Raw genomic sequence first — 144,179 nt, forward strand, 5'->3', positions numbered from 1 at the left:
AAGACTCTTTCAAGATTGAACTACATCAAGATTTCAAATACATCAAGACTTCAAGGCTCATACTTCAAGGTCACTTGTTCCTAATGTTTCAATGTCCATACTTCATGATTGAGGTTTGACTGACCATAGGTTGACCTTAGAAGTAGGTCATTTTGGATACATAAGTCGAATGTTTATTTTACATGAGTTTGGTCTGTTCTTCGACTAGTCCTAGGCCTTCTTCGACTAGTCCTAGAGTTGCTTCGACGATCTCTAAGAAATTCCTTGATCATCGTGAGTTTGTTACAAATTTCGGATGAAATTACAATGTAGTCTTCGACTAGTCCGAAGTCCATGCTTCGACTGTATCGTAGGAATAGTGTCGAAGCATCTTCGACGATCGAAAATCTTCGACTTCGAAGTCCGAAGACTGTGTTATAGGTTCTTTGACGCCGAAGGAAACCTACGACAAATCGTAGGTGACCTACTTTGAACGTAGACGCGGAGCTTATCGCCGGATCTTTCAAATATCATATTGCTTCGACTAGTCGAAGAGCTCCTAGACATCGAAGACACGATCTGCTCACCTATAAATAGTGTCACGAATCTCGGAAGAAATCATCGAATTAATTAATCTATTCAAGCCAATCTTCGCGAACTTCTGAGAAATATTGTGCTCCATCTAAGCTAAGTGTGCTTATTTAATATTCTCTTTCCTTAGCTTTATTTTAATTGATTGTTTCTGCTATTCCAATCAGATTTGATAAGAGGAATTATTATTCCCTTTCTTTGGAATCAAAATCAATTAAGGCAAGCCCTATTTGGTTTAATTTAAAATCTATTAGAATTAGAACCATTGTAATTGAGTACTAGACATTGAACTTGGACATTCAATCATCTACTCTGATTTGGTTCTACCGAGCTGCTACAATGAAGGAGATAATCAGGTATTTTACATTTAATTGTAAATTCCCTTTTATTTTGGTTTCTTTCAAGATTTGCCAGAAAAATCTTGTTGTATTAGTTATCTGAGGAGAGCCAGGAAAACTCAGAAGTGGGGTTTTTTTTAATTGTGTAAGCCCACGGACAAAGACACAATTGTAAAGGTTTTGGGTGAACCTGGGAAAACCTATTTTTAGTAAACGCTAATATCCCCTGTGTGAGGATATTAGGAGTGGAGTAGCATTTTGTGTGGCTGTTGTTTAACAGTTGGTGAACACATAGGAGAACCACTATAATCCCTTGTGTTGTGGCTGAATGATTTATTCTTTTGATCTTTAATTATTCTTTTGTGGGATGTATGTATGATGGTGAATGTTGTAATTATTTAATTCAAGCTTTGTGAGAATGTTGTAATAGTTTAGAATTTATTTTCAGCTATTCCTTTATCAGCTTGATATTCTATTTCTTTTGAAAGTTGTTCCAGCAAGGTTGCCCTGCCATTTTTATGGTGTATGGCTTTCCCTAGAACAATACATTTGTGATTAAATTTATTTTAATTCAGTTTGTATTTATTTCTGCATTCCTCTTCGGTTTGAGATTTGATACAAAGATCTTTCTAGAAATAAGGTTGTCTTACCATAAACTCTGGTTTTCAGTGTAAGGTTGTCCTTAGAATAACATTTGTATCAACCTCTCAAGATCTGAATTTTGAGGCTGTTTTTCTTTCCTGCATTGTGATTTACTTTGGCTATCATATTCTATTTAATTCCGCTGTTATAAGTTTTATTTGGCATTGTCTTATTCACCCCCCCTCTAGGACATATAGCTTGGCCTTTTCAATTTCAAACTGAGACTTCATCAAATCTGCAAACTCAATAGTCATGTCAGTACAGGTAGATCCATAAATGATATCATCAATATAGATTTGTACTAATAAGATGTGATCCTTATGTTTTTTTAATAAACAAAGTTTTATCAACACATCCCATTTGAAAATTATGGCTCAATAGAAACTTTGTTAGTTTCTCATACCATGCCCGAGGAGCTTGTTTTAAACAGTAAAGTGCCTTTTTAAGACGATACACATGATCAACATTTTTGGCGTCTTCAAAACCCATTGGTTGTTCAACATAAACTTCCTCATGCAGATCGCCATTTAAAAATGCACTTTTCACATCCATTTGGTAAATCTTAAACTTCCTAAAACACGCAATGGATATAAAGAGTCTGATTGATTCAAGACATGCTACTGGTACAAAGGTTTCATCATAATCAATACCTTCAGTTTGAGTGTAACCTTGTACTACTAGTCTAGCCTTGTTTCTAATTATATTGCCAAGTTCGTCAGACTTATTTTTGAAAATCCATTTGGTTCCAATGATGTGTTTATCTTTAGGTTTAGGTACGAGATGCCAAACATCATTTCTCACAAATTGGTTGAGTTGTTCTTGTATCGCAACAATCCAGTTTTCATCAGCAAGAGCTTCTTTTACATTAGATGGTTCTATCTGGGATGTAAAACATATGTAATTGTATATATCCTCAAGTTGTCTACGGGTATAAACACAAGTGAGAGGGTTTCCAAGAATCTATGTGGTTGGATGATCTTTAACAGTCCCCAGTTAAGAATCAGTCTGATTAGATGAAATATCAGATTTATCAATTACTAGTACTTTATCATTATCTGAATTTGAGACTGGTGTGTTTAAGTGATCATCAATGACCACATTGATGGATTCTTGAATCACACCAGTCCTTTTGTTCAGAACCCTATAAGCTCGACTGTTTAAAGAGTATCCTAAAAAGATCCCTTCATCACTCTTCGCATCAAACTTTTTCAGATGTTCACGATCTCATAAAATATAACACTTGCTGCCAAAAACTCGAAAGTATTTGATAGTAGGCTTTTTATCGAACCACATTTCCTAAGCCGTTTTATTATTACCTTTACTAGTGTAAACCCGGTTAATAATATAGTAAGCTGTATTGACTGCTTCAGCCTAAAGATTCTTAGAGAGCTTCATACTATTCAACATGACATTAGCTATTTCTTGAAGCACTCTATTTTTCCTTTTAACTATACCATTTTGTTGTGGAGTTTTGGGCGTTGAGAATTCATGTAATATTCCCTGGTCGCTACAGAACTTCTCAAAACCACTATTCTCAAATTCAAATCCATGATCACTACGAATCTTACTGACTTGAGAACTTTTTTCAGTTTGAATCCTTTTGAGAACATTTTTTACTTCTTCAAGGGTTTCTGATTTGTCCCTTAAGAAGACAACCCATGTATATCTGGTAAAGTTATCTACTATTACCAAAATATATCTTTTGCTACCTCGACTTTCTGTCCTGGTAGGTCTTACTAGATCCATATGAAGAAGCTCGAGTGGTCTTGATCTGGTATTGGAATTCACCTTTTTGTGTGAGTTCCTAGTTTATTTGCCAATCTGGCATTTACCACATATTTTATCTAATTTTTCTAGTTTGGGTAGACCTCTTATAAGTTCCCATTTGCTCAATCTATGTAAATTTTGGTAGTGTACATGTCCAAGACATTTGTGCCACAAATCAGTCTCGTCTGTTTGGACCATGTAACATGATTGATTAGATGAGCTGGATTCACTAACAATATAGCAGTTTTCAGACGTTCTACATCCAGTTAGTATTACTGAACCCTTGTTGTTTAGAATCTCACAACTTTGATTAGAAAACTGTACACTATGGTTATTATCACAAATCTAAGATATGCTTAGAAGATTATGTTTCAGTCCTTCAACATACAACACATTTTTAATCAAGGAAAGTTATAGAGTTGAACCGTACCTTGGCCCATAATCTTGCAGTTGTTGCCATCTTCAAATGTGACTGAACCGTCAGTCATGTCTTTGAGATCGGTAAATAAAGCCTTGTCACCTGTCAAATGCCTGGAGCATCCACTATCTAGGTACCACTTAGAATGGCTTGTTGCTTTGAAAGTGGTGTGGGCAACCAAGCAAGTGACCTTTGCAACCGATTTCATAACCATTTTGGGTTTAGGAGGATAGCAGGTCTTCTTTCGATTGTAAGAGTTATAAGTATGACCTATTGAGTTAGACTTTAGAAGCTCCTTAAGTAGATCAACTATCTTTTCTGCCAAAGGACTTTAGCTTTGCTTTTTATAGTTAATATGTCTTTTAGGTTTTTGAAAAGATTTATAGTTTTTAGAAAACATTTGATCTTTCCCTTTTGAGTTTAAGATCTCTTCCTTTACAAACGTGGGAGAAGTATTCTTCGGTTTAGGAGGAACACTCTTGTCATAGCCTAGACCGGATCGATCGCCACATTTTCTTGATCCAGATAAGAGTTTTTCTAATTTAGGATCACCTTGGGCATATTTCCGGGTTTCCTTTAAACTCAAGAGAGAAGTGACTTCATGTTTTAGTTGTTCGTTTTCAGATTAAAGATTTTCAAACTGCGAGGTTTTTAAATCTAAATCGCATTTTGTCTTTTCAAAATAGTCTGAAATATGGGACTTTTCTAAAACAAGAGATTCATAAATTTCTTTCAGTTTAGAAAATTTCTCTTTTTGCAGTTTCAATTTTACAGCAATTTTAAAACTTTCCTTGTATAGGTCATTGTAAGCATCTTGAAGATCATCTTCATTTTCATATTCACTATTCAGATTTTCTTCATTAGTCGAGTCATCATTATCTGAAAAAGTGAATTTGGCTAGAGTCATAAGGGCCTTAACATCACACCCTGACTCAGTTTCAGAATCTTCTGATTCAGAAGAGACTTCAAAATCAGAGGACTCATCCCAAGTAGCCATCATACTTTTCTTTTTTGACTTGCCCTTATTAGGACATTTGTTAGCCAAATGCCCATACTCATGGCAGTTGTAACATTGACTGTCTTTTAATGATTTTCTAGTTTTAGGTTTAAGTTTCTTTTTATCAAATGCTTTTTGAAAATCAACCCTCTTTTTACTTTTAAAATTTTTATAAAATCTCTTTGCCAAAAGAGCCATATCATCCTCAGAGTTTTCTAAATCAGAGTTTAAATCATTTTCATGAAAACTGTTTTTCAAAGTTTTTAAAGCAATAGATTTACCTTTTGGAGCTTTAAAGGTTAACTCATAAGTCTGTAATGAGCCAACTAATTCCTTAACCTTCATATTGTCCATATCATGAAGTTCCTGGATTGCAGTTACTTTAGAATTGAACCGTTCAGGAAGTGAGCGTAGTATTTTATCACATATCATGCTTTCATGAATTTTATCGCCTAGACCCCACATAGAGTTTACAATGTCATTTAATCTGGTATAGAAGTCCATGAACATTTCATTTTCTTCTATACGTATTTCCTCAAATTTAGTTGTGAGGATTTGTATCTTAGATTTCTTGACAATTGAAGTACCCTCGTGTGTCATTTCCAATATATCCCAAGCATGTTTTGCAAAATCACGAGATATAATTCTTTTGAATTCATCCAGTGATAGTGCACATGTAATTGCATTTAGTGTTTAGCATTTGCACTACTCTCAGTTTTCTGAAGTGTGGTCCAAGAGAAATACGGTGTAATTTTTATAGATTTTGAACCATTAATCCCGGTTACTTTAGTGGTAGGAGGGGTCCATTCATTCACTGTGGATAGCCACACACTTTCATCCATGGATTTGAGGAAGATCCTCATCCTGGCTTTCCAATAGGCATAGTTGGAGCCATCAAAGGGTGGAGGCCTAGTGACTGTTAGGCTATCAAAATTTGACATCTTTTATATAGCTTAGATCGTTAGCTCAGGAATTAAATCCAGAAATGAAAGGCAATAAGAGTGAGCTATTAGGCTTTGATACGACTTGAAATGGCCAAGCTATATGTCCTAGAGGGGGGGGGGGGTGAATAGGACTATGCTAAATTAAATTTAAATACTGAGGAATATGAAACAAAGAATAGATAGCACTATACACCAATCACAGTATAGGAATGGAAAGCAACCTAAAATAGAGAAATAGAAATAAAAATTGTTCTAAGGACAATCTTACACCAAAAACCAAAGTTTATGGTAGGACAACCTTATTTCTAGAACAAATAAAGAAACTGAAGCACAACGTAATAAAGAGATAGCAAAAATATAATGCTGAAATGTAAATCTAATTATTACAACATTCCTCACTGTGCTAGAAATGTAAAATTTACAACATTCACATCCACACATACATTCCATAATTCTGAATGATAAAAGATAGGAAATATAAGTCACACACCCACAACACAAAGAATTATAGTGGTTCGCCTGTGTGTTCACCAACTGTTAAACAACAGCCACACAGAATGCTACTCCACTCCTAATATCCTCACATAGGGGATATTAATGTTCACTATCAAATAGGTTTTCACAGGTTCACCCAAAACCTTCACAATTATGTCTTTTTCAAAGGGCTTACACAATTAAAAGACCCTCACTTCTGAGTTTTCTGGCTCACCTCAGATAACCAACAACTTTGAGATTTTTTTGGCTTAACCTCAAATAAAACCAAACAATGTAAATTACACAAATTGTAAAATACCTGATTTTCTCCTTCGTTGTAGCAGCCCAGAAGAACCAAGTCGGAGTAGAGATTTGAATGTAAAAGTTCAATGTCCAATACTCACTTTATAATGGTTATAGGTTCTAATAGATTTTTAATTAAAATAAAAGAGCTTAATTGATTTTGATTCTAGAAAAAGGAAAACAACAATTCCTCTTTTCAGATTAGATTGGAATGCAAGAAACACAATCAATTAACAAAGCTAAAGAAAGCGAATATTAAATATGCACACTTAGCTTATATGGAGCACCAGCTTATCTCTCAGAAGACCGAATTAAATCAACTTGAATTGCTTAGTTTATTCTGAGATTCGTGCTCTATTTATAGGTGAACAAAACACACCTTCGACTAGTCTAAGGGCCTCTACAACTGGTCGTAGAACCAATAGATATTTAAAAATTCAAGCGTGATAAGATTTGGTAGTTTCACGTCTGGTCGTAGGTTTCCTTCGACTGGTTGTAGGTCTCCTTCGACTGGTCGTAGGATCCCTTCGACTGGTCGTAAGTGGCCAAATTTCAATGTTGTTCTTTGAGTCGTAGGTCTACAGCTGGTCGAAGATGCAGTCGACACTGTTCCTACGACTAGTCGAATAGTCCCCAGGACTAGTTGAAGCTTAATAGAAAATTTTTAATTTTTGTAACAAACTTACGACTATTCCAGGAAATGCTTAGATAGGTCAAAGCAGTGCTAGGACTAGTCGAACAAAGTCCAGGACTAGTCTTAAAACAGACCAAACTCACTTATATAAAACATATGAATTATGTATCCAAAATGGCCTACTCTAAAGGTCAACCTAAGGTTAGTCATACCTCAATAGTGAAGTAAGGACATTGAAACTTTAGAGACGAGTGACCTCTGAAAGTAATGGAGCTTGAAGTCCTGATGTCTTTTAAACTTGAGAGCTTTTTGAGATCTTGAGATTGAACTTGAAAGCTTCTTGGGATTCTTGACTTGTGAACAGTGCTTGTTAAACTAAGTTGATCTTGAGTAGAGAATTGTTCTTCACAGATGTAAGCTTCATAACAGTGTCTTTGGCACCACAAATTTGACAACAAATAGGGCTATAAACTATAACACTTACAGCCTGCCCATGATGTATGTTTTAGCCACGCCGTCTAGTTTGCTAGACGTGAGGCCTACTGGATGTATGTGTTGAACATCCATGTTGTTCATCTGGTGGTCCCATGTGGAAGGTGCGGGTCCACCTGCTGTGAGGCCCACTGATGAGGCACAATGTGATGCATATATGACCCATATGATGAGGCCCATTGTGATGTATGAGAGGCCCATTTGATGAGGCCTAGGTGATGTATTTGTGACCTCTTTGGCAAGGCCCAATATGATACATTTGAGGCCCATGGGACATAGCCCATTATGACATATTTGAGGCCTATTTGATGAGGCCCGATGTGATGTATATGTAGCTCATGCGATGCGGCCCATTGATGTATATTGAGCCCATATGATGTGGCCCAAGGCGATGTATATGAGGCCCTTGTATGAGGCCCATTGTGAGGTATATTATGCCCATGTGATCGATCCATTGAGATTGTATATGAGGCCCATGCGATGTGGCCCACTTGATGTATATGAGGCCCATGTGATTGTATGAGGCCCATTCAGATTGTATGTGGCCCATTTATTGTATGAGGCCCATTCGGGTTGTATGTGGCCCATGTGTTGTATGAGGCCCATTCAGATTGTATGTGGCACATTGTGATTGTATGAGGCCCGTTGTGATTGTATGAGGCTCATTGAGATTGCATGTGGCCCATTATGATTGTAAGAGGCCCATTGTGATGTATATTGGGCCCAAGTGATGAGGTCCATTGTGATGCATTTGAGGGTCAGGTGGTGTGGCCCATCATGACATATTTGAGGCCCATTGATGTGGCCCATCATGATGTATTTGAGGCCTATGGATGTGGCCCATTGTGATACATTTAAGGCGCATGGATATGGCCAATTGTAATGTATATGAGGCCCTTATGTTGAGGCTGAATGTGATGTATATATGGACCATACGATGAGGTCCATTATAATGTATGAGGCCCCTTATGTTGTATGTGAGGCCTTGCGTGAGGCCATGGGCCTCACTATATGTTAGGCTCTATGTGGGCCACTCGGGAGCAAAGTTGGTTAAATGTCCACATTGATGGGCAATGATGGCTGAATGTCTATATTGTGACCTTTCCTTAGGCCATGTTAGGCTCATTCTTATTGAGGCCGATTATCGATGCTGATTATCGTTGATGATTATCAAGGCTGATGCTGACCATCGATGCCGATTATCGAGTCCGATTATCAATGTTGATTATCAGTGTCACTTATCGATACCAATTATGAGTATGTAACAGAATAGCATCATGATACATGCCCATATATATCATCTGCATGTTTGTTATGAGATGTGGTTAACCATTGCATATGCCATAAGGTAGGTTATTCATGGGACTCCCTGATAAGCGGAGTCATCCCACATGAGCGCATGATATGAGCAGGATTGATGCATGATTGGACTGTGTGACTCATGCATCTTGCATTTTGTGATATGACTACTATACGCCCTAGTGATATCAGGGTCATAGCCTCCACAGGCATATTGTGGATGGCCAGATGGGATACCAGAAATGTTTGGTTCGAGTATCTGGGCACGTTGGATGTCCTTGGGTGAAAGTCCTTAAACCTCTTGGCTAGGATATGCTCCAACGTATAGACTGAGTAGATATACATGAGCGCTCGAGTGCCGAATACCAGTAGGCCGTATCTCCCACTTTGTCGTGGTAGGTTGGAACGGGGTGTGGCCTTATCCACCCGAGTGATGGGGCTGTAATCTAGGCTAAGTTTGACCAGCTCACAAATGGGTCCACTATCAGCCATCCAGGTAGGCATTGGTATACTCTTGGTAGGCGGGTAGTGAGGTCTTTTTCACTTGCTGGGCTGCACCGTCGGCAAGCGCGCAACTAGCTTGGAGTGTACTAGACCCCGGTGATGATCCTAGAGATGTACAGTACTGATATGTGGACTTATTGAGCAGGAGTTGCGTACTCAACATTTTAGTGATTCATTCATTATCCACTCAGGCTGGTGGTGCACAACTAATTGTTATGTGTACATTCGTAATGGTCAAGATTTTGGTTGGGGTGCGCGACGAACCTGAGATATGGATTTTACCATATTGAGTCTAACTATCCAAATTTAGGTATGTGACTACTTTGGATAGAAGTCCCATGTGATGGACCTCATAGCTTATGATACTACGTACTATCATCCTGACTTCATACTCTAGTTTGGTAATTTCATTCGCACCACATATTGCATTCCATCCTCAGTATATTATATTTGGCTTACTATGTCTCCGCATTTCATAGCTGATCTACATTGCTTCCTCAGTATATGATATTGGCTTATTATGGTTTTGCATTACATGGCCTGGATAAGGCTGATGGTATTTATGGACTTACTAGCATGTTTCCACATTGCTTTGATATTGCATACTTGACAGTTACCTTGCACACACACTTACACCACCCTCTAAGCTTTTTATAAGCTTATGCACGATAGATGCGTGTAGGTGGTGTTAAGTTGCAGTGGCGTTGAGCTTGGACCGTGCAGCTGTCTGCTCGAGCTTTGATTTTCGATATATGTTTTCCCTTTCAGCACTGCATTCAAATGTTTATATTAGTAGTTATGTGATGATGATGTTGCCTTTGTGATTTGAGTAAACTTGTGGTTATGCTTATTACGAGTTAAATGTACATTAAAAAATCCTCCTTGTAGGATCCCAAGATCAAAATATGGCATATGGGCGCTGGGAGCCGAGAATGGGGTACTAAGGGGGCTGTCAACACTGGATTCGGCAATCGGAAATTTTGTGAGCCCGATTTCTACGTTTAGGGCATGACAACAATAGCCTACCAATCACTAGTAGCTTGCCTAGGCCTGCTAGGCCTCGCCCACATTAGTGTCCACCCACGTGTGCCCGCCCACATGTGAGCATGGTGACAGGGAGTCACAATATGTCACATGTAGAGTATGCAATGCAGAAGAAATGACAAAGCTGGATTGTGTAGTCGGGATGATAATACGTGGTATTGCAAGCTGTGAGGTTCATCACAAGGGACTTCTATCCAAACTAGTCTCATACCTAAATTTGGATTGCTAGACTCAATGTGGCAAACTCCTGATCTCAGGTTGGTCGTGCCCCCAACTGAAATCCCGGCCATTGTGAATGTCAAGCCCATGTCCTAATGTCCATTCCGTTCCAAAGGATCCCGTGGTCCTCCAGGTCAAATTATGGCGACCCGCCACCTGTATATTGGATTTACGCGCGACCCTGAGTCACATCCTATAAATTCAAGCTGACTCAACCCGAGAGTTGTGACATTGCTACTGCGTCGTGGCCGTGGTTTCGGTGTAGCGTCTCGTGCGCCAATCCGATGCTTAGATCATAAGTTGTGGACCGCGCATGATAATGGAGGTGGACCGTGCGTTGCGGGACCCACTTATCTAATATGTAAGTGGGTGCATGTTTAGGATTACATCCTTCCATCCTTTCATTGATTTTTAGTTTTCATTGCATGGGATCATGTAGGACCCATCAATCAATGGTGGAGATCCTACTTAACACTTTGGATGTGTCGATGGCCCATCCATGATGCATGCATGATCCATGATGGGGCTATTCTCCATGAACCCCATAATGATGTTTTTATTGAATCCATGCTATTGATGGGTCATCCAGACCCTTGATCCATGGTGGGGATGACATCCCCACCTCAGAAATTTTTTCTATATAGGGCCATGCAATGCATGAGACCTATCTTGATTAATGTATGGTGTATGATGCATGTATTGAGGGGCCCATAGTGGCGGGGACCCTCCATCTCACGTCTTTCTCTTTCTCTCTCTTTTGATCCTTGCATGATGACTCACTTGATGATGTATGTTGCTATCCAACTTGGGGCATCCACACATCCAGATTTTTGGGACACCTTGCTACCCATTTTTAGGCCAATCCAGATGGAGATAAACACATAGGATAGCCTAACTTTCTAGATGTATGGCCCACCCACATGGACCCCATTATAATGTATGTATCTTATCCATGCCAGCCCCCCATGGGGCCCACCTTGCTGGACCATCCAGATCACGGGATGCACCGTTAAGTATATGTTTTATCCATGTTGTCTGTCCATGGGATGCATGATGCATGTGTTTTCCCATGTTGTCCAGCAGGGCATGGGGCCTATCGTGACGTGTGCGTTTTATCCCCACCGTCCATCCATCTGATGGGGTGTGGACCCCACATGTGTGGTCCCACCTGATGAAATCCACACCTCCAGACCTTGGACGTGGGACTCACTAGCTATATAGCTGCTATTTAGCGTCAGCAAGTTCTGGGGGCCTGACCATGAGGTATGTGTATATCCATACCATCCTCCATTTGGCAGCCACGTGGGACCCACTCCACACATGCTGCACGTGTGGGGTGGGGCCCACGTTGATATAAATATTCTGTATCCACACCATCCATCCATGGACAGTGCTGTGTGGGGCCAACCGTGATGTTTGGGTCTTGGCCACACCGCCCGTTTGCTAGACGAGTGTGGCCCACCCATGTATATCTGTTTCATCCAACCATCCATCTGTTTTGGACATGAGGCCCACCCTATACATGCGTGGGACCCACCTAGATGTATGTATTGTGTATTTACACCATCCGTCCCTAGATGGTGTTGTGAGACACACCATGATGTATGTGCATTATCTACACCGTCCGTGAGACCCATGCTGTACGTGCAGTCCACACCGTCCATCCTTGGGACCCACTATGATATACGTGTTTTATCAGTGTCGTCCAGCCCGTGGACTCCACATAGTGATGTATATGAGCCCTTTGAATGAGGCCCAATGTGATATATTTAGGGCCCATTGATGAGGCCCAATGTGATATATTTGCGGCCCATTTGATGAGGCCCAATGTGATGTATTTATGGCCCATTATGATGAATTTTTGGCCCATGTGGTGAGGCCCATTGTGATGTATTTGTGGCCGAATTGGTGAGGCCCATTGTCAGGCCCATGTCCTAATGACCATTCCATTCCGTAGGATCCCACAGTCCTCTCGGTCGAATTTCGGTGACCTACAACCAGTAGATGCATTTGCGTGCATCTTTAAGTCACGTCCTATAAACCCGAGTCGACTCAGTTCGAGACCCGTACCACTGCAACCACGTCATCACCGCAGTTCCGACACCACGCATCGTGCACCAATCCGACGCTTAGATCATAAGGCCCTCACATTATTTCGGCCATTGATTGCGTGATTGTGGGACCCACATTTCCCTAGCAACTATCATCATGAGGATGATGTCATCCTAGGGGTGACATTATCCTAGCTATAGCCCTTACCCCATAGTCCTAGGCTTGTTCTTACAACTCATGATTGCTAGCCACCCATGCCTCTTACACAAATCATTTTGGTCTTATATGTAATCATTGCATTTCTCTCTTTTCTCCTTCTCTCCCTCCCATTCTCTCTCACTCCCTCCATTGCTAGAGCTTAGGACGTCCAAGCAACCCCCAAATTTCTAGCCCCTTCCACCCATTCTCCCCATCAATCCAACCATCAAGACCCCATCTCAACCATTAAACGATCATCTTAGGAGCAATGGAGCATAGTGGTGGAAGAAGGAGGTCATGATCTAAGGTAGGTGCTTGTCTAGGATTAGATCCTCCCTTTCTTTCTTCGATCTTTAATTTTCATTGCATGGGACCCATCTTGATGTATGTTGTAGATCCTAGAGGGGCCCATAGTGGTAAGGTCCCTCCGTCATGCCGTTCTCTCTCTCTCTCTCTCTCTCTCTCTCTCTCTCTCTCTCTCCCTCCCTCCCTCCCTCCCTCTCTCTCTCTCTCTCCCTCCTCATTTCATTTTTTATTGTGATGATGTATGATGGCCCACCTGATGATGTATGCATTAGATCCATGTTGTCCATGTGTTGGACCTACCTTGTTGAACTGTCCAGTAGCAGGCTTGCTGGCTTGTCCATCTAGATAGGCCCAGATGAAGAGAAAACATAAATATCAGCTTATTTAAAGCTGAGGTGGGCCACATGTGTGGACCCACCTTGATGCATGTGCTGGATCCACACCGTCCAGACCTTGGATGGTGGGTCTCACGCAGCAGCAGCTGCTGCTGTTTGACATAAGCAAGTTCTGGGGGCCTGATCATGAGGCATGTGTCATATCCCAACCATCCGTCCATGTGGAACGTGTGGACCCCACCATGTTATGGGGTGCATCCTCACCGTCTAGCTATTGGACGGTGGAACACACCATGATGTATTTGTTTTGTCCATGCTGCCTATCCTTTTTACAGGATGTGGGACCCACCCACAGGTGTTGCACGTGTGTGGTGGGGCCTACCGTGTGGTATGTGTTGTATTGTATATCCTCTCCACCTGTCCATTTGCTAGATGATGGGGCCCACCCTACATGTGTGGCACGTGCGGTGTGGGGCCTACTTTGGATGCATGTATTCCACATCCAGCTGTCCGTTTGTCCATCTTGCTGGATCTAATGTGATGTATGGGTCTCATCCATGCCATCCGTTTGCTGGACGGGTGGGGCCCACCTTAATATATGTATTCTTTATCCACACCATCTAGATCTGGACGGTGCTGCATGGGGAGCACCATGATGTATGTGCTTTACAGCCACGCTATCCATCTGATTTCTGGACGGGTGGGGCCCACCTTGTGATGTGTTGTATATTCACACCATCCATCCTCATGGCCCCCGCATGATGTACGTGTTTTATCAGCGTTGTACAGCCCGTGGACCCAACATATGATGTATTTATGGCCCATTGATGAGGCCCAATATGATGTATTTATGACCCATTGATGAGGCCCGATGTGATGTATTTATGGCCCATTGATGAGGCCCAATGTGATGTATTTAAGGCCCATCTTGCAAGCCCCCCTTGAGGTATATGTTGTACATGTGGCCCATCTATTTTGTTGGATTATGGGCCGCCCCATAAGGCCCATGTGATGTATTTGTGGCCCATAAGTAAGGCCCATGGTGATGTATTTGTGTCCCACGAGTAAGACCGATTGTGATGTTTTGTGGCCCATTTGGTGAGGCCCATTGTGATGTTTTTGTGGCCCATTTGGTGAGGCCCATTATGATGTGTTTGTAGCCTTGGATGAGGCCCGATGTGATGAATGAGAGGCCTTTGAATGAGGCCCAATGTGATGTATTTGTGGCTCATCTGGTGAGGCCCAATGTGATGTATATGTGGCCCACGAGTGAGCCCCATTGTGATGTATGAGAGGCCCATTTGGTGAGGCCTATTGTGAAGTACATTAGACCCTTGAGTGAGGCCCATTGTGTTGTGTATGAGGCCCTTGTGTGAGGCCATGGGCCCACTATATCTTAGGGTATATGTGGGAGTAGTGTGAAATGGCCTAGCTATATGTCCTAGAGGGGGGGGGGGGGAGGTGAATAGGATGATGCCAAAATAAAACTTTAACAGCGGAATAAAAGAATATGATTGCCAAATAAAATAAATCAATTTACATAAAAGCAACCTCAATAAACAAGAATTAAGAGGTTGATACGAATTCAGTTCCAAGGACAACCTTACACCATAAAAACCAAGGGTTCATGGTAGGCAACCTTATTTCTAGAACGTCCTTTGTATCAAAAACTCAAACCGGAGAGGAATAAATAAATAGCAAAGAATTGAAATAAATAACAGGAATTTAAATTTAAATTATTACAACATTCCCACTATGCTTTGAAATGTAAATTTTACTACATTCACATCCACACATACATTCCACAAATCTGAATGATAAAAGATATAAAACTTAAGCAAGCATTCAAACTACAAGACAAAGAATTATAGTGGTTCGCTTGTGTGGATACCAACTGTTCAACAACAGCCACACAGAATACTACTCCACTCCTAATATCCTCACACAGGGGATATTAGCGTTCACTAACAAAATAGGTTTCACAGGTTCACCTAAAACCTTCACAATTGTGTCTTTTTAACTTAGGCTTACAAAATCTAAAAACCCACACTTTCTGAGTTTTCTAGCTCTCCTCAGATAACCACACAATGAGATTTTTCTAGCGAATCTCAAACAAAAATCAAAAGAATAGAAATTTTACATAAACGTAAAATACCTGAATTTCTCCTTTCGTAGCAACCCGGAAGAACCAATCGGAGTAGAAGTTCGAATGAACGTTCAATGTCCAATACTCACTTAAAATGGTTTTAAGTTCTAATTAATTTTAAATTAAATCAAATGGGCATAGCTATATTTGATTTTGATTCCAAGAAGAAGGAATACAGCAATTCCTCTTTTCAAATAAGATTGGAATATAGGAATAAAATCAAATAAACAAGCTAACAAAAAGAGAATATAAATTATGCACAATGCAGCTTAAAATGAACACTAACTTATCTCAAAATGGAGCTTTGATTTCTTGAAGTGATTTTTAAAATCCGAGATTCGTATTCAATTTATAGTTGCAGAAATTACGTCTACGACTGATCTTGAGAAAGCTTCGACTGGTCGTAGCAACAACGACATTTTGAAATTTTACGCACGATCTTTAAAAACCGTTCTACAACTAGTCGTAGGGATTCTATGACTAGTCGTGGACCACCTACGACCGGTCGTGGCTGACCCAAGACTGGTAGTAGGAAACATGATTTGAACGCTGTAGTTCGAGTCGTAGATACACAACCAGTCGAAGGTCGTGTCGTGACCCTCCTACGACCGGTCGACCAGTTCTCAGGATTGGTCAAAGCTTAACCAAAAAATTCTGAAAATCTTCAACAACTTAGGACTGGACGTGGAATTTCTTGGATTGGTCAAACCAATGTTAGGACTAGTCGAGCAAGGTATAGGACTAGTCTTAGAATAGACCAAAATCATCTTTAAAGATTCATCTTGAATTATGTAACCAAAATGGCCTACCCTAAGGTCAATCTAAGGTCTATCATACCTGGAACATTAAGTATGAACATTGAACTTCATTCTTTTTAGATAATGGTTGACCTTTGAACCTTATGAAGCTTGAGATCTCTACTTGATGTAGCTTGATCTTGAGATCTTCTAAAGCTTGAAATTAAACTTCTTCTAGAGTTGCACTTGAGTCTTGAAGTATTTATCGATGTAGCTCTGAACATTGATGTTTACAGAAGTTGACAAGTACATGGCTTGACTTGGTTTGAAGTAGTTCATTGTTCTTGACAGAAGCAATGTCTTTATAGAGTCGATGCGATGTCTTGAACAATGTCTTGAACATATGTATATCATCATACAAACACAAGACACAGATAGAGTTTTGGCACAACAAAATTTTGCAACCAAAGGAGCATGAGACCAAAGCACTTACAATCTCCCCCTTTGTCAAATTTGTGACAAAACATACTCTAAAAAAAAAAGATAAGTACAACATGTTCAACAAAGAATCATGCACCAGTTTTAGCAGACAAACTAGCACACACATACAGTTATACTTACTCCCCCTATGTAGCAGCACTCACAGATATCATAAAGAAAATGCTACTCAAAAGGCTACTCATAGCAATAGTAATCCATTAGCAATCCATAAGCAATAGCACAAGCCTTCTCCCCCTTTTTGTTACAAAATGATAAAGGAAGAACAAATGAATAAGAATAATAAACAGGAGAGTAAAGTATCAAAGATATGAAATAAGGTGCATAAATCCATAGATCATGGGCTAGTCAAGTTCAAAGATAAATAAAAATAGTCTTACAAACTTAGCAAGTGCAAAATAGTATTCACATTATTATAGACCAGCAGATAGAAACTTTTAGTTAGATCTAGAAGATAGAGCAGGATTAGATGGATCTATTTTGTGTAAACCCTTAGCAAGGCGCCGTATATACTTGCGCATAAAGCAAATTGAGTTGCTTGGGTTACACGAATTTGAGCCACCTCTTCCTGTAGAGAATGCAACCTTTCATCAAAACCAGAAGGCTGATAATTTGGATCATTACCAGATTCAGATTCTAGTTCATTAAAAATATCATTCATATCAACATCATCAGGAAGATTGCCAGCATCTTCTGCTTCATTCCCAGCTTCAATACCACTACCACCAACATCCACTTGGCCAGGAGCCATTCCCAATTTCATTTTGTTAATATTTGTATTGTTAAAAATAAGATGATGAATAGGGGCCTCTCCAACAGGCATAGCCACGAGCATGTGAGTAGCTAAAACAATCATAAGATAGGCAAATGGAAGATCACTATGACCAGGATGGATTCAAAACTAAATGATGGAATGTCAAATTAAAGAAGGTAGACAGATCTTTACACCAGTAATGACACAATGCAAAATACAAACCATAAAGGTAGTTAGTTCTGTTTTGTTGCTAGACCAAAGATACAGATTTGAGATAAAGATTTTATGAAGAACCCTATATCTGGGTAACAAATACCTTAAGGAAAGTGTATTTCCTTTATGGGTCCATTGCACTTTCATATTGCATAAATCTCTAGTGAACATCTGTTTTTCTGATTCAAAGGGATTTTCAGATAATGTATGAATGGGAATACCCTCATCATTAACAAGGATTTCCATGAGACCAGCTATTAAATGTCGATCTACTTCAAATAGACCTTCTCTAATATCAATTTTAAACGTTAAATTCTCATACGAAAAATCAGAGATGCATGCTAACATGGATTGAGCAATAGACTGGTATGCAGGCCCACCCCAATGTAAGATGTTATCCCAACCTACAGATTGGAGTAGAGGTATGATACCAAATTTAGCAATGTGGTTAAGATCAACTAAGTTCAATGATGACATCGCGCATACGCAAATCCCGTACATCAGATGGATCATTTTTGGGAGACTGAAGATGGCGTTGTGTGATAGGAGTTTATCTAGAAGAAGATGGACCACAAGAAGATTTATTTTTTTCCTTTGGGATCCATTTGTAACACAAAATACAAGAAAACAACTAGATTCAAAAAATATGGAATGAGTTTTGATAGATCAGATTTTTGAAAAGAAGAACTCCAATCTTGCACTGAAAGACCAAATAAAGTGCACAAAAGTGAAAAATGAGATACAATAAGCAAGATTCTGCAAGAAAAATGCAAAAGAACCACTAACCTTGAAGGAAAATGATGGTGGGTTCGACCGGTCGGGCTTAGGCTCCTTGGAGAGTGAAATGGAAATGAAGAAGAAGAAGCTTTTCCCCAATTTAAAGTGATTTCACGAGTTCCACGACTGGTCGAGGATATACACGACCAGTCATACCAAGACTGGTTGTGTATGCTCATGATTGGTCGAGTACCGGCCAAAAATTACATTTTATAACTAATTTTAAAATTCAACCAAAAAGATAAATAAACACACACACACATATATATATAATATGATACAATAATGCAAAAATATTCAATTTAAATTACACATACCAAGATCAAACTTTAATTTATTAAACCTACTTTTGTCAAGCGGTTTAGTGAAAATATCCGCAAGTTGAGTCTCGGTAGGAATATATTCCAAAGACATTATTTTTTCTTCCACTAATTCACGAATGTAATGATACCTAATGTCATTATGCTTGGTACGTGAATGCTGGATTGGGTTTTTAGAAATATTTATTGCACTGAAATTATCGCAATATAAAACCATTGAGTCTTGTGTAATTCCATAATCGCTTAACATACATTTCATTCAAGCAAGCTGAGTACATGCATTTCCAACTACAATGTATTTAGCCTCAGCAGTTGAGAGTGATATAAAACTTTGCTTCTTGCTAAACCAAGAAACCAAGCAATTTCCAATATAAAAACAACCACCACTGGTTGATTTTCTATCATCAATATTATCAGCCGAATCAACATCTGAATACCCAGCCAACTGGACACTAGTATCATATGGATACCAAAGACCCAAATGCACAGAACTTGCAACATATCTAATAATCCTCTTAATAGCAGTTAAATGAGATTCTTTAGGATTAGACTGATATCTAGCACAAATACCAACACCGAAAGCTATATCAGGTCTACTAGCAGTTAAATAAAGCAAATTGCCAATCATGCTACGATACAATTTAGGATCTACATCTTTACCTGTAAAGTCTTTTGAGAGTCTTAAAGATGTACTCATGGGAGTATCAAAATTCTTACCATTCTTAAATTCGAGCCTTTTAATCAAGTTCAAAGCATAATTGGTTTGAGAAATAAAAATTTCATTAGGTTGTTGTTTTACTTGCAGCCCTAGGAAATAATGTAATTCCCTAACCATGCTCATCTCGAACTTAGATTTCATTAAATTTGTAAACTCAATAGTCATGTTAGTATAAGTTGATCCATAAATAATATCATCGACATAGATTTGAACCATTAAAACATTATTATTATTTTTCTTAACAAAAAGCGTCTTATCAACACTGCCCATTTGAAAATTATGACGAAGTAAAAACTTAGTCAATTTCTCATACCATGCGCTGGGAGCTTGTTTTAGACCATAGAGAGCCTTTTTAAGACAGTATACATGATTAGTAAACTTAGGGTCTTCAAACCCTGTAGGTTGTTCAACATATATCTCTTCATGTAAATAACCATTCAAAAAAGCACTCTTTACATCCATTTGATAAATCTTAAATTTTTTATATCATGAAATGGATATAATAATTATGATTGATTTAAGGTGAGCAACTGGAGCAAAGGTTTCATTGTAATCGATGCCTTCAATTTGAGTGTACCCTTATACAACCAGTCTTGCCTTGTTTCGAATTATATTTCCAAGTTCATCAGACTTATTTTTGAAAATCCACTTTGTTCCAATAATGTGTTTATCTTTAGGTCTAAGAACAATATACCAGACATCATTACGAACAAATTAATTAAGTTCTTCCTGCATGGCAACTATCCAGTTTTTATCAGAAAGAGCTTCTTTTATGTTAGCTGGTTCAATTTGGGATGTAAAATACACGTAGTTACATATGTCTTCTAATTGTCTACGAACGCGTACACCAGTGAGAGGGTTTCTAAGAATCTGAGTAGTTGGATGATCTTTAACAGTCCTTAATTCATAATTAACTTGATTTGATGAAGTATCAGGTTTGTTAATTAAAAGAACTTCATCATAATCTGGACTAGGGGCCGGTGTATTCAATTGATCATCAATGACCACATTAATGGACTCTTAAATCACATCAGTCCTGTTGTTCAATACACAATATGCACGGCTGTTTAAAGAGTATCCTAAAAAGATGCCTTCATCACTCTTAGTGTCAAACTTTCTCAAATTTTCACGGTCACGTAAAATATAGCACTTGCTGCCAAAAACTCGAAAGTATTTGACAGTAGGCTTCTTATCAAACCAAAGTTCGTAAGCCATTTTATTATTAGATTTACAAGTATAAACCTGGTTAATAATATAGCAGGCGGTATTCACTGATTTAATCCAAAGATTTCTAGGGAGCTTCATACTATTTAACATTACATTTCCCATTTCTTGAAGCACTCTATTTTTCCTCTCCATAATTTCATTTTGTTGTGGTGTTTTGGGCACAGAGAATTCATGCGATATTCACTGATTACTACAAAACTTTTCAAAACTGCTATTTTCGAACTCAGATCCATGATCAATACGGATTTTACTGACATGAGAACCTTTTTCAATTTAGATTCGTTTGATGATCTTTTTCACTTCATCAAGGGTTTCTGATTTATCCCTTAAAAACGTAGCCAAAGTGAATCTGGTATAATCATCTATGATAACCAAGATGTATTTTTTGCCACCTCGACTCTCCATTCTGGTTGGTCCTACAAGATCCATGTGGAGCAGCTCGAGTGGTCTTGATGTGGCACTGGAGTTCACCTTTTTGTGAGAGCTCCTAGTTTGTTTACCATACTGGCATTCTCTACATATTTTGTCTACTCTTTGTAACTTTGGTAGACCTCTAATTAGTTCTCCTTTGCTCAATCTGTATAAATTCCGGTACTATACATGTCCAAGGCGTTTATACCATAATTCTGTCTCATCGGTATGGACCATGTAGCACAATTGATTAAATGACCTACCATCGCTTACAATATATCAGTTTTCAGAAGTTCTTCAACTAATTAATATTATAAAACCCTTTTTGTATATAATTTCATAACCTTGATGGGAAAATTTCACACTATAGTTGTTATCGCATATTTGGGATATGCTTAACAGGTTGTGTTTTAGCCCCTCAACATATAAAATGTTCTTAAATAAGGGAAGAAACATTCTTAAATAAGGGAAGAATATAGAATTGAACCGTACCTTAGCCAATTATCTTGCAATTGCTTCCATCACCAAAAGTAACTGACCCATTAGTCATATCTTTAAGATTGGTGAATAAAGCCTTGTCGCCTGTCATATGCCTGGAGCATCCACTATCTAGGTACCACTTTGAATGACTTGTAGCTTTAAAATCAGTGTGGGCAACCAAGCAGGCAACCTTAGGAACCCATTTCAGAACTGTTTTGGGTTTGGAAATATAGTTGATCTTCTTCTGTCTGTTGTTATAAGAATGACCTATTGAGTTAGATTTTAAGAGCTCCTTGAGTAAATTAACTATCTTTTCAGCTAGTGGGTTTCTATTATGATTTTTGAAGTTGACATAGCTGCTTTTAGGTTTTTGAAAAGCTTATATATTTTTAAAAAAACCTTAACTAGTATTTTTTCCTTTTGAGTTAAAGGACTCTCCTTTCACAAACTTAGGAGGAGTATACTTTTGTTTAGGAGGAACATTTTTATCATAGCCCAACCTGAATCTGTTGCCACATTTTCTAGATTTGGATAAAAGTTTTTCTAACTCTGGATCTCCTTGGGCATACCTCCATGTATCCTTTAAACTCAGAAGAGAAGATACTTCATTTTTAAGTTTCTCATTTTTAGATTTCAGATTTTCAATCAGGGAGGTTTTGAATTCTAAATTGCATTTAGATTTTTCAAAATAATCTGAAATTTGGGATTTTTCTAAAATAAGAGATTCAAAACATTGTTTGAGTTTAAAAAACTTTTCTTTTTGAAGTTTAAGTTTGACAGCAATTTTACAACTTTCCTTATATAAGGCATTATAAGCGTCTTGAAGATCATCTTCATTTTCATAATCACTATTCAAATTTTCTTCGCTAGTTGAACCATCATGATCTGAAAAAGTGAATTTAGCTAGAGTCATAAGGGCTTTAACTTCACCGCCCAACTTGGTTTCATAATCTTCTGATTCAGAAGAAGCTTTAGAATCAGACAGTTCATCCTAAGTAGCCAACATACCCTTCTTTTTGGGTTTGTCCTTTTTAGGACATTTGTTTGCTAAATGCCCATATTCTTGGCAGTTGTAACATTGACTATCTTTCAAAGACTTCCAAGTTTTAGATTTAGGTTTTGATCTTGTCTTATCATTTGATTTTTGAAAATCAACACTCTTTTTACTCTTGAAAATCTTGTAAAACTTTTTCGCTAAAAGCGCCATATCATCTTTAGAATAAGAGTTTTCTTGAGAAATACATTTAGAAGATTTAAAAGCGATAGATTTACTTATAGGAGCTTTAAAGTTTAACTCATAGGTTTGTAAAGAACCAACTAGTTCTTCTACCCTCATATTGTTCGTATCACGAAGTTCCTAGATCGCGGTTACCTTAGAGTTGAACCGTTCAGGAAGTGAGCGTAGTATCTTTACACACACTTTACTTTCTGGGATGTTATCACCAAGACCCCACATTAAGTTTACAATGTCATTTAATCTTGTGTAAAAGTCTATAAACATTTCATTTTCCTCCATATGAATTTCCTCAAATTTGGTTGTAAGGAGTTGGACCTTAGATTTCTTGACAATTGATGTACCCTCATGTGTCATTTCTAAAATATCTCAAGCTTGCTTTGCAATATCACAGGATATAATTCTTTTGAACTCATCCGGTGATAATGCGCAAGTGATTACATTTAGTGCTTTTGCTTTGGCACTACTCTCATTTTTCTGAAGAGTGGTCCATGAGAAATACAGTGTTACTCTCATTGATTTTAAACCATCGATACCAGTCACTTCAGTGGTAGGTGGGTTCCATTCAGTCAGTGTGGCTTGCCACACACTCTCATCCATTGATTTGAGGAAGATCCTCATCCTGGCTTTCCAATAGGCATTGGAGCCATCAAAGGGTGAAAGCCTAGTGACTGATAGGCTATCAAAATTTGACATCTTTTAAATAGCTTAGATCGTTAGCTCAGGAAATAAATCCAAATAAAAAGCAATAAGAGCGAGCTATTAGGCTTTGATACCACTCGAAATGGCCTAGCTATACGTCATAGAGGGGGGGAGGGGGGTGAATAGGACAACGATGCCAAAATAAAACTTTAATAGTGGAATAAAAGAATATGATAGCCAAATAAAATAAATCAATTCACAATGCTAAAATAAAAACAACCTCAATAAATAAGAATTGAGAGGTTGATACGAATTCAGTTCTAAGGACAACCTTGCACCATAAAAACTAAGGGTTTATGGCAGGACAACCAAATTTCTAGAACGTCCTTTGTATTAAAAACTCAAACTGGACAGGAATAAATAAATAGCAAGGAATTGAAATAAATTACAGGAATTTAAATCTAAATTATTATACATTCCCACTGTGCTTTGAAATGTAAATTTTACAACATTCACATCCACACATACATTTCACAAATCTGAATGATAAAAGATATAAGACTTAAGCAAGCATTCAAACCACAAGATAAAGAATTATAGTGGTTCGCCTGTGTGTACACCAACTATTCAACAACAGCCACATAGAATGCTACTTCACTCCAAATATCCTCACATATGGGATATTAGCGTTCATTAACAAAATAGGTTTCACAGGTTCACCTAAAACCTTCACAATTGTGTCTTTTTAACTTGGGCTTACACAATCCAAAAACCCACACTTTCTGAGTTTTCTGGCTCTCCTCAGATAACCACACAATGAGATTTTTCTAGCGAATCTTTAAAAAAAACTAAAAGAATAGAAACTTTTCATAAATGTAAAATACCTAGATTTCTCCTTTCATAGCAACTCTGAAGAAGCAATCAGAGTAGAAGTTCGAATCAACGTTCAATGTCCAATGCTCACTCAAAATGGTTCTAAATTCTAATTGATTTTAAATTAAATCAAATGGGCGTAACTATATTTGATTTTGATTCCAAGAAGAAGGAATACAGCAATTCCTCTTTTCAAATAAGATTGGAATACAAGAATAAAATTAAATAAACAAGCTAACAAAAAGAGAATATAAATTATGCATAATGTAGCTTAAAATGAACACTAACTTATCTCAGAATGGAGCTTTGATTTTCTTGAAGTGATTTTTAAAACTCTGAGATTCGTGTTCAATTTATAGTTGCAGAAATCACGTTTACGACTGGTCTTGAGAAAACTTCGACTGGTCATAGTAACAACGGAATTTTGAAATTTTTCGCGTGATCTTAAAAATTCGTTTTACGACTAGTCGTAGGGATTCTACGACTGGTCATGGACCACCTACGACCAGTCGTAGCTGACCTAGGACTGGTCATCGGAAACGTAATTTGCACGCTGTAGTTTGAGTCTTAGATACATGACCGGTCGAAGGTCGAGTCGTGACCCTCTTACGACTGGTCGACCAGTTCTCAGGACTAGTCGAAGCTTAACCAAAAAATTCTGAAAATCTTCAATAACTTAGGACTGGACGTGGAATTTCTTGGATTGGTTGAACAAATGCTAGGACTAGTCGAGCAAGGTACAGGACTAGTCTTAGAACAGACCAAAATCATCTATAAAGATTCATCTTGAATTATGTAACCAAAATGGCCTACCCTAAGGTCAATCTAAGGTCTATCATACCTGGAACATTAAGTATGAACATTGAACTTCATTCTTTTTAGATAATGGTTGACCTTTGAACCTTATGAAGCTTGAGATCTCTACTTGATGTAGCTTGATCTTGAGATCTTCTAAAGCTTGAAATTAAACTTCATCTAGAGTTGCACTTGAGTCTTGAAGTATTTATCGATGTAGCTCTGAACATTGATATTTACAGAAGTTGACAAAGTACATGGCTTGACTTGGCTTGAAGTAGTTCGTCGTTCTTGGCAGAAGTAATGTCTATACAGAGTCGATGCGATGTCTTGAACAATGTCTTAAACATATGTATATCATCATACAAACACAAGACATAGATAGAGTTTTGGCACAACAAAATTTGACAACCAAAGGAGCATGAGACCATAACACTTACATAGTGGGCCACTCCTTGGAGTAATGTTAGTTAAATGTCTACATTAATAGGCAATGATAATTAAATGTCCACATTATGACCTTCTCATAGGCCTTTGTTAGGCCCATTCTCATCATTTTCTAAGTGGGTTGACCTAAATCATTGCGCCTCATTGATATGTGCATGACCCATTTATTAATATTGGGCTAACCTAAAATGTTGGGCTCTCATTGGTTGCATGTAGGGTTATTTCTTTTTAATCTTGGACTCTACCTAGGACCTATTTAAGCCCCCTGGGGCATCTAATGGGCCATATAATAATATGGTGAAGGAAGCCCATTTCGGATCCTTAGGATTATAGGTAGGTCACCTAGGCCCAACCTTGATTTGAGAAGAGTTCATCCTCACCGTGGATGGAGGGATCCGTGTTATCAGATTTGGTATATCCATAGTTAAGGGCCGATCTTTATGTTATGGTTTAGATCGACTATCCATTTATGTAAGACCCGTATCACCCGTATCCTAGTCTGTACTGTTCCGTTGACTCTAGCGATCCTTCCCGTCGAATTTCGGCAACCTGTGATGTATAATCAATGTTTATGCGCGACCGTAAATCGAATCCCATAGATTTGAGTCGGCTTAATCTGAGACTTATACCATTGCGACCGAACTGTTGCCGCGGTTCTAACGCCGCATCCTGCATACTGATCCGATGCCCTGGCAAAGAGATGTCAGTTGACGTTTATTTCGAAGTAAAACGCCAAGTGTTTGCAATCCCAAGAGAATCTCTACACCATGTCCCATGAATCAATCAATCCCATTAATGGTCAAGTACACATCACCTCAAACCCATCCCTAAGCAATCCCATAAGTCAAAAGTTCTTACACACCCCATAGCCTTCTTACACAATCTACCCTAAAAGTCAACAAAAATCTTACACAAGCCATCCCTCTCTCACATCCATCACCCATCTCTCACATCTCCCTACAACCCTCTCTCTCTCCCTCATTTCCCAAGCAAGAGAGGTGCACACGTCCAAGCTCTTCCATGTAAGAGAAAAGTGATTTTTGGTGGCCCACTTTCCCATCCCTTTAATCTTCATCATAGCTATTCAAACCTCATCTCCCTCCATCAAAGTGAAGCACAAGGAGATCGACTTTCCAACGGACCGAGAAGATCGAATGGTAAGTGCTTATTAGGCTAGATCTTCCCATGTTTTGATGATGGGCCAAGTGAGGCCTACCGATTGATGGTATGGTTCGCACTTGGGACCCTAAGATGTGGCCGATGGTCCACCTTGATTATCGATATCATTCCATGATGGGGCCATTCTCCATGGACCCCATCATGATTTTACTTTTTAGCTTGAATAGAGGGCATTTAGACCTACTATTTTAGTGGAGAAGGAATCTCCACCGTTGAGTTTTGATTTAATGGGCCCACATATATTGGGACCCACTTGATGTATGATTGGATGCTTGAAACGGAGGGCCCATAGTGCCGGGGTCCCTCCATCACGCATGTCCCTCTATTCTCTCTCTCTATCTCCCTCTCTTTTTTTTTGTGTGATGAAATGGCCATGTGGCCCACCAGGATGGACCCCACCATGAAGTAAGTATTGGATCCAATCCATTTGTAGGTGGGGCCCACTTTATATGTGTGTATGTTCCACACCATCCAGCCATGTGGTGGCCCGCATAAGCAGGGCCCACCTTAACAATATTTGTATGCCCAAACACAAGAAAAAAAAGGAGAGTCCAGTGTCTTTGGACGTTAACTCGGAAACACAAATATTAGCATAGGTTTAAAATTCAATCCACATCGTCCATTCCCTTTCACGGCTACGGCTCATTTTAGGCGTTGAGCCAAAAAATAAAGTTAATCCAATTTTCTGGCAGGCCATACCTTTGAAAAGAGTGACTTTAATCATTTAAATTCACTTGATTTTTTTCTACACACCGAAACACGTCGGATATGGGCTCGTTTGATCTGTCTTGAGCCGTAGAGAGCAATGGATGGGTTGGATTCAGCTGATGCGAACCCCACATATGAAAAACCTTGAGATTTTAGTTTTTCTTCAAAAAAATAAAATATACAACAACATCATTGCTGCTACTGCTGTCAAAGGCGCAGGCAGCGCCTGCTCTGACGGGCGGACAAGCAGAGACCCACGGTCCCAGCCGTGGGCCCCACTATGATGTATGTTTGTCATCTAAACCGTTCAAAGGGTGGGCCACTTCCTAAAGTGGCCCCCCTCCAAAAATTAACCACATCCAACGCTCAGGTGGCCCACATCAGAGGAAACAGTGGGATTGAACGTCTGCCCTTGAAACCCTTTTATGGGCCACAAAAGTTTTAGATCAAGATGAAATTTGTCTTTCCTTTTCATCCAGGTCCGTGTGACCTTACCAACGGTTCGGATTGCAAATAAGCATTATGGTGGGGCCCCACGTGGGACCCATAGTGATGTATGTGTTTCATTCACACCGTCCACTGACTGTGGATGGTGGACCCCCCCTGATTTATGTGTTCAATCCACACCGTCCACACTAGACGATGGGACCCACCCCCCACGTGTGGGACTGTGTGTGTGTGTGTGTTTGTGCTGTGTGTGTGTGTGCAGTGTGTGTGTGTGTGTGTATATATATATATATTATATTTTATGTAGATTATATATTATGTTATATATAATATATGCTTGATGATGGGCCTTCATGTGGAACCCCCACCATGATGCATGTGTTGCATCCAATCTGTCCAACCATTTTGAAAGCTAATTTTTTTTTGGCATGGGACTAGGAATGAGTCAGATCCATAGTCCAAGTGGACCCCACCATCTAAGGTAGTGGACAAGGATGTCCACCGTTCAAAATTTCTAAGGGCCAAGTTTCCTATTAAGCCGTTATTTGTTTCCACTTCATATTTCACCATGTTAATTTATGAATAGGTTAGATGGGAAACATATGTTATGGTGGCCTTTAGGAACTTTAAATGGTGAAAATCATTATCACCACTCTTATTTGGGTTATGGCCCATTTAATGTACATATGGAACCCAATTGGTGTGACCCACCTGATATACATAAGGCCCATGTGAATAAGCCCATTCGATGTATTTGTGGCCCGTTGTTGAGGCCCACTATGATATATATATGAGGCCCATGTTACGAGACCCATTGTGATGTATTTCAAGGCACAGGGATTATGGCTCATTGCAATGTACATAAGGCCCATTGATGTGGCGCACTTGATTTATATAAGGCCCATATGATGCGGCCTATTTAATGTATCCAAGGCCCATGGGTCGAGGCCCAACGGGATGTCCTTAGGGTCCATTGCAATGTGTAATTCCCATATGGTTTATGTAACGATATTTATGGCGGGCCGTGCCTAGGGAACAATGTTGATCTGACCTCCACATTATAAGTATAAAGTTAGTTAAATGTCTGCATTGTAACTCTCCTTAGGGCCCATTGATAGGCCCATACTTGTTGATAATTCATCACTTTATAACATGCTTAGTATAGCTCCATGATTCATGCCCATATGTATCATATGTATGCTTGATATGAGGAATGTTTGATTATAGCATAAGCTGTTAGGCTAAGACATTTACGGGACTCCTTGTGAGATGGAGTGTCCCCACATGAGTGTGTGGTACACGTAGGATTGTTGCATGATTTGACGATGTGACTCATGCATTCCACATATGTGTGACTTAATCACTACACGCCCTAGTGACATCAGGGTCGTGGCCTCCACAGGCACATCGTGGATGGTCGTATCGGATACCGAAAATATCAGCTCTAGCATTATGGGCACTTAGGATGTCCTTTGGTGAAAATCTCAGAATCTTTTTGGTACCAGCAGATGTTCCAACGCCTAGACCAAGTGGATACACAAGCGCCCAAGTGCCAAATACCAGTAGGTCGTGTCTCCCACCGTGTTGTAGTCGGTTGGAAGGGGGTGTGGCCTTATCCGCCCAAGTGAGGGGGCTATAAGCTAGGCTGAGTTTGACCAGCTCACAAATGAGTCCGCTATTGACGAGCCGGGTAAGTATTGGCAGACTACTGGTTAGGCGGATAGTGTGGTCTCTTTCACTTGCTTGACTGTGCAGCTAGGGAGGAGGCAGTCAGTGTGAGGTGTACTAGACCGTAGTGATATCCAGAGATGAACTGTACTAATATATGTACTTGATGAGGACTGGCATGCTTACTTTGCATCTCGCATATGACATTTGGTTACATAGGCCTCGCATCGCATGGCCTTGGTATGACTAATAGCATTCATGTCTGGCATCACATCGTTTTGGTATAGCTGATTGCATTCATGGACTTACCGCATCTTTTCGCATTACTCTGATATTATATACTTGGCACTTATCTTGCGCACACACTTACACCACCCTCTAAGCTTTTGTAAGCTTATGCACGACAGTTGCATGCATGTAGCGTTGGATAGCAGCAGCGCTGAGGCAAGAGTGCGCATCTATTTATTTTGGAGCCTTTTGATCATCTTATATTTCCCTTTCTGCTCTGTACTTTTTGATATAGTGGATATGTGGTGATGTTGTTTTGTGACTTTGTTATGCTTGTGGTTATACTCCATTACAAAAAAAAATCATATTGAAAATCCTCCTTGTAGGATCCCAGGATCGAAATCTGGCATGTGAGTGCCAGAATTCGATAATGGGGCACTACGGAGGCTATCGATGCCGGATTCGGCGATTGAGAATTTTGTGAGCCCATTTTCTGAGTTTGGGGTGTGACAGCAGTTGGTATCAGAGCATAACTTGGGAATACCTGAGGATCACATCACATATCTGCTATGAACTTAGAATGAATAGGTTCCGAGCCCAAATAACTTAGTGACATAGACCCTTAATGTTTATGCCTTCGAGAATTCTCAAGGCTGATAGGCCCTTGTTCCTTCTTGTAGGAAATTATTCCTAGAAGAGTGAATCCCGCTCCACCACCTGCGACTCCGGCTCTACCACCTGCTACTCCCATTCCACCACCGGATATTCCTGCTTTCTAACCTGAGAATGCTACTCCTTTACCTGAGACCAGTGCAGATCCGACCGTACCTGTGAGTGCTACTCAGCTGCACCAGATGCTACAGGCGATGACTGCTATTCTTCAGGGGTAGAGCTGGCGTCCCACTGTTAAACCAGCCGAGGCCGAGCAGGACCGTGCGAGCGCCCTTCTCAAGGACTTCCGTCAGCACGATCCTCCGCATTTCAGGGGTAAGCCTGACCCTACTGCAGCGGAGATATGGTGCTCCGAGGTGGAGAAGATATTTGACACTGTAAGATGTATGACCCAGCAGCGAGTTCTATTAGCTGTATTCCTTCTCCAGGGTGAGGCTCAGGATTGGTGGGCATCTGTCGCCAGATCGGTAGCGGCTAATTTTGTGTGGACTTGGGAGGACTTTGTAGACCGATTTAACCGAAAGTTCTTTCCCGAGCACGTGCACCAGCAGCGCGCATTAGAGTTTGGGACTCTGGTCCAGGGAGACATGATAATGTCCCAGTATGAGGCACGTTTCGTCGCGCAGTCGAGATTCGCGACATTCCTTGTTGATGATGAGGGGTGGAAGGCTCACCATTTTGAGAACGGTTTGTGACCTACCCTTAGGAGCCGTGTGATCGGACACATGCTTCTGACTTTTGAGCAGATTGTGGAGAGGGCCCGGATATACGAGTCAGATTGGGCCAGTTTGCATATAGCCTGTGACCAGAGGAGAGATCAGAAGAGGAAGGCGCCCTCTGGTAGTTCCCACCAGCAGCATCGTTCATAGCAACGACGCACGACTCGCTTGGCATTTCGAACACCAATAGTACCCCCAGCACCACCTCTTGGACCGTTCACAGGTACTTGCTTTGGGTGCGGTAGGACATGACATCGCATGTACGAGTGTCCCCATCCACCACAACAGTCGAGGACACCGCATTAGCCTCTGCGACAGCCACTACAGCACCAGCCTCCAGGGCCTCCCCCACAGCAGCAGAGGCAGAAGATCAGGCCGCCACAGTAGCAGTAGCATCAGCAGAGACCTCGGAGGGGACCTACACCTCCCTAACAGGCGCAGGGTAGATTTTATGCCACCTAACAAGACCCTCAGTCATCAGGAGGGGTCATTGAGGGTACTCTCCCTATTTCTGCATGCATTGCACGTGTATTGTTCGACTTTGGTGCATCGCATTCCTTTGTGGCCGCTGATTTCTATCGATCAACTGATTTGCTGAAGGAGTCTGCCCGTGAGGGTTTGTCAGTATCGACGCCCTTAGGGAAGTCTGCAGTATTAGACCGATTTTGCTCGTCTTGCCCTATTCTAATTGGGGATATCTTTTTTCCTGTGGACCTATTCGTATTGCCGATGTCTGATTTTGATGTTATCCTGGGCATGGATTGGCTCACCGAGTACCACGCTATATTGGACTGCTCCGCGAGGATAGTCACGTTCTGTATACCTGGCGTGCCAGAGTTCCAATTTGTTGCCGAGCATAGAGGAGAGCAGCTTTCTTACCTGTTATCGTATGCCATTAAGGAGTCAGCTGCTTTGAGTATCGACCAGCTGCTAGTCGTTTGTGGTTTTCCTGATGTATTCCAAGAGATTCCGAGGTTACCACCTCGTTGGCACACTAAGTTCCAGATTGATCTCGTGCCCGGTAATGCACCTATTTCGAAGGCCCCATATCGTATGACACCATTAGAGTTACAGGAATTACAGAAGCAGTTGGATAAGTTGCGCGAGTTAGGCTTTATCCGTCCAAGCAGTTCACCGTGGGGAGTGCCGATACTCTTTGTGACGAAGAAGGATGGCTCATTGAGGCTTTGCATAGATTATAGCGAGCATAACAAGGTCACGATCAAGAACAAGTACCCACTCCTGAGAATCGATGATTTGTTTGATCAGCTGCAGGAGGCGCAGTTCTTTTTGAAGATAAACTTGCGATCCGGTTATCATCAGGTTCGGGTTCGAGATGAGGATATCCCGAAGACAGCTTTCAGGACGCGCTATGGTCATTTTGAGTTCCAGGTCATGTCCTTCGGGTTGACCAATCGCCCGCAGTGTTCATGCAGTTAATGAACGAGGTCTTCCGTCCATATCTCAACCAATTTGTTGTGGTGTTAATCGACGACATTTTGATATATTCGAGGACCCGTGAGGAGCATGAACGGCATCTAGAGATTACATTGCAGACCCTCCATGCACACCAGCTTTACGCAAAGCTGGAGAAGTGTGAGTTCTGATAGGAGGAGGTGAAGTTCCTTGGTCATGTGGTGACAATGCAGGGTGTCGCCGTGAACCCCTCGAAGATTGATGCTGTGTGTCAGTAGGGCCTGCCCACAAATGCATTTGAGATCTGCAGTTTCCTTGGTTTGGCAGGCTACTACTGACATTTTATTGAGGGATTCTCTCGCATTACAGCTCTGTTAACCAGGTTGACCTGGAAGGGTGCCAAGTTCGTGTGGAGCGACACTTGTGAGCAGGCATTTATGGAGTTGAAGGACCGCCTCATGTCCGCTCCTGTCCTCACTCTTCCCTCTGGGAGTGATGGATTTGTCGTATTTACCAATGCCTCACGAGTTGGCTTGGGTGCTGTCCTGATGCAGCACGGGAAGCCGGTGGCTTATGCGTCTCGCCAGCTTAATGTTCATGAGCTGAACTACCCTGCGCATGATTTGGAGCTAGCAGAAGGGGTCTTTGCACTGAAGGTGTGGAGGCACTATCTTTATGGGGTGAGGTTCGAGCTCTTCTCCGACCACAAGAGCTTGAAGTATCTGTTCTCTCAGTCCGAGCTGAATATGAGCAGAGGAATTGGATGGAGCTCCTGAAGGACTATGATTTTGATCTCCAGTACCACCCAAGCAAAGCGAACGTGGTGGCGGATGCCCTCAGCTGTCAGCCACTAGGCCTGGTGGCGCACATTGTGATTCAGGAGTGGAGGATGCTTGAGGATATAACAGAGTACGACTTCAAATTTGGTCTGCAGTCATCTATCGTTTAGCTATCGAGCCTATCAATTTAACCCTCTCTTGTCACAAGGGTGATCGAGGCTCAGCAGATAGACGAGTCATTACAGGATTACCGAGCAGAGACAACATCTAAGAGTCAAACAGATTGGCAGATTGGTTCTGATGGTGGACTTCGCTTTAGAGGCTGATTATGTGTCCCGGATATTCCTGAGTTGTGTCAAGATCTTATGACCGAGGCACACCGATCACGGTTCTCTATCCACCCTGGCTCAATGAAGATGTATTGCAATATGAGGCATCAGTATTTTTGGTTGGGGATGAACCGTCAGATAGCCAGTTTTGTGGCCGAATGAAACACGTGTCAGCGTGTCATGACCGATCATCAGATACCCCCTGGTCTATTGCAACCGTTGAGCATCCCAATGTGGAGGTGAGAGCACATATCTACCGATTTTGTCATGGGTTTACCGAGGACTCAGCGTAGTCATGACACTATCTGGGTTGTCATGGACCGTCTGACGAAGTCGGCACACTTTCTTGCGATTTGTGAGACTTGGTATATGGATCGGCTCGCTAAGATGTATGTTGATGAGATCGTGAGACTACACAGTGTTCCTGTCTCGATCGTTTCAGACTGAGACCCGAGGTTCACGTCTTAGTTTCGGAGGAGCTTCCAGAGAGCGATGGGCACTGATTTGCAACTCAACACCGCGTATCATCCGCAGATCGATGGGCAGACCGAAAGGGTCAACCAGATCCTTGAGGATATGCTTTAGGCTTGCGCGATTGATTTCTCGGGTAGTTGGGATGAGCACCTGCTATTGGTTGAGTTTACATACAACAACAGCTATCAAGTGACTATTGACATGGCTCCTTTTGAGGCATTATATGGCAGACTGTGTAGATCTCTGAGTTGTTAGATCGAGGTTGCAGAGCAGCGTCTCTTGAGTCCCAAGCTTATGCAGTAGACGTCAGAGGTTATCAACATCATCAGGCAGAGGATGCGCACAGCTCAGAGCCGGTAGAAGAATTTTGTTGACTTTCGGCGTCGTCCCTTGGAGTTTGTCGTTGGGGACCATGTGTATCTCAAGGTCTCACCCATGAAGGGTGTGGTTTGTTTTGAAGCGAAGGGCAAGCTTGCCCCGAGATTTATAGGACCTTTCGAGATCACCGGGAGCATTGAAGCGGTGGCCTATCGGCTTACCTTGCCATCTCAATTGTCTGGCGTCCACAACATTTTCCATGTCTCTATGTTGAGGAAGTGTGGGTCAGACATCGTGCCTGTTATTGATTGGCAGCCATTGGAGGTTCGTGAGGACGCTTCTTACGTTGAGCAGCCAATTAGTATCCTCGATCGAAAGGAGCAGGTCCTGCGGACCAAGTTCATTCCCTTGGTAAAGGTGCAGTGGGGCCATCATAGTATGGATGAGGCGCCTTAGGAGCGTGAGGCTGAGATTCGAGAGCATTATCCCCATCTTTTCGATATTTGACTGTATGATGTATGGTGTTTTAATTATGTATAATGTTATGTTTCCTATTCCCTTATGAGTTATGTTAGTGCAAATTTCAAGGATGAAATTTTTATTAGGTGAGGAGAGTTGTTAGACCCTTATCTTAGTCTGTACTGTTCCATTGACTCCCGCGATCCTTCCCGTTGAATTCCGGTAACCTGCGATGTATAATTGACGTTTGCCCTTGTCCGTAAGTCGAATCTTGTAGATTTGAGTTAGCTTAATCTGAGACTTGTACATTTACGACCGCACCGTCGCCGCGGTTCTAACACCGCGTCTTGCATACTGATCCGATGCCCTGGCTAAGAGATGTCAGCCGGCATTTATTTCGAAGAAAAATGCGGCGTGTTTGCAATCCTAAGAGAATCTCTACAACATGTCCCATCAATCAATCAATCTCATCAATGGTCAAGTACATGTCAAGTACACATCACCTCAAACCCATCCCCAAGCAATCCCATAAGTCAAAACTTCTTACACACCCCATACCTTTCTTACACAATCTACCTCAAAAGTCAACAAAAATCTTATACAAGCCATCCCTCTCTCACATCCACCACCCATCTCTCACATCTCCTTCCAACCCTCTCTCTCTCTCCCCCATTTCCCAAGCAAGAGAGGTGCACACGTCCAAGCTCTTCCATGTGAGAGAAAAGTGATTTTTGGTGGCCCACTTTCCCATCCCTTTAACCTTCATCCTAGCCATTCAAACCTCATATCCCTCTGTCAAAGTGAAACACAAGGAGATCGGCTTTTCAACGGACCAGGAAGATCGAACGGTGGATGCTTATTAGGCTAGATCTTTCCATGTTTTGATGATGGGCCAAGTGAGGCCTACCAATTGATGGTATGGATCTCACTTGGGACCCTAAGATGTGGCCGATGGTTCACCTTGATTATCGATATCATTCAATGATGGGGCCATTCTCCATGGACCCCATCATGATGTTTACTTTCTAGCTTGAATAGAGGTCATCTAGACCATCCATTTTAGTGGAGAAGGAATCTCCACCGTTGAATTTTGATTTAATGTGCCCACATGTATTGGGACCCACTTGATGTATGATTGGATGCTTGAAACAGAGGGCCCATAGTGTTGGGGTCCCTCCATCATGCGTGTCCCTCTATCTTTCTCTCTCTCTCTCCCTCTTTTTATTTATTTATTTTTTTTGTGTGATGAAATGGCCATGTGTGAAAAGGCCAAGCTATATATCCTAGAGGGGGGGTGAATAGGACAGTGCCAAATTAAATCTTATAACAGCGGAATAAAAACGAATATGATAGCCAAAGTAAATCACAATGCAGCAAATTAAAATAACCTCAAAATTCAGATCTTGAGAGGTTGATACAAACGTTGTTCTAAGGACAACCTTACACCAAAAACAGAGTTTATGGTAGGACAACCTTATTCCTAGAAAGATCTTTGTATCAAGTCTCAAACCGAAGAGGAATACAATAATAAATATAAATTGAATTGAAATAACTTGTAATTAAAAATGTATTGTTCTAGGGACAGCCATACACCATAAAAATGGCAGGGCAACCTTGATGGAACAACTTTCAAATGAAATTGAAAATCAAGCGATAAAGGAATAGCAGAAAATAAATTCTAAACTATTACAACATTCCCACAATGCTTGAATTAAATGATTACAACATTCACCACCAAACATACACCCCACAAAAGAATAATTTAAAGATTAGAAAAATAAATCAATCAACCACAACACAAGGGTTTATAGTGGTTTGCCTGTGTGTTCACCAACTGTTATATAACAGCCACACAAAATGCTACTCCACTCCTAATATCCTCACACAGGGGATATTAGCGTTCATTAAAAATAGGTTTTCCCAGGTTCACCCAAAACCTTCACAATTGTGTCTTTGTCTGTGGGCTTACACAATTAAAAAACCCCACTTCTGAGTTTTCCTGGCTCTCCTCAGAAAACCAATACAACAAGATTTTTCTAGCAAATCTCGAAAGAAACCAAAATAATAGAAAGGAATTTACAATATGTAAAATACCTGAATATCTCCTTCGTTGTAGCAGCCCGGTAGAACCAAATCAAAGTAGATGATTGAATGTCCAAGTTCAATGTCCAGTACTCGATTACAATGGTTCTAATTCTAATAGATTTTAAATTAAACCAAATAGGGCTTGCCTTAATTGATTTTGATTCCAAAGAAAGGGAATAACAATTCCTCTTATCAAATCAGATTGGAATAGCAGAAACAAAATCAATTAAATAAAGCTAAGGAAAGAGAATATTAAATAAGCACACTTAGCTAAGATGGAGCACGAAATTATCTCTCAAAAGTTCAACGAAGATTGGCTTGAATACTTTTATTAATTCGATCATTTTTTCTGAGATTCGTGCTCTATTTATAGGTGAGAAGATCGGGTCTTCGACTGGTCTAGAGAGCTCTTTGACTAGTCGAAGCAACAACAGATATTTGAAAAATCTGGCGGGATATGATCTGACTGTTCTACGACTGGTCGAAGCTCTCTTACGACTGGTCGTAGGACCTGAAAAAACTTCTCTGGAATTCGAGTCGAAGATGTTCGACTGGTCGAAGATGCAGTCAACACTGTTCCCACGACTGGTCGAACAAATTCCTAGACTGGTCGAAGCCTAACAGATTTCATCCAGAATTTGTAACAAACTCACGACTGATCGAGGAATTTCTTAGACTGGTCGAAGCAAGTCTAGGACCAGTCGAAGAAGACCTAGGACTAGTCGAAGAATAGACCAATCACAAGTAAAATAAACATTCAGTTTATGCATCCGAAATGACCTACTTCTAAGGTCAACCTATGGTCAATCAAACCTCAACCCTGAAGTATGGACATTGAAACATTAGGAACAAGAGACCTTGAAGTATGAGCCTTGAAGTCTTGATGTAGATCAAACCTTGATGTAGCTCAATCTTGAAAGTGTACAAACTGCCTTGAACTCTTCGTGAAGTCTTGCAACTTGAGTCTTGTCTTGTGTAAGACCCGTGTCCTAATCCGTACCATTCCGTTAGCTTCCAAGGTCCTTCCGGTCAAATTCCGGCAACCTTCGCACCGTATTCGGTGTTTGCGCACGATCCTAAGCCAGGTCCCGCACACCGACGTCGGCTTGATCTGAAAGTTGTATCATAGCGACCGCGTCGTCGCCGCGGTTCCAACGTCATGACTTGCGCACCGAACCGATACCTAGGTAAGAAGATGCCGATCTGCGTTTATTTCGAAGAAACACCGTGCGTTGCGGATTTCGAGGGAATCTCTACACAATAAGTCCCATCAATCAATATTTAATGCATCCCATACATCAAGTACTACACCCATTCCCTCTTTTTCCTAAAGTCCACCATTCTTTCCACCTCACCACTCCTCTTTTCCAAATTTCAACAACAACCATACACCTTTTACAATTTTTCAACCACAACCATCTCTCTTCTCCACCAATTTCAAACTAAACCATACCTCTCATCACTCCTTTCTTACAACCATCACTCCACCCATCCCTCCATCCATTATTTCTATCTCTCCCTCTCATTCTCTAGCAATTTTTCCAAATCCCATGAGAAATTTCACACATCCAACACACTCTCTCAACTTCAAGTGTGGCCCACCCTCTCATCTCCAATCTCAACCATTCATCTTTCATCAACCTCCATTAAAAGTGAAGGTAAGGAGCTAAGGAGTCCAAGGGAGCAAGGAGAAGGAAGATAAGGTGGGTGATTTTCCATTAATTTAAATTTTAGGGCCCACTTGTTGGTGAGACCCATTTGGATGTATGTGATTTAATCAAGAGGGCCCATAGTGGCGGGGTTCCTCTATCTCACCGTGTATCTCTCTCTATCTCTCTCTCCTTCTTTCTTTGTAATGGTGTGGATCCCACCAATATGTGTTACATCTCCCCCGTCTATCTACATCAGACGGTGTGGCCCACTCTATTATAGGTGATGATCCGCACCATCCACTATTTGGATGGGCCCAATGCATCTTTATATATATATATATATATATACATATATGTTATATTTGATATAATATATGTATATAATATATAATATGATATGTATTTATATACATATATAATATAAGGTATATATTATATATATATATATACATATATATTTATTTATTTATATTGGTGGGCCACGTCCACGTGGGGCCCACCACAATGAAGTGATTATGTAATTCGTCCAGCGTCCAGGGACGCTGGACGTTGGCTGGCACTGCTTTAAAAAAAAAAGGGAGAGAGAGAAAGAAATAGGGGCCACTCATGCAGGCCCCACCTTAATGTATGCATATAATCTAAGCTGTCTATCCCATTGCCCAGATCATTTTAACCGTTGAGACAAAATTTGGGACCAATCTGAAAATTAAACGGGCCATACTATAGGAAACAGCAATCCTACCTTAGAATTACTCCCTGATGCTCCTGCATATCTGAAATAACTCAATATTGGACTCTATGGGTTTGTATCGAACCACATGGACCAATGGCTGGAGTGGATCTTGTTGATGAGGGCCCCATCTACTAAAAACCGTGGGAAATCATAAAAACAAAAAAAGGAAGGAGCAGCGCTGACGCTGCTGCAGGGCGACCGCAGGCAGCGCCTGCGGCTGACGCACGGACGGACGAGGCTGCCTCACGGCTCCAGCCGTGGGCCCCATTGTGGTACGTTTCGAACATCCACTCCATGTATTGGATGGGTTCCCACAGAATAGACGTCCACCCCAAATATCAGCCTTATATGGATCTCAGGTAGGCCACACCATTTAAAGTTATGTGATGACATGCCAAAACATATAAAATCACTTGGTGGGGCCTACCCGGGTTTTGGATGTGGGTGAAACTTGGTCTGGACGGTCAGACAAGTGGGACTCACATAATGGGTGGGCTGGATTTCACTGATGAGGGTCCCACCTAGGAAATTCCACAGAAAAGTAAATGTTCAAAAAAAAATAAAAAATAAAAAATAAAAAAAAGGGGCAGCAGCAGCAGCGTCCGCCGCTGCCGCGTGGACGGATGAGCTGGGGCTAGCTGTGGGCCCCACCTTGATGCGTTTTGAAGATCAACACCGTGCATTAGATGGGTCCCCACATACTGGACGTTCAACTCAAAAATCAGCTTTATAAGGAACTTAGGTGGGCCACACCATCTAAAATCATGTGAAGACATATCTAAACAATAAAAGCACTTGGTGGGGCCTACCTGAAATTTAGATACGGTTGAAACTCGGTCTGAACCCTCGGTTAAGTGGGACACACATAGTGAGTGGGCTGGATTGGAAAACCATGTTGCAGTGGGCCCCTGACCAGACCCTATCAACAGGTTGTATGGCCAATAAACGGTCCAGTGGGCCCTACCCAAGGTCCCTGTGACTTGTAAACAGTTGGATGGTAATTAAATAGCACGGTGGGCCCAATCCCACCCAGGTCCAAGTGACCTTATGCACAGGTTGGATGAAAATAAACATTCCAGTGGGCCCAGTCCAGTGGGCCCTACCTTGGTTCAGGTAGCTTTATGAACAGTTGGGTGGAAAATAAACATTATATTGGGCCTTAAGCTGGGTGGAAGATGAGCATTTTGGTGGGCTCCATCATAATGTATGTGTTTCATCCAACTGTCCAACTATTTTGGAGATAATTTAAGGCCCATTATGGAGGCCCATCTTCATGCATTAGTGGTCCTTGTTGAGGCCCACCTTGATTTGTATTAGACCCATATTATGAGGCCCATTGAGGCCCACCTTGATATAGATATGGGGCTCATGTTATGTAGGCCATTTGATGTATTTGGGTCCTTGGGTCAAGGCCCAATTAGATGTACAAAAGGCCCATTACAATATGTGATTCATGGAAGGCCATTCCTTGGGAGCAATGTTGGTTTGATGTCCACATTGAATGGATAATGTTGGTTAAATGTCCGCATTATAACTCTCCCTAAGGCCCACTGATAGGCCCAAAATTATGGTAAGAAGGCCGCCTAGGGCCATCTCCATTATATCTAGAGCCCATCTCTTTATACATGTTTAGTATAGATCCATGATTCATGATCATTCGCACCATATGTATGCCTGATGTGAGGGTGACCGATCATAGCATATGTATTTGGATAGACTGTTTATGGGCTCCCTGATAGGCGGAGTTGCCTCATATAAGTGCATGGTATATACAGGACTGTTGCATGACTGATAGTGTGACTCATGCACTTGCATTTGTGTGATTGTAGTTACTGTATGCCCTAGCGCCATCAGGGCCATAGCCTCCATAGACACATCGTGGATGGCTGGGTTGGATACCGAAAATATTTGGTTCTAGCATACGGGCACCATAGACGTCCCTGGGTGAAAATCCCTAAACCCGATGGTACCAGAGGATGACTCCAACGTCGAGACCGAGTGGATATATGAGCGCACGAGGGCCGAATACCAGGAGGCCGCGTCTCTCACTGTGTCGTGGTCGGTTGGAAAGGGGTGTGGCCTTACTCGCCCGAGGGTAGGGGGCAATACTAGGCTGAGTTTGACCAGCTCGCGAATGGGTCCGCTATCGACGTGCCGGATAGGTATTGGCAGACTATTGGTCAGGCGGATAGTGAGGTTTCTTACGCTCACTTGGACTGTGCGGCTAGGAGAGCGACAGTGCCATTTGGAGTGTATTGAACCTCGGTGATTATCCAGAATGAGAACTGTACTGATACATGATGAGGATTGGCATGCTTGAGTTGCATCTCGCATCGCATGGCTGTGTTATGGCCGATAGCATTCATATCTTGTACCGCATAGCCTTGGTACGGCTGATTGCATTCATGTGCTCATCACCATGATTCCGCATCACTCTGACCTTGCATTTTGAGCACGTTTATATTGTGCACACACTTACACCACCCTCTAAGCTTTCCATAAGCTTATGCACGATTGATGCGTGCAGGTGACGCCAGGACGCAGTCGCAGCCATAGTCTCGCTGTAGTTGGAGTGTGCAGCCGAGCTTCTGGAGTTTTGTTTCTTTTATTACATTGTATTTTCTTCTCTCAGTCGCATTGTACTAAAAAGTTTTTGATCATAGTGGATTTTGTGGTGGTGTTCTTGTGGTTATTGTTTGTGGGTTATGCTTTTTGTTATGCTCATTATGATTCAGACTGATGATTTGAAACCCTCCTTGTAGTCTCCCAGGATCGGAACCTGGTGAATGGGTGTCGGGGTCCGAGAATGGGGTTTTACGGAGGCTGTCGGCGCCGGATTCGGTGATCGAGAATTTTGTGAGCCCGGTTTCCGAGTTTGGGGCGTGACAGAAGTTGGTATCAGAGCATAACTCGGGAATAACCAAGAACAACATTACATGTCTGCTATGAATGATTAAGTCCTAAGTTCGGATAGCCTAGCGATCTTTTATTACCGACCCTTAACGAGCGTACCTTCGAGAGTTTTCAAAGTTGACAGGCGCCTTTGCTCCTTTCTGTAGGACATGGCGCGCAGGAGAGTGACCCGATCGACTCCCGTACCACCACCGGATACTTCAGCTCCACCACCTACGGCTCCCGCATTACCACCTACGACCCCTGCTCCACCACCAGAGATTCCTACTGCCCAGCCTGAGGATGTCGCTCATCTACCAGAGATTCATACCACCCATCCTGAGGATGCTACACCTCCACCAGATACCAGTGCGGATCCGACCGTATCCATGAGTGCTTCTCAGTTGCAGCAGATGCTGCAGGCTGTGACGGCCGCACTCCAGGGGTAGAGCAGACACCCGGTGGTTTCACCGGCCCAGGCAGAGCAGGAGCGCGCGAGTGCCCTACTTCGAGAGTTCCGACAGTTTGATCCTCCACGATTCCAGGGTGAGCCAGATCCGACAGCAGCTGAGAGGTGGCGCTCCGATGTGGAGAAGATTTTTGATACCATGTCATGTACTACCGAGCAGCGAGTTCGGTTGGCGGTGTTTCTTTTTCAGGGCGAGGCCGAGCACTGGTGGACCTCGGTTACCCGCATCGCAGGACCTGACTATATCTGGACATGGGATGATTTTGTAGATCGATTCGAGGAGCAGTACTTCCCTGACCATATTCGACGTCAGAGAGCACTAGAGTTCGAGACTCTGGTGCAGGGAGACATGACCGTGGCTCAGTACGCGGCTCGTTTCGTGGCGCTATCGAGGTTTGCGCCATATATGGTTGATGATGAGGGGTGGAAGGCCCGCCGTTTCGAGAGCGGCTTACGTTACAGTCTTCGAGGCCATGTGATTGGGCATGAGCTTCCGACCTTTTAGGCTGTAGTGCGGAGGGCTCAGATCTATGAGACTGAGTGGGCTGGCGCGCAGGCCGACAGAGATCAGAGGAGGGGACAGAAGAGGAAGACCCCCTCCAGTAGCTTCCAGCAGCAGCGTCGACCGCAGAGGTATAGGAGCCACCCACCTGCTAGAGCACCAGCAGCCCCAGCAGCACCTCCAGCGCCACCCCAGCAGCCATTTGCAGGGACTTGTTTTGGATGTGGTGGGACAGGGCATCGCTTGTCTGAGTGCCCTCGCCCTCATCTGCAGCAGTCGAGAGGATCACAGCAGCCTCACCTACATCCGCCGAGAGCACCACAGCAGCCTCCAGCACAGCAGCGACCTCAGCAGCAGCCTCCAGCACAGCAGCGACCACAGCCACCTCAGCCACCGAGGCCCCAGCAGCAGCAGAGGCAGCAGTATAGGCCGCCGCAGAGGCAGCAGCAGCACCAGGGACCTCAGAGGGGACAGGCACCTCCCCAGCCAGCTCAGGCTAGGTTCTACGCGGCTCAGCAGGACCCGCAGTCATCCGGAGGAGTTGTCGAGGGTATACTTTCCGTCTCTTCATGCATCGCTCGAGTATTATTTGATTCTGGCGCTTCTCACTCATTCATGTCCGAGGGTTTCTGCCGATCGACTGGATTGCAGACAGAGTCTACTAGTGAGGGATTGATCGTATCGACGCCCTTGGGGAGGACCACAGTATTGGGCCGTTTCTGTCCATCTTGCCCGGTTCTTGTCGGTGATATCTTTTTGCCTGCTGACTTGTTTGTGCTGCCGATGACAGATTTCGACGTTATCTTGGGCATGGATTGGCTTGCCGAGTACTACGCTATCTTGGACTGTTCTGCGAGGACAGTCACGTTCTGCATACCAGGCTTGCCGCAGTTCCAGTTCATCGCTGAGCCCAGAGGAGAGCCGTTGTCTTGCTTGATGTCCTGTGCAGTCGAGGAGCCTATTGCCATTTGTATTGATCGGTTGCCGGTTGTTTGCGACTTCCCCGACGTGTTCCAGGAGATTCCAGGATTGTCTCCTCACCGTCATATCGAGTTCCAGATCGATCTTGTGCCCGGTACTGCGCCTATCTCGAAGGCCCCGTACCGTATGGCACCGATGAAGTTGGGTGAGCTGTAGTGTCAGTTGGACGAGTTGCGTGAGTTGGGATTTATTTGTCCAAGCAGTTCGCCTTGGGGAGCGCCGGTACTCTTCGTCAGGAAGAAGGATGGCTCGTTGAGGCTCTGCGTAGATTACCGCGAGTTCAACCGGGTCACGATTAAGAACAAATACCCGCTCCCGAGGATAGATGATTTATTTGATCAGCTGCAGGGTGCACAGTTCTTTTCGAAGATTGACCTGCGTTCTGGTTATCATTAGATTCGTGTCCGAGAGGAGGACATCCCGAAGACAGCTTTCAGGACGCGTTATGGTCATTTTGAGTTTCAGGTCATGTCCTTTGGACTGACCAATGCACCCGCGGTCTTCATGCAGTTGATGAACGAGGTCTTTCGTCCATATCTCGATCAGTTTGTTGTGGTCTTCATTGACGACATTCTGATATATTCGAGGACCCGTGAGGACCATATGCAGCATCTGGAGATCGCCTTGCAGACCCTCCGTGCCCACCAGCTATATGCGAAGCTGGAGAAGTGTGAGTTCGGGCAGAGGAGGTGAGATTCCTCGGTCCACGTGGTGACGAGGGAGGGTGTCGCAGTGGACCCCTCGAAGGTTGAGGCGGGTGCGTCGGTGGGGTCAGCCCACGACTGGTCCGAGATCCGCGGTTTCCTTGGTTTAGCGGGATATTATCGGCGTTTCATTGAGGGCTTCTCCCGTATTGCAGCCCGTTGACCCGGTTGACTCGGAAGGGCGCAGAGTTTATTTGGAGTGACGCCCGTGAGCGAGCATTTATGGAGTCGAAGGACTGCCTCACGTCCGCTCTCGTCCTCACTCTTCCCCTGAGAGTGATGGATTCGTGGTATTTACCGATGCTTCGCGTATTGGATTGGGTGCCGTCCTGATGCAACGGCAGACCTGTAACATTTGCATCTCGTCAGACTCAAGGTTCATGAGCCGAACTACCCCACGCACGATTTGGAGTTGGCAGCGTCTTCGCACTGAAGGTGTGGAGACACTATCTCTATGGGGTTAGGTTCGAGCTCTTCTCTGACCACAAGAGCTTGAAGTATCTATTTTCTCAGTCTGAGCTGAACATGAGACAAAGACGCTGGATGGAGCTTCTGAAGGATTATGATTTTGACCTCCAGTACCACCCAGGCAAGGCGAATGTGGTGGCAGATGCCCTTAGCCGTCAGCCACGAGGCCTGGTGGCACATATGATGATTCAAGAGTGGAAGATGCTCGAGGATATAGCAGAGTACGACTTTGATTTTGGTCTGCAGTCTTCTATCGTTCAGTTATCGAGCCTGTCGATTCAACCCTCTCTTGTCGCAAGGGTGATCGAGGCTCAGCAGACAGATGAGTAGTTACAGGATTACCGAGCAGATGAGGCATCTGAGAGTCAGACAGATTGGCAGATTGGTGCTGATGGTGGACTTCGCTTTAGAGGCCGATTGTGTGTCCCGGATATTCCTGAGTTGCGTAGAGATCTTATGACCGAGGCGCATCGATCGCGGCTTTTTATCCATCCTGGCTCGACGAAAATGTACCGTGATATGAGGCGACAGTATTATTGGGCAGGAATGAAGCGCCAGATTGCCAGTTTTGTGGCCGAGTGTGACACATGCCAGCGTGTCAAGGCCGATCATCAGAGACCCCCTGGTCTATTGCAGCCGTTGAGCGTCCCGACGTGGAAGTGGGAGCACGTATCTACAGATTTTATTATGGGTTTGCCGAGGACTCAGCGCGGTCATGACGCCATTTGGGTTGTCGTGGACCGTCTGACGAAGTCGGCACATTTTCTTGCGATTCGTGCGACTTGGCCTTTGGACCGGCTTGCGAGGTTGTTCATTGAGGAGATTGTGAGACTACAAGGCGTTCCAGTCTCGATCATTTCTGACCGAGACCCGAGGTTCACGTCTCAGTTTTGGAGGAGCTTTCAGAGAGCTATGGGCACTGATTTGCAGCTCAGTACCGCGTATCATCCGCAGACCGATGGCCAGACCGAAAGGGTCAACCAGATCCTTGAGGATATGCTTCGGGCCTGCGTGATTGACTTCGGTGGTAGCTAGGATGAGCATCTGCGATTGGCTGAGTTCACATACAACAACAGCTATCAGGCGACCATTGGCATGGCTCCTTTTGAGGCATTATATGGCAAACCGTGCAGATCTCCGAGTTGTTGGACCGAGGTTGGAGAGCGGCGTCTCCTAGGTCCCGAGCTTGTGCAGGAGACATCAGAGGTTATTGATATCATTAGGCAGAGGATGCTCAGAGCCGGCAGAAGAGTGTTGCTGATCGCCGGCGTCGTCCCTTGGAGCTTGATGTAGGGGACCATGTGTATCTCAAGGTCTCACCCATGAAGGGCGTAGTTAGATTTGGAGCGAAGGGCAAGCTTGCCCCGAGATTCATAGGACCATTCGAGATCACTGAGCGCATTGGCGCTGTGGCCTATCGGCTTGCCTTACCATCTCAGTTGTCTGGCGTCCACAACGTTTTCCACGTCTCTATGTTGAGGAAATGTGGGTCAGACGTAGTTCCTGTTATTGACTGGCAGCCGTTGGAGGTTCGTGAGGACGCTTCTTACATTGAGCAGCCAGTTCGTATCCTTGATCGGAAGGAGCAGGTCCTCCGAACCAAGGTCATCCCCTTGGTGAAGGTTCAGTGGGGTCACCATTCTGTGGATGAGGCATCTTGGGAGCGCGAGGCTGAGATTCGAGAGCGCTATCCTCATCTTTTTGATGATTGATTGTATATTGTATGTTGTATGTTGTCTCTAATATTTATTCGACGATGCCTTGTTCCCTCTTTATTATGAGTTATGATTCCTTGCTTTGATTGTGTAAATTTCGAGGATGAAATTTTTATTTGGTGGGGAGAGCTGTAAGACCCGTGTCCTAATCCGTACCATTCCGTTAGCTTCCGTGGTCCTTCCGGTCAAATTCCGACAACCTTCGCACCGTATTCGGTGTTTGCCCACGATCCTAAGCCAGGTCCCGCGCACCGACGTCGGCTTGATCCGAAAGTTGTATCATAGCGACCGCGTCGTTGCCGCGGTTCCAACGCCATGACTTGCGCACCGAACCGATACCCAGGTAAGAAGATGCAGATCTGCGTTTATTTCGAAGAAACACCACGCGTTGCAGATTTCGAGGGAATCTCTACACAATGAGTCCCATCAATCAACATTTAATGCATCCCATACATCAAGTACTACACCCATTCCCTCTTTTTCCTAAAGTCCACCATTCTTTCCACCTCACCACTCCTCTTTTCCAAATTTCAACAACAACCATACACCTTTTACAATTTTTCAACCACAACCATCTCTCTTCTCCACCAATTTCAAACTAAACCATACCTCTCATCACTCCTTTCTTACAACCATCACTCCACCCATCCCTCCATCCATTATTTCTATCTCTCCCTCTCATTCTCTAGCAATTTTTTCCAAATCCCATGAGAAATTTCACACATCCAACACACTCTCTCAACTTCAAGTGTGGCCCACCCTCTCATCTTCAATCTCAACCATTCATCTTTCATCAACCTCCATTAAAAGTGAAGGTAAGGAGCTAAGGAGTCCAAGGGAGCAAGGAGAAGGAAGATAAGGTGGGTGATTTTCCATTAATTTAAATTTTAGGGCCCACTTGTTGGTGAGACCCATTTGGATGTATGTGATTTAATCAAGAGGGCCCATAGTGGCGGGGTTCCTCTATCTCACCGTGTATCTCTCTCTCTATCTCTCTCTCCTTCTTTCCTTGTAATGGTGTGGATCCCACCAATATGTGTTACATCTCCCCCGTCCATCTACATCAGACGGTGTGGCCCACTCTATTATAGGTGATGATCCGCACCATCCACTATTTGGATGGGCCCAATGCATCTTTATATATATATATATATACATATATGTTATATTTGATATAATATATGTATATAATATATAATATGATATGTATGTATATACATATATAATATAAGGTATATATTATATATATATATACATATATATTTATTTATTTATATTGGTGGGCCACGTCCACGTGGGGCCCACCACAATGAAGTGATTATGTAATTCGTCTAGCGTCCAGGGATGCTGGACGTTGACTGGCACTGCTTTAAAAAAAAAGGGAGAGAGAGAAAGAAATGGGGGCCACTCATGCAGGCCTCACCTTAATGTATGCATATAATCTAAGCTGTCTATCCCGTTGCTCAGATCATTTTAACCGTTGAGACAAAATTTGGGACCAATCTGAAAATTAAACGGGCCATACCATAGGAAACAGCAATCCTACCTTCGAATTACTCCCTGATGCTCCTGCATATCTGAAATAACTCAATATTGGACTCTATGGGTTTGTATCGAACCACATGGACCAATGGCTGGAGTGGATCTTGTTGATGCGGACCCCATCTACTAAAAACCGTGGGAAATCATAAAAAAAAAGAAGGAAGGAGCAGCGCTGATGTTGCTGCAGGGCGACCGCAGGCAGCGCCTGCGGCTGATGCACGGACGGACGAGGCTGCCTCACGGCTCCAGCCGTGGGCCCCACTGTGGTACGTTTTGAACATCCACTCCATGCATTGGATGGGTTCCCACAGAATAGACGTCCACCCCAAATATCAGCCTTATATGGATCTCAGGTAGGCCACACCATTTAAAGTTATGTGATGACATGCCAAAACATATAAAATCACTTGGTGGGGCCTACCCGGGTTTTGGATGTGGGTGAAACTTGGTCTGGACGGTCAGACAAGTGGGACTCACATAATGGGTGGGCTGGATTTCACTGATGAGGGTCCCACCTAGGAAATTCCACAGAAAAGTAAATGTTCAAAAAATAATAATAATAAAAAAAAAGGGGCAGCAGCAGCAGCGTCCGCCGCTGCCGCGTGGACGGACGAGCTGGGGCTTACGGCCCCAGCTGTGGGCCCCACCTTGATGCGTTTTGAAGATCAACACCGTGCATTAGATGGGTCCCCACATACTGGACGTTCAACTCAAAATCAGCTTTATAAGGAACTTAGGTCGGCCACACCATCTAAAATCATGTGAAGACATATCTAAACAATAAAAGCACTTAGTGGGGCCTACCTGAAATTTAGATACGGTTGAAACTCGGTCTGAACCCTCGGTTAAGTGGGACACACATAGTGAGTGGGCTGGATTTGAAAACCATGTTGCAGTGGGCCCCTGACCAGACCCTATCAACAGGTTGTATGGCCAATAAACGGTCCAGTGCACCCTACCCAAGGTCCCTGTGACTTGTAAACAGTTGGACGGTAATTAAATAGCACGGTGGGCCCAATCCCACCCAGGTCCAAGTGACCTTATGCACAGGTTGGATGAAAATAAACATTCCAGTGGGCCCAGTCCAGTGGGCCCTACCTTGGTTCAGGTAGCTTTATGAACAGTTGGGTGGAAAATAAACATTATATTGGGCCTTAAGTTGGGTGGAAAATAAACATTATATTGGGCCTTAAGCTGGGTGGAAGATGAGCATTTTGGTGGGCTCCATCATAATGTATGTGTTTCATCCAACTGTCCAACTATTTTGGAGATAATTTAAGGCCCATTATGGAGGCCCATCTTCATGCATTAGTGGTCCTTGTTGAGGCTCACCTTGATTTGTATTAGACCCATATTATGAGGCCAATTGAGGCCCACCTTGATATAGATATGGGGCTTATGTTATGTAGGCCATTTGATGTATTTGGGTCCTTGGGTCAAGGCCCAATTAGATGTACAAAAGGCCCATTACAATATGTGATTCATGGAAGGCCATTCCTTGGGAGCAATGTTGGTTTGATGTCCACATTGAATGGATAATGTTGGTTAAATGTCCGCATTATAACTCTCCCTAAGGCCCACTGATAGGCCCAAAATTATGGTAAGAAGGCCGCCTAGGGCCATCTCCATTATATCTAGAGCCCATCTCTTTATACATGTTTAGTATAGATCCATGATTCATGATCATTCGCACCATATGTATGCCTGATGTGAGGGTGACCGATCATAGCATATACCTTTGGATAGACTGTTTATGGGCTCCCTGATAGGCGGAGTTGCCTCATATAAGTGCATGGTATATACAGGACTGTTGCATGACTGATAGTGTGACTCATGCACTTGCATTTGTGTGATTGTAGTTACTGTATGCCCTAGCGCCATCAGGGCCATAGCCTCCATAGACACATCGTGGATGGCTGGGTTGGATACCGGAAATATTTGGTTCTAGCATACGGGCACCATAGACGTCCCTTGGTGAAAATCCCTAAACCCGATGGTACCAGAGGATGACTCCAACGTCGAGACCGAGTGGATATATGAGCGCACGAGGGCCGAATACCAGGAGGCCGCGTCTCCCACTGTGTCGTGGTCGGTTGGAAAGGGGTGTGGCCTTACTCGCCCGAGGGTAGGGGGCAATACTAGGCTGAGTTTGACCAGCTCGCGAATGGGTCCGCTATCGACGTGCCGGATAGGATTGGCAAACTATTGGTCAGGCGGATAGTGAGGTTTCTTACTCTCACTTGGACTGTGCGGCTAGGAGAGCGACAGTGCCATTTGGAGTGTATTGAACCCCGGTGATTATCCAGAATGAGAACTGTACTGATACATGATGAGGATTGGCATGCTTGAGTTGCATCTCGCATCGCATGGCTGTGTTATGGCCGATAGCATTCATATCTTGCACCGCATAGCCTTGGTACGGCTGATTGCATTCATGTGCTCATCACCATAATTCCGCATCACTCTGACCTTGCATTTTGAGCACGTTTATATTGCGCACACACTTACACCACCCTCTAAGCTTTCCATAAGCTTATGCACGATTAATGCGTGCAGGTGACGCCAGGACGCAGTCGCAGCCATAGTCTCGCTGTAGTTGGAGCGTGCAGCCGAGCTTCTGGAGTTTTGTTTCTTTTATTACATTGTATTTTCCCCTCTCAATCGCATTGTACTAAAAAGTTTTTGATCATAGTGGATTTTGTGGTGGTGTTCTTGTGGTTATTGTTTGTGGGTTATGCTTTTTGTTATGCTCATTATGATTCAGACTGATGATTTGAAACCCTCCTTGTAGTCTCCCAGGATCGGAACCTGGTGAATGGGTGCCGGGGTCCGAGAATGGGGTTCTACGGAGGCTGTCGGCGCCGGATTCGGCGATCGGGAATTTTGTGAGCCCGGTTTCCGAGTTTGGGGCGTGACATCTTGTGAGCAGTTCTTTCATTCAAGATTGATCCTTTGTACTTGAGAGCTTTGCTTGTTGTGAGCTTAGCTTGTTCATGAATGTTGATCCTTGAAAGAGCTTCACTTGAGCAAGTTATATATAACATAACAGTGATTTTGTCATCACAAATTTGACAACAAACAGGGATATAAACTATAGCACTTACAATGTGGCCCGCTCGGATGGACCCCACCATGAAGCATGTATTAAATCCAATCTATATATAGGTGGGGCCCACTTTATATGTGTGTATGTTCCACACCATCTAGCCATGTGGTGGCCCACCTAAGTAGGGCCTACCTTAACATTATTTGTTTGCCTAAACAAAAGAAAGAAAAAAGAGAGTCCAGCGTATCTGGATGTGAACCTGGAAACACAAATATTAGCATGGGTTTAAAATTTTGGGGTGGGTCACTTGTATAGGCCCCACATGGATGTATAAATTCAATCCACACCGTCTATTCCCTTCCACGACTCATTTTAGGCATTAAGCCAAAAAATGAAGCTGATCCAATTTTCTGGCTGGCCATACCTTTGAAAATAGTGACTTTAACCGTTTAAATTCACTTGATTTTTTTCTACACGCCGAAACACGTCGGATATGGGGATCGTTTGATCAGTCTTGAGCCGTAGAGAGCAATGGATGGGCTGAATTCAGCTGATGCGGACCCCATGTATGAAAACCCCGAGATTTCAGTTTTTCTTCAAAAAAAAAGTTTACAACAACAACCTTGCTGCTGCTGCTGTCAGAGGCGCAGGCAGCGCCTGCTGCTGACGAACGTACGAGCAGAGACCCACGGTCCCAGCCGTGGGCCCCACCATGATACATGTTTGTCATCTAAACCGTTCAAAGGGTGGGCCACTTCTTGAAGTGGGCCCCCTCCAAAAATTAGCCACATCCAACGCTCAGGTGGCCCACATCAGAGGAAACAGTGGGATTGAACGTCTGCCCTTGAAACCCTTTTATGGGCCACAAAAGTTTTGAATCAAGATGAAATTTTTCTTTCCTTTTCATCCAGGTCCATGTGACCTTACCAACGGGTCAGATTGCAAATAAGCGTTATTGTGGGGCCCCACGTGGGACCCACAGTGATGTATGTGTTTCATTCACACCGTCCACTGACCGTGGACAGTGGAACCCCTTGATTTATGTGTTCTATCCACACCATCCACACTGGACGGTGGGACCCACCCCCCACGTGTGGGATGGCTTGTGTGTGTGTGTGTGTGTGTGTATTATATTAGATATAATATTGTATTATATTATATATAATATTGTATATATTATATATATTATATGTAGATTATATATTTTGCTATATATAATACATACTTGATGATAGGCCTTCATTTGGAACCCCCACCATGATGCATGTGTTACATCCAATCTATCCAACCATTTTGAAAGATAGTTTTTTTGGCATGAGACTAAGAATGAGTCAGATCCATAGTCTAAGTGGACCCCACCATCTAAGGTAGTGGACAATGATGTCCACCGTTCAAAATTTCTAAGGGCCAAGTTTCCTGTTAAGCTGTTATTTGTTTCCACTTCATATATCACTGTGTTAATTTATGAATAGGTTGGATGGGAAACATATGTTATGGTGGGCTTTATGAACTTTAAATGGTGGAAATCATTATCACCACTCTTATTTGGGTTATGGCCCATTTGATGTACATATGGGGTCCAATTGGTGTGACCCACCTGATATACATAAGGCCTATGTGAATAGGCCCATTCGATGTATTTGTGGCCCGTTGTTGAGGCCCACTATGATATATATATATGAGGCCCATGTTACAAGGCCCATTGTGATGTATTTCAAGGCCCAGGGCTTATAGCCCATTGCAATGTACATAAGGCCCATTGATGTGGCCCACTTGATTTATATAAGGCCCATATGATGTGGTCCATTTGATGTATGCAAGGCCCATGGGTCGAGGCCCAATGAGCTGTCCCTAGGGTCCATTGCAATGTGTGATTCCCACATGGTTTATGTAACGATATTTATGGCAGGCCGTGCCTAGGGAACAATGTTGGTTTGACGTCCACATTGTAAGTATAATGTTGGTTAAATGTCCGCATTGTAACTCTCCTTAGGGCCCATTGATAGGCCCATACTTGTTGATAATTCATCACTTTATAACATGCTTAGTATAACTCCATGATTCATGCCCATACGCATCATATGTATGCTTGATATGAGGAATGTTTGATCATAGCATAAGCCGTTGGGTTGAGACATTTACGGGACTCCTTATGAGACGGAGTGCTCCCACATGAGTGCGTGGTACGCTTATGATTGCTGCATGATTTGACGATGTGGCTTATGCATTCCGCATATGTGTGACTTGATCACTGCACGCCCTAGTGACATCAGGGTCGTGGCCTCCACAGGCACATCTTGGATGGTCGTATCAGATACCGAAAATATCGGCTCTAGCATTATGGGCACTTAGGATGTCCTTGAGTGAAAATTACAGAACCTTTTTGGTACCAGGAAATGCTTCAACGCCTAGACTGAGTGGATACACGAGCGTCCGAGTGCCAAATACCAGTAGGCCGCATCTCCCACTGTGCGTGGTCGGTTGGAAGGGGGTGTGGCCTTATCTGCCGGAGTGAGGGGGCTATAAGTTAGGCTGAGTTTGACCAGCTCATAAATGAGTCCACTATCGATGAGCCGGGTAGGTATTGGCAGACTACTGGTCAGGCGGATAGTATGGTCTCTTCCACTTGCTTGACTGTGCAGCTAGGGAGGAGGCAGTCAGTGTGAGGTGTATTAGACCCCAGTGATATCCAGAGAGGAACTATACTGATATATGTACTTGATGAGGACTGACATGTTTATTTTGCATGTCGCATATGACATTTGGCTACATAGGCCTTGCATCGCATGGCCTTAGTATGACTGATAACATTCATGCCTGGCATCATCGTTTTGGTATAGCTGATTGCATTCATGGACTTACTGCATCTTTTCACATTACTCTGATATTATATACTTGACACTTGTCTTGCGCTCACACTTACACCACCCTCTAAGCTTTTGTAAGCTTATGCACGACAGTTGCGTGCAGGTAGCATTGGACAACAGCAGCGCTGAGGCAGGAGTGCACATCCATTTATTTTGGAGCCTTTTGATCATCTTGTATTTCCCTTTCCGCTCTGTACTTAAAGTTTTTGATATAGTGGATATGTAGTGATGTTGTTTTGTGACTTGGTTATACTTGTGGCTATGCTCGATTACAAACAAAATCATACTGAAAATCCTCCTTGTAGGATCCCAGGATCGGTATTTAGCATGTGAGTGTCGAAATCCGAGAATAGGGCACTACGGAGGCTGTCGGTGTCGGATTCGGTGATTGGGAATTTTGTGAGCCCATTTTTCGAGTTTGGGGCATGACAATCTATGGACCCTGCCTTGTATATAGGTCGGTTATCGATACCGATTATGAGTATGTGATAGCATAGCATCATGATACATGCTCATACGCATCATCTACATGCTCGTTATGAGATGTGGTCGACCATTGTATATGTTATTGGGCAGATTGTTTATGGGACTCCCTGATAGGCGGAGTTATTCCACATGAGTGCATGGTATGTGAAGGATTAATGCATGATTGGATCGTGTGACTCATGCATCTTGCATTATGTGATTATGATTACTGTATGCCCTACCGACATCAGGGTTATATCCTTCACAGATATATCGTGGATGGCAGGATTGGATACTGAAAATGGTTGTTAAGCATGGGGGCGTGAAGGATGTCCCATGGTAAAAGTCCCCAAAACCTTATGGTACTATGGAAGATGCTTCAATGCCCAGACTAAGTGGATATATGAGCGCATGAGGGCTGAATACTAAGAGGTCGCATCTCCTGCTGTATCGTGGTCGGTTGGAAGGGGATGTGGCCTTACCCGCTTGAGGGTAGGAGCAATTTCTAGGTTGAGTATGACCAGCTAGTAAATGGGTCCGTTATCGACGTGCTGGATAGATATTGGCTTACTATTGGCTAAGCGAATAGTGAGGTCTCTTCTGCTTGCACGGTTGTGCGTCTAGTGTAGGGCGGAAATGTGGTGTATAGTGTATTAGACCCTGGTGATTATTTAGAGAGAACTATATTGATATATGATGCTCCAGAGATGAGTTGGATTAATATGTGGATCGGTATGCTTGAGCTACATCTTGCACATGACATTGTCATGTAGGCCTTGCATCATTTGGCCTTAGTGTGGCCGTTAGCATTCATGCCTTGCATCGCATGGCCTTGGTGTGGCCGATAGTATTCATGTCTTGCATTACATAGCCTTGATACGATTGTTAGCATTCATGAACTTACTAGCATGTTTCCACATTACTATGATATTGTATACTTGGATTGCTACCTTGCGCACACATTTTCACCACCCTCTAAGCTTTCTATAAGCTTATGCACCATAGATGCATGTAGGTGATGCTAGGACGCAATCGTAGTTGAGCAGGAGCAGGAGCGTGTAGCTGAGCTTTTGGAATTTCAATATTGTTATTGTATTTCCCTTTATACGCATTGTTCTTAAAGTTTTTTATTATAGTGGATTTTGTGATGATGTTCTCGTTATTGTTCATGGGTTATTCCCTTGGTTATGCTTATTGTGAAATAAAATTCATGTTTAAAATCCTCCTTGTAGGATTCTCGGATTAGAACCTGGTATATGGCTTCAGGAGCCAAGAATGGGGTAGTATGGAGGCTGTCGGTGTCAGATTCGGCGATCAGGAATTTTGTGAGCCCGATTTTCGAGTTTAGGGAATGGCAGGAGTTGGTATCAGAGCATTACTTGGGAATAACTTAGGACAACATCACATATCTACTATGAGCTTAGGGCTATCAGGTCCTGAGTGCATATCTTTCTGATTTGGTTCTCGAATGTCTGAGCCTTCAAGGGTTCTCAAGGATGATAGGTGCCTTTGTTCTTTGTTGTAGACTATGCCGCCTAGACCAGGCACACGAGGCACGAGCCCCTACTCCACTGCTTGAGGATCCCATTCCTTTGCTTGAGGTTCTTATTTCGTTTCATGCAATTCCCGTTCCCCTGCCAGAGGCTCCCGCAGACCCACACCTCCATCCGAGACCAGCGCAACCCCTACCATGCCAGTTGGTGCTAAGCAGTTGCAGCAGATGTTGTAGGTTGTGACCGCCGCCCTTAAGGGGTAGAGTAGGTGATCTCCCGAGACCCCGAAGTAGACAAAGTAGGAGTGATGAGCGCCTTGCTATGAGACTTCCTTTGGCTTGATCCTCCGTGATTAAAGTGAGAGTCCGTTCCAACTACAATAGAGAGATGACGCTTTCGAGTGGAGAAGATGTTTGAGATCATGAGATGCACGACTCAGCAGTGGGTCCCCTTGGCCGTGTATTTATTCGAGGGTGAGGCCGAGCACTGGTGGACCTCTATTGCCCATGTTGCACTAGCTGACTTCGTCTGGACATGGGAGGATTTCATTAACCACTTCGACCGACAGTACTTCTCCGACCACATTTGATGGCAGCGAGCATTAGAGTTCAAGACCCTGGTATAGGGAGACATGTCTGTGGCTAAGCATATAGCTCGTTTTGTAGTGCTATCGAGGTTCACGCCATATTTGGTTGATGATGAGGGGCGGAAGGCCCACCGTTTTGAGAACGGCTTGCCTTACAGTCTTTGAGGCCGTGTTATTGGGCACGAGCTCCTGACCTTCAAGAAGGTAGTACGGATGGCTTAGATTTATGTGGCTGATTGGGCCAGCACGTAGCGATATCACGATCAGAGGAGAGACCGGAAGAGGCAGGCCCCCTCCTATGGCCCCCAGCAACAGCATCATCAACAGCAGCAGGGACATGCGACCCACTGAGCACCAGAGGCACCTTCACCACCACCCAAGGGACCGTTCACAGGGACTTTTTTTAGGTGCGATGGAGTTGGACACCATATGTAAGAGTGCCCCTGCCCTCAACAGCAGTGGCAGCAGCTGAGAGCTCCTCAACAGCCTCTATAGCAGCAGCAACGACCATAACCACATCCACTACATAGGCCCCAGTCGCAGCCGAGACATAATTATAGGCCGCCGCAGTGGTAGTAGTAGCAGGGACCTCAGAGGGGATAGACACCTCCCCAGCCAGCTCAGGATAGGTTCTATGCAGCTCAGCAAGACCCGTAGTCTTTCAGAGGAGTCATTGAGGGTATACTTCTAGTCTTTGCATGCATTGCCCGAGTGTTGTTTGATTCTGGTGCTTCGCACTCGTTCGTATTGGAGGATTTCTGCCATTTGACTGAATTGCCGACAGAGTCTACCCATGAGGGGTTGACTGTATCGACGCCCTTGGGGAAGACCGTAGTGCTAGGCTGATGTTGTTATCTTACCCTGTCTTAGTCAAGGAGACCTTCTTACCTTCTGATCTGTTCGGGTTGTCGATGTCAGAGTTCTACGTCATCCAGGGCATGGATTATATTACCGAGTACCATGCTGTCTTGGACTGCTCTACAAGGACAGTCATATTCTATATACCAGGCTTGCCACAGTTCCACTTTGTCGTCTAGCCTAGAGGAGAGCCGTTTTCTTGTTTAATGTCATGTGCAGTAGAGGAGCCCGTCGCAGTGAGCATTGATCAGTTGTCAGTGGTCTTTAATTTCCTTGATGTATTCCAGGAGATTCCAGGATTGCTATCGCATCGGCATATTGAGTTTCAGATTGATCTTATGCCTAGTACCACACCTATCTCGAAGGCCCCATATCATATGACATCGATGGAGTTGCGAGAGCTGCAACAGCAGTTGGACGAGTTACCAGAGTTGGGTTTCATTCATCCGGGCAGTTCGCCATGGGGAGCGTCGGTACTATTTGTTAGGAAGAAGGATGGGTCGTTGAGGCTCTGCATGGATTACCGCGAGCTCAACCGGGTCACGATCAAGAATAAGTATCCGCTTCCAAGGATTGATAATTTGTTTGATTAGCTGCAGGATACACAGATCTTTTTGAAGATTGACTTACTGTCTAGTTATCATCAGATTCGAGTCCGAGAGGAGGATAACCTGAAGACGACTTTCAGGACGCAATATAGTCGCTTTGAGTTTCAAGTCATGTCATGTGGATTGACCAATGCACCCGCGGTCTTTATATAGTCGATGAATGAGGTCTTCCGTCCTTATCTCGATCAGTTTATGGTGGTTTTCGTCGATAATATTCTGATTTATTCGAGGACTCGTGAGTACCATGAGCAACATTTAGAGATCGCCTTGCATACCCTCCGTGCCCATCAGCTATATGTGAAGCTAGAGAAGTGCGATTTTTGCTAGGAGGAGGTGAAGTTCCTTGGTCACAAGTGACTAGGGAAGGTATCGCAGTGAACCCCTTGAAGATTGATGCAGTGAGTGTAAGTGCTATAGTTTATATCCCTGTAAGTTGTCAAATTTGTGGTGACAAAATCTCTGTTATGTTTTATATAACCTGCTTAAGTGAAGCTCTCTCAAGGATCAACATTCAAGACTTCATGAACAAGCTAAGCTCACATCAAGCAAAACTCTCAAGTACAAGACTCAAGATCTTGACTGAAAGAACTGATCACAAGACAAGACTCTTGAATGCAAGAACTGCTCACAAAACAAGACTCAAGCCGAAAAGAAAGTACAAGGCAAGACTCAAGCTGAAATCAAGACTTCAAGACTGAGACTTCAAGGCTCATTCTTCATGGTCTCTTGTTTCAATGTCCATACTTCATGATTGAGGTTTGTTTGACCATAGGATGACTTTAGAAGTAGGTCATTTCGGATACATAAGCCGAATGTTATTTTACATGTGATTGGTCTGTTCTTCGACCAGTCTTAGGTCTGCTTCGACTAGTCCTAGACTTGCTTCGACCAGTCTAAGAAAATCCTCGACCAGTCGTAAGTTTGTTACAAATTTCGGATAAAATCTGTTAGCCTTCGACTAGTCCTGGAATCATTCGACCGATCGTAGGAACAGTGTCGACGCATCTTCGACCAATCGTAGAATCTACGACTCGAAGTCGAGCGAACCTTTCAGGACCTACGACCGGTCGAAGGAAACCTACGACCGATCGTAGGTGACCTACGACCGATCGTAGGAGGGCTACGACGATCGTAGAACGTCAAAGCAAATCCGCGGATTTTTCAAATATCTGTTAGAGCTTCGACTAGTCGTAGAGCACTCTAGACGAGTTCAAAGACCCGATCTTCTCACTTATAAATAGTGCACCAATCTCAAGAAATCATCGATTTAATTATAGTATTCAAGCCAATCTTCGTCGAACTTCGAGAGATAATTCGTGCTCCATCTAAGCTAAGTGTGCTTATTTAATATCTTCTTTCCTTAGCTTTATTTTAATTGATTTTGTTTGTTTTATTCCATCTGATTTGAAAAGAGGAATTGTTATTCCCTTTCTTTGGAATCAAAATCAATTAAGGCAAGCCCTATTTGGTTTAATTTAAAATCTATTAGAATTAGAACCATTGTAATCGAGTACTGGACATTGAACTTGGACATTCAATCATCTACTCTGACTTGGTTCTACCGGGCTGCTACAACGAAGAAGATATTCAGGTATTTTACATATTGTAAATTCCTTTCTATTATTTTGGTTTCTTTCAAGATTTGCCAGAAAAATCTTGTTATATTGGTTATCTGAGGAGAGCCAGGAAAACTCAGAAGTGGGGGTTTTTTTAATTGTGTAAGCCCACATACAAAGACACAATTGTAAGGGTTTTGGGTGAACTTGGGAAAACCTATCTTTAGTGAACGCTAATATCCCTTGTGTGAGGATATTAGGAGTGGAGTAGCTTTTTGTGTGGCCGTTGGATAACAGTTGGTGAACACACAGGCGAACCACTATAAACCCTTGTGTTGTGGTTGATTGTTTTACTCTTCTAATTTTTATTCTTTTTGTGGGATGTATGTATGGTGGTGAATGTTGTAATTATTTCAAGCTTTGTGAGAATGTTGTAATAGCTTAGAATTTACTTTCTGCTATTCCTTTATAAGCTTGATTTTCAATTTCATTTGAAAGTTGTTCCAGCAAGGTTGCCCTGCCATTTTTATGGTGTATGGCTGTCCCTAGAACAATACATTTTTAATTACAAGTTATTTCATTTCAGTTTGTATTTAATTCTGTATTCCTCTTCGATTTGAGACTTGATACAAAGACCTTTCTAGAAATAAGGTTGTCCTACCATAAACTCTGTTTTTGGTGTAAGGTTGTCCTTAGAATAACATTTGTATCAACCTCTCAAGATCTGAATTTTGAGGTTGTTTTACTTTCCTACATTGTTATTTAATTTGGCTATCATTTTCTTTATTATTCCGCTGTTATAAGTTTTTATTTGGCATTGTCCTATTCACCCCCCCCCCCCCCCTCTAGGACATATAGCTTGGCCTTTTCAAGTGGTATCAGAGCCTAATAGCTCGTTTTTTTTTTGATTTAATTCCTGAGCTAACGATTTAAGCTATTTAAGATGTCAAATTTTGATAGCCTTTCAGTCACTAGGCCTCCACCCTTTGATGGCTCCAACTATGCTTATTGGAAAGCTAGAATGAGGATCTTCCTCAAATCAATGGATGAAAATGTGTGGCAAGCCACAGTGACTGAATGGAATCCTCCTATTATGGAAGTTATTGGGGTTGATGGTTCAAAGTCTATGAAAACCACACCATATTACCAATGGACCACCCTTCAGAAAAGTGAGAGTAGTGCAAATGCTAAAGCACTAAATGCAATTACTTGCGCACTATCACCGGATGAGTTCAAAAGAATCATCTCTTGTGATACTGCAAAGCAAGCTTGGGATATATTAGAAATGACACACGAGGGTACTACAATTGTCAAAAAATCTAAAGTCCAACTCCTCACAACCAGATTTGAAGAAATTCATATGGAGGAAAATGAGATGTTTATGGACTTTTACACTAGATTGAATGACATTGTAAACTCAATGTGGGGTCTTGGCGATAAAATCCCAGAAAGTAAAGTATGTGCAAAAATACTACGCTCACTTCCTGAACGGTTCAATTCTAAAGTAACCGCAATCCAAGAACTTCGTGATACGAATAATATGAGGGTTGAAGAACTAGTTGGTTCTCTACAAACCTACGAGTTAAACTTTAAAGCTCCTAAAGGTAAATCTATCGCTCTAAAATCATCTAAATGTAATTCAGAAGAAAATTCTGATTATATGGCTCTTTTAGCTAAAAAATTTTACAAAATTTTCAAAAGTAAGAAAAGAGTTGATTTTCAAAAATCAAATGATAAAAAGAAGTTTAGACCCAAATCTAGAAAATCTTTGAAAGATAGTCAATGTTACAATTACAAGAATATGGGCACTTAGCAAATAGATGTCCTAAAAGGGACAAACCCAAGAAGAAGGGTATGTTGGCTACATGGGATGAATCATCTGATTCTGAAGGTTCTTCTGAATCAGAAGATTCTGAAACTAAGTCGAGCAATGAGGTCAAAGCTCTTATGACTCTAGCCAAATTCACATTTTCAGATAATGACTCTACAAGTGAAGAAAATCTGAATAGTGAATGTGAAAATGAAGATGATCTTCAAGACGCTTACAATGCCCTATATAAGGAAAGTTGTAAAATTGCTGTCAAACTTAAACTTCAAAAAGAAAAGTTTTCCAAACTCAAAAATTGTTTTGATTCACTTGTCTTAGAAAAATCACAAATTTCAGATAATTTTGAAAAATCAAAATGCGATTTGGATTTCAAAAACTCACTAATTGTTGATTTAAAATCTGAAATTGAGAATCTTAAAACTGAAGTATCTTCTCTTCTAAGTTTAAAGGACACATGGAAATATGCCCAAGGTGATCCAAAGTTAGAAAAACTGTTATCCGGATCAAGAAAATATGACGATCGATCCAGGTTGGGCTATGATAAAAATTTATCTCCTAAAGAAATGTATACTCCTCCTATGTTTGTTAAAGGAGAGTCCTCAAACTCAAAAGGAAAAAATACTTATCAAGATTTTTCAAAAAATTCAAAAACTTTTCAAAAACCTAGAAACAGCCAAGTCAACTTTAATCAGAATCGAAATCCACTAGCTGAAAAGATAGTTGATTTACTCAAGGAGCTATTAAAATCTAACTCTATAGGTCATTCCTACAAGTATACACAAAAGAAGACCAACTATGTTCCTAAACCCAAAACAGTTATGAAATGGGTTCCTAAAGTCACCTGCTTGGTTGCTCATACTGCTTTCAAAGTAACAAGTCATTCAAAGTGGTACCTAGACAGTGGATGCTCCATACATATGACAGGTGACAAAGCTTTATTCACCGATCTGAAAGAGATGACTGATGGTTCAGTCACATTTGGTGATGGTAGCAACTGCAAGATAATAGGCCAAGGTACGGTTCAACTTTTTAATCTTCCTGTGTTTAAAAATGTTTTATATGTTGAAGGCCTAAAGCACAACTTGCTTAGTATATCACAAATATGTGATAATAACCATAATGTTCGGTTTTCTAATCAAAGTTGTGAAATACTAAATAATAAGGGTTCTGTAATATTAACTGGACGTAGAACGTCTGAAAATTGATATATTATTAGCGAATCCAGCTCATCTAATCAAACATGTTACATGGTCCATACAAACGAGACTGATTTATGGCACAAACGTCTTGGACATGTACATTATCAAAATCTATATCGATTGAGCAAACGAGAACTTGTAAGAGGTTTACCCAAACTTCAGAAATTAGATAAAATATGTGGTGAGTGCCAGATAGGCAAACAAACAAAGAACTCACACAAAAAGGTGAATTCAAATACCACATCAAGACCACTCGAACTTCTCCACATGGACCTGATAGGACCTACCAGAACGGAAAGTCGTGGTGGTAAAAAGTACATCTTGGTAATAGTCGATGACTTTACCAGATTCACTTGGGTAGTCTTCTTAAGGGATAAATCTGAAACCCTTGAAGAAGTAAGAAAAGTTCTCAAAAGGATTCAAACTGAAAAATCTTCTCAAATCAGTAAAATTCGTAGTGATCATGGATCTGAATTTGAGAATAGCAATTTTGAGAAGTTCTGTACCGACCAAGGAATATTACATGAATTCTCTGCTCCCAAAACTCCACAACAAAATGGAATTGTAGAAAGGAAGAATAGGGTGCTTCAAGAAATGGCTAATGTCATGTTGAATAGCATGAAGCTCTCTAAAAATCTTTGGGCTGAAGCAGTCAACACAGCTTGCTATATTATTAACCGAGTCTACACAAAAAAAGATAATAATAAGACGGCTTACGAATTGTGGTTCAATAAAAAGCCTACTGTTAAATACTTTCGAGTTTTTGGCAGCAAGTGCTATATTTTACGTGATCGTGAAAATTTGGGAAAGTTCGATACGAAGAGTGATGAAGGTATTTTTCTAGGATACTCTTTAAACAATCGAGCTTATAGGGTCCTGAACAAAAGGATGGTGTGATTCAAGAATCCATTAATGTTGTCATTGATGATCATTTAAACAAACCAACTTCTATTTCAGATAATGATGAAGTACTAATCATTGATAAACCCGATACTTCATCGAATCGGACTGATTCTGAGGACTATTAAAGATCATCCAACAACACAAATTCTTGGAAACCCTCTCACCGGTGTTCGCACCCGTAGACAACTTGAGGATATATGTAATTATGTATGTTTTACATCCCAAATTGAACCATCTAACGTAAAAGAAGCTCGGGATGAAAACTGGATTGTTGCGATGTAAGATGAACTCAACCAATTCGTAAGAAATGATGTTTGGTATCTCGTACCAAGACCTAAAGATAAACACATCATTGGAACAAAATGGATTTTCAAAAATAAGTCTGATGAATGTGGAAATATAATTAGAAACAAGGCTAGACTGGTGGTACAAGGTTATACTCAAATTGAAGGGATTGATTTCGATGAAACCTTTGCACCAGTAGCACGTCTTGAATCTATCAGACTATTTATATCCATTGCATGTTTTAAAAAGATAAAGATCTATCAGATGGATGTAAAAAGTGCTTTTCTAAATGGCAATTTACATGAAGAAGTCTATGTTGAACAGCCAATGGGATTTGAAGATTCCAAAAATACTGATCATGTATATCGGCTTAAAAAGACACTTTATGGATTAAAACAAGCACCTAGGGCATGGTATGAGAAACTAACAAAATTTCTTTTAACTCATAATTTTCAAATGGGATCTGTTGATAAAACTATGTTTGTTAAGAAACATAATGATCATATCTTAATGGTACAGATTTATGTTGATGATATCATTTATGGATCAACTTGTACTGACTTGACTACTGAGTTTGCAGATTTAATGAAATCACAGTTTGAAATGAGCATGGTTGGGGAATTGACTTATTTCCTTGGATTGTAAGTAAAGCAACAACTGAAGGAATATTCATTTCTCAATCTAAGTATGCCTTGAATCTAATCAAAAGATTTGGATTTGAGAATGGCAAGAATTTTGATACTCCTATGAGTACTACCCGAAACTATCAAAAGACTCTAATGGTAAAAATGTTGACTCAAAACTTTATCGGAGTATGATTGGTAGTTTGTTATATTTACTGCTAGTAGACCCGATATTTCTCTAAGTGTTGGTATTTGCGCAAGATATCAATCGATCCAAAAGAATCTTACTTGATTGTTTGTCAAGCGAATTATTAGATATGTCGCAAATATTGTAAATCTTGGTCTCTGGTATCCTCATGAAACCAATGTCCAATTAGTTGGGTACTCGACTGGGTTGGCAATCTAGATGATAGAAAATCAACCGGTGGTGGTTGTTTTTATTGGAAATTGTCTAGTTTCTGGTTTAGTAAGAAACAAAATTCTATATCACTTTCAACAATTGAAGCTGAATATATGCCTGGTAATGCATGTACACAACTTGTCTGGATGCAACGAATGCTAAGTGATTATGGAATTAAACAGGATTCTATGTTATTACATTGTGATAATTCCAGTGCGATAAATATTTCAAAAAATCCTATTCAGCATTCTCGTACTAAGCACATTGACATTAGATTTCATTATATAAGGGAATTAGTAGAAGAAAATGTTATATCTCTAGAATATATTCCTACTGAAGATCAACGTGCTGATATTTTCACAAAACCTCTTGATAAAAGCAGGTTCAAAAAGATGAAATTTGATCTTGGCATGTGCATTTTAAATTGATAATTTATGCCTTCTTGTATAATATTGTATATATTTGCTAGATTGTATTTCAATTTTTGTTTAAATTGCAAGTAAATTGAATTTTTTGGGGTTTATACGACCAGTCGTGAGTATACACGACCAGTCGTACTACGACTGTTCGTAGTACCCACGACCAGTCTTGGAGCACGGGTTTCACTTCAATTTGAGTATAAATCTGACCTGACTTCATTTATGGTTCGTGTTATCCATGCTATCTCAAATGGTACTCAGATTTGTTTGCCATCCTTAATCTGTCATTTCATTCTTCAGTTTTGACTCCATCCTGGTCATAGTGACATTCCATTTGCATACTTTATGACTGTATTGGCTACTCATATGTTAGTCGATATGCCTGTTGATGAAGCACCTATCCATCATCTGATCTTCAACAATACAAATATTAATAAGATGAAGTTGGATCTGCTTCCTGAACAAGGTGGTGGTGTTGATGGTGGTCCTGAAGAAGCTGGTGTTGATATTAATATGGATGATATTTTTGAGGAACTGGATTCTGACTCAGCTAATGATCCAGATTTTGTACCATCTGATGTTGATGCACGTCTGAGTGCATTAGAGGGTAAAGTTGAGAATATTAATGTTAAGTTGGAAAACATGTCTGTTGCTCATGATTTGCAATTCAAGTACATGCGCAAATATCTTAGGCGCTTGAACAAAGGCATGCACCAACTTGATCCTTCTATTCCTGCTCCATCTTCAAGTTCTAATTCTGACTAGTTTCTATGAGACTTTTGGTATGTAATAACTTTATTACTTAGCACTTGTTTGCTTGGGTATGAGTTGGATTCTATTTATGTATTATGCTGAATATTTGTTCTTGATGTAATGCTGGATATATGTGATGCTATCTTGAGTATCTCTATGTAGCTCTGAATATTTCTTTTGCTATACTCTCTTACTTCCTCATGTTTCCTCTCATGACTTCCTTTCTTTAGTTCTCCTTTGTCATATTGTGACAAAAAGGGGGAGAATGGTTTGTTCTTTTTATGATTATGTGAGGGGAATAGCAGTGGTTATGTTACCCAGGGGGAGATAGCAGTGGTTATGTTACCCAGGGGGAGTTAGGGGGAGTATATGTGATCTTGTTGAATGTTAAATGTTGAATATTGATTTGATTGATTTGCAGGTATTAACCAGTTGTTTTACTTTATGTTTATCTTGGTTATGTGTTTTGTCACTAATTTGACAAAGGGGGAGATTGTAAGTGCTATAGTTTATATCCCTGTAAGTTGTCAAATTTGTGGTGACAAAATCTCTGTTATGTTTTATATAACCTGCTTAAGTGAAGCTCTCTCAAGGATCAACATTCAAGACTTCATGAACAAGCTAAGCTCACATCAAGCAAAACTCTCAAGTACAAGACTCAAGATCTTGACTGAAAGAACTGATCACAAGACAAGACTCTTGAATGCAAGAACTACTCACAAAACAAGACTCAAGCCGAAAAGAAAGTACAAGGCAAGACTCAAGCTGAAATCAAGACTTCAAGACTGAGACTTCAAGGCTCATTCTTCATGGTCTCTTGTTTCAATGTCCATACTTCATGATTGAGGTTTGTTTGACCATAGGATGACTTTAGAAGTAGGTCATTTCGGATACATAAGCCGAATGTTATTTTACATGTGATTGGTCTGTTCTTCGACCAGTCTTAGGTCTGCTTCGACTAGTCCTAGACTTGCTTCGACCAGTCTAAGAAAATCCTCGACTAGTCGTAAGTTTGTTACAAATTCCGGATAAAATCTGTTAGCCTTCGACTAGTCCTGGAATCTGTTCGACCAGTCGTAGGAACAGTGTTTCTGCATCTTCGACCAGTCGTAGAATCTACGACTCGAAGTCCAGCGAAGGTTTTCAGGTCCTACGACCAGTCGAAGGAAACCTACGACCAGTCGTAGGAGGGCTACGACCAGTCGTAGAACGGTCAAAGCAAATCCCGCCGGATTTTTCAAATATCTGTTAGAGCTTCGACTAGTCGTAGAGCACTCTAGACCAGTCGAAGACCTGATCTTCTCACTTATAAATAGTGCACGAATCTCAGAAGAAATCATCGATTTAATTATAGTATTCAAGCCAATCTTCGTCGAACTTCTGAGAGATAATTCTGTGCTCCATCTAAGCTAAGTGTGCTTATTTAATATCTTCTTTCCTTAGCTTTATTTTAATTGATTTTGTTTCTGTTATTCCAATCTGATTTGAAAAGAGGAATTGTTATTCCCTTTCTTTGGAATCAAAATCAATTAAGGCAAGCCCTATTTGGTTTAATTTAAAATCTATTAGAATTAGAACCATTGTAATCGAGTACTGGACATTGAACTTGGACATTCAATCATCTACTCTGACTTGGTTCTACCGGGCTGCTACAACGAAGAAGATATTCAGGTATTTTACATATTGTAAATTCCTTTCTATTATTTTGGTTTCTTTCAAGATTTGCCAGAAAAATCTTGTTATTTTGGTTATCTGAGGAAAGCCAGGAAAACTCAGAAGTGGGGGTTTTTTTAATTGTGTAAGCCCACATACAAAGACACAATTGTAAGGGTTTTGGGTGAACTTGGGAAAACCTATCTTTAGTGAACGCTAATATCCCTTGTGTGAGGATATTAGGAGTGGAGTAGCTTTTTGTGTGGCCGTTGGATAACAGTTGGTGAACACACAGGCGAACCACTATAAACCCTTGTGTTGTGGTTGATTGTTTTACTCTTCTAATTTTTATTCTTTTTGTGGGATGTATGTATGGTGGTGAATGTTGTAATTATTTCAAGCTTTGTGAGAATGTTGTAATAGCTTAGAATTTACTTTCTGCTATTCCTTTATAAGCTTGATTTTCAATTTCATTTGAAAGTTGTTCCAGCAAGGTTGCCCTGCCATTTTTATGGTGTATGGCTGTCCCTAGAACAATACATTTTTAATTACAAGTTATTTCATTTCAGTTTGTATTTAATTCTGTATTCCTCTTCGATTTGAGACTTGATACAAAGACCTTTCTAGAAATAAGGTTGTCCTACCATAAACTCTGTTTTTGGTGTAAGGTTGTCCTTAGAATAACATTTGTATCAACCTCTCAAGATCTGAATTTTGAGGTTGTTTTACTTTCCTACATTGTTATTTAATTTGGCTATCATTTTCTTTATTATTCCGCTGTTATAAGTTTTTATTTGGCATTGTCCTATTCACCCCCCCTCTAGGACATATAGCTTGGCCTTTTCAGTGAGTCAATGGGGTCAGCCCATGAACACGTCTAGGATCCATAGTTTTTTGGCTTGGCGGGATGTTACCAACAATTTATCGAGGGATTCCCTCCTATTGTAGCACCACTAACCAGGTTAACCTGGAAGGACGCAGAGTTTGTGTGGAGTGACGCCAGTGAGTGAGCATTTTTTGAGCTGAAGGACCGCCCCACATCCCCTCATATCCTCACTCTTCCCTCTAGGAGTGAAGGCTTTGTTGTATTTTCTGATGCTTTGGGTATTGGTTTGGGTGCTGTCCTGAAGCAGCATGAGAAGCCGGTAGCTTATGCATCTCGCCAGCCTAAGGTCCATGAGCTGAACTACCCCAAGCATGATTTGGAGCTGGCAGTAGTTGTCTTCGCATTGAAGTTGTGAAGTCACTATTTTTATGGGGTTAGGTTCAAGCTCTTCTCTAACCACAAAAGCTCGATGTACCTCTTTTCACAGTCTGAGTTGAACATAAGGTAGAGACGGATAGAGCTCCTAAAAGACTATGATTTTAATCTTCAGTACCACCCAGGCAAGGCGAACGTGGAGGCAATGCCCTTAGTTGTTAGCCACAAGGCCTGGTGGCGCATATGATGATTCAAGAGTGAAAGATGCTTAAGGATGTATCAGTGTTCGACTTCAAGATCAGAATGTAGTCTTCTATTGTGCAGTTATCGAGCCTGTCGATTCAACCCTCTCTTATCGCAAGGGTGATCGAGACTCAATAGGCAAATGAGTCGTTGCAGAATTATCAGGCTGATGCAGCATCTGAGAGTCAGTTAAATTGGCAGATTGGTTCTGATGGTAGATTTCACTTTAGAGGCTGATTATGTGTCTCAGATATTTAAGGGTTGCACAGAGATCTTATGACCAGGGCACATTAATCCCAGTTTTCTATCCACCCTGGCTCGACGAAGTTGTATCGTGATATGAGGAGGCAGTATATTTTAGCAGAGATAAAGTGCCAAATCGCCAGATTTGTGGCTAAGTGTGACACTTGCTAGCGTGTCAAGGTCAATCACCGAGACCCCCATGTCCATTGTAGCCATTGAGCGTCTCGATGTGGAAGTGGGAGCACGTATCCACAGATTTCATTATGGGTTTGCTGAGGACTCAGCGGAGTCATGACGCCATCTGGGTTGTCTTGTATTGTCTAACGAAGTCGACACATTTTCTTGTGATTTATATGACTTGGCCTTTGGATTGGCTTGCTAATCTGTTTGTTGATGACACTACCAGAAAAATGGGCAAATGCTACAGATAAAATCCGTAGCCATAGACATATGGCTACGATTTTAGTCCGTAGCTAGTCTGTGGCACGACCATAGTCGTAGGTGCCATAAAAATAGGTGTGGAACCTATAGATACGGATTTAATCTGTAGCTATAGGTTATAATAGCTACGGATATAATCCATAGCAATTATATCTATAGCGATAAGCATATATAGTTACAGATATTATTTGTAGCTAAAGGTCCGTAGGAATATGCCAAATTTAATAATGGCTACAGCTATCAAATTATTGGCTACGGTCAATATCCGTAGCTATTTTGTACATTAAAAAAATATATAATCATTTGTTCATTCAATTACCACCTGAATAATCATTCATTCATTTCATTACAATCATTCATTCGTTCAATTACAATCAATTACAATCCTTCTTCATTCAATCAATTACAATTACAATCCCTCATTCAATCAATTACAATTATAATAATGCTGAAAATACAAATCTTTGGCTTCATTAGAGAAATTTGCTCGACTTTACCCTAAAATTTCAGTGATAAAGAATTGAAAGAGAAGATATATTTTGACGATATGATATTTTTTTCACAAGTAAATAGGCCTTTTTCAGCCATCAACCCATCACCCACCTGAAGAATAAAAAATCAATTGTTGTCCAAGTCCACTCATTTTCCTTTCAATTTCTTAGTGACCTCTGTAAAATTACTTCCATGGTCATTTATGTAGCCATTTGAAGAGTTGTCTTGAAATGCAACTCTAGTAATGACAAAGTCACTTCTTGCAACAGCTTTGTATATTCCATCATCATACAAATAGTCATGACATTCATAAATCCGAGTGACCATTGGGGGAAAGAAAGATAAAGTGAAAGAAGTGCATCATGTATAACCATTTTCTTTTTTTACTCTTAATGAATTAATAAAAACTCAAAGAGGAATGAAATTGATACAAAAGGAATGGTCTCACCATATGGTTTGTAGGGCCAAAATAAACGTCTAGACGATTTCCGCAAGGAGGACCATCGGTAGCCATAAGTACCCACTTCCCAAGTGGAAAAGATACTGACCACGAGTATTCATGACCTGAAAAAAGTGCAAGCAAAGCTGACCATCATGAAAAGAAAATCTCCATTTGCTTGTCAATTACAAGGAGGACATGTCAGTGATTAGTGGCAATGCCTCGAGTTCTAGATAGTTTATAGGTTTTGGGATTTGAGAATAGGTTTAGGTTAATGTTGTAGGTTATAGGTTTAGGTAATAAGTTTATGTTAATGTTGTAGGTTATAGGTTTAGGTTATAGGTTTAGGTTTAGGGATTTGAGAATACATTTACGTTTTAGGTTTAGGTTTAGGTTTTACATTTAGGTTAAGGTTACACGTTTAGGTTTAGGTTTAGGTTTAGGTTATAGGTTTAGGTTTAGGTTAGGTTATAGGTTAAGGTTTAGGGAATTGAGTTTATGTTATAGGTTATAGGTTTAGGCTATAGTTTATAGGTTATAGGTTAAGGTTTAGGTTAAAGGTTAAGGCTTAGGTTTATGTTATAGGTTTTTGGATTTGATAATAGGTTTAGGTTATAGGTATAGGTATAGGTTAATGTTGTAGGTTATAGGTTTAAGTTATAAGTTTATGTTAATGTTGCAGGCTATAGGTTTAGGTTATAGGTTTAGGTTTAGGGATTTGAGAATACATTTAGGTTTTAGGTTTAGGTTTCGGTTTTAGGTTTAGGTTAAGGTTTTAGGTTTAGGTTAAGGTTTAGGTTTAGGAAATAGGGTTCAGGTTCAGGATTGGGTTTAAGTTTGGGTTTTCAAGTTTAGGTTTAGTTTTAGGTTAGGGAGTTGAGATTAGGAATAGGCGTAGGTTTAGGTTTAGGGATTTGAGAATACATTTAGGTTTTAGGTTTAGGTTTAGGTTATAGGCTTAGGTTAAGGTTATAGGTTTAGGTTTAGGTTTAGGTTATAGGTTATAGGTTATAGGTTTAGGGAATTGAGAATAGGTTAAGGTTTAGGTTTAGAAAATCGGGTTCGGGTTCGGGATCGGGTTTAGGTTTGGGTTTTCAAGTTTAGGTTTATGTTAAGGAGTTGAGATTAGGATTAGGTGTAGGTTTAGGTTTAAGGATTTGAGAATACATTTAGATTTTAGGTTTAGGTTTAGGTTTAGGTTTTAGGTTTTGGTTAAGGTTATAAGTTTAGGTTAGGTTTAGGTTTAGGTTATAGGTTATAGGTTATAGCTTTAAGGAATTGAGAATAGGTTAAGGTTTAGGTTTAGGAAATCGGGTTTAGGATTGGGATTGGGTGTAAGTTTGGGTTTTCAAGTTTAGCTTTAGGTTTAGGTTAGGGAGTTGAGATTAGGATTAGGTGTAGGTTTAGGTTTAGGGATTTGAGAATACATTTAGGTTTTAGGTTTTATGTTTAGGTTTTAGGTTTAGGTTTACATTAAGGTTAGGTTATATGTTATAAGTTTAGGTTATAGGTTATAGGTTATAGGTTAAGGTTTTAGTTTAGGTTAAGGTTTAGGTTAAGGTTATAGGTTTAGGTTAAGGTTTAGGTTATAACTTTTGAGAATTGAGAATAAGTTAAGGTTTAGGTTTAGGAAATTAGGTTCGGGTTTGGGATCGGGTTTAGGTTTGGGTTTTCAAGTTTAGGTTTAGGTTAAGGAGTTGAGATTAGGATTAGGTGTGGGTTTAGGTTTAAGGATTTGAGAATACATTTAGGTTTTACATTTAGGTTTAGGTGTTAGGTTTAGGTTTAGGTTTTAAGTTTATGTTATAGGTTTAGGTTAGGTTTAGGTTTAGGTTATAGGTTATAGGTTATCGGTTATAGCTTTAGGGAATTGAGAATAGGTTAAGGTTTAGGTTTAGGAATCGGGTTCAGGTTCGGGATTGGGTTTAAGTTTAGGTTTTCGAGTTTAGCTTTAGGTTTAGGTTAGGGAGTTGATATTAGGATTAGGTGTAGGTTTCGATTTAGGGATTTGAGAATACATTTAGGTTTTAGGTTATAGGTTTAGGTTTAGGTTAAGGTTAGGTTATAGGTTATAGGTTATAGGTTAAGGTTTAGGTTATAGGTTTTGGTTTAGGTTAAGGTTATAGGTTTAGGTTTAGGTTTAGGTTTAAGTTAAGGTTTAGGTTATATGCTATAGGTTATAGCTATTGAGAATTGAGAATAGGTTAAGGTTTAGTTTTAGGAAATCGGGTTCAGATTCGGGATGGGGTTTAGGTTTGGGTTTTCAAGTTTAGGTTTCGGTTAAGGAGGTGAGATTAGGATTAGGTGTAGGTTTAGGTTTAAGGATGTGAGAATACATTTAGGTTTTAGGTTTAGGTTTAGGTTTGAGGTTTACGTTAAGGTTATAGGTTTAGGTTATGGGTTTAGGTAAGGTTTAGGTTCAAGTTATAGGTTATAGGTTATAGGTTATAGCTTTAGGGAATTGAGAAAAGGCTAAGGTTTAGGTTTAGGAAATTGGGTTCAGGTTCGGGATTCGGTTTAAGTTTGAGTTTTCAAGTTTAAGTTTAGGTTTAGGTTAGGGAGTTGAGATTAGGATTAGGTGTAGGTTTAGGTTTAGGGATTTGAGAATACATTTAGGTTATAGGTTATAGGTTTAGGTTTAGGTTTAGGTTAAGGTTATGTAATGACCCGAAAAATTTCGTGCTAAGACCCGAGTACTACCTTTATTTTCCTTAGAAGTTATTTATGTGTTAATTAGCGCTAAACTCGATTGCTTGTGAAATTAGCATCAATCACTTTAAATTTGATCTGCAGGACTCAAAACCTGTAGAATCGTTAGCGCTATGTTACTCTGAAATCTGGGATTCAACGCTAAATCCAGTTGCTCTAGGAAATTTTTAGAAGCTTTGGATCGGACCTGGACCACGCGTCGAAAGTCCGATAGTGATGATCTTAGACAGTTATGGTCACCATGTTGGACTTGACCATCACCTCAAAAATCAAGTCCAGATGATGTCCTGGGTCAATTTGATTGAGTCCGGAGTGAAGAGTGTGAGAACGGTGAGAAATTAAATATGATTTTATGAAATCTGAGTCGTGTCGCTTGCGCGATGATTTTTAGCAATTTGACCATTGGATTCTGACCTAATTTCACCCTCGGATCAGGGAAGATGGCCCAGGCATGTCATAATGCTTGTGGACCTGATCGAGTTTCGGTGACCATTGAATTGAGTGTGGTCCGCTAGGGCTGATCTGTAAATTCGATCAGTACGAAAACTCAGACTGACCTAGATCCATGGTCAGTGAGCTTAAGTCCAACTGCACGTGGAGAAAGGACCACCGGAAGTGCTCCGTTGGATTGAGAGAGGCCTGATTTGGTTATAACCTAAGTATACCTTGGCCCTGGGGCTATTTTCATCAATGTTAGGCCTATATAAAGACCTTAAAACCCTCACTCTCTTTTCCATACGAATTTCCTAAACCTAGCTAAGAAAGAGAGGGGAAAAGAGAGAGAAAGTGAGAGAGAAGTTGGTGAATCATCTTAAGATTCTTTCCTGTTACTCTACATCCTTAAAGCATCACTTTTGAATCGTTATTCCGGCGATTCTAAGTTCATCCTTGGGTAAGTTAATCTAACCCTAATCTGTTTAGAGCTTAGAATAGTCTATGTGTTGATGTACCTCATTTATATTCTTGCCTTAGGTTATCTAGTCGCCGTTGACGAAGACATATCGTCTGAATCAGTTCGGTGTGCTTTTTCTGGTTTAAGGTGTGAACTATATTCGTATAGGTTATGGTTTCAAGGCTTTCAATATCAGATAATGGTTTATTCTTGTTGTGAGTGCAATTTCACATGCCAAATGCTATGTTTATATTGCATTCCTGATATATATGCCTTGTGTTGAGATTTGTGTATTCCTTGTGTATGTAGAAAGTACCGTATACATATAAAATATGAACTTGTACTTGCCATGATTAACTGTCATGTATTTGTGCTAGTTGTATGTGTGTCAACTCCTTGGCAAAAGGAATTGTCCAAATGCGTGTATTCCAACATACGTCATGTATGTTGAACTATGTAGTCTAAGTGTTTGTAGAAATGTCTGAATGGTCTACAGTGTAACATATTATCTTATTTGCGGGCGTTGAGAAGTGATTCTCAACTCTCCTATTGGTGTGTATGATTTCCTACATGGAAGTCACATTCTTTGTTGTTTAACTTCAAGTATTACTTATGTGCAAATCCATGTTAAGTTGATATTCTTCAAATGCTCATATACTACATCATTTCAATTGCTGTTCCATTGCTGTTCTAAATTGTATATGCATATCTGTTATAATGGAATGTGTTTGGGACTATGAAATAGTCCAGGAAATCGGTAATCGGCCTTGAGTTCGTGGCTGAGGTTGTTTTCACCACGAAGGACGTGATTTGACGAACCCGAGTCGTATTAAAGTTGTCGGCAGTGGTTTGGCCACATGAAGTGTTTGCGCACTCTATGTCGTTCAACCTAACGTGCACTCGTGCTAGTCAAGTTCGTCAAGTAACTCGATTGTCCGATGTATGTTCACCATGTATGAACGCTATTGTTTAAATCTAGGGTACTAAACTTACCGATGAAATCCCGTTAACCGTTGTACCTTGATCCGCTAAGACTCTTGAGCCGGACATGGTAGTATGGGACACCATGGTTGAGCTGTTGGCCTAGGCTGGGGTGACGAGCCTCCCCGTAGTGACCAGTGAGCACACCAGACTCGTGAGCCGATTATGGTGGTATGGGACACTATATTCGTGCTGTCGGCCTACATTGATTGGTGACAAGCCCTTTGTAGTGACCTCGAGCATACCTTGATACTGCATTAAGGTGACGAGCCTTAGAGTAATAACGAAGGTATGATAGACGTGCATTGATTGGTGACGAGCCCTTTGCAGCGACCTAGAACTATATGATCGTATGAGATGGCCTAGGACCGACGACCTTAGAATGGATCACAGTGTAGAAATTGATATGAGGAAGGTACCTTAGCTTCCCAATCCCGCTGTATGAAAAGGACTAATAACAACTTGGTAATCATGTTCATGCACCGCATTGCATGTGCGTGGAAGTCGTTGGCACTACAGGAGGTTGTCATGCGTAATGTAAGATGAAGATGCTGAGGGAGTAAGGCGAGGGCATGCATCATTTATACATACATTCTTGCATTAACAAGAGTATTTTAGACTTGTTTAACTGTATTGCCTTATCATTACTGCTTGATTGATTTGATATCATGTTAACTTTTACGGTATTGTTCCACTGAGTTGATCACTCACTCCCACGTTCTGGGGCGGTGTTTCAACACCAACCAGACTCTGTCATAGATGCAGATGTTGACGCGACCCCTGAGGCAGAGCAGGAGTCCGAGGATGATGAGGCCGCATTTTCTTTTATGCAATTCTCAGGCAGGTTCTTGTGAGCCATGTCCTGATGTGCGGGGATTCTGGGTTTTCTTTTGGAATGGATAATTTCATTTTGATGCTTGTATTTTTGAAAGCAACACTTGTAAGTATGACCTGACATGTATACATATTTCAGGGACTTACACATGTACACATATATTTATCTAAGTCTTCCGCTTGCATCTTTCACTTATCCCTGAATTATGATTACAGTTTGGCTTAATCTATTCCATGTTTTATGTACTCTTACAGACAACATACATTCATCATTAAATATGTTGCATAAGTGATGTTTTGAAACTCGGGAGCTGAGTTATGCTCGACCTCCAAATTTCAGGGCGTTACAAGTTGGTATCAGAGCATGAATTGGATTAAACCGGACCTGGGTTATGGTCACACACCGCACGCTGTCGCCACCTTAGTGTAGGAGGGTGCGAGTTTATTGTAGAATTTGTGTATGTGTTTCCGTTGCTTCTATCGGCGAAAGTTTACTGAAAACGATCACCGAGATCTCTTTTAGACCGTCTATTGACGAGTTTAGATGGTTTATCTTCTCATCTCAGCCTTTAAAATGTCTGTAAACTTGTGTTTGTATCAGATTCTAATCGTAGTGGCCCGGTATGTGTCGAATCAGACTGAGGGCCCTATCGGGGCAATTCCAGGGTGACCTAGGGGGGACCCACATCATTTTGGACTTAGGGGGCCAGGAGGACCTCGCCCAAAAGGTGAGTCATCGCTGGATTGTCCAGAGACCGGTGATGACCTCGTCGGTTCGGCGAGCCCTCACTGCCTAGCGGGCCAGGCTGGGTGGGCCGGCTTGGGGCGACGCATGTGGGGTCTTGTGTGGCCCACTCTTCCATGGTTGCTCGATTTTAAACCCTTCTAAACCTTATTTCCTTCACAAACTCACCCTCCAAGCTTTCCTTTTCGTAAAATCTCTCTCAAAACTCCATAAAAATTCCTCCCCAATCTCCTTCTTCTTCCATTTTCGTGCACACCCATTCAACCCATCTCAAAACATCATCTTCATTGCTGTCTTCACTCCTTTTCCCTCTCATTTGAGCTCTCAAATCCTTCTTTGGGATCTCAAGTGTGTGGAAGCCTCACCATTCTTCCCATTTCTCCATTTTCTCTCATTTTCCATGGCCCTATTTGAGTTTTTCATGGTCATATTTTCCATCTCCACCTTTCTCTCTTTGATGGGGAAGAAGAGAGCACCCATGGATGAAGCCGGGTCTAGCCGCCCAACCCGTTCACGGAGGGTGAGAGGTGCCGCTGCGAGCACGACCGCCACCTGTGAGTTTTAGACCAAGCGGGACCTTGATCCTCAAGCTCCCATTGGAAGAACCTTATTGGCGGAGCTATCTCATGGAGTCTATGAAGGCCGTAGGGTCCTTTTTAAGGCTCATGTAGATCCGCGGCTATTTGGCGAGTTTCTCTTGTTGGAGAGCCTGGAAGGGGCCGGTTGGTGTCCCTTGTTTGAGAGCGAATATCGCACCAATGCGAGCACTGTTCGAGATTTTTATGCCCTCATTCGTGATCCTTCGCTAGAGCCTCTGTAGTTCAAGATTCCTTCTGGAAGCGGTCGGGAGGCCACGATCAACGTCGCTTTGATATCCCGACTCTTGAATGTGTCGCTTGGTGAGGTGCATGCCAGTAAGAAGAAGAATTTGAGCAGTGCGCGTGAGAGGGATCGCCGCAAGCGGCTCATGTGTGATAGTCTGGTTAAATGGCACCCTAATAGAAGCCTTCTAGCTACCAACATGATAGACGACTTCTGCTTACTTCACCACATGTACACATTCAATGTATATCCAAGGTAGAGCAACCGCATCAAGTGTACACGTCTGATGGTAGATTTTCTGTATCAGGTGGGGCAAGGAGAGAAGCTATGTGTGCCAACGTACATCTTGCATCAGATTATCCTTATCGCTCGTTCGAATAGGAGGACCGAATCACTCCCATTTGGCTGACTCATTTGTAAGCTTGCACATGAGTTTGGCTTCAGGCTTGGGGCAGAAAAGCCAGTACCTATTCGCTACATTAATGAGACGACCCTAAATCAGATGGACATTGGGCCTCATCGGCGACAAGCCTCAGAAAGTGAGGATGAGACAGAGAGCGATGAGGAAGAGAGTTATGGCGAGTGTGGAGCTGAGATTGAAGAAGGAGAAGAGCAGGACGAGGAAGAGGTAGAGGCCCAGGATATGAGTGAGAGTTCTCCTCCTGTGGCACCAGAGCAGAGCACAAATTAGGCTGTCAGAGATGCCCGTATCGCTCGGCTTGAGGAGGGTCAGGCTGTTCTACGCCAGAATATTATGAATCTTCGAGGCCTTGTGAAGCATAAGTTTAAGAAGGTGACTCGAATTCTGAAGTATATCCTGTGTTGTTTACAGGATAAGGGTGCCCCGCCTCCATCTCCTGATTTTGACGAGTAGTTGCAGTTGTAGTCGTCCTTTGCTCTGTTTGTTGTTTCTTTTTGTGTGTAGCCGTTGTTGGCATAGTAGTTGTTTGTTGTTTGTTGTTTGAAGTTTTAGATGTTTTAGTTCACATGCTTTCTCTGTTGCGATTCATGTAATGTTGCACTTCTTGTATTGTGACAATTTTGTTAAATGAAATGCATGTTGTTTATCATTGAAGTTGTGTTATGAATGCTGTGTGGGTGGATTATGTGGATGTTGAATCTTATAGGTTGCAGCCTCTATTGAATGTAGGGTATGCCTTCTAAGGGATCGAAGATTTCGGCTCGTCTCTCTTTGGTCGAGTCGCTTGCTGGGGTTTCTCCCCTAGGCGATAGCCAGACGGATCCACAGTCGGGCCCGTCTCATATTGATGCTGGGCCGACACTTGTGTTTCCACCTATGGCTCCTCCCATCAGGCCTTCAGTTCCTAAGCCAAACCGTGCATCTGCGTTGATGCCGTATGCATCTTCGTCTGCTCCGCCTCTTGATAGGTTTGATCAGATGATGTTGTTGATGCAGCAGTAGCAGATTCAGCAGCAGCAGCACCAGCAGCAGCAATTTCTGTCTTCCATGGCTGGCATCTTTGATCAGTCAATGGGGGCGACTCCACCTGCTTCACTTATGCACCCATCTAGGAGAGCTAGTGCAAGCGGTACATTTGAGCGATTCCAGCGCTTATGACCTCCCACATTTGTGGGTTCTCATAGACTCGAGGAGGTTGAGTACTGGATTGATCGCATCTCTAAGATGCTGAGGCCGCTGCACTATTCTGAGGTTGAGCAGGTCGAGCTTGCCTCCTTTATGTTTGAGAAGGAGGCCAGTTTATGGTGAGACAATGTTCTTCGCACTGTTGCGGAAGGATATGAGTGGTCGTGGCAGGCGTTTGAGGCACGCTTCCACGAGAAGTATTTTTCGGTTACGTATCGACACGAGAAGGAGAGTGAGTTCCTTCGCCTCCGTCAGGGAGGGATGTCAGTGACGGAGTATGAGAACCGGTTTACTGAGCTGGGTTGCTATGCTCCTTTGATTCTGAGTGATCAGCCGATGCGGATGCGGCGTTTTTCTGAGGGGTTGAGGCCTGAGATCCGATCGAAGATGTGCTATGCTAGCATATCTTCCTATGCGGAGTTAGTGAGCATGTCCCTACGAGTTGAGCAGGACGGGCACAGGTCGTCTCGTATGTGAGCACCTATGGTTCCCAGACCACGACCTGACTTTCAGAGTGCACCATTTCTCGGCAAGAGGCCGCGGGCAGATTCTCCTCCGAAGCGTTCAGCGCCGCCCACTCAGCAGGCGCGAGCTGATTTTCACTGTTCGTACTGTGGGAAGATGGGGCATTCAGATCGTACTTGCTTTTCCTGTATGCGGGATAGTGGATTTACTCCACCGCAGAGGATCAGCCGTCCGATGCCTCAAGTTTTATCACCTCCACCTCTTCGTTCAGCGCCAGCTCATCCATCCTTCAGACCTTCTGTACCTAGCTTCAGGCCACCTCAGCGGCCCTTGGTTCCTCCGCCGAATCATTAGCAATAGGCTCGAGTTCACACGCTCTCAGCTGAAGCGCTTGTGGCGGACTTGGTGCTGAGATCCTTCGAGGTTACTGCTCACATCCAAGGTATTCCCATTTCTATGTTGGTGGATACAGGGTCCACTACCTCTCTTATATCATATGCGACAGTTAGGCGCCTGAGTTTGGGCACTGTTACTATGAAGGGAGTGATGCTCACTACTGCTACAAGGATCTCCTCTGCTATGAACAAGCATTGTATGGATTGTTTGATTGATCTAGGGAGTGGATATTCTTGTTGACCTTTTTGTCATACCTCTTTACCATTACGATGTCATTATGGGCATGGATTGGCTCACAAAGATGTGGGCAGAGATTGATTGTGAAGCTAGGTCGGTGACAATCCATGGACCTGAGGGCGAGACAGTTACTTTCCCAGTTCAGGTCAGTTACCCTTTTCGTCTTGGTTATTATACTTCTCTGTTGGATAGTATTGCTGGATCGGTGTTCGAAAGCACACTTGTAGTTCGGGAGTTTGAAGATGTGTTTGAGTCAATTCCTGAATTACCCCCTCAGTGCGAGATTGATTTTACTATCTATCTCATGCTTTGTGTGGCACCCATTTCTTTGCCCACCTATCGTATGCCTCCGAGTGAAATGGAGGAATTGAGGAAGCAGATAGATGGCTTGATGAATTTGGGTTTTATTCGGCCTAGTGTGTCTCTTTGGGGAGCACCTGTCCTGTTTGTTAAGAAGAAAGATGGTTCCTTGCGATTATGTATTGATTATCTCAGGTTGAATTAAGTAACTGTGAAGAATAAGTACCCTTTGCCTAGGATTGATGATTTATTTGATCAGTTGAAGGGGGCACGGTACTTTTTAAAGGTTGATCTGTAGTCAGGGTATCACCAGTTGCGCGCCAAGAATGAGGGCGTGCAGAAGACCGTTTTCAGGACTAGCTTTGGCCACTATGAGTTCCTTGTGATGTCGTTCGGTCTTACGAACACACCGGCCATGTTCATGGATCTGATGAACAGGGTGTTTCGGCCATTCTTGTTCCGATTCGTCATTGACTTTATCGATGACATTTTGATATATTCTGCGAGTCGGGAAGAGCATGAGGAACACTTAAGAGCGGTCTTAGATACTCTCAGGAAGAATTAGATTTTTGCGCAGTTCAAAAAATGCGATTTCTGGAAAGAGGAAGTCAAGTTCCTAGGACATGTGGTGTCCAAAGAAGGGATAGCTATCGATCTTGCTACGGTAATTGCAGTTCAGGACTGGAAGCAGCCTGGTTCAGTTACTGAGGTGAGAAGCTTTCTGGGTCTAGCAGGCTATTATCGACGCTTCATACGAGACTTCTCGAAGATAGCCAGACCGTTGTCTCAGTTGACATGGAAAGATTTGAAGTTTGCTTGGAATGAGAGGGCGGAGATAGCTTTTCAAGAGCTGAAGGACAAGTTGACGTCCGCCCCTGTGCAAGTATTGCCAGAGTAAGGGGTTAAGTATACGATATATACTGACGCCTCTCGCGTTGGTCTGGGTTGTGTCCTTATGCAGAAGGACAGGGTGATTGCATATGCTTCAAGACAGTTGAGGAAACACAAAGAAAATTACCCTACACATGACCTAGAGTTGGCAGCTGTCATTTTTGCATTAAAGCTCTGGAGACATTACCTCTACGGAGAGGACTTCGAGCTCTTTTGCAACCACAAGAGCCTTAAGTATATTTTCATGCAACGTGACTTGAATATGAGGCAACGCCGATGGATGGAAACATTGAAAGACTTTAAGTTCGATGTTTCTTACCATCCGGGTAAGGCGAACCTTGTGGCAGACGCGTTGAGTCGCAAGAAGACTATAGAGTTTGCTGCTCTGCTAATGATAGCAGAGTGGGACACGTTGGAGTTTGTGGGAGACTTTGAGTAGAAACATACGGTGGAAGAGCCGTATGAGGTTATCACACACATTCGTGTACAGCCCCTCATTGACGAGAGGATCGTTGCAGCTCAGGCAGATGATGAGCTTTTGGCGAAGATGAGAGAGCGGGTTGGTATAGATGAGGACTCCGAGTGGAGTGTTAGTTCAGATGGGGGCCTACGATTTCGTGGCCGGCTATGTGTCTTAGACATTCCTGACTTGAGATAGGAGGTTCTCGAGTCAGCCCATACTTCTAAGCTTGCGATACATCTAGGTAGCACGAAGATGTATCAAGATATGAGAAGATCTTATTGGTGGGACAACATGAAGGTTCACATTGCTGAGTTTCTATCTCGCTGTCTCACGTGCCAGCAGGTCAAGGCAAAGCATCGCCGACCTCCTGGGCTGCTTCAACCCATGCCCGTAGCAGAATGGAAGTGAGACTTCATCTCTATGGATTTATTTCAGGGCTACCGAGAACGAGGAAGGGACATGACTCTATTTGGGTGATCGTCGACCGATTGACGAAGTCGGCTCACTTCTTACTGATTAGAGTCACAAACTCTGCAGACAAGTTGGCTAGGTTATACATCAAGGAGATTGTACGTCTGCACGGAGTTTCCTTAGAGATTGTGTCTGACAGAGACACGCGTTTCACATCTATCTTCTGGACTCGTATCAAGGAAGCGATGGGTGTGAAATTGAAGTTTAGCACCACGTTTCATCCGTAGACAAACGGGCAGACGGAACGTGTGAATCAGATTCTGAAAGACATGTTGCGAGCTTGTGTTTTGGATTTTAAGGACAGTTGGGATGATTGTCTCCCTTATGCAGAGTTTGCGTATATAACAGTTTCCAGGCGAGTATCGGCATGGCTCCCTGCGAGGCATTGTATGGTCGCCCATGCAGAGCACCGCATTGCTGGGAAGAAGTTGGCGAGCGTAGTTTGATTGGCCCGGAGTTGGTGCAGGCGACTTCAGAGAAAGTTGACATTATTTGACGTCGACTTCTGATATCCCAGAGCAGGCAGAAGAGTTACGCTGATACGAGGTGGCGACCGCTTGAGTTTGAGGTTGGAGACTATGTATTTCTTAAAGTTTCCCGCATGAAGGGAGTTCTGCGGTTCGGTAAGAAGGGAAAGCTCATGCCGAGATTTATTGGTCCATTTCAAATTCTGGATCGAGTGGGAGCGGTAGCATACCACCTTGCTTTACCTACACCACTTGCGGGCGTGCATAACGTATTTCATGTTTCTATGCTGAAGAAGTACGTTCCTGATCCTTTGCATATTATCAGTTGGGAGAAGGTGCAGTTGAGCGAGGATGCCACATATGTACTGCGACAGACGCGTATCCTAGACAGGAAGGAGCATCATAGTGAAGAAGAGGCTACTTGGGAATCTAAAGCTGAGGTCAGGAAGAGCTACCCTCAGATCGTTGAAGAATATGAGAAGGTATGAATTTCGAGGACGAAATTTTTCTTTAAGGGGGGTAGATTGTAATGACCCGAAAAATTTCTTGCTAAGACCCGAGTACTACCTCTATTTTCCTTATAAGTTATTTGTGGGTTAAATAGCGCTAAACTCGATTGCTTGTGAAATTAGCATCAATCACTTTAAATTTGATCTGCAAGACTCAAAACCTGTAGAATCGTTAGCGCTATGTTACTCTAAAATCTGGGATTCAACGCTAAATTCAGTTGCTCTCGGGAATTTTTAGAAGCTTTGGATTGGACCTGGACCGCACGTCGAAAGTTTGATAGCGATGATCTTAGACAGTTATGGTCACCATGTTGGACTTGACCATCACCTCAAAAATTAAGTCCAGATGATGTCCTGGGTCGATTTGATTGAGTCCGGAGTGAAGAGTGTGAGAACGGTGAGAAATTAAATATGATTTTATGAAATCTGAGTCGTGTCGCTTATGCGACGATTGTAAGTAATCTGACCATTGGATTCTGACCCAATTTCACCCTCGGATCAGGGAAGATGGCCCAGGCATGTCATAATGCTTGTGGACCTGATCGAGTTTCGGTGACCGTTAAATTGAGTGCGGTCCGCCACGGCTGATCTATAAATCCGATCGGTACAAAAACTCAGCCTGACCTAGATCCATGGTCAGTGAGCTTAAGTCCGACCGCACGTGGAGAAAGAACACCAAAAGTGCTCCGTTGGATCGAGAGAGGCCTGATTTGGTTATAACCTAAGTATACCTTGGCCCTGGGGCTATTTTCATCAATGTTAAGCCTATATAAAGACCTTAAAACCTTCACTCTCTTTTCCATACGAATTTCCAAACCCTAGCTAAGAAAGAGAGGGGAAAAGAGAGAGAAAGTGAGAGAGAAGTTGGTGAATCATCTTAAGATTCTTTCCTGTTACTCTACATCCTTAAAGCATCACTTTTGAATCGTTATTCCGGCGATTCTGAGTTCATCCTTGGGTAAGTTAATCTAACCCTAATCTGTTTAGAGCTTAGAATAGTTTATGTGTTGATGTAGTTCATTTCTATTCTTGCCTTAGGTTATCTAGTCGCCGTTGACAAAGACATATCGTCTGAATCAGTTCGGTGTGCTTTTTCTGGTTTAAGGTGCGAACTATATTCATATAGGTTATGGTTTTCAGGGCTTTCAATATCAGATAATGGTTTATTCTTGTTGTGAGTGCAATTTCACATACCAAATGCTATGTTTATATTGCATTCCTGATATATATGCCGTATGTTGAGATTTGTGTATTCCTTGTGTATGTAGAAAGTACCGTATACATATAAAATATGAACTTGTACTTGCCATGATTAACTGTCGTGTATTTGTGCTAGTTGTATGTATGTCAACTCCTTGGCAAAAGGAATTGTCTAAATGCGTGTATTCCAATATACGTCATGTATGTTGAACTATGTAGTCTAAGTGTTTGTAAAAATGTCTGAATGGTCTAAAGTGTAACATATTATCCTATTTGCGGGCGTTGAGAAGCGATTCTCAACTCTCCTATTGGTGTGTATGATTTCCTACATGCAAGTCACATTATTTGTTGTTTAACTTCAGGTATTACTTATGTGCAAATCCATGTTAAGTTGATATTCTTCAAATGCTCATATACTACATCATTTGAATTGTTGTTCCATTACTGTTCTGAATTGTATATGCATATCTGTTATAATGGAATGTGTTTGGGACTATGAAATAGTCCAGGAAATCGGTAATCGGCCTTGAGTTCGTGGCTGAGGTTATTTTCGCCACGAAGGATGTGATTTGACTAACCCGAGTCGTATTAGAGTTGTCGGCAGTGGTTTGGCCACACGGAGTGTTTGCGCACTGTATGTCGTTCAACCCAACGTGCGCTCGTGCTAGTCGAGTTCATCAAGTAATCCGATTGTCCGATGTATGTTCACCATGTATGGACGCTATTGTTTGAATCTAAGGTACCAAACTTACCGATGAAATCCCGTTAACCGTTGTACCTTGATCCGCTAAGACTCATGAGCCGGACATGGTGGTATGGGACACCGTGATCGAGCTATCGGCCTACGTTGGGGTGACGAGCCTCACCATAGTGACCAGTGAGCATACCAGACTCGTGAGCCAATTATGGTGGTATGGGACACTATATTCGTGCTGTCGGCCTACATTGATTGGTGACGAGCCCTTTGTAGTGACCTCGAGCATACCTTGATACTGCATTAAGGTGATGAGCCTTAGAGTAGTAACGAAGGTATGATAGGCCTGCATTGATTGGTGACAAGCCCTTTGCAGCGACCTAGAACCATATGATCATATGAGATGGCCTGGACTGACGACCCTTGAATGGATCACTGTGTGGAAATTGATATGAGGAAGGTACCTTAGCTTCCCAATCCTGCTATATGAAAAGGACTAATAACAACTTGGTAATCATGTTCATGCACTGCATTGCATGTGCGTGGAAGTCGTTGGCACTGCGGGAGGTTGTCATGCGTAACGTAAGATGAAGATGCTGAGGGAGTAAGGCGAGGGCATGCATCGTTTATACATACATTCTTGCATTAATAAGAGTATTTTAGACTTGTTTAATTGTATTGCCTTATCATTACTGCTTGATTGATTTGATATCATGTTAACTTTTACGGTATTGTTCCACTGAGTTGATCACTCACTTCCCCGTTCTGGGGTGGTGTTTCAACACCAACCAGACTGTCTTAGATGCAGATGTTGACGCGACCCCTGAGGCAGAGCAGGAGTTCGAGGATGATGAGGCCACGTTTTCTTTTATGCAGTTCTCAGGCAGGTTCTTGTGAGCCATGTCCTGATGTGCGGGGATTCTGGGTTTTCATTTAGAATGGATAATTTCATTTTGATGCTTGTATTTTTGAAAGCAACACTTGTAAGTATGACCTGGCATGTATACGTATTTCAGGGACTTACACATATACACATATATTTCTCTAAGTCTTCCGCTTGCGTCTTTCACTTATCCCTGAATTATGATTGCAGTTTGGCTTAATCTATTCCGTGTTTTATGTACTCTTACAGACAACATACATCCATCATTAAATATGTTGCATAAGTGATGTTTTGAAACTCGGGAGCTGAGTTATGCTCGACCCCCGAATTTTAGGGCATTACAGGTTAGGTTATAGGTTATAAGTTTAGGTTACAGGGTATAGGTTATAGGTTAAGGTTTAGGTTATAGGTTAAGGTTTAGGTTCTAGGTTTTGGTTTAGTTTAAGGTTATAGGTTTAGGTTTAGGTTTAGGTTAAGGTTTAGGTTTAGGTTACAGGTTTAGGTTTAGGTTATAGGTTTAGGTTTAGGTTATAGTTTATATGCTATAGGTTATAGCTTTTGGGAATTGAGAATAGGTTAAGGTTTAGGTTTAGGAAATCGGGTTCGAGTTCGGGATCGGGTTTAGGTTTGGGTTTTCAAGTTTAGGTTTCAGTTAAAGAGGTGAGATTAGGATTAGGTGTAGATTTAGGTTTAGGGATTTGAGAATACATTTAGGTTTTAGGTTATAGGTTTAGGTTTAGGTTAAGGTTAGGTTATAGGTTATAAGTTTAGGTTATAAGTTATAGGTTATAGGTTATAGGTTATAGGTTAAGGTTATAGGTTTAGGTTTAGGTTAAGGTTATAGGTTTAGGTTTAGGTTTAGGTTAAGGTTTAGGTTTAGGTTATAGCTTTAGGTTTAGGTTATAGGTTATATGCTATAGGTTATAGCTTTTGGGAATTGAGAATAGGTTAAGGTTTAGCTTTAGGAAATCGGGTTCGGGTTCGGGATCGGTTTTAGGTTTGGGTTTTCAAGTTTAGGTTTCGATTAAAGAGGTGAGATTAGGATTAGGTGTAGGTTTAGGTTTAAGGATTTGAGAATACATTTAGGTTTTAGATTTAGATTTAGGTTATAGGTTTAGGTTTAGGTTATAGGTTTAGGTAAGGTTTGGGTTTAGGTTATAGGTTATAAGTTATAGATTTAGGGAATTGAGAATCGGTAAAGGCTTAGGTTTAGGAAATCGGGTTCAGGTTTGGGATTGGGTTTAAGTTTCGGTTTTCAAGTTTAGGTTTAGGTTTAGGTTAGGGAGTTGAGATTAGGATTAGGTGTAGGTTTAGGTTTAGGGATTTGAGAATACATTTAGGTTTTAGGTTATAGGTTTAGGGTTAGGTTAAGGTTAGGTTATAGGTTATAAGTTTAGGTTATAGCTTATAGGTTATAGGTTAAGGTTTAGGTTATAGGTTTTGGTTTAGGTTAAGGTTATAGGTTTAGGTTTAGGTTGAGGTTAAGGTTTAAGTTTAGGTTATAGGTTATATGCTATACATTATAGCTTTTGGGAATTGAGAATAGGTTAAGGTTTAGGTTTAGAAAATCGGGTTCAGGTTCAGGATTGGGTTTAGGTTATAGGTTAAGGTTTAGGTTTGGGCTTTCAAGTTTAGGTTTTGGTTAAGGAGGTGAGATTAGTATTAGGTGTAGGTTTAGGTTTAGGTTTAAGGATTTGAGAATACATTTAGGTTTTAGGTTTAGGTTTAGGTTTTAGGTTTAGGTTAATGTTATAGGTTTAGGTAGGGTTTAGGTTATAGGTTATAGGTTATAGGTTATAGCTTTAGGGAATTGGGAATAGGTTAAGGCTTAGGTTTAGGAAATCAGGAGTTTGGGATTGGGTTTAAGTTTGGGTTTTCAAGTTTAGGTTTAGGTTAGGGAGTTGAGATTAAGATTAGGTGTAGGTTTAGGTTTAGGTATTTGAGAATACATTTAGGTTTTAGGTTATAGGTTTAGGTTTAGGTTAAGGTTAGGTTATAGGTTATAAGTTTAGGTTATAGGTTATAGGTTATAGGTTATAGGTTAAGGTTTAGGTTATAGGTTTTGGTTTAGGTTAAGGTTATAGGTTTAGGTTTAGGTTTAGGTTAAGGTTTAGGTTTAGGTTATAGCTTTAGGTTTAGGTTATAGGTTATATGCTATAGGTTATAGCTTTTAGGAATTGAGAATAGGTTAAGGTTTAAGTTTAGGAAATCGGGTTCGGGTTCGGGATCTGTTTTAGATTTGGGTTTTCAAGTTTAGGTTTCGATTAAGGAGGTGAGATTAGGATTAGGTGTAGGTTTAGGTTTAAGGATTTGAGAATACATTTAGGTTTTAGATTTAGATTTAGGTTATAGGTTTAGGTTTAGGTTATAGGTTTAGGTAAGGTTTGGGTTTAGGTTATAGGTTATAAGTTATAGATTTAGGGAATTGAGAATCGGTAAAGGCTTAGGTTCAGGAAATCGGGTTCAGGTTCGGGATTGGGTTTAAGTTTCGGTTTTCAAGTTTAGGTTTAGGTTTAGGTTAGGGAGTTGAGATTAGGATTAGGTGTAGGTTTAGGTTTAGGGATTTGAGAATACATTTAGATTTTAGGTTATAGGTTTAGGTTTAGGTTAAGGTCAGGTTATAGGTTATAAGTTTAGGTTATAGGTTATAGGTTAAGGTTTAGGTTATAGGTTAAGGTTTAGGTTATAGGTTTTGGTTTAGGTTAAGGTTATAGGTTTAGGTTTAGGTTTAGGTTAAGGTTTAGGTTTAGGTTATAGGTTTAGGTTTAGGTTATAGGTTATATGCTATACATTATAGCTTTTGGGAATTGAGAATAGGTTAAGGTTTAGGTTTAGAAAATCAGGTTCAGGTTCAGGATTGGGTTTAGGTTATAGGTTAAGGTTTAGGTTTGGGTTTTCAAGTTTAGGTTTTGGTTAAGGAGGTGAGATTAGGATTAGGTGTAGGTTTAGGTTTAGGTTTAAGGATTTGAGAATACATTTAAGTTTTAGGTTTAGGTTTAGGTTTTAGGTTTAGGTTAATGTTATAGGTTTTGGTAGGGGTTAGGTTATAGGTTATAGGTTATAGGTTATAGCTTTAGGGAATTGGGAATAGGTTAAGGCTTAGGTTTAGGAAATCAGGAGTTTGGGATTGGGTTTAAGTTTGGGTTTTCAAGTTTAGGTTTAGGTTTAGGTTTAGGTTAGGGAGTTAAGATTAAGATTAGGTGTAGGTTTAGGTTTAGGTATTTGAGAATACATTTAGGTTTTAGGTTTTAGGTTTAAGTTTAGGTTAAGGTTAGGTTATAGGTTATAAGTTTAGGTTATAGGTTATAGGTTAAGGTTTAGGTTATAGGTTAATGTTTAGGTTATAGGTTTTGTTTTAGGTTAAGGTTATAGGTTTAGGTTTTGGTTTAGGTTAAGGTTTAGGTTTAGGTTATAGGTTTAGGTTTAGGTTATAGGTTGTATGCTATATGTTATAGCTTTTGGGAATTGAGAATAAAATAAGGTTTAGGTTTAGGAAATCGGGTTCAGGTTCGAGATTGGGTTTAGGTTATAGGTTAAGGTTTAGGTTTAGGTTTTCATGTTTAGGTTTTGGTTAAGGATGTGAGATTAGGATTAGGTGTAGGTTTAGGTTTAAGGATTTGAGAATGCATTTAGGTTTTAGGTTTAGGTTTAGGTTTTAGGTTTAGGTTAAGGTTATAGGTTTAGGTAAGGTTTAGGTTATAGGTTATAGGTTATAACTTTAGGGAATTGGGAATAGGTTAAGGGTTAGGTTTAGGAAACCGGGTTCATGTTCGGGATTGGGTTTAAGTTTGGGTTTTCAAGTTTAGGTTTAGGTTTAGGTTAGGGAGTTGAGATTTAGATTAGGTGCAGGTTTAGGTTTAGGGATTTGAGAATACATTTAGGTTTTAGGTTTAGGTTTTCGGATTTGAGCATAGTTTTAGGTTATAAGTATATGTTTAGGTTGAGGTTTAGGGATTTGAGTTTAGATTATAGGTTTAGGTTATAGGTTATAGGTTATAGGGTTTAGGTTAGGGTTTAGGTTATAGGTTTAGGTTATAGGTTATAGTTTAAGTTCAAGTTATAGGTTTAAGTTTAGGTTTGTGTTTTAGGTTTAGGTATAGGCTTAGGTTATAGGTTATAGGTTATATATTTAGGTTAAGGTTTAGGGATTCGAGTTCGGGTTCGGGTTCGGGTTTAGGTTATAGGTTTTGGTTTAGGTTATAGGTTATAGGTTTAGGTTATGGGTTTTACGATTTGAGAATAGGTTTAGGTTATAAGTATAGGTTTAGGTTGGGTTATAGGTTGAGGTTTAGGTTTAGGTTATAGGTTTTGGGATTTGAGAATAGGTTTAGATTATAAGTTTAGGTTATAAGTTTAGGTTTGGGTTGGGTTACAGGTTGAGGTTTAGGTTTAGGTTATAAGTTTAGGTTTAGGTTTAGGTTATATGTTTAAGTTAAGGTTTAGGTTAAGGTTATAGGGTTTAGGTTATAGGTTTAGGTTATAAGTTATAGGTTGTATGTTTAGGTTTAAGCTATATGTTTAGGTTTAGGTTTAGGTTTTAGGTTTAGGTATAGGCTTAGGTTATAGGTTATAGGTTATATGTTTAGGTTAAGGTTTAGGGATTCGGGTTCGGGTTCAGGTTTGGGTTCAGGTTTAGGTTATAGGTTTTGGTTTAGGTTATAAGTTATATGTTTAGGTTTAGGTTATGGGTTTTGGGATTTGAGAATAGGTTTAGGTTTTAGGTTATAGGTTAAGGTTTAGCTTTAGGAAATCGGGTTCGGGTTTGGGATCGGGTTTAGGTTTGGGTTTAGGTTTTAGGTTATAGGTTTAGGTTCGGGTTTAGGTTATAGGTTTTGGTTTAGGTTATAGGTTATAGGTTTAGGTTAAGGTTTAGGTTTAGGTTATGGGTTTTGGGATTTGAGAATAGGTTTAGGTTTTAGGTTTTAGGTTAAGGTTTAGGTTTAGGAAATTGGGATCGGGTTTAGGTTTGGGTTTAAGTTTTAGGTTATAGTTTTAGTTTATAGCTTAAGGTTTGGGTTATAGGTTAAGGTTTAGGTTATAGGTTATAGGTTATAGGTTATAGGTATAGGTTTAAGTTTAGGTTAAGGTCTAGGTTTAGGTTATAAGTATAGGTTTTGGGATTTGAGAATAGATTTAGGTTAAGGTTATAAGTATAAGTTATAGGTTAAGGTTATCGGTTTTGGTTTAGGGTTTTGGTTTAGGGTTAAGTTTAGGTTATAGGTTTAGGGTGTGGTTTAGGTTTACGGTGTGGTACCTGCAAATACAGATATAAACACAGCCTGTCCAAATGGTCAGGCTCCTCCAATACTGTCCATAGGAAATAGACAGCTTCATCATGGTCATAACAGCGGTTCCTACCTTCCAGGGACCCCCACTCATTCGGATAGCTCCGACGCACATCCGGTCCTGCTCTATTAATTTCGAGTAAATACATAAACACGACCTGTCCAAATGGTCAGACCACTCCAATGTTGTTTATAGGAAATGAACAGCTTCATCATGGTCATAACAGCGGTTCCCACCTTCCAGGGACCCCCGCTCAACATCCGGATAGCTCCGACGCATATCTGGGTCTGCACCATCAATTTTGAGTAAATACAGATATAAACACAGCATGTCGAAATGGCCAAGCCACTCCAATGTTGTCCATAGGAAATGGATAGCTTCATCATGGTCATAACAGTGGTTCCCACATTCCAGGGACCCCCTCTCAACATCCGAATAACTCCGACGCACATCCGAGTCTGCTCATTTAAATAAAATGGATTATCAATATCATTTAAATAAAATAAGGTCCAATCAATAATCTGACCTGAAGGATTTGTTAGCATTGTTAACGGCACCTCGAATCTTGTTTTAGGGCCTAGAAATTAAAAATTATATACGAAAATTAGAAAACCCAAAGAAATTTAAGAAAGATAGTCAAAGTCCATGTGAATGAGCACAAGTATGCACCTACATATGAATTCTAAAAAGCTATTACATATCACAAAATAATAATAATAATAATAATAATAATAAATAAATCCTTGCGTTTGGATATTCAACAAAATGGGTTAGAATGAAATCATTTGCCTAATTCATGGAAACCTTGCGTTTGGATATTCAACAAAATTGAATTGTAATAATTCAATTCAATTCAATAAACTCAGATTTCTAAGAAGGATTTAATGGTTTTAAATCCATGGTTTCTAGAAAAGGTCCATTTCCTGGACATCAAATTCAACGGGGAAAGTAAGATGGTTAATATTACTTTTCACAGTGCAAAGTTTCAGTTATGTCTCTTCTTTACCTTCCATTTTTTTCTTAACAAGAAAATCCATATTTACTAATATTCCCATTTTTCTATTTTTTAAAAGAATGAGTTCGAACTCTGAAAGCGTCTGCTTCCGCACTCGTACTTTTAAAAGAATATTATTTTATGACACGAGACAAAGAAAGAGGCAGATCCACAGCAATAGTAGATCCCAACATAGAAAGCAATGGGCGGAGTGATGCCCACCATTAAAACCTTCTTAAAGTCTACCATAATGTTTATTTGAGATTCAACTTGTATTTCAGATTGTGGGTGTGTTCAGGGTGTGTAAACAACATGATAAAAACAAGAACTTCACCTGTACTGAGTGACCTCAGTTTCATCAAGTGAAATCCATATGAATTTTCAGCTCTCAAATAGACTGAAATTGGATGGTGCTGAAAGCTTGATGATCCCTGCAAGTTCCTGAAGCAAATGCAGTTTCCATCGCTAGTGGAACAGCCTTTGATCAAGATCATATGGTTGTTCTGGAAAAGGAATGAAAAAAAAAAACATCACTAGCAAAGAATAATGATTCAGAACTTAAATCCTCCTAAAACCAAGCAAGCAAGCACAGGATATGAAAGAATGCAAGCCTTACTAATAGAATGCTCAATAGTTTCCACTCCTTGAAAGTGTGGACATGCAATGTGTCTCAAACTGTATGGTCTTCATGACTTACCAACAAAACAATAAGGTCATATTACAGCTTGTCAGCCTCCTTGAGGAGCATATCAACCGCTAGTTTCACTTTCCTAGCTGCCACTATTTCTAATTTATCTTCGATAGATGCTACCACCACATTTGCCTTTGCTCCGCAGAATATCAATCATCATAACAACGTCCATCTCCACCGAGCCATTGGCAATTGGTACCAAAATCTGCAAGAAAGTGCTAACTGTTCAGAACATAGGAAATCTGTTAATCCATCAAATCACAAGTACAAATAGATGACATATGAGTAGCAGCTGCAGATGAAATCATAGTTCTAAAATTTGCCAAATTAACCCAAAATTCAGCCAAGTCAACTAGACTCAGCAAAATTTCTAGCCAAGTCATCAGGAAACCCAGTAGTAAGAGCAACTCAATGCGACTTGCTATGGCTCTCTGTTTAGTTTTATATAAAATAAAAATAAAAATAAAAATAAGCAAAGAGCAAGAATTGAACCCCGTCTTCCCTTTAACTAAGCAGAACTCCTAACCAGCAAAGCACACATCCTCAATTGTTGTTACACATTATGTTTTATACTACTTATGCTATATGAATTTATTTTACATATTTATTAAATTGTTTGATAATAATTTATAAAGAATGCCAAGGAGGTCGAGACTTATTTCCTAGTCAACATGTTGTTAAGGGCCATCTTCTTCAATCCATATCAATGGAAGAAGTGTGCAATTGGACGTCTTTCTCCATGCCGAGATTTCAGTTTCAATTGCATGAAGGGTACAAGCTAGATGTGCATGTGCAAGAATAATGTCACATCAATCATTAAAAAAGCTGCTCTACTAAATCATGCTCGATCAATCATCCCACTTGAAACTTGCTTCCTTTAGAATTGAGTTTTAACCATGTTGTTGAATACATAATGAAGCCAACTGAATTTTCATCTTTAGATTCCTTCTAGATGCTCATAAGGTAGAACGGAAGAAATACATTGTGTCATGTCATTACCAATTGACTGACACCAAGCAGATTACCACTATAGAGATAAATTAAAAGTCGTAAGTATACTTGCGGAAGCCTTGTTCAATCAAGAAGATGATAGTTTTCAATGTTTCCTATTATTGTCTAGCGATTTTGGACCGAACGCCAACCCATTAGTTACTTTCTCCAATGGTGTTGCATATTTACTCTATATGTTGTAATATGCTAGCCCATTGGTGTTGTTTTTAATAAAATTCTCTTTACCTGTCAATGAAATACAAATTTATGTATGTATGAACATATGTGCCTTACGTACCTGAGATAACTAAGATATTAGCACCTAGCATTGGATACTTGATGATTCATACAACAATGAATCACTTTGGCATCTGTAAAAAACAAAATGACAAGCGAAATTCTGCATACATTTACTAGTTTGCATTGGAACAAATAACCAACCAATTAAAAATCAGACACTTCCAACCAATTAAAAGAACAAAATTCTTATCAATTACAAGAGGTGAATTGATAATTTGAAGATATACCTTCCAACAGGAATGTTCTTTGGAACCTATGACCATGCAAAAGCTTCCAATATGCAGAGATAAAATGTAAATCAGCAAATTCTAGCTAGTTCTCAATGCAAATATCTGAGTTAGCTATAAAGCACTCAAGTGTTAATACATGTGCATGCCAAGAAACACCATTATTTTTGTTATTTCCACTTCATTTAAATGACCATAAGCAATTCAATTTGCATATGTTTTTTCCTAGGGCAATCCCAATGAGATTGCCTTGGGAAATTTAAGTTACCGTGGATCTCCATATTTGTTAGTTTTATATGCAGAAATGTCACTTGACAAGAATCAAGTAACAAGCTGCCCCTACCTCCATGATTCAAAAGCTTCAACTTTAGTACAAAAGTTCCAGAATAACAACGTCAACCTTACTCATTTCTTGCTTACATTGGCAATTTGGCATGTATGTTGTGAAGATCCTCTTCGATCATCTTCGATGAATCCTCTTGGCATTTTTCTCATAAATCATATTTCAAATGAACTTAGAGAAGGAAATCTAAAAGAATTAGATGATAACCAAGCATACCCAAGAAAGGCTAAAAAAAGAGGTTTATTTTCTGTATAAAACATTCCAAAAGGTAGTTTCCACTTTACTGAACTACTAGTTATTTTAATGCAATTCAATACTAGATATTACAGACTAAAGCTAGCTTGAAATAGTCTGAACCTACTAACAGCCTTTCTGCTACCTTTCTCAATCAGATTTCTGACCTGAAGTAGTCTGAACTTATTAAAATATAGTTACTAGTATGTAGCCATCAAGGTATGAGGTTTTGTAGGTCTTAATGAAAGTGGGAAAGAAAAACCCATACAACTTTGTCCAAATGCTCAAGAACGGATGATTGATCATTGGGGTCAATGTCCGCCTCATCCTTTAAAATGACCTACTTAGAAAGCATGACATGGTATGAAAATACTCAAAAATATGAAAACTAAATTCCGCAGAACTCTGTACCTCAACATATTCAAAAGGCCACACTGACTTCAAAGGTATTTTAGTTGGACGATATTGATTCCCCTATAAATAGAAATCACCAGCTATATTTCACATGTATGACCATTGACGAAAAAGATGAAAGGAGGTAAAAAGAAATAGGCTCCTTCACCAAAACAACCTTAATTTCTAAAAGAGGGACATGCTTAAGTTTTACTTCCCCATCGATTAATGATGTTACAACAGACAACCCTGGTTGAGTTATATGAAAGTCCATCCCAGGAACTTCCTATAAAATCAAAAGCTACCCTCAATAAGATACAATAAGAAGGAAGTAATCCACAGGCAACAAAAAATGTTATCAGCAATACCTGTTGATCAGCGAGGCATTCATGTTCATGCCTCCACACTATGAAGTCCAGGAATCATGGCAGGAAATGTTCATTTATCGCGTTTTTAGGATTTATCTTGATCCTGTAATGCACAGACGTGCAATTATAAGCAGCAACTAATCAGTTAAGCATTTAATTTCCCACTAAAAACATCTAGCAACTCACAAAAAATACTCATCACGAATCAATTTAAGTTGAGGAGACTCTTTTCTTTTCATGGGTTCTAACTTCTAGGTTACTCTCAAAGACAATGTCTAACCTATTTTAATGGAGTACCATGATGTTGAACCAATCTGCACATCACACCCTTCTTGAGCTTCAGGCCTTACCCATTGCAGTTTTTTGCCCTTTTGTATACCCTGGTATATGGCTTTGTTTTCCAAATACAAAGGGTTAGACATAAATAATAAGAATATGAAGAGAGCCAACATCCTTAAGCAGTGACAAATAGCAGAGCACATAAGAAATATGCCTTGATAGCATTAGGAACCATGAGAAGAACTCAAAACTACCAATTAAAGAAACCAACGTTCTAGGAGCAGCATATAAAAAATACCTTCTCTGTTTTTCAGAAAATTTTAAAGCCCCGAACTGGTAGTAGCAAGCTCAGATCTTTTGATAGCATCTATCATCTCTGATAGAGATGACATTGTTGTTCCTTATCTAAGACCTGCTGATTAGCATTTCATCTCTTTATTTTGGGTAATTTTCAGATGGGTACAATCACACATGTGAATACAGTTGCAACTATTTTGAGGTGCCTCTCCCAAGCTCCTAGACTACCATCCTTGGATTGGGGGACTATTGTTAGACGTTGCATGAAATACGAGGATCAAGTTTCTAGTGTGTTAAACCTGAATATTGTTCTCAAGAAAGGAGCACTACGAGAGGAATGCATACGTTTTTCCTTAGCTCATGCAAATTAAGTCAGTCCCCTCCTAATTTTTGTGAACGAGCTCTCTGACATATCCAAGTTCAGGATGCTAGAGCTGAATCTGCGATCTTTTTTGTTATGTCATCTGGCAGATGCAATAAAAATCTTCTTAGGTTCCAGGCTGGAGAAGCTGTTTGATGACATTGTTGATTATTTCAGTTCCTCCACTTCTTATCAGTCATACAATCCATATGAGAAAAGCTTATTGCGAACTTCATTCTGGAGTGGTTTGTATCATTCTCTAGGTGAATCTTCTACTGAGGTCCCAGAGTATATATCAAACATGGAGAAATGCATGGAGTTGTTGTTCTGTTTGTTGCCTGCTTCTCCCTGTGAAGATGGTCTAGTGGAGAAACAAGCAATTTCTGAAAACGAGTGGTGAGAAGCTGTGAGATGTTTGGGTAAGGAGCCAAAGGATTGGCTAATGGATATCCTATAGGTATAAAAATCATTTTAATCAATCTAGTCAGGTTATTCCACATGCATGAATTCCATGTACATGCAATAGTGCAAGTCCTAGCATACATATTAGGGATGCAACTTGGTAGGTCGTGTCAGGTTGAGGGTCAACCCGAGCCCAACCTGAGATCAAGTTGGGTTAACCTGTGGTCTGACCTGAAATAAGCCCAAGCCAGCATATTATATCCTCAATCCTAACCCATCTCAGGCTGGGTTAGGCTGGGTCAAGTTGGGTTGGTCGGGTGGGGTCAAAGATTCAGAATGTCTTATTTATCAAAGACAACCAATGGACTCCTAGAACCAGTGATCAACAAATGGATTTCTTGCACGTTCTACAATAAGAAATGAGATGAAAGGTTTACAAAATTGGACTTCTCAACAGTCACATGAGTAGTTCAAAGGTCATTGTGAGTTCTACTTTCTGGAAATGCAAAAGTCCTGGTTATGAAAACACGGCTAAGGCTGATGTGCATGAGAGATTTTAGATGATGCAGAGGAATTAGTCTACAGAATCAAGAAATGAGTAGTTAGTGATGTGCATAGAATTTGTAGAATTTGAGAATTGTCATTGGTTGGCCATCCATGAACTGCTAGTTCATTTTTTTCTTATTATGCTTAGATATTCATGTTGAATAAGTGCAGAAAAGGCAATCAGATTGAAGCATCATCTAGCTCTCTATATAGTTTTCAGTAGGGCTGTCAATGGGCAGGTATAAGGTTTAGATTTGTCAATCAGATGAAGCATCATCTAAATCCTTAAATGTCAATCGACACTGGACTAATTGAGAGAAATAGAGAGAGAGAGAGACCTATAAATGTCAATCGACACTGGACCAATTGAGAGAAATAGAGAGAGAGAGAGACCTATAAATGTCAATTGACACTGGGTCAATTGAATAGAGGAAGATCGAAAGCCCTGAGTGTACAAAAAAAAATCCTTAAATACCTTGCAAAAAAAAATTCCCATTTTCTCCTGTTACAGATTTTACAGAACCCTAAATCCTTTTCCTGTTAGAAATTTTATAGGAAACGAAACCCTAATTTGTGTATTTGAAGATTTAGAAATAAAAACTCAAAATCAAACTTAGAATATATGGTGAGAGAAATAGGTACCTGGTCAGAGAGGAGAGACGAAGAAGAGGTGAAGGGCGGGGGCTACAGGGGTGGATTTTCACCCGGGTGAATGGGGTGCATCGCTCAAGGGTTGCAGTCGAGAGGGAGAGGGAGAGGGAACAAGAGAGGGAGAGGGAGAGGGAGAGTGGATCGAGAGAGAGAGAGAGAGAGAGAGAGAGAGAGAGAAGGGACGCACGGATTTGGGTTTTTTTTTTCCGCGGAGTGGAGGGAGAGAAATTTTTGAAACCCTCGGCGTTTACACATTTGACGGGTTATGGATGGACGGTCCAATCAGGAGCTTTGTAGAGTCCATTATGATGCATTTGATATATCCACTCTGTCCATTATTATGTAATTTTTTTTATAGAAAATGGCACAAAAATCTAGGCAAATCCAAGGTCCAATTGAAGCACACCATCGATCAATGGTACATATATAATCTTCACTGTTTCCTACCATGTGGTCCACTTGAGCCTTTAATGTACTTCCTTTTTTAGGATCTTACCTTAAAATGATCTTTCAAAATATATAGACGTATTAGATAGAGCATACACATTTTAATGGGCCTCGTAGAGTTCCATATTGGGCTGTCACATGGTGAAGGCACAAGTGGTGGCATTAGCTTTTAGCTACGGTTTATTATTTATAGCTACGGTTTTAATCCGTGGTAATAGAGCTATGGTTTATATCCGTAGCTAAAAACCAGCATGGTCTGTAGCCTTTGGTTATTTTTTTGGTAGTGTGAGATCGTAAGACTGCACGGTATTCTGGTTTCAATCATTTCTAACAGAAATCCGAGGTTCACGTCTCAGTTTTGGAGGAGCTTCTAGATTGGTATGACTCCCTTCAAGGCCTTGTAGTTCAGCATGCGCATCATCCGCAGACCGATAGGCAGACAGAGAGGGTTAACTAGATTCTTGAGGATATGCTTCATGCTTGTGTGGTTGACTTCTCGGGTAAATGGGATGAGCATTTTCGCCTGGCTAAGTTCACATATAATAACAGCTATCAGGTGACGATTGGTATGACTCCCTTTAAGGCCTTATATGGCAAGCCATGTAGATCTCCCAGTTATTGGGCTGAGGTTGGAGAGCACCGTCTCCTAGGCCCCGAGCTTGTACAGTAGACATTTAAGGTTATTGACATCATCAGGCAGAGGATGTGCACAGCTCAAAGCTGGTAGAAGAGTTTTGATGATCATCGACGTCGTCCTTTGAAGTTCGCTGTTCGGGACGGAGTGTATCTCAAGGTCTCACCCATGAAGGGCGTGATTCGATTTGGAGTGAAGGGAAAGCTCACCCCGAGATTTTTTGGACCTTTCGAGATCACTGGGCATATTGGTGTCATGCCCTATAGGCTTGCCTTACCTTCTGAGTTGTTTAACATCCACAACATTTTCCATGTTTCGATGTTGCAAAAGTGTGGGTCGGGCACCATTGCCGTGATTGATTGGCAGCCTCTTGAGGTCCATGAGGATGCTTCCTACATTGAGCAGCCGATTCGCATCCTTGATCAGAAGGAGCAGGTCTCTGGACCAAGGTCATTCCTTAGGTGAAGGTTCATTGAGGTCATCATTCTATTGAGGAGGTGTCTTAGAGCACGAGGTTGAGATTAGAGAGCACTATCCCCATTTGTTTTGTAGATTGATTATGTTATGTATTGCATTGATTCTTATATATATATATATGATGATGATGATGATGATGATGATGCTTTCTCATCCCTTGCTTTGTTCTACATGATGGTAAATTCTGAGGATGAAATTTTTATTAGGAGAAGGTAGTTGTCAGTCTCGTGTCCTAGTGACCATTCCATTCCTTAGGATCTCGCGGTCCTCCCGCTCGAATTCCGATGACCTGCGACCCGTAGGTTGCATTTACGCGCGACCTTAAGTCGCATCCTGTAAACCTGAGTCGACTCAGCCTGAGACCTGTGCCATTACGACTGTGCCATTGCCGCAGTTCTGATGCTGCGCCTCATACGCCAATCCGACACTTAATCATAAGATGTGGCCCGCGCATTATTCCGACCATTTATTACGTGATCGTGGGACCCACTTATCTAGATTGCACATTTCCCAAGGAACTATCATCATGAGGATGATGTGACCCTAGGGGTGAACCATAGCTATAGCCCCTAACCCATAGCCCTAGGCATGCTCTTACAACTCATGATTGCTAACCACCCATGCCTCTTACACAAGTCATTATGGTCTTACATGTAATCATTGCATTTCTCTCTCTTTTCTCCCTCTCTCCCTCCCATTCTCTCTCACTCCCTCCATTATTAGAGCTTGGGACGTCCAAGCAACCCCCAAAATTTTGGCCCCTTTCACCCATTCTCCCCATCAATCCAACCGTCAAGGCCCCATTTCAATCATTAAAAGATCATCTCAGGAGCATTGGAGCATAGTGATGGAAGAAGGAGATCAAGATCTAAGGTGGGTGCTTATTTAGGATTAGATCCTCCATTTCTTTCTTTGATCTTTAATTTTCATTGCATGGGACCCATCTTGATGTATGTTGTAGATCCTAGAGGGGCCCATAGTGGTGGGTCCCTCCATCACGCCGTTCTCTCTCTCTCTCTCTCTCTCTCTCTCTCTCTCTCTCTCCCTCCTCATTTCATTTTTTTATGGTGATGATGTATAATGGCCCACCTGATGATGCATGCATTAGATCTATGCCATCCATGTGTTGGACCCACCTTGCTGGACCGTCCAGTTGCAGGCCTGCTGGCCTGTCCATTTAGACAGGCCCAGATGAAGAGAAAACATAAATATCAACTTATTCAAAGCTGAGGTGGGCCACATGTGTGGACCCACCTTGATGCATGTGTTGGATCCACACCGTCCAAACCCTGGACGGTGGGTCCCATGCAATAGCAGCTGGTGCTGTTTGACATTAACAAGTTCTGGGGGCCTGATCATGAGGCATGTGTCATATCCCAACTGTCCATCGATGTGGGACGTGTGGACCCCACCATGCTATGGGGTGTATCCTCACCGTCTAGCTACTGGACGGTGGGACGCACCGTGATGTATCTGTTTTATCCATGTTGCCTATCCTTTTTGCAGGACGTGGGACCCACCCACACGTGTTGCACGTGTGAGGTGGGGCCCACCATGAGGTATGTGTTGTATTCACACCGTCCATCCTAGGACGGTGCTTTGAGGGGTCCACGTTGATGCATGTATTGTATATCCACTCCCCCCGTCCATTTGCTAGACGATAGGGCCCACCATGCACGTGTGGCACATGTGGGGTGGGGCCTACCTTGAATGCATTTATTCCACATCCAGTCGTCCGTCCGTCCATCTTGTTGGATCCATCGTGATGTATGGGTCTCATTCACGCCGTCCGTTTGCTGAACAGGTGAGGCCCACCTTAATGTATGTATTATGTACCCACACCGTCCAGATCTGGACGGTGCTGTATGGGACACACCATGATGTATGTGCTTTGCAACCACGCCGTCCATCTGATTTCTGGACAGGTGGGGCCCACCTTGTGATGTTGTATATTTACACCATCCATCCTCGTGGCCCCTGCAAGATGTACGTGTTTTATCAGCGTCGTCCAGCCCGTGGACCCCACATATGATGTATTTATGGCCCATTGATGAGGCCCATTATGATGTATTTATGGCCCATTGATGAGGCCCAATATGATGTATTTATGACCCATTGATGAGGCCCAATGTGGCCCATCTTGCCAGCCCACCTTGAGGTCACTTTGAAGCATATGAAGCTTGACCTCGTATACTTGGGTTTGTGTCTCGAACTTGTGTCTTGAGCATGTGACTTGAGACTTAAGCTTGATCAAATGCATGTGGGCTTGAACTTGAGCTTTAAGCTTGAACTTAAGCTTAAGATAGTGCACTTGGACTTGAGTACTTGGACTTGGTGAACTTCAACTTATTCTCATAGTTGAACATGCATAATTATAGCACACTAAATGTTGATGAAGCTCATCTTTGAATGAAGGTGAACTTTCCGTCTATTTGAACTTAAAGGTGAACATTCCATCTATCAAAACATGTCAAGCATTCCGAAGTGTTTTGGCACAACAAAATTTGACTTTACTAGGTGCTAGATTTACAACACAGCACTTACAATCTCCCCCTTTATCAAATTTGTGACAAAACCAACTTATAGAAGATTAACTTATTAAAATACATAGATTCACTCAGTTCACATTAAATCCAACAATCACAACTCCCACTCAATCAACTCCCCCTCAACTTAAGCTCAGTAGAGACCTGTATTAAGATATACATATACATATATAAAAAAAAATCCACAATACCACATGCATATCCACATCTCTACATTCACTCCAGAACCACATAATAATGAAACAAATTAAGCAATAAGCAATCACATACTACCCCAATTTCTCCCCCTTTTTGTCACAAAATGACAAAGGAAGAAAAGATGAAAAATATGAGTACTTAACCAATCAAAATATCCCAATACTTGCAACATCTTTGGTCCTTCCAAGGACCAGACAGACACACTAAACTGTCAGACTATAAAAGTCAGTAGATCATCGCATACACTCATAAGTACTTAGGATAATAAAAAAGATTGCCATGTCCTAAGTATGAGTGATGAACATATGTATGTGATGGGGCAATCAATAGAACTACGGAGCTGAGCTGGATGGAGCTGTGTCGTCACGCCGGCAAGTGAGTAGGTCAACTATATGTTGAGCTGTGCGTTGCAAAGCAGCCACCATCTGCTCTAAGCCCAAGATTTGCTCCTCCTATCGATTGAATCTATCTTCAAGATGCGCCACCCCTCTTAGAGTCGCCTCGACCCGATCTTGATGCCGCTTCTATTTCTGAGTCTGGGTGGAGTTAAGTGGGGTTGGAGGGACTCATGGTCCTTATGTCTCACCTTCAGTCGGTGTTGTTGCCTCCCCTATGTTAGGTTCACCTTGAGTCTCTTCCTCAGTCTGCAAAGCAGCCACCATCTGCTCTAAGCCCGAGTTTCGCTCCTCCTGTCGATCGAATCTGTCTTCAAGACGCGCCACCCCTCTTAGAGTCGCCTCGACCCGATCTTGATGTCGCTTCTATTTCTGAGTCTGGGCGGAGTCAGGTGGGGTTGGAGGGACCCATGGTCCATATGTCTCACCTTCAGTCTGTGCTGTTGCCTCCCCTATGTCGGGTTCACCTTGAGTCTCTTCCTCAGTCTATCCTTCTGTGACTGGATGGAACTTGAGGTCCATCTTGCAAATGTTAATAGTAGCCAACTTGATGCACTCTAAGGGCACTGACACCAAATGCGATGTTGTACAAAATGAGGACCATGAAGCCGGTAAGATCAACTTGATTAGTTCCCCTTGATACACATTTTGTGGAAAAATTCCCATGAAAAACCTGATATTTTGGTTGCATGTATTTTGCCTTAAGTGCATTTCCTTGATACTAGGGAACATCTCTTCCATGGCACAGGATTCTGGTGGCTAGGGATCGAACAGTGGGATCTTCCATATCAAGGTCAGACATACGATTGGAGAAAAAGTGAGACCTAACAGATTTTCAACAAACTCGGTAGTAATTTCCACACTGATCTCCCCAACTGTGACTGTGACTGAGGGAGGCTCAAGAACAAGAGAATGACAATAGGCAAGAAACTGATAGGTCCTTTCATCATGACACGGGCCACCAAAATCCAAAATAGGCGACCAATCAACTGTAGATGGTAGGGATTCCAAGTGGAAAGCTCGAATACATTCCTTATCTACCTGACGTTCATGCACAAGACTCCTCCCCATATATTTTTCCAATACATTTGCATGTGGAGGAGGAATTTCTGCAACTTATGGAGGTGCAGGAGCCGTAGCCGGAGCCTCACCTCGTGATGACATTCTACCGGTGGTCCCACGGCGGCGAGCGGGTGATTCAGAGGCTCTGGCTCTTTCTCACGGAGACAGAGTCTTTTTTCGAGTAGGCCACGATGATTCTCCAATAATTAGAGCTTTTCCTTTATCCTTAGACATGATAGCCTTAGGAAAATACAGACATATGATGAAGGAAAATGAAAATATTCAATAACCAGTTGAACCCCTTGAAAAACCATTTTTTTTTTGCCAAAAACAACCTTCTAACAAACCTAGGATAACGTATTCAAAATGATGAATACCTTGGAAAGAATGGAGCAATACGCCTAGGGATCTTCGGATCTATGGTGCAAACAACTGTTTAACTCGTTAATGGCGTCAGGAAACCCTGGGAAGAAGAAACCCCTAAAAATGAAAATAAAATAAAATAAAAAATTCCTGCTTGCCCTCTTTTTATTGGGCGAGCTTTTTCGATATGATTGAATTCGTTTCAATGACATCGAGCGCCTTGAGTCAATATCATCGAATAGGTGTTCGATGACAGTCTGTCATGTGCGGCGCTTCTAATTCTAAGAGTGCTTCGATCACATCGAACTTAGTTCGATGGAATCGACTGACTCATTGAAGTGAAAAATATGACATTGATTTGTGTACTTGGATAGACTCTCAAAGATGCATATCATAGAATATTTCCTTCATGGCTCATATACACAACAAAATTTGTACAAAATATTGTGAAACCCACAATCAAAAGTATTTGCTATGTTCATATTCAAAAAGAATTTGTTGAGGAATAAAACCTCAAATATATCATAATAATCACAAAAGTGCATCATTTCACACACATGTCCGGGCCTAGATGCCATGACCTAAACTTATTATCTATGCTCTGGTGATATCAGACAGATGAATCATCCTTCCCATTGCCCTTAATTGGTTTTCCTGATAGGTCTGAGATCTTGCACTCTTGCTTGGAAAAAGTGACCACACGCTTGTTGTCACATATTTGAGAAATGCTTAGAAGGTTGTGCGTCAACCCTTCTACACAAAAAGGTTCTCATATTTTAACATTTCTAATCCAATAATAGTCTCATGCCATGTTACCTTAGTGGTGCATCCATCTCCAAAAGTGACCTTCCCATCATCAAGTTTTGAATAATTTGAGAGAAGAGATTTGTCACCTATTATGTGTCTTGAGCACCCGCTATCATGGTACCATTTGGTACTATTCCCTGTTTTTAAATTGGAATGAGTAACTAGGCAATTTTTCTTCGTTTTTGCTACCCGTTTTGACATAGTTTTTCTTGTTTTTACTTCACCATGGGCTTGTTTGGGCATGTTGGGTAACTGAATCATTTTTCCCTGTTTCATTAATTTCTTTGTTTTCTGATTCAGTTGAGCCACTTGACTAAAGAGCTCCTTCATCCTTTTTATCGTTTTGGGTGGAGATGGATGTATTTTTCCTTTTGCCATGTGCTTTGGTGGATGCACAATATGTTGCATTGTTCTTTCAGTTGGTTTATATTTGCCAGTAATGTCCAACCCAGAATTAGGTTGAGTCCTCCTGAGAGCAGTGCATTCAAATTTATAATGGTATGAATCTTCACATGAATGACAAATAGGAGTTGCCTTTTTGTTACTTCCTAATGTAGCACCCTTTTTAGGCATTGGTGCTGAGGGATTGGGATTTGGTTTCCCATTATCATATCCCAGTCCTCTATTGTTTTTTTGAGTTCTCCCCATTCCTAACAGTTTTTCAAGTTTTTCAGTACTCTAGGAGAATTTGTAGTTTAGTTCAGTAGATTTTCTAGATTTTCTGCATCAAAGATAAGTTTGTGATTTTCATTCTTAAGATGCATGTTTTCATCTTCCAATAATTCAATCTATTTATTTAGTTTTATCAACTTGGATTTGAGAAATGAATTGATTCTTTCTAGCATATCATTATCTAATTGGTATTACTAAAGATCATTAATCGAGTGTGTATTGATCTCTAAAGTTTTATCTAGATCAATTTGCAGCTATTTATTCTTATTCTTATTGATTCCAAGTCTTTTAAGGATATTAATGTTATGTATGTAGAGTTAATTATAGGCATCCTGTAAATTATCCTTTTCTTCTTCTTTCTCATCATCTGATGGAAATGTCTCCTCGACTCATGATTCATCAATTTCCTCAGTTAACTTGGGAATATCAAAGGATGTGGAGGCCATAAGTATTTTCAAGGATTTTTGGTCTTCATCACTTTCTGATTCACTAAATTCTGAGTTTGATACTTCAGTGTCATCCTAGGTGGCTACCATAGCCTTTCCCTTGGTCTTCTTATTGGGGCATTCAGTGGACAAGTGCCCAAATTTTTGGCAAGTGTAACACTGAAGCTCTTTGGACTTCTTAATAAATCTACCTATGTGGCACTTGTTGTCCAAATGTTTGCCTTTGAATGGTCGACCACGTTTTTTTAAAGAATTTTTTGAACCACTGTGCCAGGAGAGCCACTTCCTCGTCTTCATTTTCCCTTTCGCTTTCTTCCTCCTCATTAATAATGGTACGTTTTGTAGCTTTAAGGGCATTACTTTTGGATTTAGGGTTTGGCTTGAAGTATAGTTCAAATGTTTATAGGGAAACTACTAGTTCTTCTATTTTCATTTCATCAATATTTCTACACTCTTCAATAGTTGTAACTTTGGAGTTAAAACATTCTAGTAGGGATCTTAGAATATTCCTACAAATATTTGGGACTGGAACTTTCTCTCCTAATCCACCTATCGAATTACCAATGATGTTTAGCTATGTAAAGAATTCCATAAATGTCTTATGCTCCTCCATTATGAGATGTTCAAATTGTGATGTTAGGAGTTGCAGCTTGGATCTTTTCACTATGCTGGTTCCCTCATGAGTTGTTTCCAACAAATCCGAAGCTTGTTTTGATGTGTTGCACATACTAATTTGATTGAATACTTCTTGAGTCACAACATAGTAAATAGCATTCATTGCTTTAGCTTCGGTAGTTTATTTTTCTTTATCGAATTCAGTCCACATTTCTTTGGATTTTGGTTTGGAGATAGTTGTGCCATTTTCAAGTACTATTTGTTCGGTTGGGGGTACATATCCGTTTTCAACAATGTCTCAAATGACATGATCCAAAGATATCAAAAATTAATGCATCCTAGCCTTCCAGTATGCATGATTTGAACCATCAAATCAGAAGGTCTAGTCACAGATGAGCCCTCCCCTTTGGTCATAATTCCAACTTCAGTCAAGATCACTCTCTAGGCGGTTAAGCCCTTAAGAGAGACCCGCTTTGATACCAATTAAAATTGTGGTAAGAACTGTTCTAGTTGAAGTGGGAATAGATCAAAGTGTCCTAGAGGGGGGTGAATAGGACTATATAAAATTTATTTTGATTTTAAATCCTATTACCTTAATCTTGATCTAATATGCAACTATCAAGATATCCTCAATTTAACTCTAATGGCTTTCAAGCCAAGTAGAGGATCCAATTATAAGACTACTCAATATTAAACATGATTTAGCAATTAGTCTATGATGGATGAATTGTGTGAAAGTGTGTGGGATGTGATTTAGCTCTAAAGATTCATATTATCATGCTTGTATGTAAATTCAAAGATAAACACAATGAAGATCAAGTAAGTATTAATTCAAAACACAGTCATTTATAATGGTTCGGCTATGTGCCTACTCCACTCCTGGTGGACACACTCATCCCATGAGTATACCAAATTTCACTAACGAAGGTTTTAAATCAGGTTCACCTCTAACCTTTACAACCTACACAAGTTTGACTCTGGGACCTACACAAGGTACTTAAAACATGCCTACACAAGGTATAAGTTTATGCCCTACACAAGAGCAAAGGTCAACACAAAGCACCTAAGTTTTATGCCCTACACAAGAGAAAAGGATCCACACAAGGAACCTAGGTTTTAGGCCACACAGGCATAGGATCCACACAAGGAACCTGGTTTGGACCACACAAGTCAAGGATTCGCACAAGAACCCTAGTTTAGGCCACACGGGCCAAAGACCTATATAAAGGTCTTAAGTTTATGCCCTACATAAGATCAAGGGTCAACACAACACCCAAACGTACTCTCCCATCGGAGGCCTCCTATTAGGGCTTGTAAGGGGTGAGATGTACCTGTGACCCAATCCTACACAAGGAATGATCAACAGGGTCTCTAGACTCTAATGACTTACAAATAAGTAGATGAGCCTCATTCTTACATGTTGATGAAGATCTTCTCCTTGATGGTGAAGATACTTCAGATCCCTTAATCTGCAACACTTGATGATACTCTAATTAAGGCGATGGGTTGGATCAAGGTTATGTTGGAATCATACTCTAATAAATTTTTTCCTATTTTAGAGGAGTGATTCCAAGCTATCAAGCATTCAAGGTATCCCAACTCATTAATTTGCCATTAAGATAGTAGCCGGATGATCCTTGAATGAGGAAGTTCATTCACCAATCCACTCTATTGAATATCAATGATGAGGGTGGATTGAGGAATGAACTCCCATGAGAAAAAGGGGTTAAGGTATGTGGTATATAGTTATTCTCTTAAAGCTCTCTCACTTTTTCTCAATATAGCAACCACGAACAAGCTCTCCTTGTATAGGAACAAGTTCCAATGAAAATAAAATTGTCAGTTTCTGATAGAGTTCGATGTCATCGAACCTAATTTGATGTCATTGAATGCATACTTTCAATGACATCAAATATTGGTTTGATGATACGAACTCAACAGAAACATATTCCGTGAACTTTTGATAAAAGATCGATGTCATCGATCTTGATTCAATGTCATCGATTTTTGAACTTCGATGTCATTGAATCACTCTTCAATTCCTCGACATGACATTACATAGAGCTTGAAGGACTTTCTTAAAGAAGGCATTGATGTTATCGATCTTAATTTGATGATATCGAAATTCAAATTCTGATATCATCGAAAGCAAGATCGATTCCTCGATCTTTTTAGATGATATTTCATGAAAGCTCGCTGGAAACTTTTTGTCTATGATTCAATTTCATCGAGATGTCCTTGATGTCATTGAAATTCAAATATCGATGTCATTGAGACTATCTCGATTCCTCGAACATTTTCACAAATTTTTCTGTTAAGCTTGTTAGACACATCTAGTCCAGATTCGATCTCATCGAACCTGTTTCGATATCATCGCAATTTAAATTTCAATTACATCAAAACAAGTTCTATTCCTTGAGCAATATCAAAATATTTTACAAAAAGATTTTTTTGGATAATGCTCTAAGTACTTCGATGTTATTGACTAACCTTCGATGTCATCGATTACTGAAGTTCGATGTCATCAAAGGTATATTCGATTTATCAAAAATTCTGTCTGAATACTTTGTGGTTGCTGGACATAAAATGTCTTAATTCAATGTTATCGAAGCCTTTTCGATGTCATCGATATTGAGTGTTTGATGTTATCGACGGAAGCTCGATGTTATTGAACTAAGCTGAAAAACTTAGAAAATTTTCTTGTTAAGAAGAAGTTTTCAGACTTTTCATTCCTATGTTGTTCTAAGGCTTTTAAGGACTTATTTACCTAGGTGTTTTGAGACATGGGATGTGAGGCTTAATTTACCATTGACGGCTCGGAAGACACATCTGGTTCAGGCAATGGTTTGAACGATCTTCTTATGGGGCTCACTTGACTCACCGACTCAACTTGCACGCTAATTGACAAACCAGGGTACTTTCACTTTATGGCTTGGACAAATCTACAAGGCATGGTGGAAGCACCATCAATAATGGGGGCCCAACGTTTTGGGTTAGCCTACTAAGAAAAGATGAGAGTGGGCCTAACAATGGGCCTAAGGGAGGTTCGCAATGTGGACATTTAATCACCATTGCCTCCTAGAATGCAGCCTGCTATAGAAAGTATCTCAGAATGGGGCCCATAACCCTTACAATAACTAGAAAATAAATGGGAAACATTCATATTATCTCATACATCATGGTGGGCTTCAAGGGATAGCCCATGGTCTACATACATCAAAGTGGGCTACATGGGGCAGCCCATAGCCCAGAAAATAAATGGCCAGGGAAGATATACAACACATGCATCCTGGCAGGTCTCATGGGGTAGCCCATATACTCTATAAAATGGCTGGGCAAGGTGTATAACACATATATCATAGTGGGCTTACAAACAACCCACAAAGTGGGTAGCTCATGCATTAAAATGGGCTCTAAGGTTAGATGTCCAGCCTATTTGGGCTTGCTGGACGTCTAGAAATCTAGACTGTCTGTTCCTTAATCCATTCATATGGAAGGTGGGCCTTACAAGGCACTAATGGGGCCCATGGTCTCAGAAAATAGATGCGTAGTAGGTATGCATTACACCTTCAACTTGGTGGGCCTCAAAGCCTCATAATATACAACTACATACAACAATATAGGGCCTTTACTGGACGTCTAGTCCTCCCAACTTGTTAGGCATGTGTCCTATACCATTCCGTTCTATAGGATCCTGCGGTCCTTCCAGTCGAATTCCGGCGACCCGTGACCTGTAAATAGCTTTTGCAAGCGACCCTAGTTACATCATGTGAACCCAAGCTGACTCAACCCGAGACCTATGCCATTGCGATCACGCCGTTGCCATGGTTCTGATGCCGCGTCTCGTATGCCAGTCCGACGCTTAGATTGTGAGATGTGGGCCGCACTCTATCCTGGTCATTGATCGTATGATTGTGGGACCTGAGGTGTCCTAGTGCATTTCCCTAAAAAGTAATCATGAAGGTGACATCACCCTAGCCTACCTAGGGTAGGATGATGTCACCCTAACCCCCATACTTTTTACATGCACTAGTTGCTAGCATGCTTCTCTTACCCATGCCTCTCTTACAAGTCATTATTGTCTTACAAAATAATCATTGCCATCCCTACATCTTTCGTTCCCTCCCTTTTTCCCTCATTTCTCATCTCCTCTAGTAAGAGAGGAGTCATGGACGTCCCACCTTGGAGAGAAAATCTAGCCACAGTCCACCATTCATCCCTCTCAATCCAACCATCTAAAGCCATCTCGACCATTAAATCAACCCTCTTGGAGCTTTAGAACCTATAGGTGGAAGAAGAAGAAGAAGTTAGAGAGATGGGTGCTTTTGTAGGATTAAATTTATGTTTTCTTGCATGAATTTTCTAATTTTTCTAGCATGAGGCAACTAGGACCCACTAATCAATGGTGAGGATCCTACCTTGACCTCTAGGTGTGGCCAATGGCCCACCTTAGCTTGCATGCTTGAATCCATGGTGGGGCCATTCTCCATGGACCCCACCATGATGTTTGATTTAATTTCCTAGTGCATGAAGGCCATTTAGGCCTTGATTCATGGTGGGAAGGAAATCTCCACCCTTGTTCTTGTTTATGGGCCCATATGTTTGGGACCCATCTTAATGTATGTATTAATGCATGTATTAGAGGGCCCATAGTGGCGGGGCCCCTCCGTCACACGTTTCTCTCCCTTTCTCTCTCTCCTTCTCTTTCTCCTTATATGATGGCCCACCTGATGATGTATGTATCTTATCCTAGCTGTCCAAGTAGTGGGACACTCACCATCCAGCAAATAGGGCCCATCTTGCTGCCCAGATTGGGCCAGCATGGCTAGACAGACCATGCAGGCCTGGTTGAGGGAAGAACCCAAATACCAGCTTGATCCTTTTGAAGTGGGTGGCCCACTGACATGTGGAATCCCACCTTAATGAACATCCATACCGTCTAGGGCCAACAGGCCCATCGTGATGTATGTGTTACACCCACACCGGGCCGACAAGATGCGTCCCACTGTCCAGCAGGCAGGCTTATAGGCTGTCCGTTTGGACGGGCCTGCATTAAGGAAAACATAAATATCAGCTTTATCCAAAGCTGGTGGACCACACATATGGACCCACCTTAATGTATGGGTTTCATCCTCACCGTCTAGCTGCTGGACAGTGGGACTCCCCCATGATGCAAGTGTCATATTCACACCGTCTGTCCATCTCAGGACATGGGACCCACCTTGCACGTGCTGCATGTGTGGGGGTGTGGCTTACCTTGATGTTTGTGTTGTATTCGCACCGTCCATCCCTAGACGGTGAGACCCACCTTGATGGATATGTTTTATTCCATGTCGTCCAAGGGCCGGATGTGGGACCCATTGATGTATCAATTTCATTCAAGCCGTCCATAGACTGGACGTCCAGCAGGCCCACCATGATGTGTATTTCCACCAGGCCGTCCATGGGCTGGACGTCCAGCAAGCCCACTGTGATGTGTGTGTTGCATACACACGGTCCATTTGGTGGGGCCTATCTTGTAGGCCCACCATGTTGTATATGTTCTATATTCATGTTGTTCATTTATTTTCTAGAACATATGGGCTGCCCCATAAGGCCCACTATGATGTATGTGTTACACTCACTATCCTCCCATTGTACCTAAATCATGGGTTGTTTCATGGGGCCCAATGTTATGCATGTAAGGACCTTGTATGAGGCCCATGGTGATGTACATGAAGCCCTTGTGTGAGGCCCAATGTGATGTATATGAGGCCCATGTAGTGAGGCCTAACATGATGCATGTAAGGCCCATGTATGAGGCTCGTGGTGATGTATATGAAAACCTTATGTGAGGCCCAATGTGATGTATATGAGGCCCTTGTGATGAGGCCCATTTTGGTGCATATGAGGCCTATGTGATAAGGCCTAATTGTGATATGTGAGCCCACCATGATGTATGTGGTAATGTTTATGATGCCCATCCATCTCCCAGTTAGTATAAAGACCATAGATGCCATTATAGGATAGGTTCTAAATGGGCCATGCCTTGGGAGCAATGGTTGTTAAATGTTCACATTGTAATCCTCCCTAGGGCCCGTTGTGTGGCCCATTCTCATCTCCTCTTATTGGGCTTACCCCAAACCGTTCGGCCCCCACTATTGTTGATGCTTCCATCACGCCTTATAGATTGTCTAAGTTATTAGGTCCACCTTATGTTCATTGGGCCCCTTAGGAAGTCTAGTTTACTACATGATGGAGAGGGTGAGGAAAGCCCACTCCTCATCCTTAGGCCCATTCTAGATATGATTAGGCTATCTAGGCCCATCCTGGTTATGAGGAGAGTACAACATCATCACTTGCTATAGATGCAAGGATCTGTGATATCGGATTTGGTATATCCACTATTGAGGACTGATCTTGAAGTTATGGATTAGATCCATGTAATGACCCGAAAAATTTTGTGCAAAGACCCGAGTAGTACCTCTATTTTCCTTAGAAGCTATTTGTGGGTTAATTAACACTAAACTCAATTGCTTGTGAAATTAGCATCAATCACTTTAAATTTGATCTGCAGGACTCAAAACCTGTAGAATCGTTAGCGCTATGTTACTCTGAAATCTGGGATTCAACGCTAAATCTAGTTGCTCTTGAGAATTTTTAGAAGCTTCGGATCAGACCTAGACCGCGCGTCAAAAGTCCGATAGCGATGATCTTAGACAATTATGGTAACCATGTTGGACTTGACCATCACCTCAAAAATCAAGTCCAGATGATGTCCTGGGTCGATTTGATTGAGTGCGGAGTAAAGAGTTTGAGAACGGTGAGAAATTAAATATGATTTTATGAAATCTAAGTCGTGTCGCTTGCGCGACGATTTTAAGCAATCTGACCGTTGGATTCTGACCTAATTTCACCCTTGGATTAGGGAAGGTGGCCCAGGCATGTCATGATGCTTGTGGACCTGATCGAGTTTTGGTGACCGTTGAATTGTGTGTGGTCCGCCACGGCTAATCTGTAAAGCCGATCGGTACGAAAACTCAGCCTGACCTAGATCCATGGATAATGAGCTTAAGTCCGACCGCACGTGGAGAAAGGACCACCGAAAGTATTTCGTTGGATCGAGAGAGGCCTGATTTGGTTATAACCTAAGTATACCTTGGCCCTAGGGCTATTTTCATCAATGTTAGGCCTATATATAGACCTCAAAACCCTCACTCTCTTTTCCATACGAATTTTCTAAACCCTAGCTAAGAAAGAGAGGAAAAGAGAGAGAGAAAGTGTGAGAGAAGTTGGTGAATCATCTTAAGATTCTTTCCTGTTACTCTACATCCTTAAATCATCACTTCCGAATCGTTATTCTGGCGATTCTAAGTTCCTTCTTGGGTAAGTTAACCTAACCCTAATCTGTTTTAGAGCTCAGAATAGTTTATGTGTTGTTGTAGCCCATTTCTATTCTTGCCTTAGGTTATCTTGTCGCCGTTGACGAAGACATATCGTCTGAATTAGTTCGGTGCGCTTTTTCTGGTTTAAGGTGTGGACTATATTCGTATAGGTTATGGTTTTCAAGGCTTTCAATGCCAGCTAATGGTTTATTCTTGTTATGGATGAGATTTCACGTGCCAAATGCTATGTTTATTTTGCGTTCCTGATATACATGTGTTATATTGAGATTTGTGTATTCTATATATATGTAGGAAGTACCGTATACGTATAAAATATGAACATGTGTTTGTCATGATTATCTGTCGTGTACTTGTGCTAATTGTGTGTGTGACAACTCCTTGGCAAAAGGAATTCTTCAAACGTGTGTATTCCAACATACGTCATGTATGTTGACCTATGTAGTCTAAGTGTTTGTAGAAATGTCTGAATGGTCTAAAATGTAATATATTAACCTAATTGCGGGCGTTGAGAAACGATTCTCAACACTCCTATTGATGTGTATGATTTCCTACATGCAAGTCACATTCTTTGTTGTTTAACTTCCAGAATTACTTATGTGTAAATCCATGTTAGGTTAATATTCTGCAAATACTCATATACTACATGATTTGAATTGTTGTTCCATTACTGTTCTAAATTGTATATGCATATCTGTTATATTGGAATGTGTTTGGGACTATGGAATAGTCCAGGAAATCGGTAATCGGCCTTGAGTTTGTATCTGAGGTTGCTTTGGCCATGAAGGACGTGATTTGACGAACCCGAGTCGTATTAGAGTTGTCGGCAGTGGTTTGGCCACATGGAGTATTTGCGCACTCTATGTCGTTCAACCCAACGTGCGCTCATGCTAGTCGAGTTCGTCAAGTAACCCGATTGTCCGATGTATGTTAACCATGTATGGATGCTATTGTTTGAATCTAGGGTAGCAAACTTACCGATGAAATTCCGTTAACCGTTGTACCTTGATCCGCTAAGACTCATGAGTCGGACATGGTGGTATGGGACACCGTGGTCGAGCTGTCGGCCTGCGCTGGGGTGACGAGCCTCCCCGTAGTGACCAGTGAGTAACCAAACTCGTGAGCCGATTATGGTGGTATGGGACACTATATTCGTGCTGTTGGCCTACATTGATTGGTGACGAGCCCTTTGTAGTGACCTCGAGCATGCCTGGATACTGCATTAGGGTGACGAGCCTTAGAGTAGTAGCGAAAGGTATGATAGGCGTGCATTGATTGGTGACGAGCCCTTTGCAGCGACCTAAAATCATATGATCGTATGAGATGCCTAGGACTGACGACCCTAGAATGGATCACCGTTGGGAATTGATATGAGGAAGGTACCTTAGCTTCCCAATCCTGCTGTATGAAAATGACTAATAACAACCTGTAATCATGCTCATGCACCGCATTTGCATGTGTGTGGTAGTCGTTGGCACTGCGGGAGGATGTCATGCGTAACGTGAGATGAAGACGCAGAGAGAGTAAGGCGAGGGCATGCATCATTCTACATACATCCTTGCACTAACAAGAGTAATTAGGACATGTTTGATTGTTCTGCTTTATCATTATTGCTTGACTGAATTGATAACATGTTAACCTTTACTTTATTGTTCCACTGAGTTGATCACTCACTCCCACGTTCTGGGACGGTGTTTAAACACCAACCAGACTCTGTCTTCGATGCAGATGTTGATGCGACCCCTAAGGCAGAGCAAGAGTTCGAGGATGATGAGGTCGCATTTTCTTTTATACAGTTCTCAGGCGGGTTCTTGTGAGCCATGTCCTGATGTGCGGGGAATTTTGGGTTATTGTAATAGATAATGTCATTTAATACTTGTACTTTTGATAGTAACACTTGTAAGTATGACCTGGCATGTATACGTATTTTAGGGACTTACACCTATACACATATATTTCTTTAAGTCTTCCACTTGCATTTTTCACTTATCCCTGAATTATGTTATAGTTTGGCGTAATCTATCCCATGTTTTATGTACTCTTATAGACAACATACATCCATCATTAAATATGTTGCATAAGTGATGTTTTGAAACTCGGGAGCTAAGTTATGCTCAACCCCTGAATTTCAGGGCATTGCAAGTTGGTATCAGAGCATGAATTGGATTAAACCGGACCTGGGTTATGGTCACACACCACACGCTATCGCCACCTTAATGTAGGAGTGTGCGAGTTATTGTAGATTTTGTGTATGTGTTTCCGTTGCTTCTATAGTGAAAGTTTACTGAAAACGATCACCGAGATCGAGTCTGTACGCACTCCTGATCACACACAGCGACCCAAAATCTCTTATAGATAGTCTATTAATGAGTTTAAATGGTTTATCTTCCCATCTCAGCCCTTAAATTGTTAATAAACCAGTGTTTGTATCAGATTTTAACCCGAATGGCCCGATAGGCGTTGAATCGGACTAAGGAGCCGATCGGGGCATTTCCAGGGGGACCCAGGGGGGCCCACATCATTTTCCACTTAGGGAGCCAGGAGGACCTCGCCCAAACGGTGAGTCATCACCGGATGGTCCAGAGACCGGCAATGACCTCGCCGGTTCGGCGAGCCCTTGCCGCCTAGTGGGCCGGCTCGGGCCGACGCCGTTGGGCCCTAGTGTGGCCCATCCCTCCACAGTTGGTCGATTATAAACCCTTCTAAACCCTCTCTCATTCACAAAATACCCTCCCAAGCTCTCCTTTTCTTCAAGTTTCTCTCAAAACTCCACCAAAATCCCTCGTCAATCTCCTTCTTCTTCCATTTTCGTGCACACCCAACCAACCCATCTCAAAAATCCATCCCCATTGCTGTTTTCACTCCCTTTTCTTCTCATTTGAGCTCTCAAATCCTTCTTTGGGATCTCAAGTGTGTGGAAGCCTCACCATTCTTCCCATTTCTCCCTTTTCTATCATTTTCCATGGCCCTCTCTGAGTTTATCACAGCTATATTTTCCATCTCCACCTTTCTCTCTTTGATGGGGAAGAAGAGAGCACCCGTGGATAAAGCCAGGCCTAGCCGCCCAACCCGTGCACAGAGGCCGAGAGGTGCTGCCGCGAGCACGACCACCACCCGTGAGTATCAGACCAAGCGGGACCTTGATCCTCAAGCTCCCATTGGAAGAACCTTGTTGGCGGAGCTATCTCATGGAGTCTATGAAGGTCGTAGGATCCTTTTTAAGGCTCATGTTGATCCGCGGCTATTTGGCGAGTTTCTGTTGTTGGAGCGCCTGGAAGGGGCCGGTTGGTGTCCCTTGTTTGAGGGCGAATATTGCGCCAATGCGAGCACTGTTCGAGCTTTTTATGTCATCATTCGTGATCCTTCGCTGGAGCCTCTGCAGTTCAAGATTCCTTGTGGAAGCGGTCGGGAGGCCACGGTCAACGTCGCTTTGATATCCCGACTCTTGAATGTGCCACTTGGTGAGGTGCATGACAGTGAGAAGAATTTGAGCAGTGCGCGTGAGAGGGATCGCTGCACGCAGCTCATGTGTGGTCATCTGGTCGAATGGCAGCCTAATAGAAGCTTTCTAGCTACCAACATGACGGACGACTTCCGCTTGCTTCACCACAAGTCTACCTTCAATGTCTATCCAAGGTGGAGCAATCACAGTGAGTGTACGCGCCTGATGATAGATTTTCTGTATCAGATGGGGCAAGGAGCGAAGCTATGTGTACCAACATACATCTTGCGTCAGATTATCCTTATCGCTCGTTCGAACAGGAGGACCGAATCACTCCCATTTGGCTGACTCATTTGTAAGCTTGCACATGAGTTTGGCTTCAGGCTTGGGGTAGAAAAGCCGGTACCTGTTCGCTACATTAATGAGACGATCCTAAATCAGATGAAAATTGGGCCTCGTCGTCGACAAGCCTCAGAAAGTGAGGATGAGACGGAGAGCGATGAGGAAGAGAGTTATGGTGAGGGTGGAGCTGAGATTGAAGAAGAAACAGAGCAGGACGAGGAAGAGGTTGAGGCACAGGATACGAGTGAGAGTTCTCCTCCTGTAGCGCCAGTGCAGAGCGCAGATCAGGCTGCCAGGGACGCCCGTATCACTCGGCTTAAGGAAGGTCAAGCTGTTCTACGCCAGGATATCATGGATCTTCGAGGCCTTGTGAAGCATAAGTTCAAGAAGGTGACTCGAACTCTGAAGTCTATCCTGTGTTGTTTGCAGGATAAGGGTGCCCCGCCTCCATCTTCTGATTCTGACGAGTAGTTGCAGTTGTAGTCGTCCTTTGGTTTGTTTTATTGTTTGCCGTTGTTGGCATTGTAGTTGGAAGTTGTTTGTTGTTTGAAGTTTTAGATGTTTTAGTTCACATGCTTTCTCTGTCGCGATTTATGTAATGTTGCACTTCTTGTATTATGATAATTTTGTTAAATGAAATATATGTTGTTTATCCTTAAGTTGTGATGTAGATATGTATGGGTTATTTGGTCGATCTAAGGAGCGGATCAATTCTTGTTGACCTTTTTTGTCACACCTCTTTACCATTACGATGTCATTATGGGTATGGATTGGCTCACGAGGATGCGGGCAGAGATTGATTATGAAACTAGGTCGGTGACAATCCATAGACCTGAGGGCGAGACAATTATTTTCCCAGTTTAGGTCAGTTACCCTTTTCGTCTTGGTTATTATACTTCTCTGTTGGAGAGTATTTCTGGATCGGCGTTTGAAAGCACGCCTGTAGTTCGGGAGTTTAAAGATGTGTTTGAGTCGATTCCTAGATTACCCCCTCAGCGCGAGATTGATTTTACTATCGATCTCATGCCTGGTGCGGCGCCCATTTCTTTGCCCACCTATCGTATGCCTCCAAGTGAAATGGAGGAATTGAGGAAGCAGATAGATGGCTTGTTAAATTTGGGTTTTATTCGGCCTAGTGTGTCTCCTTGGGGAGCACCTGTCTTGTTTGTGAAGAAGAAAGATGGTTCCTTGCGATTATGTATTGATTATCGCAGGTTGAATCTGGTGACTGTGAAGAACAAGTACCCTTTGCCTAGGATCGATGATTTATTTGATAAGTGGAAGGGGGCACGGTACTTTTTGAAGGTTGATCTGCAATCGGGGTATCACCAGTTGCGCGTCAAGAATGAGGATGTGCAGAAGACCGCCTTCAGGACTAGCTTTGGCCATTATGAGTTCCTGGTGATGTCATTCGGTCTTACGAACGCACCGGCCGTGTTCATGGATGTGATGAACAGGGTGTTTCGGCCATTCTTATTCATATTCGTCATTATCTTTATCGATGGCATCATGATATATTCTGCGAGTCGGGAAGAGCACGAGGAACACTTAAGAGCGGTCTTGGATACTCTTAGGAAGAATCAGCTTTTTGCACAGTTCAAGAAATGCAATTTCTGGAAAGAGGACGTCAGTTCCTGGGACATGTGGTGTCCAAGGAAGGGATAGTTGTTGATCTTGCTAAGGTAGCTGCAGTTCAGGACTGGAAGCAGCCTGGTTCAGTTACTAAGGTGAGAAGCTTTTTGGGTCTAACAGGCTATTATCGACGCTTCATATGAGACTTCTCGAAGATAGCCAGACCGTTGTCTCAGTTGACACGGAAAGATTTGAAGTTTTCTTGGAATGAGAGGGCGGAGATAGCTTTTCAAGAGCTGAAGGACAAGTTAACGTCCGCCCCTGTGCTAGTATTGCCAGAGCAAGGGGTTAAGTATACGATATATACTGACGCCTCTCGCGTTGGTCTGGATTGTGTCCTTATGCAGAAGGACAGGGTGATTGCTTATGCTTCGAGACAGTTGAGGAAACATGAAGAGAATTACCCTACACACGACCTGGAGTTGGCAGCTGTCATTTTTGCATTAAAGCTCTGGAGACATTACCTCTATGGAGAGGAGTTCGAGCTCTTTTGCGACCATAAGAGCCTTAAGTATATTTTCACGCAGTGTGATTTGAAAATGAGGCAACATCGATAGATGGAAACATTGAAAGACTTTAAGTTCGATGTTTCTTACCATCCGGGCAAGGTGAACCTTGTGGTAGACGCGTTGAGTCGCAAGAAGGCTATAGTGTTTGCGTCTCCACTAATGATAGCAGAATGGGACATGTTGGAGTTTGTGCGAGACTTTAAGCAGAAACTTACAGTGGAAGAGCCGTATGAGGTTATCGTACACATTCGTGTACAGCCCCTCATTGACGAGAGGATCATTGCAGCTCAGGCAGATGATGAGCTTTTGGCGAAGATGAGAGAGTGGGTTGGTACAGATGAGGACTCCAAGTGGAGTGTTGGTTCAGATGGGGGCCTATGATTTCATGGCTGGCTAAGTGTCCCAGACATTCCTAACTTGAGACGGGAGGTTCTCAAGTCAGCCCATAATTCTAAGCTTGCGATGCATCCTGGTAGCACGAAGATGTATCAAGATATGAGAAGATCTTATTGGTGGGACAACATGAAGGTTCATATTGCTGAGTTTGTATCTCGTTGGCTCACGTGCCAGCAGGTCAAGGCAAAGCATCACCGACCTCCTGGGCTGCTTCAGCCCATGCCCATAGTAGAATGGAAGTGGGACTTCATATTTATGGATTTTATTTCAGGGTTACCAAGAACGAAGAAGGGACATGACTCTATTTGGGTGATCGTCGACTGATTAATGAAGTCGGCTCATTTCTTACCGATCAGAGTCACAAACTCTGTAGACGAGTTGGCTAGAATGTACATCAAGGAGATTGTACGTCTGCATGGAGTTCCCTTGGAGATTTTTTCTGACAGAGACACGCATTTCACATCTATCTTCTAGACTCGTATCCAGGAACCGGTGGGTGTGAAATTGAAGTTTAGCACCGCGTTTCACCCGCAGACAGATGGGCAGACGGAACGTATGAATCAGATTCTGGAAGACATGTTGCGAGCTTGTGTTTTGGATTTCAAGGACAGTTGGGATGATTGTCTCCCTTATAAAGAGTCCGCATATAATAACAGTTTCCAGGCGAGTATTGGCATGGATCCCTACGAGGCATTGTATGGTCGCCTGTGCAGAGCACCGCATTGCTGGGCAGAAGTTGGCGAGCGTAGTTTGATTGGCTCGAAGTTGGTGCAGGCGACTTCAGAGAAAGTTGACATTATTTAACGTCGACTTCTGACAGCCCAGAGTAGGCAGAAGAGTTATGCTGATACGAGGCGGCGACCGCTTGAGTTTGAGGTTGGAGACCATGTGTTTCTTAAGGTTTTCCCTATGAAGAGAGTTCTGCGGTTCGGTAAAAAGGGAAAGATCACGTTGAGATTTATTGGTCCATTTCAAATTCTGGATCGAGTGGGAGTGGTAGCATACCGCCTTGCTTTGCCCACACCACTTGCGGGCATGCATAACGTATTTCATGTTTCTATGCTGAAGAAGTACGTTCCTGATCCTTTGCATATTATCAGTTGGGAGCAGGTGCAGTTGAGCGAGGATGCCACATATGTACTGCGACCGACGTGTGTCCTAGATAGGAAGGATCAGGTATTGCGCAGCAAGGTCGTCCCTCTTGTGAAAGTTCTATGGATGCATCATAGTGAAGAAGAGGCTACTTGGGAGACTGAAACTGAGGTCAGAAAGGGCTACCCTCAGATCCTTGAGGAATATGAGAATGTACGAATTTTGAGGACGAAATTTTCTTTAAGGGGTGTAGATTGTAATGACCTGGAAAATTTTGTGCAAAGACCCAAGTACTATCTCTATTTTCCTTATAAGCTATTTGTGGGTTAATTAGCGCTAAACTCGATTGCTTGTGAAATTAGCATCAATTACTTTAAATTTGATCTGCAGGACTCAAAACCTGTAGAATCATTAGCGCTATGTTACTCTGAAGTCTGGGATTCAACGCAAAATCCAATTGCTCTTGGAAATTTTTAGAAGCTTTGGATCGGACTTGGACCGCGCGTCGAAAGTCCAATAGCGATGATCTTAGACAATTATGGTCACCATGTTGGACTTGACCATCACCTCAAAAATCAAGTCTAGATAATGTCCTGGGTCGATTTGATTGAGTCTGGAGTAAAGAGTGTGAGAACGGTGAGAAATTAAATATGATTTTATGAAATCTGAGTCGTACTGCTTGCGCGACGATTTTAAGCAATTTGACCGTTGGATTCTGACCCAATTTCACCCTCGGATTAGGGAAGGTGGCCCAGGCATGTCATGATGCTTGTGGACCTGATTGAGTATCGGTGACCGTTGAATTATGTGTGGTCCACCACGGCTGATCTGTAAAGCCGATCAGTACGAAAACTCAGCCTGACCTAGATCCATGGTCAGTGAGCTTAAGTCCGACCGCACGTGGAGAAAGGACCACCGAAAGTGTTCCGTTGGATCGAGAGAGGCCTGATTTGGTTATAACCTAAGTATACCTTGGCCCTAGGGCTATTTTCATCAATGTTAGGCCTATATATAGACCTTAAAACCCTCACTCTCTTTTCCATACGAATTTCCTAAACCCTAGCTAAGAAAGAGAGAGGAAAAGAGAGAGAAAGTGTGAGAGAAGTTGGTGAATCATCTTAAGAGGTGAATCATCTTAAGATTCTTTCCTGTTACTCTACATCCTTAAACCATCACTTCTGAATCGTTATTCCGGCGATTCTAAGTTCCTTCTTGGGTAAGTTAACCTAACCCTAATCTGTTTTAGAGCTTAGAATAGTTTATGTGTTGTTGTAGCTCATTTCTATTCTTGCCTTAGGTTATCTTGTCGCCGTTGACGAAGACATATCGTCTGAATCAGTTCGGTGCGCTTTTTCTGGTTTAAGGTGCGGACTATATTCGTATAGTTTCAAGGCTTTCAATGCCAGCTAATGGTTTATTCTTGTTATGGATGAGATTTCACATGCCAAATGCTATGTTTATTTTGCATTCCTGATATGCATGTGTTATATTGAGATTTGTGTATTCTATGTATATGTAGGAAGTACCGTATACGTTTAAAATATGAACATGTGTTTGCCATGATTATCTGTCGTGTGCTTGTGGTAATTGTGTGTGTGACAACTCCTTGGCAAAAGGAATTGTTCAAATGTGTGTATTCCAACATATGTCATGTATGTTGACCTATGTAGTCTAAGTGTTTGTAGAAATGTCTGAATGGTCTAAAATGCGGGCATTGAGAAGCGATTCTCAACACTCCTATTGATGTGTATGATTTACTACATGCAAGTCACATTCTTTGTTGTTTAACTTCCAGTATTACTTATGTGTAAATCCATGTTAGGTTGATATTTTGCAAATACTCATATACTACATGATTTGAATTGTTGTTCCATTACTGTTCTGAATTGTATATGCATATCTATTATAATGGAATGTGTTTGGGACTATGGAATAGTCCAGGAAATTGGTAATCGGCCTTGAGTTTGTGGCTGAGGTTGCTTTCGCCACGAAGGATGTGATTTGACGAACCCGAGTTGTATTAGAGTTGTCAGCAGTGGTTTGGCCACACGGAGTATTTGCGCACTCTATATTGTTCAACCCAACGTGCGCTCGTGCTAGTCGAGTTCGTCAAGTAATCCGATTGTCCGATGTATGTTAACCATGTATGGACGCTATTATTTGAATCTAGGGTACCAAACTTACCGATGAAATCCCGTTAACCGTTGTACCTTGATCCGCTCAGACTCATGAGTCGGATATGGTGGTATGGGACACCGTGGTTGAGCTGTCGACCTGCGCTGGGGTGACGAGCCTCCCCGTAGTGACCAGTGAGCAACTAAACTCGTGAGCCGATTATGGTGGTATGGGACACTATATTCGTGCTGTCGGCCTACATTGATTGGTGACGAGCCCTTTGTAGTGACCTCGAGCATGCCTAGATATTGCATTAGGGCGACGAGCCTTAGAGTAGTAGCGAAGGTATGATAGGCATGCATTGATTGGTGACGAGCCCTTTGCAGCGACCTAAAACCATATGATCGTATGTGATGCCTAGGACTGACGACCCTAGAATGGATCACCATTGGGAATTGATATGAGGAAGGTACCTTAGCTTCCCAATCCTTCTATATGAAAAGAACTAATAACAACTTGTAATCATGCTCATGCACCGCATTTGCATGTGTGTGGTAGTTGTTGGCACTGCGGGAGGATGTCATGCGTAATGTGAGATGAAGACGCAGAGTAAGGCGAGGGCATGCATCATTCTACATACATCCTTGCACTAACAAGAGTAATTAGGACATGTTTGATTGTTCTGCTTTATCATTACTACTTGACTGAATTGATAACATGTTAACCTTTACTTTATTGTTCCACTGAGTTGATCATTCACTCCCACGTTCTGGGACGGTGTTTAAACACCAACCAGACTCTGTCTTAGATGAAGATGTTGATGCGACCCCTGAGGCAGAGTAGGAGTTTGAGGATGATGAGGCCGCATTTTCTTTTATGCAGTTCTCAGGCGGGTTCTTGTGAGCCATGTCCTGATGTGCGGGAAATTTTGGGTTATTGTAATAGATGATGTCATTTAATACTTATACTTTTGATAGTAACACTTGTAAGTATGACCTGGCATGTATACGTATTTCAGGGACTTACACCTATACACATATATTTCTTTAAGTCTTCCACTTGCATTTTTCACTTATCCCTGAATTATGTTGCAGTTTGGCTTAATCTATCCCTTATTTTATGTACTCTTATAGACAACATACATCCATCATTAAATATGTTGCATAAGTGATGTTTTGAAACTCGGGAGCTGAGTTATGCTCGACCCCCGAATTTCAGGGCGTTACAATCCACCATCCTTCAATGGACACCGCCATGTATATAGGCCAATTATTTGCTTATAGCCATGCTAGTATACTTCATTTGGTAGGACTCACTGAGTACGTGCTTGCATAACTTCATGATTCATGCCTATGTGCATTATATGTATGCTTGATATAAAGAGTGATTGCTCATAACATATGCCATTGAGCAGATTGTTTATGGGACTTCCTGATAGAGGGAGTTGCCCCACAGGAGCACGCGAAACGCGTAGGATAGATGCATGGCTGGATGGTGTGACTCATGATTCTTGCATTGTGTGATATGATTACGGTACGTCATAGCAATATTAGGGCTGTGGCCTCCGTTGGCATAGCGTGGATAGCAGGATTGGATACCAGAAATACTTGTTCTGGCATATGGGTGCCATAGATGTCTGAGGGTGAAAGTTCCCTGACCCTTATGGTACCGAGAGGATGCTCTAATGTCTAGACCGAGTGGATATATGAGCGCATGAGGGCCGAATACCAATTGACCGCTTCTCACATTATATTGTGGTCGGTTGGAAGAGGGTGTGGCTTTACTTGCCCAAGTGAGAGGGCAATGACTAGGCTGAGTCTGACCCAGCTTGAGGAATAGGTCCGCTATCGACGAGTTGGGCCCTGTATTGGCAGGCAAAGAGTGAGGTCTCTTCCACATACCTAATTGCCCGCTTAGATGGGGCGGCAAGCTAGTGTTGAGTGTACTAGTCCCTGGTTATATTCTAGTGATGAGCTATATTATTATGTGGATTCAGATGAGGATTGGAATGCTTGTGATTGCACCTTTCATATGACATTGACCATGTAGGCCTTGCATTGCATGGCCTTGGCATGGTCGATAACATTCATGCCTTGCATCACATAACCTTGGTATGGCTGATAGCATTCATGCCTTGCATTGCATAGCCTTGGTACGGGTGAAAGCATTCATGGACTTACAAGCATGTTTCCGTATTGCTTTAATATTAAATACTTGACACATACCTAGCACGCACTTACACCACCCTCGGTTTCATCCTCACCATCCAGCCGCTGCACGGTGGGACTCCACCATGATGCAAGTGTCTTATTCACATCATCCGTCCATCTCAAGATGTGGGACTAACCCTACACGTGTTGCACGTGTGGGGGTGGGGCATACCTTGATGTTTGTGTTGTATATGCACTGTCCATCCCTAGATGGTGAGACCCACCTTGATGGATGTGTTTTATTCCATGTCGTCCAAGGGCCGGACGTGGGACCCACTGATGTATCTATTTCATTCAGGTCGTCCATGTACTGGATGTCCAACAGGCCCACCATGATGTGTATTTCCACTAGGTCATCCATGGCTGGACGTCTAGCAGGCCCACCATGATGTGTGTGTTGTATACACACAGTCCATTTGGTGGGGCCCATCTTACAGGCCCACCATGTTGTATATGTTCGATATTCATGTTGTTCATTTATTTTCTAGAACATAAGGCCCACTATGATGTATGTGTTACACCCACTATCCTCCCATTGTGCCTAGATCATGGGTTGTTTCATGGGCCCAATGTGATGCATGTAAGGCTCTTGTATGAGTCCCATGGTGATGTATATGAAGCCCTTGTGTGAGGCCCAATGTGATGTATGTAAGGCTATTGTATGAGGCCCATGGCGATGTATATGAAGCCCTTGTGTGAGGCCCAATGTGATGTACATGAGGCCCATGGTGATGTATATGAAGCCCTTGTGTGAGGCCCATTGTGATGTACATGAGGCCCATGGTGATGTCTATGAAGCCCTTATGTGAGGCCCAATGTGATATATAGGAGGCCCTTGTAGTGAGGCCCAATGTGATGCATGTAAGGCCCTTGTATGAGGCCCATGGTGATGTATATGAAGCCCTTGTGTGATGCCCAATGTGATGTATATGAGGCCCTTGTGATGAGGCCCATTGTGGTGCATATGAGGCCTATGTGATCAGGCCCAATTTTGATATGTGAGCCTACTACGATGTATATGATAATGTTTATGATGCCCATCCATCTCCTAGTTAGTATAAAGACTATGGACCCCATTATAGGATAGGTTCTAAATGGGCAACGCCTTGGGAGCAATGATGGTTAAATGTCCACATTGTAAGAGCAATGGTTTTTAAATGTCCACATTGTAATCCTCCATAGGGCCTGTTGTGAGGCCCATTCTCATCTCCTCTTATTGGGCTTACCCCAAACCGTTGAGCCTCCACTATTATTGATGCTTCCATCATGCCCTGTAAATTGTCCAAGTTATTAGGTCCACCTTATGTTTATTGTGCCCCTTAGGAATCCTAGTTTACTACATAATGGAGTGGGTGATGAAAGCCCACTCCTCTTCCTTAGGCCTATTCTTGATATGATTAGGCCATCTAGGCCCATCCTGGTTATGAGGAGAGTACAACATCACCACTTGTTGTAGATGTAAGGATCTGTGATATCAAACTTGGTATATCCACTATTAAGGACTGATCTTGATGTTATGGATTAGATCCACCGACCTTCCGTGGACACCGCCATGTATATAGGCCGATTATTTACTTATAGCCATGCTAGTATACTTCATCTGGTAGGACTCACTAAGTATGTGCTAACATAACTTCATGATTCATGCCCATGCGCATCACATGTATGCTTGATATGAGGAGTGATTGATCATAGCATATGCCATTGGGCAGATTGTGAAAAGGTCAAGCTATATGTCCTGGAGGGGGAAAGGGTGGGAGGGGGGGGGGGTGAATAGGACTATGCCAAATAAAAAATTGATAAGCGAAATATAAACAACAGATAATCAAAAGGAATGCAAATAACAACCTCAAAAATCAAGTATTGAGAGGTTGATACAAACTTGGTTCTAAGGATGACCTGACACAAAAAACCAATGACTTATGGCAGAACAACCTTACTAGCACATGGGTGAGTGTTAAAAACTCAAACTCAAGGGGTGATGAAAGGAATATAAACTAATATATTACAACATTCATAACACAATGCTGAAATATAAATATTACAACACTCACATCCACAAATACATCCCACAATCTTAAACCATAAAAGATAAAGAAATAAATCACACATCCACCAAACATAGAGAATTATAGTGGTTCACTTGTGTGTACACCAACTGTTAATTAACAGCCACACAATTACTCCACCCCTTCATATCCACTCCCTCGGGATATTAACGTTCATTAATCAAAATAGATGTTTCAAGGTTCACCTAAAACCTTCATAATTGTGTCTTTAAATGGGCTTATACAATTCAAAAAACCCCTCGCTCTGAGATTTTCTAGATCAAATCAGACAAAACCAAAATAGAGATTTTCTGGAACAATCTCACAAACCAAAAAAATAATTGAATTACAGAAAAAGAAAAATACTTATCTGTATGAAGATTCTGAAGCAGTCCTGTAGAACTCACTTGATGATGACGTAGATGTTCAACGTTCAATCTCACAAGTGTATAGGGTTCTAAGTCTAGATGATTTTTAATTAAATTAGCAAGGGCTTTATATTAATTTTGATTTTAAGAAAGGGTAAATCAAATATCCCTTTTCAAAATGAGAATGGAGTAGATATTCAAAATCAAATTACAATAGCTATTATAAAGAATCTTAAATATGCACCAAATAGCTTAGAATGTACTCAAAATAATCTCAGAGTGATTGCTTAAGAATGATAAGAATTTAATAGAAAACTCTAAAATTTGAACACTATTTATAGGTGAAAAATTGGTTGCACAACTGGCCTTTAGTTAGCTACGACTGGCCTTATCCAAATAGATTTTCAAAAATTCTGACACGATAAGATTTTTCAACTACATGACTGGCCTTGTGGGTCCCATGACTGGTCGAGTTGCCTGCTCGACTGGTCGTGGACACCACACAACTGGTGTGTGAGTCTAGATTACTCGCTAGCAAACGAACCAAGCACTGTACAACTGGTCGAGCATTATTTACATGACTGGTCAAGCAGCTTCCAGTACCGGTCATAGACCAACAGAAAAATTCTGTAAATTCATAACAAATCCTGGACTGGTCGAGGAAATACTAGGACTGGTTGAGCCAGTGCTAGGGCTAGCCGAAAGAACGGAATTTTACACTTATAAAATGACCAAAATGACCGAACGAAAGTATGAAATGATCTAATCATGATCTAAGGTCAATCTAGGTTAATCATACCTTACTTGTGAGATAGAACACATGAACACTTAATCTATCGATCACTTCAGTAGCTTTAATTCTTGCGATCTTCAAAGTTTAAACTCGACATACCAAACATAATCTTCAACTAGGCCTTGAGTTCTTAGACTTTTCTGATTCTAGATCTTGAACCGCAATGATCTTGAAAACACTGTCTTCACTCAATATATGAAAGTCTTCACTTTTTTCCAGTTTGAAGATCTTGGTAAGTTCGTTGTAGATATCGGCAGGATAGATTCAGCACGAACAAAACGAACATCGAAGATTCAATGTGAATAGATGCACAAGCTTGATACAAATCAAGATACAAACTTGAATTAGTTTGTCACACCAAAATTTGACAATACTTGGGGTTTATCAACATAGCACTTTCAATCTCTCCCTTTGTCAAATTTGTGACAAAACCAAAATTACAGTATGCAATAGATATTCAAACAACACATTGCACAAACATGTTGCACTAATATGCATACACATGTATGACATGATCCATAATAGATATCATGCACAATAATCAACTCTCCCCCTTAATCCATTACTCTCTGCAAAAAATATTAGCCACATTTCTTCATCTCATATCATATCCTCATTCACATATCATTCACATATGACAATATCTCCCCCCTTTTGTCATAGCATAACAAATGAAGCGAATAAGGATAAATGAAGATAATAAGAGAGCATGTAGAATTGATAACTACTCATCCAATCAAATAAACAAAGTATCTGAATGTTGAAGTGTAATAACCCAAATAAATCTTGACCGTTAAATTTTAACCATTGATTGACGTACCCAATTAGTACGATATGACCGCCAATCTACAAGATCAATTGGTTCAATCTCAACCATTTAGACATATCCAATCCAACTGTTCTTTAACTAATAAATCCAACCATACATTTAGCCATCCATCCAACGATACAACCACCAAACCATCCATATGCTGAAATCATTAGAATACTTGTCCATCCATTTAAACTGACCATCAATCTCGCTTGTCATGTAGCCACTTACAATTCTACATGTCCATCTCACCACCAATCCGCAAGTATATCACGAAGTCCACTCCCCAATCACATATGAACTCATCTAACCGTACATTTATCCATCAATCTATCCATACATCCATGTGTGCATCTCTGTATACATCGATCCGTCCATCCATCTACATCATCCATTTAATCACCATTTAATACATCACAACCACTGACATGCACCAAACACATCATGCACACATACCTTTCCCACATGTGGCATGCATGCATCAAACACATCACATACATACCTTTCATGAAACACACAAGTGGCCCATGCATGCATTCTAAGCACCTCATGTCCATACACATGCACACACATGTGGCACATGCATGCGGCACACACTTACACACGTGTGGCATGCACACACATTTGACAAATGCATGTGGCACAACGTGGCAGTTGTGAAATGCATGGTGCATGTATATGCTAGATAGCAACTAACTATAAATGAGGGAAAAAACATGGCAAAAAGTAAATGAAAACGATGGCAATAAAGGTTAGAGTTGCTTCAATGCACGTGTCTAAAACAACACTATAAAGAAGAGGGTTGCTCTTCACCAAGATGTGAGTGTGAGAAGTGAGGAAGTGTGTGACATGAGGAGAGATAAAGAGCAAGTGAAGGGACGTGAGAAGAGTGAGGAGAGAGAGAGAGAAGAGAGGGAGAAGAGAGGAAAAACAAAAAAAAAAAACAAGAAGAAGAAAAAGTTGCTAGTTATTCACGTTGGAAAGATAGGGAGAGAGAGATGACAGAAAAAGGAAGAAAGAAAAGGAGGAGAGAGAAAAAGGAAGAAAGAGGAAGAAAAGAAAGAAAATGCTTTTTTATAAAAAAGGAAAAATTGAGTTTTTCTCTCACTTGTTATTTATGAAAACTCTATATAATTTAATTTAATTCATTTAATTTGTTAATTTATTTGTACTTATAATACAAAATTGCCACCTTGGACGTTCTTTTTAATTTGACGTAATTACTTACCTGCTTCTTAAAATGTTGTTTAAATTATTATTTTTGTTGTCATTGCTTTAATATGCTTTCATTGAAGTTTTATAGTCTTATTGTTAATCCATCTTTAAAAAAAAAATCATTTATTTGCATTTAGATTTTGTTTTGTTAAAAGTTATTGCAAAATCTTGAGTTTATATATATTTTTTATATAGATTCTTAAATCGTATAAATCATGTTGCATGCTTATCTTTTTAATCAAGATTTAATAAATCATGTTGCATGTTTATTTTTACATTGTATTTTAACCATGATCTAATAGATTACGTTGAATGTTTATTTTATTTTTTAACGTAAAATTTTAATTATCTACGTATAATTTACATTGATTGAAAATTTTATTTTTAGTTTAATAAATCATGTACATCAAGTATTATGGATTGACCAAAGAATAGTAGTCATCGAAGATATTTAGAAATATATGATTTATGTAATATTAAAATCATGCATCATTATAATGGTTATGAAACACCAGAAAATAGGTGAGGCGATCAAGTCCTCTAGGTTGAAAATCCATAAAGCGTAAATAGGTGGGGCGATTAAGACCCTTGGGTTGAAAGTCCCAAAAACTCAACTGGTACCTTTTGGAACCTCTACTGTACCCTTTGAGTGGGTGAGCATGTCAGGATTGCAAAAGGTTCCCACTGCCAGGTTCTGTAGGATAGTAGTCTGACCAGCTAACGTACAAATGGGTCCCTCACCAAGTGTCCTTTGGATGGGTGAGCATGTCATGCAAGAGATTCCCATTGCCAGGCTAAGTGTTGTATTGGCGCAGGTGTTGGTCAACCGGTGTAAACTGACCCTGGTGTTAAAAAAATAATAATTCACACATGTTATTATGGAGTATAGCATATGTTGATTTCATTCATTCATTTTCTTTGAATTTACATTGAAATATCTTGTTTATTAAATCTCCTCAATTGTTGTTTTACCTAAATAGGTATTATAGTTTTTAATACATTTTTATTCATGTTATATGAGGTTATTTTGAAACCTGTGTTGAGATTATTCACTAAGCTTCGTAGCTTACCCAGTTGAGATTTTAAAATTTCGGGATCGGGATCTCATGGAGGAGCTTAAAGAGATTTTCTTTTATTTATTTTTGTTTCCTTACCATTTTTCTAAATAAGTGTAATGAACATTAAGTATAGATGATAGCATGACAATGACATGTGTTTGATGGTAATTTTGAATAGTCAGAACATAGACATTTTATTCTTCTTTAAATAAATGTTTGATTATTAAAATTTTGGATTGTTATATTTTATGAATGAGATCATCTTGTCAATATGTGTGGATCATGAAATGTAAACATACAGAACATAAGTCATGCCTTCAGATATGGAATCAAGGTCGGATATACCTAGGTACTGGATTTCGGGGCGTGACATGAAGTGCTCAAGATGATAAACAATGACAACATGCTCAACAATCACATTTCTAAGACGAAAATCCCATACATACTTGGGATCCTCCTCGGGAGGCTGAAGGTGACGCACAATAATGGGTGTGGAACGGGATGAAGAGGGACCACGAGTGGTTCTCTTCCTATTTCTTCCTTCCATTGCAACAAGAAAACAAAGAAACAAAGGACTGCAAAAAGGAATGTAAGGATTCCAAGCAAATCAGATTTTAAGGAGAAAAACCCTTTCAAACCACCATAAATCTTAAAATAAGAAGCAAAATCAAGATTAAAGATGATCAAATAACTTAAATCCACGAGGAAATAAAAAATGAAGCACTAACTAGAGAGTAATTGAGTAATGGGTTCGACCGGTCGTAGTTGGGCTTGATGGAGAAGAAGAAAGAAATGAAGAAAAATGAATTTTCCCCAAATAAAAACCCAATTCACGAGTTTCACAACTGGTCATGTACATACTCGACCGGTTGTGCCACGACTGGTCGAGTGTGTACTTAACTTGTAATGACCCAGAAAATTTCGTGCCAAGACCCGAGTACTACCTCAAATTTCCTTAGAATTATGTGTGGGCTAATTAGCGTTAAACTCAATTGCTTGTGAAATTAGCACCAATCACTTTAAATTTGATCTGCAGGACTCAAAACTTGTAGAATCGTTAACGTTATGTTACCCTGAAATCTAGGATTCAACGCTAAATCCAGTTGCTTTAGGGAGTACTTGAAAACTTTGTACCGGACGTGGACCGCGCGTCGAAAGTCCAATAGTGATGATCTTAGACAATTTTTATCATCTTGTTGGGCTTGACCATCACCTCAAAAATCAAGTCCAGATGATGTCATGAGTCGAGTTGCTTGAGTCCGGAGTAAAGAGTGTGAGAAAGCTGAGAAATTAAATATGTATTTATAAAATCTAAGTCGTGTCACTTGCGCGCTGATTCTAAGCTTTCTGACTATTGGATTCTGACCCAAATTTACCCTCGGATCAGGGAAGATGGCCTAGGCATGTCATAGTGCTTATGGCCCTGATCGAGTTTCGGTGACCGTTGAATTGAGATTGGTCCGCCACGGCTGATCTGTAAATTCAATCGGTACAAAAACTTAGCCTGACCTAGATCCATGGTCACTGAGCTTAACTTCGACCGAACGTGGAGAAAGGACCACCAGAAGTACTCCATTGGATCGGAATAGACCCGATTTGGTTATAACCTAAGTATACCTTAGCCCTGGGGCTATTTTCATCCATGTTAGGCCTATATAAAGACCTTAAAACCCTCACTCTCAATTCCATACAAATTTTCTAACCCTAGCTAAGAGAGAGAGAGAGAGGAAAAGAGAGAGAAAGTGAGAGAGAAGTTGGTGAATCATCTTGAGATTCTTCCTTGTTATTCTGCGTTCCTAAACCATCACTTCTAAATCGTTATTCCGGCGATTCTAAGTTCATTCTTGGGTAGGTCAATCAAACCCTAGCCTGTTTTAGAGCTTAGAATAGTCTAAGTGTTGATGTAGTTCATTTTATTCATGCCTTAGGTTATATAGTCGCCGTTGACGAAGACTTATCGTCTGAATCAGATCTGTGCGCTTTTTTTGGTTTAAGGTGCGGGCTATATTCGTATAGGTTATGGTTTTCAAGGCTTTCAATGTCGGTTAATGGTTTATTATTATTGTGGGTGTAATTTCACATGCCAAATGCGATGTTTATATTGCGTTCCTGATATATATGAGATATATTGAGTTTTGTATATTCCTTGTATATGTAGAAAGTATCGTATACGTATGAAATACGAACATGTGTTTGCCATAATTAATTGTCATTTATTTGTGCTAGTTGTATGTGTGTCAACTCCTTGGCGAAAGAAATTGTCCAAATGTGTGTTTCACCAACATACGTCATGTATGTTGAAATATGTGTCTAAGTGTTTGTAGAAATGTCTGAATGATCTAGTGTGTAATATATTATTTTGTTTATGGGCGTTGAGAAGAGATTCTCAACTATCCTATTGGTGTGTATGATTTCCTACATGTAATTTACATTCTTTGTTGTTTAACTTTAAGTACTACTTATGTGTAAATCCATGTTAAGTTGATATTCATCAAATGCTCACATACTGTATGATTAGAATCGTTAATCCATTACTGTTCTAAATTGTTAATATGAATATCTGTTATGATTGAAGATGTTTGGGACTATGAAATAGTTCAGGGAATCGGTAACAAACCTTGAATTCATGGCCGATGTAGTTTTTGCCTCGTAAGACGTGTTTGACAAAATCGAGTCGTATTAGGGTTGTCGGAAGTGGTTTGGCCACACGGAGTGTTTGCACACTCTATGTCGTTCAACTTAACGTGCGCTCGTGTTAGTCGAGTTCGTCAAGTAACCAGATTGTCCCGATGGATGTACACCATGTATGGATGCTATTGCTTGAATCTAGGGTACTAAACTTACCAATGCAATCCCGTTAACCATTGTACCTTGATCCGCTAAAACTCATGAGCCGGGCATGGTGGTATGGGACACCGTGGTCGAGCTGTCGGCCTACGCTGGGGTGACGAGCCTCCCCATAGTGACCAGTGAGCACACCAGACTCGTGAGCCGATTATGGTGGTATGGGACATTATATTCGTGCTGTCAGCCTACATTGATTGGTGACGAGCCCTTTTTAGTGACCTCGAGCATACCTTGATACTGCATTGAGGTGACGAGCCTTAGGGTAGTAACTAAGGTATGATAGGCATGCATTGATTGGTGACGAGCCCTTTGCAGTGACCTAGAACCATACGATCATATGAGATTGTCTAGGACTGACGACCCTAAAATGAATCACCGTTTGGGAATTGATATGAGGAAGGTACCTTAGGTTCCCAATCCTGCTGTATGAAAGGAAATAATAACAACTTGGTAATCATATTCATGCACCGTATTGCATGTGCTTTGGAGTCGTTGGCACTGCGGGAGGTTGTCATGTGTAACGTAAGATGAAGACGCTGAGGGAGTGCAGGCGAGAGCATGCACCATTTCTACATACATCCTTGCATTAACAAGAGTAATTAGGACGTGTTTGATTGTATTGCCTTATCATTACTGCTTGATTGATTTGATAACATGTTAACTTTTACTGTATAGTTCCACTGAGTTGATCACTCACTCCCACATTCTGGGATGGTGTTTCAACACCAACCAGACTCTGTCTTAGATGCAGATGATGATGCGACCCCTGAGGCAGAGCAGGAGTATGGGGATGACGAGGACGCATTTTCTTTTATGCAGTTCTCAGGCGGGTTCATATGAGCCGTGTCCTGATCTACGGGGATTCTAGGTTTTCTTTGTAATAGATGATTTCATTTTGATACTTATCTTTTAAAAACAACACTTGTAATTATGACATGGCAGAACATACATATCACAGGGACTTGCACATGTACACATACATTTCTTTAAGTCTTCCGCTTGCATCTTTCACTTATCCCTGAATTATGTTTGCAGTTTGGCTCAATCTATTCCATGTTTTATGCACTCATACAGACAACATACATCCATCATTACATATATTGCATAAGTGATGTTTTGAAACTCGGGAGCTGAGTTATGCTCGACCCCCGAATTTCAAAGCGTTACAAGTTGGTATCAAAGCATGATGTGGATTAAACTGGACCTGGGTTATGGTCACACAACGCACGTTGTCTCCACCTTAGTATAGGAGGGTGCAAGATTATTATAAAATCTGTGTAAGTTTTTTCGTTGCTCCTATCAGCGAAAGTTTACTGAAAACGATCGCCGAGATCGAGTCCGTGCACACTCCTGATCACACACAGTGACCCCAGATCTCTTTTGACCGTCCATTGACGGGTTTAGATGGTGTATTATCCCTTTCCAGCCATTAGAAAGCCGATAATAGTATATTTGTATCAGATCCTATTCCTAGTGGCTCGATAAGCGTCGAATCGGACTAAGGGCCCAATCGGGGCAATTCCAGGGGGACCCAGGGGGGACCCACATCATTTTTGAGCTTAGGGGCTAGGAGGACCTTGCCTAAATGGTGAGTCATCGCCAAACTACCCAGAGACAGGCGATGACCTCACCGGTTCGGCGAGCCCTCGCCGCCCAGCGGGCCGGCTCGGGCCGACGCATATGGGGTCTAGTGTGGCCCACTCATCCAGGGTTGCACAGTTAAAACCCCTTATAAACCCTCCTTCCTTCACAAAGCCACACTCCAAGCTTCCCTTTTCTAGAAATTTTTCTCAAAACCCCACAAAAATCCCTCCCCAAACCCTTTCTTCTTCCATTTTCGTGCATCCCCATCCTACCCATCTCAAAACCCATCTCCATTGCTGTTTTCCCTCTCTTTTCTTTCCATTTGAGCACTCAAATCCTTCATTTGGGTTTCAAATTCATGGAAGCCTCACCATTCTTCCCATTTTCCTCTTTTCTCTCATTTTTCATGGCCCTATTCGAGCTTGTTACGGCCATATTTTTCATCTCTACCATTCTCTCTTTCATGGGGAAGAAGAGATCTCCTATTGATGAAGTTGGGCCTAGCCGCCTAACTCGTGCACGGAGGCCGAGAGGTACCGCTGCGAGCATGACCGCCACTCGAGAGTTTCAGACAAAGCGGGATCTCTATCCTCAGTCTCCCGTTGGAAGAACCTTATTGACGGAGCTATCTCATGGGGTTTATGAAGGCCGTAGGGTCCTTTTTGAACTCATGTAGATCCATGGCTATTTGGCGAATTTCTCTTATTGGATCGCTTGGAAGGGGCTGGTTGGTGTCCCCTGTTCGAGGGCGAATACCGCGCCAATGTGGGTACTGTCCGAGCTTTTTACGCCCACATTCGGGAACCTTCGCTGGAGCCTTTGCAGTTCAAGATTCCTTACAGAAGATATCGGGATGCCACGATCAACGTCGCTTTGATATCCCGACTTCTGAACGTGCCGCTTGACGAGATTCATGCTAGTGAGAAGAATCTGAGTAGCGCGCGTGAGAGGGATCGCCGCACGCGGTTCTTGTGTGGTCGTCTGGTTGAATGGCAGCCTAACAGAAGCCTTTTAGCTACCAACATGACGGATGACTTCCGCTTGCTTCACCACATGTGCACATTCAATGTTTATCCAAGGTGGAGCAATCGCAGCGAGTGTATGCGCCTGATGGTAGATTTCCTATATTAGGTGGGGCAAGGAGAGAAGCTTTATATGCCAATGTACATCTTGCATCAGATTATTCTTATCGCTCATTCGAATAGGAGGATCGAATCGCTCCCATTTAGCCTACTCATTTGTAAGCTTGCACATGAGTTTAGCTACAGGCTTGGGGCAGAAAAGCCGGTACCTGTTCGTTACATTTATGAGACGACCCTTAATTAGATGGACATTGGGCCTCGTCGACAATAAGCCTCATTTAAAGAAAGTGAGGAAGAGACTGAGAGCGATGGGAAGAGAGTAATGGCGAAGGTGGAGCTGAGATAGAAGAAGAAGAAGAGCAGGACGAGGAAGAAGTGGAGGCCCAGGACACGAGTGAGAGTTCTCCTCTTGTGGCACCAGAGCAGGGCGCAGATCAGGCCGCCAGGGATGCCCGTATAGCTCGGCTTGAGGAGGGTTAGGCTGTCCTACACCAGGATATTATGGATCTTCGAGGCATCGTGAAGCATAAGTTCAAGAAGATGTCTCGAACTCTGAAGTCTATCCTGTGTTGTCTACAGGATAAGGGTGCCCCTCCTCCATCTCCTGATTCTGACGAGTAGTTGTAGATGTAGTCGTCCCTTGCTCTATTTTGTTGTTTGTTATTATGTGTATCCATTAGAGGCGTAGTAGTTTAGAAGTTATTTTGTGGTCTGAAGCTTAAGTTGTATTAGCTCACATGCTTTCTCTGTCGCAATCAATGTAATGCTGCACTTTTTGTATTGCGACAATTTTGTTAAATGAAATGCATGTTATTTTTCCTTGTGTTGTGATCTAAATGCTGTGTGGGTGGATTATGTGGATGTTAAATCTCACAGGTTGCATCCTCTGTTGAATGTAGGGTATGCCTCCTAAGGGTTCGAAGACTTTGACCCGTCTCTCTTTGAGCAAGTCGCTTGCTGGGGTTTCCCCCCTAGGCAATAGCCAGACGGATCCACAGTCGGGCCCATCTCATTTTGGTGCTGGGCTGGACTCTCAGCCAGCTACTGGCCCCGCTGCTGGGCCGACTCCTATGATACCACCCATGGCTACACCAGTCACGCCTTCGGTTCCTGAGCCGAACCGTGCATCTGCGTCGACGCCTTATGCATCTTCATCCACTCTGCCTCCTGATAGGCTTGAGCAGATGATGTTCTTGATTCAGCAGTAGCAGATCCAACAGCACCACCACCACCACCAGCGCAGCAGCAGCACTAGTTTTTATCTTCCATAGCTGGCATCTTTGCTCAGTCGATGGGGACGACTCCACCTGCTTCACCTATGCACCCATCTAGAAATACTAGTGCTAGCGGCACATTTGAGCGATTCCAACGCTTATGACCTCCCACATTTGTGGGTTCTCATAGACCCAAGGAGGCCGAGTATTGGATTAATTGCATCTCTAAGATGCTGAGGCCGCTTCACTGTTCTAAGGCTGAGCAGGTCGAGCTTGCCTCCTTCATGTTTGAGAAGGAGGCCAGTTTATGGTGGGACAGTGTTCTCCGCACAGTTGCAGAGGGTTTTCAGTGGACGTGGTAGGCATTTGAGGCACGCTTCCATGAGAAGTATTTCCCGGTCACTTACCGACACGAGAAGGAGAGTGAGTTCCATTGCCTCCATCAAGGAGGGTTGTTGGTGATTGAGTATGAGAATCGGTTTACTGAGCTGGGTCGATATGCTCCATTTCTTCTGGGTGATCAGCCGGTACAGGTGCGGCATTTTTCTGAGGGGTTGAGGCCTGAGATTCGATCGAAGATGTGTTGTGCTAGCATATCTTCTTATGCTGAGTTAATGAGCATGTCACTAAGAGCTGAGCAGGATGGGGACAGGTCATCCCGTATGCGAGCACCTATGATTCCCAGACCGCGACTTGACTTTCCAAGTACACCATTTCTTGGCAAGAGGCCATGGGCAGATTCTCCTCCGAGACGTGCAGCGCCGCCCGCTCAGCTGATGCGTTCTGACTTGCGCTATTCATACTGTGAAAAGATTGGGCATTCAGATCGTAATTTCTTTACGCGAATGCGGGACAGTGGATTTACTCCACCGCAGAGGATCAGCCGTCTGATGCCTCAGGTCATATCACCTCCACCCCTTCATTCAGCGCCAACTCACCCATCCTTCAGACCTTCTGTACATCGCTTCAGGCCACCTCAACGGCCCATAGTTCCATCGCCGAATCGTCCACAGCAGGCTCGAGTTCACGCACTTACAGCTGAAGCGCCTGGGGCTGACTTGGCACCGAGATCTCTAGAGGTTACAACTCACATTCAAGGTATTCCCATTTCCTTGTTGGTGGATACAGGGTCCACTACCTCTATTATATCGTATACGGCAGTTAAGCGCCTGTGTTTGGGCACTATTACTAGGAAGGGAGTGACACTCACTACCGCTACAGGGACCTCCTCTGATATTACCAAGATATGTATGGGTTGTTTGATTAATCTAGGAAGCAGATCGATTCTTGTAGACCTGTTTGTCGCACCTCTATATCATTACGATGTCATTTTAGGTATGGATTGGCTCACGAAGATGTGAGTAGAGATTGATTGTGAAGCTAGGCTGGTGACAGTCCATGGACCTGAGGGCGAGACATTTACTTTCCCTGTTCAAGTCAGTTACCCTTTCCATTTTAGTTATTATACTTATGTTGGAGAGTATTGCTAGTTCGACATTTGAAAGCACACCAGTAGTTCAGGATTTTGAAGATGTATTCAAGTCGATTCCTGGATTACCCCCTTGGTGCGAGATTAATTTTACTATCGATCTCATGCCTGGTGCGACACCTATTTCATTGCCCACCTATTGCATGCCTCCGAGTGAAATGGAGGAATCGAGGAAGCAGATAGAGGCTTGTTGAAGTTGGGTTTCATTCGACCTAGTGTGTCCCCTTGGGGAGCACCTGTTCTGTTTGTCAAGAAGAAGGATGGTTCCTTGCGATTATGTATAGATTATCGCAGGTTAAATCAGGTGACTGTGAAGAACAAGTATCCCTTGCCCAGGATCCATGATCTATTTGATCAGTTGAAGGGGGCACGGTACTTTTCGAAGGTTGATCTGTAGTCAAGGTATCATCAGTTGCGCGTCAAGAATGAGGATGTACAAAAGACCGCATTCAGGACTAGTTTCGGCCATTATGAGTTCCTTATGATGTCGTTCGGTCTTACGAATGCACCGGCCATGTTCATGGATTTGATGAACAGGGTGTTTCGACCATTTTTATTCCAATTCATCATTGTCTTTATCGATGACATTTTAATATACTCTACGAGTCGGGAAGAGCACGAGGAGCACTTAAGAGCGGTCTTGGATACTCTCAGGACGAATCAACTTTTTGCGCAGTTCAAGAAATGTGATTTCTGGAAAGAGGAAGTCAAGTTCCTAGGACATGTGGTGTCCAAGGAAGGGATAGTTGTCGATCTCACTAAGGTAGCTGCAATTCAGGACTGGAAGCAGCTTGGTTCAGTTACTGAGGTGAGAAGCTTTCTGGGCCTAGCAGGCTATTATCGACTCTTCATACGAGACTTCTCGAAGATAGCCAGACCATTGTCTCAGTTAACACGGAAAGACTTGAAGTTTACTTGGAATGAAAAGGCGGAAATAGCTTTTCAAGAGCTGAAGGACAAGTTGACGTCCGCCCTTGTGCTAGTATTGCTAGAGTAAGGGGTTAAGTATGCGATATATACTGATGCCTCTCGCATTGGTTTGGGTTGTGTCCTTATACAGAAGGACAAGGTGATTGCATATGCCTCGAGACAGTTGAGGAAACACGAAGAGAATTACCCTACACACGACTTGGAGTTGGCAGGTGTCATTTTCGCATTAAAGCTCTGGAGACATTACCTCTAAGGAGAGGAGTTCGAGCTCTTTTGCGACCGCAAGAGCCTTAAGTATATCTTCAAGCAGCGTGACTTAAATATGAGGCAACACAGATTGATGGAAACATCGAAAGACTTTAAGTTCGATGTTTCTTTCCATCCGGGCAAGGCAAACCTTGTGGCAGACGCGTTGAATCGCAAGAAGGCTATAGAGTTTGCAGCTCCGCTAATGATAGCAGAATGGGACATGATGGAGTTTATGCGAGACTTTGTGCTGAAACTCACGGTGGATGAGTCGTATGAGGTTATCGCACACATTCGAGTACAACCCCTCATTGACGAGAGGATCATTGCAGCTCAGGCAGATGATGAGCTATTGGTGAAGATGAGAGAGAGGGTTATTACAGATGAGGACTCCGAGTGGAGTGTTGGTTTAGATAGGGGCCTATGATATCGTGGCCGGCTATGTGTCACAGACATTCCTGACTTGAGACGGGAGGTTCTCGAGTAAGCCCATAATTCTAAGCTTATGATGTATCCAGGTAGTATGAAGATGTATCAAGATATGAGGAGATCCTATTGGTGGGACAACATGAAGGTTCACATTGTTGAGTTCGTATCTCGTTGTCTCAGGTGCCAGCAGGTCAAGGCAGAGCATCACCAACCTCCTGGACTGCTTCAGCCCATGCCCATAGCAGAATGGAAGTGGGACTTCATCTCTATGGATTTTATTTCAGGGCTACCGAGAACGAGGAAGAGACATGACTCTATTTGGGTGATCGTCGACAGATTGATGAAGTCGGCTCATTTCTTACCGATCAGAGTCACAAACTCTACAGACGAGTTGGCTAGGTTGTACATCAAGAAGATTGTACGTCTGCACGGAGTTCCCTTGGAGATTGTGTCTGACAGAGACACGCGATTCACATCTTTCTTCTGGACTCATATCCAGGAAGCGATGGGTGTGAAATTGAAGTTTAGCACCGCGTTTCATCCACAAACAGATGAGTAGACGGAATGTGTGAATCAGGTTCTAGAAGACATGTTGCGAGCTTGTGTTTTGGATTTCGAGGAGAGTTAGGATGACTGTATCCCTTATGCAGAGTTTGCGTATAACAACAGCTTCCAGGCGAGTATCGGCATGGCTCCTTACGAGGCATTGTATGGCCGCCCGTGTAGAGCACCGCATTGCTAGGCAGAAGTTGGTGAGCAAAGTTTGATTGGCCTAGAGTTGGTACAGGCGACTTTAGAGAAAGTTGAC

The sequence above is a fragment of the Magnolia sinica genome, chromosome 3 (genome assembly GCF_029962835.1).
Source record: "Magnolia sinica isolate HGM2019 chromosome 3, MsV1, whole genome shotgun sequence".
NCBI lineage: Eukaryota > Viridiplantae > Streptophyta > Magnoliopsida > Magnoliales > Magnoliaceae > Magnolia > Magnolia sinica.